Genomic DNA, 129083 nt, shown 5'->3' on the forward strand with positions numbered 1-129083 from the left:
CCTCTCCTATACCCATGGAACTGGGGTTCACACTCCTGCACCATCTGTGGCCGCAGAGGTCACACTGCTGGTCGGTGCCGGGTAGGTTCCTCTGAGAATCGAGGTAGCAGGCAGGGCGCTCTGGCGCCACCCCAGTTGAGTAGGCACCACTCTCATCCAGAGCCCTCTATTGCACATATATTTGTGTCTGTTACTTTTCCAGATTTCTTTTTCTTCCCCCCCCGCGTTCCCAGCATAAGGCGCTAGTGGATTCAGGCGCGGCTGGGAATTTCATTGATCAAGCTTTTGCTCATAGTTCAGGGATCCCCATTGTACCCAGCACAGCACAGAAACAAAATGTATGGAATGTATGAAATGAAATGAAATGTATGCATTCACTACTGTAAGTCGCTCTGGATAAGAGCGTCTGCTAAATGACTAAAATGTAATGTAAATACCCGTGGATGTGCCTTTCCCCGTTCACACCTTAGATAGTCGACCATTAGGGTCAGGGTTGATCAGGGAGGCCACAGCTCCTTTGAGTATGGTGACGCAGGGGGGTCACAAGGAAAAAATGTGTATTTTCCTTATTGACACTCCTGCGTATCCCGTGGTGCTGGGCCTACCTTGGTTAACTAGTCATAACCCCACTTTTTCTTGGCCACAGAGGGCTTTCACGGGGTGGTCGCGAGAGTGCTCAGGTAGGTGTGTAGGGGTTTCCGTTGGTGCTACTACGGTGGAAAGTCCAGACCAGGTCTCCACCTTGCGCATTCCCCCCGAATATGCCGATTTGGTTCTTGCCTTCTGTAAAAAGAAGGCGACTCAATTACCACCCCATCGACAGGGGGATTGTGCGATAAATCTCATGGTAGATGCTGCACTTCCCAGGAGTCATGTGTGTCACCTGTCGCAAGCGGAGACGGTGGCTATGGAGACATATGTCTCCAAATCCCTGCGTCAGGGGTACATTCGGCCCTCCATTTCACCCGTCTCCTCGAGTTTCTTTTTTGTGAAGAAGGATGGAGGTCTGCGCCCTTGCATTGATTATCGAGGTCTCAATAAAATCACGGTGGGGTACAGGTACCTGCTACCTCTGATCGCCACGGCAATTGAGTTAATGCACGGGCGCGCTTCTTCAATAAACTGGATCTCAGGAGTGCGTACAACCTGGTGCGTATCCGAGAGGGAGACGAGTGGAAGACAGCCTTTTGTACCACCTCAGGGCATTATGAGTACCTCGTCATGCCGTACGGGTTGAAGAATGCTCCATCAGTCTTCCAATCTTTTGTAGACAGGATTTTTAGGGACCTGCACGGGCAGGGTGTAGTGGTGTATATCGATGACATTCTGATATACTCCGCTACATGCACCGAGCATGTGTCCCTGGTGCGCAGAGTGCTTGGTCGCCTGTTGGAGCATGACCTGTATGTCAAGGCTGAGAAATGCCTGTTCTTTCAACAATCCGTTTCCTTTTTAGGGTATCGCCTATCCACGTCAGGAGTGGAGATGGAGAGTGACCGCATTGCAGCCGTGCGTAATTGGCCGACTCCCACTACGGTGAAGGAGGTGCAGCGATTTTTAGGGTTTGCCAATTACTACCAGAGGTTAATCCGGGGTTTTGGTCAGGTAGCTGCTCCCATTACCTCACTGCTGAAAGGGGGTCCGGTGCACTTGCAGTGGTCGGCTGGGGCGGACAGGGCTTTTAGGCAACTGAAGGCTCTGTTTACCTCGGTTCCTGTGTTGGCTCATCCGGATCCCTCTTTGCAAATCATAGTGGAGGTGGACGCGTCCGAGGCTGGGATAGGAGCTGTGCTCTCTCAGCGCTCGGGTACGCCACCTAAGCTCCGCCCCTGTGCCTTCTTCTCTAAGAAGCTCAGCCCGGCAGAGCAAAACTATGATGTGGTGGACCGGGAGCTGTTGGCTGTCGTCAAGGCTTTGAAGGCGTGGAGACATTGGCTTGAGGGTGCTAAACACCCTTTTCGCAACAGGACTGACCACCGATATCTGGAGTACATCCGGGAGGCGAGGAGACTGAATCCTCGCCAGGCAAGGTGGGCCATGTTTTTCACCCGTTTTGTGTTTACCCTCTCTTACAGACCAGGTTCCCAGAATGTTAAGGTAGACACACTGTCCCGGCTGTAAGACACAGAAGAGCGGTCCATGGAGCCCACTCCCATAATCCCAGCCTCTTGTTTGGTGGCACCGGTAATGTGGCAGTTGGATGCACACATTGAGCGCGCGTCACGTGCAGAGCCCGTTCCCCCTCAGTGTCCAGCTGGATGTCTGTACGTTCCGTCTGCTGTCCGCGACCGATTGATCTACTGGGCTCACACGTTACTCTCCTCTGGTCATCCTGGGATCGGTCGGACGATGCGCTGTCTTAGTGGGAGGTACTGGTGGCCCATTTTAGCTAAGGACGTGAGGATTTATGTTTCCTCCTGCTCAGTGTGCGCCCAGTGCAAGGCTCCTAGACACCTACCCAAAGGTAAGTTACAACCCTTACCCGTTCCACAATGGCCGTGGTCGCACTTGTCGGTGGATTTCATAACTGATCTTCCACCTTCACAAGGTAACACCACGATCCTGGTCGTTGTGGATCGTTTTTCTAAGTCCTGTCGTCTCCTCCCTTTGCCCGGTCTTCCTACGGCCCTACAAACTGCGGAGGCTCTGTTTACACACGTCTTTCGGCACTACGGGGTGCCTGAGGATATAGTGTCTGATCGGGGCCCCCAGTTCACGTCAAGGGTCTGGAAGGCATTCATGGAAGGTCTGGGTGTCTCGGTCAGCCTTACCTCGGGTTTTCACCCTGAGAGTAACGGGCAGGTGGAGAGAGTTAACCAGGATATGGGTAGGTTTCTGAGGTCTTATTGCCAGGACCGGCCGGGGGAGTGGGCGGCGTTCGTGCCTTGGGCAGAGATGGCCCAGAACTTGCTCTGCCACTCCTCCACTAACCTCTCTCCCTTTCAGTGTGTGTTGGGGTATCAGCCGGTTCTGGCCCCTTGGCATCAGAGTTAGACCGAGGCGCCTGCGGTGGACGACTGGTTCCGGCGCGCGGAGGAAACCTGGGACGCCGCTCACGTCCACCTTCAGTGCGCCGTGCGGCATCAGAAAGTTGGCGCAGACCGTCACCGCAGTGAGGGCTCTCGACCAGAAACCTGCCCCTCCGCCTGCCCTGCCGGAAGCTGGGTCCACGGTTTGTGGGGCCGTTTAAAGTCCTGAGGAGAGTGAACGAGGTATGTTATAGGTTAAAGCTTCCCCCCCATTACCGCATTAACCCCTCGCTCCATGTGTCTCTCCTCAGGCCGGTGGTGGCTGGCCCGCTCCAGGAGGCAGAGGTGCGGGAGGTTCCTCTGCCTCCGTTGGATCCATCCTGGATTCGAGACGTCGGGCGAGGGGCCTTCAGTACCTCGTGGACTGGGAGGGGTACAGTCCGGAGGAGAGATGCTGGGTTCCGGTGGAGAATGTGTTAGATCCTTCCCTGCTGCGAGAGTTCCATCGTCTCCATCCGGATCGCCCTGCACCTCGTCCTCCGGGTCGTCCCCGAGGGGGGGTACTGTCGCGACTTCTGCCGAAGTCGATGCCCCTCTTTGTTCGGGTGTTGCTCGGCATTCGACGTCACCGGTCTTCTTGCCATCATTGATCCATTTTTCATTTTCCGTTGGTTTTGTCTTGTCTTCCTACACACCTGGTTCCAATCCCATTCATTACATGTTGTGTATTTAACCCTCTGTTTACCCTCATGTCCTTGTCAGAGATTGTATGTTTGTTATGTGCTCGTGTATTTTGTATTGGTGTGCGACGGGTTTATTTTACCTATGTAATTTTATTTATGTATGTTGGTTTTGGAGTTTGTTTTTATTTCTTTATTAAACTACTCCAGTTATACCAAGTTGGTTTCTCCTGCACCTGACTTCCCTGCCACCTACACACACGATGACAAATGTACAATTTCAATCTATCTAATCGACTAGAATCCACAGATTGCGAGTTGAAGATAAATACTTTTACTAAGAGTATTAGTAATTGACTGACCCGGTCTCTCCAGATCTCCTAACAGTACTATTTCTAGGGTCAATTTTAGATCAATGCTATGCATTTTCAGCCATTCCTGAACCTGAGACCAGAAACAGGCTACCTGAGAGCAATACCAAAATAAATGGTCTATTGATTTTGTATCCTCGCAACAAAATCTGCAGAGCTTCGATGATTTTATGCCCCAAATATTCAACATTTTGTTGGTGGCAAGAATTCTATATAATAATTTTAGATGAAAAGCGCGAAGTCTTGAACCTTGCGTTGTTTTATATCAACTCATACACCTTGTACCATGGAATCGGTACATCAAAAATCTCTTCCCAACTATTTTGCAATCTGTATGGCACAGTTGTCAACATCCTGGCCCTCAAATAAAACTGATATACTTTCCTATTTATGCTATTTTTATTTCTCCACCAGTTTTGATCATTTATATGGGGCAGACAGACCAGTTCCCTACCTCCTCCCGCTGCCACCTGCCTCCTCCATTTTTGGGGCAATGCTGTAATCAATTGGTTGTACCCTTGGATTGAGCAGACCTTTCCATAATTTGTTAGATATTAATGCACTGTCGGAGCTATAAGTACAAGTATTTCGCTACACCCGCAATAACATCTGCTAATCACGTGTATGTGACCAATAACATTTTATTTGATATAATTCAAAATCAAATGAAATTTGATTTGTCACATGCGCCGAATACAACAGATGTAGACCTTACAGTGAAATGCTTACTTATAAGCCCTTAACCAACAATGTGGTTAAGAAAAATAAGTGTTAAGTTAAAAAATAATCAATGGTGGAAATGGTACACAATTGTCAAACTTGAGTAAAAGTAAAGATACCTTAAAAGAAAATTACTCAAGTAAAAGTGAAAGTCACCCAGTAAAATACTATTTGAGTAAAAGTCTAAAAGTATTTGGTTTTAAATGTACTTAAATATCAAAACTAAATGTCTTCGCTAAAATATACTTAAGTATCAAAAGTAAAATTATTAATCATTTCAAATTCCTTATATTAAGCAAACTAGACAGCACCATTTTCTTGTTTTTTATTTACTTACGGATAGCCAGGGGCACACTCCAGCACTGAGACATAATTTACAAACGAAGCATTTGTGTTTTGTGAGTCCGCCAGATCAGAGGCAGTAGGGATGACCAGGGATGTTATCTTGTGAAGTGCATGAATTGGACCATTTTCCTATCCTGCTGAGCATTCAAAATGTAACAAGTAATTTTGGGTGTCAGGGAAAATGTAAGGAGTAAAAAGTAAATTATTTTCTTTTGGAATGTAGTGAAGTAAAAGTAAAAGTTGTCAAATCTAAATAGTAAAGTACAGATACCCCCCAAAACTACTTAAGTACAACTTTAAAGTATTTTTACTTAAGTACTTTACACCATTGCAAATAATTAAAGAGCAGTAAAAAAACAGTAGCGAGGCTATATACAGGGGGTGTCGGTAATAAACAGAGTAGCAGCAGCGTAAAAGAGGGGTTGGGGGGATAATACAAATAGTCTGGGCGTAACGTGGAGTCGGGAAGCAAATACACGGAGTGCAAATGTAATAATAAATAAAACATGGAACAAACTACAAACACGAATAGCATACAGACATGAAACAGAGTCAATAACACCTCAGGAAAGAACCAAGGGGAGTGACAGATATAGGGGAGGTAATCAGGAAGGTGATGGAGTCCAGGTGAGTGTCATGAGGCGCAGGTGTGCGTAACAATGGTGGCAGGTGTGCGTAATGAGACAACTGGCTATGTCGAGCACCAGAGAGGGGGAGCGGAAGTAAACATGACAGTGCCCCCTCCATGATGCACGGCTCCAGCGACCAGCCGACACAGACCAGAGGGATGGTCCCGAGGACCCAGAGCGGGAGCCTGACGAGCCGGCTGAGGCATCCCGCTTGCTTCAGCAGCGGCACTTGGACCCGACATCACCAGTAAAAAATTAATAATAAAAAATATATAATCCCTGTTGCTTCCCTTTGGTGAGGCGTTATTCTGTAACGGGTATGCTGGGAGTCGGGAAGCAAGTACAGGGAGTGCAAATTAACTAATAAATAAAACATGGAACAAACAAGAAACATGAATAGCGTACAAACATGAAACAGAAACAATAGCGCCTCAGGAAAGAACAAAGGGGAGTGACAGATATACTGTCGCGGAGGTAATCAGGAAGGTGATGGAGTCCAGGTGAGTGTCATGAGGCGCAAGGTGCGCATAACGATGGTGGCAGGTGTGCGTAATGAGACAACTGGCGATGTTGAGCGCTGAAGAGGGGGAGTGAGAGTAAATGTGTCTCTAGGTAGCCATTTGATTAGCTGTTCAGGAGTCTTATGGCTCCGGGGTATAAGCTGTTAAGAAATCTTTTGGAACTAGAGTTGACGCTCCAGTACTGCTTTCTGTCTACATGCTGTGTGTGTGTCTGCCCTTGGACTTAATACATACTGTAATATTGGATCATGCCTTCATCTCAATTCCTGCACTCTCTCTTAAATAGCCCAGTAGTCCTTCCTTTCGTTCCATGTTATCGTCTTTATGCCATTATTATGTGTGTACCCACATGTTATTCCCAACAATGGAGTGATTATATTTAGCTACACTACCAGTCAAAAAATGTTGAACACCTACTCATTCAAGGGTTTTTCTTTATTTTTACTATTTTCTACATTGTAAAATAATAGTGAATACATCAAAACTATGAAATAACACATATGGAATCATGTAGTAACCAAAAAGTGTCAAACAAATCAAAATATATTTTAATTTTGAGATTCTTCAAATAGCCACCCTTTGCCTTGATGACAACTTTGCACACTCTTGGCATTCTCTCAACCAGCTTCACCTGGAATGCTTTTCCAAAGGTCTTGAAGGGTTTCCCACATTTGCTGAGCACTTGTTGGCTGCTTTTCTTTTGCTCTGTGGTCCAACTCATCCCAAACCATCACTCTCCTTCTTGGTAAAATAGCACTTACACAGCCTGGAGGTGTGTTGCGTCATTGTCCTGTTGAAAAACAAATTATAGTCCCACTAAGCCCAAACCAGATGGGATGGCGTATTGCTGCAGAATGCTGTGGTAGCCATACTGGTTAAGTATTTCTTGAATTCTAAATAAATCACTGACACTGTCACCAGCAAAGCACCATCACACCACCACCTCCATGCTTTACGGTGGGAAACACACATGCGGAGGTCATCCGTTCACCCACACTGCATCTCACAAAGACACAGTGGTTGGAACCAAAAATCTAATTTAGACTTCAGACCAAAGGACAAATGTCTACCGGTCTAATGTCCATTGCTCATGTTTCTTGGCCCAAGCAAGACTCTTCTTATTATTGGTGTCCTTTAGTAGTGGTATCGTTGCAGCAATTCGACCATAAATGTCTGATTCACACAGTCTCCTCTGAACAGTTGATGTTGAGATGTGTCTGTTACTTGAACTCTGTGAAGCATTTATTTGGGCTTTAATTTCTGAGGCTGGTAACTCTAATGAACTTATCCTCTGTAGCAGAGGTAACTCTGTGTCTTCCATTCCTGTGGCGGTCCTCATGAGAGCCAGTTTCATCATAGCTCACAGCCATATTATGCCCATATTCCACCTATTCTTTGATACATTGGGATTAACTCACTCATATCAAGCAAAAACATACCAGACACTTTGTGGAAAGGAGAAGAAAAACAATTAGCTAGTGGTAGACTGGTGTTACTTAGCTAGAACCTACAGTCTGCTTTTTGTCTTACAGATTAATGTTGCTGGTTAACAAGTAATTAGCTAGCTAGCTAACTTTAGCAAGTAGATTCCACTCAACTCAAGGTATAGTATAGCTATTTAATTTAATTCCCAATTGGATGGCAGGAAGCTTGGCCCCAGTGATGTACTGGGCTGTTCGCACTACCCTCTGTAGTGCCTTGCGGTCGGAGGCCGAGCAGTTGCCATACCAGGCAGTGATGCAACCAGTCAGGATGCTCTCGATGGTACAGCTGTAGAACGTTTTGAGGAGCTGAGGACACATGCCAAATCTTTTCAGTCTCCTGTGGGGGAATAGGTTTTGTCCGCTTCACGACGGTCATGGTGTGCCTGGACCATGTTAGTTTGTTGGTGATGTGGACACCAAGGAACTTGAGGCTCTCAACCTGCTACACTGCAGCCCCGTCGATGAGAATGGGGGCGTGCTTGGTCCTCTTTTTCCTGTAGTCCACAATCAGCTCCTTTGTCTTGATCATGTTGAGGGAGAGGTTGTTGTCCTGGCACGGTCTCGCTGTTGTCGGTGATCAGGCCTACCACTGTTGTGCCATCGGCAAATGTAATTATGATTTTGGAGTCGTACCTGGCTGTGCAGTCATGAGTGAACAGGGAGTACAGGTGGGGGCTGAGGACGTACCCCTGAGGGGCCCCTGTGTTGAGGATCAGCGTGGCGGATGTATTGTTACCTACAGTTGAAGTCAGAAGTTTACATATACCTTAGCCAAATACATTTAAACTCAGTTTTTCACAATTCCGGACATTTAATCCAGTAAAAATTCCCTGGCTTAGGTCAGTTAGGATCACCACTTTATTTTAATAATGTGAAATGTCAGAATAATAGTAGAGAGAATGACTTATTTCAGATGTAATTTCTTTCATCACATTCCCAGTGGATCAGAAGTGTACATACACTCAATTAGTATTTGGTAGCATTGCCTTTAAATTGTTAAACTTGGGTCAAGCATTTTTCGGGTAGCCTTCCACAAGCTTCCCAAAATAAGTTGGGTGAATTTTGGCTCATTCCTCCTGACAGAGCTGGTGTAACTGAGTCAGGTTTGTAGGCCTCCCTGCTTGCACACGCTTTTTCAGTTCTGCCCACACATTTTCTATAGGTTTGAGGTCAGGGCTTTGTGATGGCCACTCCAATACCTTGACTTTGTTGTCCTTAAGCCATTTTGCCACAACTTTGGAAGTATGCTTGGAAGACCCATTTGCGACCAAGCTTTAACTTCCTGACTGATGTCTTGAGATGTTGCATCAATATATCCACATAATTTTCCTACCTCATGTTGCCATCTATTTTGTGAATTGCACCAGTCAGTCCCTCCTGCAGCAAAGCACCCCCACAACATGATGCTGCCACCCCCGTGCTTCACGGTTGGGATGGTGTTCCTGTGAGGCTCAGTTGGTAGAGCATGGTGTTTGCAACGCCAGGGTTGTGGGTTCAATTCCCACGGGGGACCAGTACGGAGAAAAATGTATGAAATGTATGCATTCACTACTGTAAGTCGCTCTGGATAAGAGCGTCTGCAAAATGACTTAAATGTAAATGTGTTCTTCGGCTTACAAGCCTCCCCCCTTTTCCTCCAAACATAACGATGGTGATTATGGCCAAACAGTTCTATTTTTGTTTCATCAGACCAGAGGACGTTTCTCCAAAAAGTACGATCTTTGTCCCCATGTGCAGTTGCAAACCGTAGTCTGGCTTTTTAATGGCGGTTTTGGAGCAGTGGCTTCTTCCTTGCTGAGCGGCCTTTCAGGTAATGTCGATATAGGACTCGTTTTACTGTGGATATAGATACTTTTGTACCTGTTTCCTCCAGCATCTTCACAAGGTCCTTTACTGTGTTTCTGGGATTGATTTGCACTTTTCGCTCCAAATTATGTTCATCTCTAGGAGACAGAAAGCATCTCTTTCCTGAGCGGTATGGCGGCTGCGTGGTCCCATGGTGTTTATACTTGCGTACTATTTTTTGTACAGATGAACGTGTACCACGTACTGAAGGTACCTTCAGGCATTTGGAAATTGCTCCCAAGGATGAACCAGACTTGTGGAAGTCTACCATTTCTTTTCTGAGGTCTTGGCTGATTTCTTTTGATTTTCCCATGATGTCAAGCAAAGAGGCACTGAGTTTGAAGGTAGGCCTTGAAATACATCCACAGGTACACCTCCAATTGACTCAAATGATGTCACTTAGTCTATCAGAAGCTTCTAAAGGCATGACATAATTTTCTGGAATTTCCAAGCTGTTTAAAGGCACAGTCAACTTAGTGTATGTAAACTTCTGACCCACTGGAATTGTGATTCAGTGAATTATAAGTGAAATAATCTGTCTGTAAACAATTGTTGGAAAAATTACTTGTCATGCACAAAGTAGATGTCCTAACCGGCTTGCCAAAACTATGGTTTGTTAACAAGAAATTCGTGGAGTGGTTGAAAAACTAGTTTTAATGACTCCAACCTAAGTGTATGTAAACTTCCGACTTCAACTGTACCCTCACCACCTGGGGGCGGCCCGTCAGGAAGTCCAGGATCCAGTTGCAGAGGGAGGTGTTTAGTCCCAGGGTCCTTAGCTTATTGATGAGCTTTGAGGGCACTATGGTGTTGAACGCTGAGCTGTAGTCAATGAATAGCATTCTCACATAGGTGTTCATTTTGTCCAGGTGGCAAAGGGCAGTGTGAAGTGCAATAGAGATTGCATCATCTGTGGATCTGTTGGGGCGGTATGCAAATTGGAGTGGGTCTAGGGTTTCTGGGACGATGGCGTTGACTAGCATTTGTTAATTCGTCCATCACTCCAGTGAATGTGACCAATCTAAGGTTTCTAGACACGGATCTGCCTCTGCAGCGATGATGTTCTGCTCGCCCAACGTCACACTTGCAAGCTCTCAAGTTTGGCCTGTCTGCTTGCAGGACACATCCTCCGCTCTCTTGACCAAAGTTCAGCTCTCTCGACTGACCTGTGCACCCGCGGCACTCATCCTCTGCTCGCGGGACCCATCCGCTGCGCTCTCAACTCAGTGTTTGCTTGCTCAATTATGTTTCATCTTGCTGACCAGTCCGCTCGCGAGCATGCGTCCGCGTGCGCCATCATGCATATGTTGATTTTGTCCACCCACACCAGACGTGAACAGGACATGCAGTTTGAAATATCAAAACAAACTCTGAACCAACTATATTAATTTTGGGACAGGTCAAAAACTATTAAACGTTTATGGAAATTTAGCTAGCTAGCTTGCTGTTGCTAGCTAATTTGTCCTGGGATATAAACATTGTGTTGTTAATTTACCTGAAATGCAAAAGGTCCTCTACTCTGACAATTAATCCACAGATAAAAGGGTAAATCGAGTTCATTTTTAGTAATCTCTCCTCCTTCAGGCTTCTTCTTTGGCAACCAACTTTAAGGTGCATTATTACCACCAACTGGACTGGAGTACAGACCTCAGTTCATTTTTCAATCACCCACGTGGGTATATTCTCCTAAAAACCAATGAGGAGATGGGAAAGGCGGGACTTGCAGCGCGTCAAGCGTCACAAATAGAACGCGAGCGGTGTGGTCAGCATGTAATAGAAGCTGATTTGACGCCATACTTTTACCCTTCCCTCTCTGTTGAGGGATGACAGTGTAGTAAAAAAGGACATTTCATTCCAAATGATGCATTCCAAACCATGACATGTTACATTAAAAAACATTTCCATTTTATTTTTTGGGGACAAAAATTGCCTATGAAGTCCTACATGCAGAAGATCAACGACATGTCAAACACATTCTAGTCACATTTATAGTCACAGCTGAGATGGTAAAGAACAAGTAGAAACACTTCGCTCAAAGACCTACGACCAGATGAAGGCAGACTAAAGACATTTACATAAAGGCCCCAGTGATGAAAAAAGTAACTACTTAAACTGGCGGTTAAGCATTACACTTTGGACCTCGGAAGTGTTCTTTTTCATCCTATTCATTCGTCCGTTCAACATTTTCTCTGTATTTGGAATGTCTTGCTGAGGAGCAAATGTAAGTAAAGTTTTGTGGAGAAACAACAACAGCATTACATCCTCACATTCAAAGAAAACCCTTGATTACATCCATTTCGGCAACCAATACGTTTTTAATTAGATGAAAGTATCATAAAGGGATGATAGTAGTATCTCAATGTGTAGTCCTTCATTTTGTATCATTAAATTAAATACCACTGCTCCCCCAAAGTCAACAGCTCTTTCATTAAAATCCTGTGATTGTAAGACAGTTAAAAGACCCCCCCAAAAATGCTGCCCCAACACATTACAATCCACTTTCATGTCTCCACCATCAAAGTCAAACTCCAGTCATAGATACTTTGATGTAACCCAGTATGACTGGTTTGAGAAGACTGACAGGAGACTTATTTTAAACATTACATATTCCTTTTTTTTCCCCACTGACAAATCAATCAATCTACCATCCGAATTCTATTTTACATGGAGGCCTATCATAATGTGCTGGTAGAGCTGCTGAGATGAAAGCTTAGAGACTTGTCATATTTTCTTTAAGTTAAAACTACACCACAGAACACAGTTTCACAAGTCATGCAATATACAGTACAGTAACTAGAATTAGAAAAAGAATCCTCGTAATAATAATGTAAACGTAAAAAAATGTAACCATGAATAAAATTACAAAATAAATGATTAGCTAGTTAAACACAGTGTATTCTTTCAAATTGTAATTACATATCAAAGAATAAGTGTAAACATATTATCCACCTTGCTGGCTGACCCCTCACCCAATAAATAAAAACTTCATTTTGGTGATCAGCTGCACATCATTTGTAAAAAGAGATAGAAAGAGAGAGAGAGAGAGTCTTGGAAATAATTGTTTCCAATACGTAGCACATTCCATATAGGCAGACGCTGTATATGTTTCCTTGGGATTCATTTTCCAGTTCGCCGAAGGTACCGTATTTTCGAAAAAAGCAAAAAGTAAACAAACGGGATTAAAAATACAACTAAACAAAAATGCCGATATAAGGGTAAGCGACGAGCGGCTTGGACGACGGTTCCTCATACCAGCATGTGGCTGGAAAATGCAAAAATAGCGCTGCAATATACGCTACATATCCACCAGAGAAACAGAAAAGTAAGGTCCCTGAAATAAATATCCTTATTCTTCTATATTTTTTGGAAGAATAAAATAATAAAATGACACATCTTACATAAAAAAAATTGTGTTCCACGTTGTAAGAAAAAAATATTTAAAAACACGAGCTATACCATCCTGGAGTTAGTGTCTGATGAGAAGTTTCCCAGGTTTTGCTTTTGTCGACGGCCCCTGTTGTTTTTTGGGCATTTCCTGTAAGTACAAAAAAGGAAATTAGTTTTGAGCCTCAGATTCTAAGTCAGTGCTTAAAACTAAGCTATGAGAGATTTATGTGGTTTTGTTTGATGATGGATGATTTGTTTAACTGTCGGCTAGGGAAGATTAACTTTCCCCACACACATTAATATTCTATTCTCTTCTAAGCACTGAATAACTTAATAAAACTAGACAGCATGTTAATTGATTGCCTTTGATCCAGATGTTATTTCTTATCATCCATACACCTACTCCACGGAATTACTATCATGCGATGAGTAACCTTGCCTAAGATTTGAACAGCTAGGCTTTAGCTCAGCGGACTAACAGTCCAGTGCCACCCAGGAGACCTAGGTTTAAACCCTCGTCAGCCACACATACGGTCGGCTTCCTTGGCTTTAAGCCGTTCACACCTTACGCCTAGGGTTATTTTCAACCCTCTCCGTCGCTGAACTTGATGACAACGTGAAAGACCAAAACGTCACACCCTCCGTGAGAGTTGTGACACCAAGCTGCTTACCTCATGATGCACATCACCACGGCAACGATGACGGCGATCTGTACGGCGCCAATGATGGCGGCGATGAGGACATAGTGGAGCTTCTGGCCGCTGGGCACCACATACAGGATGTTGAAGTCTTGGGGCTCCTCGCACTGCGCCCCCTTGTAGCCCGAGTCACACCTGTTGGCGCCATCACAAGGAGACAGAGCCATGATGAAAAAATGACATTGAGACCAGGAATGCTGTACAATGTCACAATGCTCCATTTCTATTATACACAAAATGATCTGACCCTTCCATTTATGACAGACACATGGCATACAGATCATCTGACCGTTTCATATGTCTAAACAGCGGGGCGTCTAGCCTTGTCAGCGATCTGCCTACAGCGTGTCAACGTGAACGAGGGAAAGAAGAAAGGAAAGGAGGAGCCATGACAGATATGAGACGGACCTGCAGGTGGCCATGTTGTTCTTGATCTCGCATTTCCCATGTACACAGAAGCCAGCGTAGCTCTCCGCACAGGGGATGTGCATCCCAGCGTAGAAGCCATCCCCTGGGTCTGCGGTGTCTGAGAAATTGGATTTTAGAAGAAAAGACATAACCCAAGTAACTTTGCAAACTATTCCTAGCAATAGCCAGATCCCTAATTATTTGTAGACTTCTTTTGAGCACAACTGTTTATTTATTTCGGCCTAGGACATGCAAGCTACTGTGTGTACAGCAATTTAGCTGTCAGCTGCGAATGTGTACATCAAAATCAAATAAACTACTAAATCTTAAAATGAAAACAAACATTCCCAAAAAATAAGGAGAGAATGGCATTTGCGGTGATGATATGTGATGAAATCACATGCCCGTTTTTATTCGATTCCCTCTCTCGTTAGGAACAGTTTTATGTCATGTGTATGTTAGGCATTGTTATAGTAACCTTTGTCAGTAACATTTGATTGCACAGTATTATGAATTGTATCGGCACTGAAGCCATTGATTCAAAATGCTCAGAGCTTTATGGGAATGAAGAGAGATTGAGTTGATTATAATAGCAAAGCACAAAATGAAAAGATGCAAAATACAGTCCTGGGTGCTTTTTGAATTCTGTTGTATCTGTTCTTCTTTTGATCTGCTTCTATGCTACAGTAAGTAGGTGAAGTGGTGTAATTTGGTGTTTTGGTATACTGCATTACAGTATGTTCGCCGAGCGTTTTTTTTATCTACTGTTGCTTTATGGTGGTATTATGACTTCAATGCTACTACATAAATCAACAATTGCAACACAATGACAGGTAGATTAAATAGAGTCAATTAAAAATATGCTTGCCTAAAAGATTGTACGAACTGACGTCATCTTTCTTCCCCATTTTCTCTTTATCTGCTGGTAGAAATAAGACAAGATAAGTTGAAGCGCTCTCTCTCACACACATTCATATATGCATATAATACACACATATATAGCATATGTGTGAAATAGGAGAGACATAAGCACCCACCAAATTATAATTAATCATGTGATTACACATACACACACTCATTCGCTTATGTTGTTCATCATGAATACAGTCAGAATATGACCAAGGTTTTGGATACGCATTCCTCCTGAGGTCTTTTTAAGAGTTGGTAAATGTAGCCTATGCTACTGTTCGGTCTGTGTTGGTGCCTACTTCCTGATCTTATCAGGATTGGATATATAGCCATCCCCCATCTGGTATGCTGGATGGAGTTTCTGCCTCTGCCTGTCTGTCAAGTCCTCTCAGATCCACGAGGGGGGACTAATGGGTTTGGGATTGGGCCCTATGTCTGCCTGTGTGTCTGCCCGTCAGTCTATCTGTTTACCTGCCTGTCTGTATGTCTGTCCATCTGCCTGCCCGTCAGTCAGTCTGTCTGTCTGTGTCTGCCTGTCAGTCAGTCAGTCTGTGCCTGCCCGTCAGTCTGTCTGTCTGTGTCTGCCCGTCAGTCTGTCTGTGTGTGCCTGCCCGTCAGTCTGTCTGTCTGTGTCTGCCCGTCAATCTGTCTATCTGTTTACCTGCCTGTCTGTATATCTGTCCATCTGCCTGCCAGTCTCTGCCTGTCTGTGTCTGCCTGTCAGTCTGTCTGTCTGTGTCTGCCCATCTGTTTACCTGCCTGTCTGTATAGCTGTCCATCTGCCTGCCCGTCTCTGCCTGTCTGTGTCTGCCCGTCATTCAGTCTGTCTGTGCCTGCCTGTCAGTCTGTGTGTGCCTGCCCGTCATTCAGTCTGTCTGTGCCTGCCTGTCAGTCTGTGTGTGCCTGCCCGTCTGTCTGTGTCTGCCTGTCAGTCAGTCTGTGTGTGCCTGCCCGTCAGTCTGTGTGCCTGCCTGCCTGCCTGCCTGCCTGCCTGCCTGTCTGTCTGTCTGTCTGTCTGTCTGTCTGTCTGTCTGTCTGTCTGTCTGTCTGTCTGTCTGTCTGTCTGTCTGTCTGTCTGTCTGTCTGTCTGTCTGTCTGTCTGTCTGTGTGTGCCTGCCTGTCTGTCTGTCTGTGTGTGCCTGCCTGTCTGTCTGTCTGTCTGTGTGTGCCTGCCTGTCGGTCTGTGTGTGCCTGCCTGTCTGTCTGTGTGTGCCTGCCTGTCTGTCTGTCTGTGTGTGCCTGCCTGTCTGTCTGTGTGTGCCTGCCTGTCTCTGCCTACCTGCCTGTCTGTCTGTCTTTTTGCCTGTTTATCTTGTCTGCATGTCTGTCAGTCTGTCTACACGAGAGACGGCTGGACGCAGGTCCTGTCCATCTGTCTGGCGTAAAGAGGTCTATCTATGTGTTATGGGCCTTTTCGAGGTGAGGTGAGTCCGGTCTGTGACAGCGAGTGCAGGGAGTTGTGCCCGTGCCTGTTGCTGTGACAGTGTGTGTGTATGTGTCTGTGTGTCAATCTGTGTCTCTGTGTTTTGTAGTCTTCCTATCATACAAAACAGTCGACAGCTAACGCTGGCTTGACACAACGCCGCTCTCGTCTTGTTGCGATGGCCCGCGGACGAGAGCGGTTGGTGGGGTGCATGCTAAACAGGGAGATGAGAGGAAAAGGGGAATAGAGTGGGGCTGTGAATAAGTAAACACAGCAGCACATACTCATCCATTTTTTAGATTCTATCCTTCCTCTGGAAATATTGACAGTGCTTCTTTCTTTTGTGTTTGTTTTTGATGTTGCACTGTGTAGTGGCTCACAATGCAGCCACAGTGGGAAGTCAGTGATTGTCGAAAATTCTAGAGGGATAATCCCGGTTGTTTTAACCTAAAAAAGTGTGTGCCTGACTATGAGAGAATTGCTGCGAGATGTTTCTTTGATGTGTAAAAATCTAACATGCAACAGTGGTTAAATATGTAGTGCCACCTGCAAACAAATGCTTGTGATTTATTTTGAAGCTGTCGAGTTTACTAACCCTTGAGTTAGTGTACAACCTAAAGGAATTTAAATATGATCAAATATGTATCTACTCTAATCAATAACACTGTGGTTGAACGAATGAATCTGCTAAAATAAAATCACGGCGAAAGTATTAATTGATACTGCGATAACATTTGGCATATGGGCTTTCGAGCGTCACAAAATATCTTAATCCCTGTTTGTGTCAAGGAAACCGGCGCGATCCTGGCAAGTTGGTCTGTTGCTCTACATACTGAGGCAGGCGCTCCTCCTCGCAGATCCTGCAAGGCCCACTGTCGCTTAGACTTCTCTCCCACAGAGGCAATCAGTAGCTTTGTCAAAGCTGCTCCTGACATTCGCAAACCAGGTTCCAAATAATATTATGCTTTCATTCAAATAATTGACCTGGGATTGATTGAGCATGTCTGGCACAACAGAACCAATGGAATAGTCTGCAAAATGCAAACCCCTCCCACCTGGCAATACAGACAGGCTCAATCAGATGCTCAACGTATTTGAAAGAAAACAAATACTTCTTGATCCCAAGTCTGGACATTTGACTGCCTTAAACAACCAACAAGAAATCCATAAAAGGTCCTGCATTTTTTCTATTAGAACCTGTTGGAACACTCGTTTTAGGCTATCGGCCAAGTGTTGTGTAAAAAATAAGTAGGCATATAGAATTCTGGGGGGGGGGTTATTGAATAAATCAAGTCTAAGAAGATATACTCTGAGGATGGTTAGCTGAAATAGCTTGGGGTGTTGGCACTGTCAACCCCAGAGTCTGGAAACATCAGACAACAACACAGGACTACAAATGAGCCCCTCTCCCCTACTTCCCACCAAAAAGTCATCCAGCAGTGGCTAGATCAAAACTTCTCATACAGTGACCTGGCATAACAGAACTAATTTGAGCTTTTTCCCTCAAAAGATGCCTCTGAAACACACAAGACGAAGCGAGCTTCAATCACGGCTGAGTAAATTGAATTCTGGGAAGGTTTCGACGTGACAGGGGTTTGGAACGGCGGCGGGGGAGTATAAATAAATGTTATTCCTTTTGAGGCGCTGGTCAGGGCTTGTGTGTTTGTTTACAGACTTCTGAGGCTTTGATACGCTTGCCTGGTGCTCATTGATTTTAGCGACTGATCGATCGGCTCAGTGCTGACGACAGGTGTCTGCTTGGTGAGGCTTATCTGGCTGCGAGCAGCTTCAGTCAGGCGAGCATGAAGGACTCTACGAGTGGAAACGGGGCCTAGCATTACCACAGCTTTGTGTCAAGTGTGACTTGTGACTTTGTATAACTTGTGTGATGAGGCTACAATGGGACTACAGCTTTTGGGGTAAGCTAGCAGAGGGTTAGCTAGCATTTGTAGTAGCATAGGATTATACAAGCATAAACAGCGGGCCAATCTGTCAGTACAGAGCGAGCCAATTAGTGACAACAATTAAAAACAAGTTCAAATGGGACAGGACCTATGCTTGTTCAAAGTTTGGAATTTCAGTTGATTACTATGTCAAAATGGGAAAATCCCCAAATCTGGTCTTGCTGGGCTTTGAAAAGCTGCACCATAACCTTTGTGAATTATAAAAGTACACCAATTCAACCCAGTTGTGTACAGTAGGTTGTGAGTTTGTGTCCCCAAATGAAAAAAATGTAATAAAAACATTTTACAAGCAGTAAACCAGTTTTGCTAGTTGCAGAGCGTAATGCTCAGTCTCACCTGGGCATCTCCCAAGATGCTTGACGTCGATTTGCTCCTGCTTCATGCACGAGGCCTCTCGGACCAGACAGGGGTTGTTGTAGGAGTTTCCGTCCGTGGCGCACACAGGGTTCTCATTGTGTCCACTGCAGTCAATGTTACATATGCACCTGACAGAAAAAGAGGAAAATGTTGAACCTTTATTGTTTCACTCCAAACTACTGGTCTTCATCCATCAGCGTCGACTACAGTATATTAGGAAGATCTCTTGACGTGTATGTTTAGAGGGTGATTATGTATGATTATACTCCATATATTGATGCAGTATGATATAGTACTGAAATGTAAAATGTATTTTAGATTTTAATGACAATGTGTTTAATATTGTTGGTCCCTACAATGAGGCCAGAGACAACTCATCAACGCTTAAGTTCAATATTCTATGACCTATTGTATGATACGAAAAATATATTAGATGAGATAGTTACTATTTTACAGAAACTCACCAAATGTCCTCTGAGTCCTCGTCGCATTCTGCTCCATACTTGCACGTGCCGCACTTAGTGAACTTCTTCCCCACGTCTGTGCCTGAGCCTTCGTATTCTGGAAGAGCAGAGTGGACATCCAAAACAGTGTTACCAGCTATTTGGGTTTCATTCATAGTTTGTTTCACAGCATCCCGAACCATGGCTTACTTATTCCCATTCTACTCTCTCTTGCTCAGGCAATGGCTCAGTATAGAAGCAACCCCTAGCCCCTTGTCACTTTATGTAGAACCAAAATAAATAGGCATGGTAGTAGCTTCACCTGGCCCTCTGATAGGCAAGTAGGATGTTTTGCCATATTCTTAATCAAATCTTTTCAGCGTGTAAGGCCTAGGGGCTGGCTTGGGGTTTTTCATGACTGTATCATTCGCTAGGTTTCAATTCAATTGGCAACACACACCATATCATTATGTGACTCCAAGTTTACTTCGATATGATGGTGAATATATCATATATTTGCGCATTAAGGCGTTTCCACTGCCATTTCTCGCATAATACGTTTTACCGACGCAAAAAGATCCCACCATGTGGAACGAACAAATGATCTGCCGTCATTTATACAATTGTACCGAAACTTCCTGTTTCCATCCCTCTCATTACTGGAGGCGGATAAGGGGGGAAAAACACCAGTGACTCACACGTTCTAGTACGTCACCTCGAATGAGTAAAGGGGTTTATATAATGACAGTGAAAACAAACCATGATAATCAAGACAAAACATGGTATTTTGGAATTATAGTGATGCATTACTATTATCTGGCAGTTTAGTAATGATTTTCCAGTGGAGCAGAGCATTCACTACGGACAAGGCAATAACACCAAAATTCAGATATCAACGAGGTGAGGTATCACAATCATATGTGTGCAGATGATTGGGTCTGTATTAATCGAGGGCCGTTTAGAGAATCATCCGGTGTAATTTCCTAATGTAAAACACGCCCACCACAGTCAAAACGGATTACAATTAACCCATATTTGATCAAATGCAATAAACCAGGGCGGCCGTCGTGGGGGGAATATGGGTTATCGCTCTGTACTGACAGATTGGCCCGCTGTTCATGCTTGTATTGCCTGTGGTGCTCAGTTGTGTTTAGTCGGGAGGACACAGGATCAATAGATACAGATCTGCTAAGGCTTTGTTGTCGCTACTAGGCTAGGTTAACCTGGGTCACCAGATTCTGTCAGCATTACCCAAGAAACTATATGTACCACATTAAAAGCTCATGAGGCATTTATACGTTATATTTTCCAACAATAAATGGCTTTATATACAGTAGTCTATATCGTTACTTTAACACCCCAGATTTCCCCTTATATTTTAGCATGTTATTACAGATTCGATTCATATACATTACTTGTGTGATAAAACAGAGATGTGAACATTATTTGTATCCTTCTATCAAATGGGTTTAACGGATGTAAGACCACATCCAGCAGTCCGCCCAAACTAACAGCAATTCTCCATTCTCTAGATAGAATATATTAGCTTTATGACACTCAGTCAGCCAGTCCTTGTTTTGATTAGATTTGTTTTGCTTTGCCAAAGCAGGATATTATACACCTGAAGTGAACACAACTCTACCACCCCACAATAACCCTTTCACATTGCTAGCAACCTACCATTCCATGGAAACGGCTGTACAGTACCTCACTGTGCATCCCCACTAAATCAATGCCAGTGTACGTGTTACCTTCTATCCATCTTTTTACATTATCACAACACGCCTACGCCTGTGCGCAAACACACAACAGCCATGAGCCATCCACAGAGGCACACACAAAGGCTGAGTGTACCAAACATTCTGTTCTCAGTTCTCCCTCTCTCTCGCTCTCTCTCTCCATCTCGCTTACACACACACACACACGGAAACACACACACACCACAGGAATGCTGGTCAGGAGAGGACAGGCTCACAACAATGGCTGGAATGGAGTAAATGGAATGGTATCGAACACATGGTACCATTCCATAATTCCGTTACAGCCATTACCATGAGCCTGTCCTCCCGTCCAACCACCTCTGATACACAACATATTAGGTACACACACCAGAAAATCCTCAAACACACCAGACACAGCAATCACACACACACACACACACACACACACACACACACACACACACACACACACACACACACACACACACACACACACACACACACACACACACACACACACACACACACACACAACAGAGAACCACTGTGAACACCCAACCGTGTTCAAAGGGGACAGCAAAACACATCCAAAGCACACAGACAGATACACAAGCATCAGAGCTCAATTGCACTTTAATAATTGATATCATAAACAGCTCAGCCAATCGCCTGTAGGGGATTATGCACGTCTATCCAGTCCTTTGCAGATGGTAGAGATATTGGGTCCCCAGTCACTGCTTTCCAATTAAAACCACATTAAACAACAAACGCTGCGGTCGCCACACGCAGATGGTCACAAAATGTCTCAATGGGCTTGGCATTTGTGCAAGTGAGGGGATATACTGTTGAAATATTACTGACAGGCTACAGATATGCTGTTGAAAATGGTGCTAATAGTCTACAGATGGTTTGTTGAGCATCTATAGCTTGTTGAAAATGATGATATATATGGTTGAGATGCTAAAGATGGACTATCTGTAGATGGACTATCCAAATAGTGTTAGTGATAGTCTGTAGATGGACTATCCAAATAGTGTTAGTGATAGTCTGTAGATGGACTATCCAAATAGTGTTAGTGATAGTCTGTAGATGGACTATCCAAATAGTGTTAGTAAAATATCAATGCCTCCATCAGGAGAAGTTAATGGGACGAACGAACGGCCATTTTCTCTCAGACCATTATTAGGGACTTAATATTCCAGCTCGCTTACAGACTGTGTACAAAGCCAGGTGGTTCACTAGCTAGCGTAACCCCCATTCATAAATCATCCAAAAATCAGCTTGAGTATTCATTAAAGGAATTTGTTGTGTACTGTCTGAAATGTATTCCGAGACAAACTCAGAGTTGGAAGCTTTCAGAAGTAGTGAATAAGCAGGGGAATTTAAAGTTAAACTGCAATCTAAATAGTCATTTCCAGAAATGGCCGACAAACCAATTGTCACAGTCAAGGGACTGCATTAGCATTCAGCATGAACAGAATAGGAAATAAGTGCTTGGTGTATCAAGCCTGTGTACTTCCTAGGACTTGGTACACCCTTCTATGTTGTATGAGGAAACATCTTCAAAAAGGGCTAAAAGTTAAAGAGGCAGTATGGAAGTTTATTCATTTTATTTATTTAAATTGTTTTATTGAACCAGGTAGGCAAGTTGAGAACAAGTTCTCATTTACAATTTCGACCTGGCCAAGATAAAGCAAGCAGTTTGACACATACAACAACACAGAGTTACACATGGAGTAAAACAAACATACAGTCAATAATATAGTAGAAAAATAAGTCTATATATAAAGTGAGCAAATGAGGTGAGATAAGGGAGGTAAAGGCAAAAAAGGCCATAGATTTGCAGTGGAAGAAAGTGCAAAGTAGAAATAGAAATAATGGGGTGCAAAGGAGCTAAATAAATAAATACAGTAGGGGAAGAGGTAGTTGTTTGGGCTAAATTATAGATGGGCTATGTACAAGTGCAGTAATCTGTGAGCTGCTCTGACAGCTGGTGCTTAAAGCTAGTGAGGGAGATAAGTGTTTCCAGTTTCAGAGATTTTTGTAGTTCGTTCCAGTCATTGGCAGCAGAGAACTGCAAGGAGAGGCGGCCGAAGGAGGAATTGGCTTTGGGGGTGACCAGAGAGATATACCTGCTGGAGCGCGTGCTACAGGTGGGTGCTGCTATGGTGACCAGCAAGCTGAGATAAGGGAGAACTTTACCTAGCAGGGTATTGTAGATGACCTGGAGCCAGTGGGTTTGGCGACGAGTATGAAGCGAGGGCCAGCCAACGAGAGCGTACATGTCGCAGTGGTGGGTAGTATATGTGGCTTTGGTGACAAAACGGATGGCACTGTGATAGACTGCATCCAATTTATTGAGTAGGGTATTGAAGGCTATTTTGTAAATGACATCGCCGAAGTCGAGGATCGGTAGGATGGTCAGTTTTACGAGGGTATGTTTGGCAGCATGAATGAAGGATGCTTTGTTGCGAAATAGGAAGCCAATTCTACATTTAACTTTGAATTGGAGATGTTTGATGTGAGTCTGGAAGGAGAGTTTACAGTCTAACCAGACACCTAGGTATTTGTTGTCCACATATTCTAAGTCAGAACCGTCCAGAGTAGTGATGCTGGATGGGCGGGCAGGTGCAGGCAGCGATCAGTTGAAGAGCATGCATTTAGTTTTACTTGTATTTAAGAGCAGTTGGAGGCCATGGAAGGAGAGTTGTATGGCATTGAAGCTCGTCTGGAGGGTAGTTAACACAGTGTCCAAAGAAGGGCCAGAAGTATACAGAATGGTGTCATCTGCGTAGAGGTGGATCAGATACTCACCAGCAGCAAGAGCGACATCATTGATGTATTCAGAGAAAAGAGTCGGCCCAAGAATTGAACCCTGTGGCACCCCCATAGAGACTGGCAGAGGCCTGGACAACAGGCCCTCCGATTTGACACACTGAACTCTATCAGAGAAGTAGTTGGTGAACCAGGCGAGGCAATCATTTGAGAAACCAAGGCTATTGACTCTGCCGATGAGGATGTGGTGATTGACAGAGTCGAAAGCCTTGGCCAGGTCAATGAATACGGTTGCACAGTATTGTTTCTTATCGATGTCGGTTAAGATATCGTTTATTAACTTATTGTTTACCTCACATTTTACCTAAATGGTTCATATGCACATATGACCGTCATTCTTAACTTGTGAAATCGCACAATCCGTGGTTTTAGGTGTGCCCCTTTCTTGTCCAATGTGGTCATTTTAGGGCCTTTGAGGTATGTAAGTATGTTTCACTGATATATTTGCCTAAGTCACAGAACAAATGACTGTGTGTGCAGATTATTTCTTATCATATATTATATGTGTAGTTATAAAACCATATCTGATGTATATGCTTAACACAGGATTAACCATAGAGTATACCACGTACCTCCATCTCCAGAGCCGGAGCCAGTATCTGTGAAGACAGGAAAGACGTTGTCACAATTCTAGTCCACATATGGTGTATGCCCTTCAAAAACACTGCTTCCCTATATTTCTTGGCATAGTGTTGTTGCATTAAGAAATGGACCCTGGCAACACAAATCTTGGCAGTGTGCTTGAATTAAGAAATGGACACATGCTTCCAAGATTTTGGCATGGTATTGTTGCATTAGGAGAGGAATATTGGCTGCATCGTTTAATTAAAGTTCACCACAGCTTTCTTTTACAGCACCTCTATCCAAACTCAAAGTTCACGAAAACTTTTAACAGAGGGACCAGACGTAAATTCTCTAGAAGCTACCAAAGATCAGCTTCAAGGTTAACTCAACCCAAAACCACAGCCCAGTCTTGACTGCAAAAACATTGACTGTAGTTCAATCTAGCTCAATTGGGCCGACCAACCAGTGCTCCCGCACATTGGCTAACCGGGCTATCTGCATTGTGTCCCGCCACCCACCACCCGCCAACCCCTCTTTTACGCTACTGCTACTCTCTGTTCATTATATATGCATAGTTACTTTAACCATATCTACATGGACATACTACCTCAATCAGCCCGACTAACCGGTGCCTGTATGTAGCTTCTCTACTGTTATAGCTTCGCTACTGTATATAGCCTCGCTACTGTTATAGCCTCACTACTGTATATAGCCTGTCTACTGTTATAGCCTCACTACTGTATATAGCCTCGCTACTGTATATAGCCTTACTACTGTATATAGCCTGTCTACTGTTATAGCTTCGCTACTGTATATAGCCTGTCTACTGTATATAGCCTCGCTACTGTTATAGCTTCTCTACTGTTATAGCTTCGCTACTGTATATAGCCTCGCTAGTGTTATAGCCTCGCTACTGTATATAGCCTCGCTACTGTATATAGCCTGTCTACTGTTATAGCCTCACTACTGTAATAGCCTGTTACTGTATATAGCCTCGCTACTGTTATAGCTTCTCTATGTTATAGCTTCGCTACTGTATATAGCCTCGCTAGTGTTATAGCCTCGCTACTGTATATAGCCTCGCTACTGTATATAGCCTGTCTACTGTTATAGCCTCACTACTGTATATAGCCTGTCTACTGTATATAGCCTCGCTACTGTTATAGCTTCTCTACTGTTATAGCTTCGCTACTGTATATAGCCTCGCTAGTGTTATAGCCTCGCTACTGTATATAGCCTCGCTACTGTATATAGCCTGTCTACTGTTATAGCCTCACTACTGTATATAGCCTGTCTACTGTATATAGCCTCGCTACTGTATGTAGCCTCGCTACTGTTATTTTTCACTGTCTTTTTACTGTTGTTTTTATTTCTTTACTTGCCTATTGTTCACCTAATACCTTTTTTGCACTATTGGTTAGAGCCTGTAAGTAAGCATTTCACTGTAAGGTTGTAAACTTTGATTTGATCAAATCCATACTGCAGAAAAATGACTGTTTCACTGTAGGTAGCTAACATTTACTGAGTGAAAAACCTGATCCTAAGTAACATTGACACACTTCTTGGTGTGGGTTTGATACATGTTTTAACAACTCTTATACTGAATGCTAATTCTATTATGTAACCCAAACAATACGTTTTTTCCTATCCGAATTCTGACACACCCTTGACTCGGACCAATTTTGACTCCCTGATCCCAGCAAATGTTTATTGCTTATCATACACGATGTATGATGTCTCCTCTATCCATGCCCCTTTTAATGTGTTCTTGGACAGTGGAGGGCATCCTATTCATCCCGGCCTACACGGACACTACTGTAACTACTCCTACCACAACTGCAAAAAGTGCTTAGCCCTATTGCTGCATCCTAAATGGCACCCTTTTCCCTTTATAGAGCACTACTTCTGACCAGGGCCCATAGGGCTCTGGTCAAAAGTAGTGCACTAAATAGTGAATAGGGTGCCCTTATCAGGGTCCTTAGTATTCATGGTGTTGCCTCGGCAGTCGGCTCATAGCCGCCAAACGCTTCAATGACAGAAAGCATAAATATAGGCAAGAGGAAATGGGACTAAGCAAGGAGAGAGGGGAAGGAAGCAGAGGGCATATTGCGGCGCAAGAACACTCGGTAAGTCGTAAAAAGAGTGCACTGCTGCCGTGCGTCACCAGGGAAATTAGGCCACCGCCCCGAGAGATTGGGTTCACGACACGAGCTGGAAACTGTTGCTCAAAGTTTCTCACACGCTTTGCTATGTGTGATGACAATGTGACCCCTGTCTGTCTTAGGGGATGTCTGTGATACTCGATGAGAAAACCTGTCTGTCTTAGTGTAGGCACAGGTGAACCAGTGATGTGTGTGTGAGTGTGTGTTTGTGTGTCTGTGGGCAATCCGTGCAGGGCTTTTGTTTCTGCCTCAGAATTGGCTTCTGGGTTAGACCTGGTGAACCAGTCAGATATTTCCTATTCAAAGCCATACCCTGATGAATGACAAGCAAATAACTAACACTTCTAAACACACCTATTCTGAAATGGTGATTTAGACTACAGGTATCCCCAACAGAACCAGTTGCTTTCCATCTTTGTCTTTAATTGCTGATTGATGTAGACCTAAGAAACCAGGTGAGCGGAATCTCAAACCAATCAGTGCAATCAATAAAGTATTGAGGAGAGTAGAAACCCTGTAGACACGGCAGCCCTTGAGGACTGGGATTGAGAACACCTGGGTTGCGTTCTAATTCCCTACACTTCTCCCTGAAGTATGTACTTGCTCACTCCCCCACATGGACGTCAAAGCTAAATGGATTGGCATCAGCTAGAATTAGTGCTGGAAGAGTTTTTACCATATTTCTTCCACCAGTCTGTTCCTTTTAAATCCACGAGGGGAGTGAAGGAGTGCACACATCGGGGTGAAAGGTAGACAATCAGACTGCAGCCCTGAACAAGTCTACATCCATTGAACATTATTGTAATAATATAAATACAATTACTAGAACAGACATTTCCATTCAAGTGAATGTTCTGTTCTGGGCTGTGATGGGTTGACCAGTGGACATATGAGTCAAATTGCTGTGGTCTGAGGGAATTTAGATTTTTTTCCTAAAGTAGAAGTGGAAACACTCACCTGCAGAGCATGGCCCAACAGATGAGCGTGATATGAGCCTCTGCTGTTTGCAGGAGGCCTGTCTCCGGTAGCACTCATTCTGGTAGGTATCGCCGTTGGAGCCACACACAGGGATGTAGTTTTTGTGGCACTGAAATGAAAAGCAGAAGACAACAAAACAAAAAAGTGAGTGTGTCTACATCATGCAAAGAGGCAATATAAAAGTGCAGATACTTTCACAACAAGAAAATGTGAAATAGGTAGTTGTGAAATAGTAGTAAGCTAGCCAATGCACAAGCTGTCATCGAGTAGCCAAATAATATAAATATACAGTGCCTTCGGAAAGTATTCAGACCCCTTCCCTTTTCCATATTTTGTTACGTTAGAGCCTAATAAAATAAAAAACAGAAATACCTTATTTACATAAGTGTTCAGACCATTTGCTATGAGACTTGAAATTGAGCTCAGGCGCATCCTGTTTCCATTGATCATTCTTGAGATGTTCCTACAACTTGATTGGAGTTCACCTGTGGTAAATTCAAATGATTGGACATGATTTGGAAAAGCACACACCTGTCTATATAAAGTCCCACAGTTGACAGTCAGCGCAAAAACCAAGCCCTGAGGTCGAAGGAATTGTCCGCAGAGCTCCGAGACAGGATTGTGTCGAGGCACAGATCCAGAAAGGGTATCAAAGAATTTCTGCAGCAAGTTCCCCAAGAACTCAGTGGCCTCCATCATTCTTAAATGGAAGAAGTTTGGAACCACCAAGACTCTTCCTAGAGCTGGCCGCCCGGTCAAACTGAGCAATCGGGGGAGAAGGGCCTTGGTCAGGGAGGTGACCAAGAACCCAATGGTGACTCCAGAGTTCCTCTGTGGAGATAGGAGAACCTTCCAGAAGGACAACCATCTCTGCAGCACTCCACCAATAGGGCCTTTATGGTAGAGTGGCCAGACGGAAGCCACTCCTCAGTAAAAGGCACATGACAGCCCGCTTGGAGTTTGCCAAAAGGCAAAGATTCTCTGGCCTGATTAAACCAAGATTGAACTCTTTGGCCTGAATGCCAATCGTCCCATCTGGAGGAATCCTGGCCCCATCCCTACGGTGAAGCATGGTAGTGGCAGGGACTAGGAGAGTAGTCAGGATTGAGGGAAGCCCGGACTTGAACCCGATCGAACATCTCTGGAGAGACCTGAACATTTCTGTGCAGCAACGCTCTCCATCCAACCTGACAGAGCTTGAGAGGATCTGCAGAGAAGAAATGGGAGAAACTCCACAAATACTGGTGTGCCAAGCTTGTAGCGTCACACACAAGACTCGAGGCTGTAATCGTTGCCAAAGGTGCTTCAACAAAGTACTGAGTAAAGGGTCTGAAAACATATGTAAATGTGATATTTCTGTGTTTTTTTTTATACATTTCTAAAAAACTGTTTTTACTTTGTTATTATGGGGTATTGTGTGTAGATTGATGAGGGAAAGAAACGATTTAATCAATTTTAGAATAAGGCTGTAATGTAACAAAATGTGGATAAAGTCAAGGGGTCTGAATACTTTCCCGAATGCACTGTAAATTCTAGTCACCTATCATTCATTATGAGGGAATGTCATGAATGGTTATAACCTATGTCATGTCGCATCTAGGACGCTTCATAAAGGCTTTGCAGGCAAGGACCGATTGAAGACATACTGTAGGCTATTGCTCAGTCTCCCCATTAGACTATGTCTCTAAGGTATTCTGGTCTCTTCACACACACACACACCTGTCCTCCTTCTGTTGCAATTACAGTCACATTAGAGAGAAATATGGTGGCCTTCTCATTCAGCACCTCAGACTACAGAAAGCAACCTAGACTAGAGGGTGAAAACAACAGCACTCCTCTCCGAAGCTATATCATGCACCGGGGGTGGGTAGTAACGCACAACAGGTAATGCTTTACATGCACCTAAGTCAGTTTGTGGAAGAACTAGTACTTTTCTAGTTACTCTCTGTGGGCTGTACTCTTACTCAAGTATTTTCTAAAGAAAGTAACTTACCTTTTACTATGTTACATTTTACCAAATCACTTGAGTTACATAGATTTATATTACTCTATTGTCGCTGTCAGATGACAACCTAGTGACTGTTGTGATTATACATTTATTTTACTCTGTGATTATACATTTATTGGCTCTCAGTTGTCCATCAAACCCTGTATCTCCACCACAGCTCTTGAAGTGAAGCACATGTCTTCAATCCTAAGGAGATTTTTTTTGTGGGTTCTTAGCCAAACGGGATCGGAGTTAAGTTGCACATTAATTACCTTCTACCTTTGTAATATTATATACTACCATTCAAAAGTTTGGGGTCACTTAGAAATGTCCTTGTTTTTGAAAGAAAATTACATTTTTTGTCCATTAAAATAACATCAAATTGATCAGAAATACGGTGTAGACATTGTTGTAAATTACTATTGTAGCTGGACAGAATGGAATATCTACATAGGCGTACAGAGGCCCATTATCAGAAACCATCACTCGTGTTGCAATGGCGCGTTGTGTTAGCTAATCCAAGTTGATCATTTTAAAAGGCTAATTGATCATTAGAAAACACGTTTGCAATTATGTTAGCACAGCTGAAATATGTTGTCCTGATTAAAGAAGCAATAAAACTGGCCTTCTTTAGTCTAGTTGAGTATCTGGAGCATCAGCATTTGTGGGTTCGATTACAGGCTCAAAATGGCCAGAAACAAAGAATTTCTTCTGAAACTCGTTAGTCTATTCTTGTTCTGAGAAATGAAGGCTATTCCATGTGAGTAATTGCCAAGAAACTGAATATCTCGTACAACGCTGTGTACTACTCCCTTCACAGAACAGAGCAAACTGGCTCTAACCATAATAGAAATAGGAGTGGGAGGCCCCGGTGCACAACTGAACAAGAGGACAAGTACATTAGTGTCTAGCTTGAGAAACAGATGCCTCAAGTCCTCGACTGGCAGCTTCATTAAAAATAGTACCCGCAAAACACCAGTCTCAACGTCAACAGTGAAGAGATGCTGGCCTTCTAGGCAGAGTTCCTCTGTCCATTGTCTGTGTTCTTTTGCCCATCTTAATCTTTTCTTTATATTGGCCAGTCTGAGATATGGCTTTTTCTTTACAACTCTGCCTAGAAGGCCAGCCTCCTGGAGTCGCTTCTTCACTGTTGACGTTGAGACTAGTGTTTTGCGGGTACTATTTAATGAAGCTGCCAGTTGAGGACTTGTGAGGCGTCTGTTTCTCAAGCTAGACACTAATGTACTTGTCCTCTTGCTCAGTTGTGCACCGGGGCCTCCCACTCCTCTTTCTATTCTGCTTAGAGCCAGTTTGTGCTGTTCTGTGAAGGGAGTAACTGTGCTGGAGGACATCTGCAAGATGGTTCTGGCAGGCTTAAATAATGCATTTCAAATCAATTGCACTAAATTGTTGTTATCTTTGTTTACTGTCACATTTTACCATAAGGTGTAAAAAATTACCAAACTAAATGTGTGACTAGTATTTAAATAGTTTTCTGACAGGATCCTTTTTACTCTTACTTGAGTAGTTTCTTAAGAGGGCTACTTTTACATTTACTTGAGTAAATTACAATCTACGTAACAGTACCTTTACTTAAGTCCAGATTTTCAGTATTCTCTACCCACCTCTGCCAAGCATATCATTCATAATGTTTTCAACACAAAAACACACACTGCAGGCTCGTGTTTTTCTACCTTGTCAGGACATTCTGGTGACTTGTCAGGACATTCTGATCCTGATAACGTAGGTAAACATGTACACACACACACACACACACAAAATATTGTAGAAACTACACCACATACCTGAAACTGGCACACACACTTCAGCGTGGCCCCGTCATCCCTGCAGACACCTCCAAAACGGCAGCTGGAGTCGTCACACACTCGTAGGTCGCTCTTCTTCTCCGACAGATCTAGTAAGACAAAGGAAAAAAGAAAAAAAGAGGTCATTCATTCATTTTGAATGTAGGCTACACATCTTTGTACGTTCCAAATGGCACCCTATTCCCTATTTAGCGCACTACTTTTGACCAAGTCCCATCCACTCAAAAAATGCTGCATTAAAAACAACCCAATTTGGGTTATTTGGTAACCCAGCCCTGGGTAAATACTGGACAGAACACATGTTGGGTTATTTTGACCCAGTCAGCTGCGTAAATAACCCAACATGATGTGTTCACTACTACCCAACATGTAGTGAATCTTTGTTTTCATTTCAACAATTTACTATCTGTGATGTTCTAGATGCTTTGCTTAAGATTGATGTAAAAAAAAAATCCACTGGGGCTGATATGCTGGATCCACTTGTACTGCAGCTCTCTGCCACCCTGACAGCTGAATCATTTTACCTGATGATTAAATCTGGTTCTATCCCCAAGGTTTGGAAGGCAGCCCATGTACTCCCCCTTCACAAAGGTGGTGACCCTTGTGACCTAAATAATTATCAGCCTATTTCTAAAATCTCTTGCCTAGCTAAAATTCTCTGCTAAAGTCTTTTTTTTAAATCTTAGAAATGTATTATAAATGTAAATCAGTCGGGTTTTAGACCAGGTTGCACTATCTCTGTTGCATCCTTAGTTATAAATTATGTAGTTTCCTGTATGAATAAAAGGCAACATTGTGTTGCCATCTTCATTGACCTGTCAAAGGCTTTCGATACTGTTGATTACTCACTGCTAATTCAGAGGCTTTGTCACAGACCAGGCTGCATGTAATTAATTGACAGATACAAATCAATGTGTATCTGCTGATGCTGTTAAATAAGGTTTCCTGGATATTACGAAAGGTGTCCCACACGGGTCAATTCTGGGTCCTGTAGTTGTTATGGTTTAACAATATCAACTTGTCTGTCAAAAACTGTAACATGCAACTGTATGCCAATGATACTGTTGTGTATGCTATTGTCCCCACAGTTGACCAGGCTCTATCTGAACTACAGTCTGCCTTCATTGTATTATGACACTGTTGTGTATGTTATTAGACCCATGGTTGACCAGGCTCTATCTGAACTACAGTCTGTCTTCATTGTATATAATTGTGTATGTTATAGACCCATGGTTGACCAGGCTCTATCTGAACTACAGTCTGTCTTCATTGTATTATGATAGTGTTGTGTCTGCTATTAGACCCATGGTTGACCAGGCTCTATCTGAACTACAGTCTGTCTTCATTGTATTATGATAGTGTTGTGTATGTTATTAGACCCATGGTTGACCAGGCTCTATCTGAACTACAGTCTGTCTTCATTGTATTATGATAGTGTTGTGTCTGCTATTAGACCCATGGTTGACCAGGCTCTATCTGAACTACAGTCTGTCTTCATTGTATTATGATAGTGTTGTGTATGCTATTGCTCCCACAGTTGACCAGGCTCTATCTGAACTACAGTCTGTGTCACGATCGTCGTAATGATTGGACCAAGGTGCAGCGTGAGTAGCGTTCCACATCTTTATTATAACGTGAAACTTTAGCAAAATACAAAAAACAATAAGTGAAGCTACTGCAGTGCTCACAGGCACTTACACATAAACAAGATCCCACAAACACAGGTGGGAAAAATAACTACTTAAATATGATCCCCAATTAGAGACAACGATTACCAGCTGCCTCTAATTGGGAATCATACAAAACACCAACATAGAAAAATAAACTAGAACACAACATAGATATACTAGATCACCCCCTAGTCACGCCCTGACCTACTACACCATAGAGAAACAATGGCTCTCTATGGTCAAGGCGTGACAGTCTGCCTTCATTGTATTACAGAAAGACTTGATTAACCTGCATTCAATACTCATTTCAGGTCAAACTAAGTATGTTGTTCTCTAGAGTGCATAAGACTAACTTTGATGACTTAAGCATATGTACTTTGGATGGTGTCCATATTGATCGTGTCCCTGCGTAGAAATATCTGGGCATCTGGATAGATGAAAATCTATCTTTTAAAAAGCATATTGATGAGTTAGCTTAGAAGCTGAGAATAAAAACGGGCTACTCACTGAATAGTAAAAAGCTGATTATTCAGTCAAAGTTCCTATCAGTCCTAGACTATCCTCTATATGAACGCACCTGCCACTTCATTAAAGCCGCTAGATTTGGCCGGGGTAGGCCGTCATTGTAAATAACAATTTGTCTTAACTGACTTGCCTAGTTAAATAAAGGTTAAATAAATACAATTAAATAAAAGATGCAGTTTATTACGGGGCAACAATTTATGTACTCATCACTGCATTCTCTACCAGAAAGTTCTCACCGTACCTAACATCGTACCTAACAACTTTAAACATAAGAGTTACCACATGCGGTCTCAGGGTTTGCTAACTCTTGGAATTCCTTTGGTCTCTACTGAGTTAGGTAAATTAGATTTGAGTTTCTTGCACCTTATTTGTGGAATAATATTCCAAATGTTCTTAAATTTGATGTTCTGGTGCACAGGGCAATTTAGAAAACTGATTGAGGACCTTATTATGATGAATGTGTTTGTTTTTTATGACCATGTTTTTCTTTCTTTCTGCTTGCATTTTGTATTTATATTTTGATGTGCGTATTTTTTGTAATTTATGTAATTCAGGGCTTATCTGTAAAAGAGACCTTGGCGCACACAACGTGAGCAGTGTGGTCAGCATGTAAGCATCATTGAAGCTACCAATGTGATAACGTGACGTGATAACTATACAACAGACCAGATGAACGGGAATGAGATTTACTCTCACAGGTTGCTAAAAATCTGAAAGCCACGCCCCTACTAAACTATACCTCCAGTCTTCTGATCTGACCCGCTGGGTCATAACTCAATAGCCCAGCATCAAAAACCAACCTTGCTCATTTAAAAAAACAACTAAGTGACCCAACGCCTGCAACCCAGTAGTTGGGCCAACCAAACAACCCAGCATTTTTTTGTGTAGTGTAGGACTCTGATCAAAAGTAGTGCACTATATAGGAAATATGGTGCAATTTGGGATACAGCCATATAACCTGACAGCCGGACATGTCAAGAGAAGTACTAACACCAACGTTGATCAAAATGCTACATTTGGTGTCATTGTGTGGGATATAGGTAGCACACCAATTAAATTAACTTAGGATGGATGAAACACACAGGCTACGTTCCAGTGTCCATACTAGCATACTACTTTGTATGGTTTCTTCTAGTTGAGCTGGATAGTTGCTATACTCCGATGAGGTAAGCAAAAATAATGTTTACATACTGTTTTACCTGCTTTATATGTGTATATTATTTTACTGCTCTAGGGATATAATTATTGTTTGAATAGTCTTATTTACTATTTGGACTTTATATGGCGATTGGCAACCAACTTCAAGGTGCATTACCACCACCAACTCGCCTGGAGTGTAGACTTCAGTTACCACAGTGAGTTATTGTAATGTTTGTTTATGTGTCAAATAATCTCATAAGGGATGGGTTGCCAATAAAATGTAATTCATTCATTCATTCATTCATTCATTCATTCATTCATTCATGTATATACTGTATTCTAGCCATGGCTCATCCTATATAACTACTGCTATACACACCTTTTCCATTCACATACTGTCTATGACCAACATATACATATACAGTGAGGGAAAAAAGTATTTGATTCCCTGCTGATTTTGTACGTTTGCCCACTGACAAAGAAATTATCAGTCTATAATTTTAATGGTAGGTTTATTTGAACAGTGAGAGACAGAATAACAACAACTAAAAATCCAGAAAAACGCATGTCAAAAATGTTATAAATTGATTTGCATTTTAATGAGGGAAATAAGTATTTGACCCCCTCTTAATCAGAAAGATTTCTGGCTCCCAGGTGTCTTTTATACAGGTAACGAGCTGAGATTAGGCACACACTCTTAAAAGGAGTGCTCCTAATCTCAGTTTATTACCTGTATAAAAGACACCTGTCAACAGAAGCAATCAATCAATCAGATTCCAAACTCTCCACCATGGGCAAGACCAAAGAGCTCTCCAAGGATGTCAGGGACAAGATTGTAGACCTACACAAGGCTGGAATGGGCTACAAGACCATCGCCAAGCAGCTTGGTGAGAAGGTGACAACAGTTGGTGCGATTATTCGCAAATGGAAGAAACACAAAAGAAATGTCAATCTCCCTCGGCCTGGGGCTCCATGCAAAATCTCACCTCGTGGAGTTGCAATGATCATGAGAACGGTGAGGAATCAGCCCAGAGCTACACGGGAGGATCTTGTCAATGATCTCAAGGCAGCTGGGACCATAGTCACCAAGAAAACAATTGGTAACACACTACCCCGTGAAGGACTGAAATCCTGCAGCGCCCGCAAGGTCCCCCTGCTCAAGAAAGCACATATACATGCACGTCTGAAGTTTGCCAATGAACATCTGAATGATTCAGAGGACAACTGGGTGAAAGTGTTGTGGTCAGATGAGACCAAAATGGAGCTCTTTGGCATGAACTCAACTCGCCGTGTTTGGAGGAGGAGGAATGCTGCCTATGACCCCAAGAACACCATCCCCACCGTCAAACATGGAGGTGGAAACTTTTTCTGCTAAGGGGACAGGACAACTTCACCGCATCAAAGGGACGATGGACGGGGCCATGTACCATCAAATCTTGGGTGAGAACATCCTTCCCTCAGCCAGGGCATTAAAAATGTGTCGTGGATGAGTATTCCAGCATGACAATGACCCAAAACACACGGCCAAGGCAACAAAGGAGTGGCTCAAGAAGAAGCACATTAAGGTCCTTCAGTGGCCTAGCCAGTCTCCAGACCTTAATCCCATAGAAAATCTGTGGAGGGAGCTGAAGGTTCGAGTTGCCAAACGTCAGCCTCGAAACCTTAATGACTTGGAGAAGATCTGCAAAGAGGAGTGGGACAAAATCCCTCCTGAGATGTGTGCAAACCTGGTGGCCAACTACAAGAAACGTCTGACCTCTGTGATTGCCAACAAGGGTTTTGCCACCAAGTACTAAGTCATGTTTTGCAGAGGGGTCAAATACTTATGTCCCTCATAAAAATGCAAATCATTTTATAACATTTTTGACATGCGTTTTTCTGGATTTTTTTGTTGTTATTCTGTCTCTCACTGTTCAAATAAACCTACCATTAAAATTATAGACTGATCATTTCTTTGTCCGTGGGCAAACGTACAAAATCAGCAGGGGATCAAACACTTTTTTCCCTCACTGTATATTTATATTCCTTAATCAGATGCGGAAGATAATTTCTTGCAATTCTATCCATTTTGCCATGGGGTCTTGTACTGTGTATTTAAATAATTTATTCTTGACATAGTTCATCATAGTATTTCTACCACTGTACATTGCATTTTAGTTACACTGTTTATACACACCTATACCCATTTTTTTTATATAACTCACCACTATAACATGTGCTAAATTGTGTACGCAACCAATAAACTTTGATTTCATTTGATAATAGCTTGATTTCAACGCAAATGGAAATATTGGAAGAAGTGTCACATAATACTAGTGCATAGTATGAGTGCTATGTAATAAAGCAATACCTTACATGATTGATGCTCATTTGGGATTCATAGATGCCCTTTATGGAGGGAAAAGGGCAGAATTGAAATAATGAATTAATCCAATCTATTTGTCACAGTAGGACTGCATCAGATATGTTTGCACCTCAGAAAATAAATATATCACCACCATATAAGAAATGTCAGATAGAGTCTGCATCAAAAATTGCAAGACGACAAATTAGCATAAAAATGTACAGTATTTCAAATGCGAGTTCAGTAAACCAAAAATGGAAAACCTAAGATTTCTCCACAGCAATGCCCCACCACCACCACTACCGCCACCACAACCACTTCAAAGCAACACAGTAACACATGGTAAGCCAAGCACATTTCTTTTGTTGGTTCTGGTAAGGAGTCCGTTCATCCCTTGGACTCCCTTCCCAGGTCTATACAGGTGTAATGGAGGGTTATGCAGGCATACGCGGTATACCCACGTATTTTTCAGTGAGCATTGCGTATACTCACTTCTTAATCCGCAGGATGTGTAGCAAATTAGTGAAGTGGAAGTATACGCCGTTTCAATTAATAAGGCTGATTGAACAGATCAGTATGTTTACCTTAAAATGTTGATAAACTATTATTTCTTAATTTTCAGCAGAGCATTCTAGGCCTACCACAGTGGTAGGCCTAGAATGGTGTGAATGTTAAACATTTTGTGGGAAAACACTGTTCTAAAATTCACACCGCACGTGCGAGCAGTTTCATGGACAGAGTTGGAAGTTATTTGAAATTTAGAGAGGGAATGGAGATCTAAAGATGCAACAATTATCATTGCTAATATGACTGGGATAATGACTTTGTCTGCTAGACAATGAAAGAAAGCTGAAAAAAAAAACAATAGAACAGGAGAACACATATGAAGTCTTTATAAAATAATTGCCTCCACGTATCTATGGTGGGAATTTGGCTCTAGGATATTTTGAAACAAGGTAAGAAATGATTCAAAATATGAAGTAAATGTCCAGGTTTCAAAGGAACAGGAAAAATATAGTGACGTTAATTATGGCGATGCTAATGATAACTGTCTTCTGGTAGATGGAAAGGCTTTTCCAGAAACCTTCTCAATTAAATGTTAACTAGTTACAAAGTAGCCTTTGCCTACCTAGCAGAATGATATCATGATTATTTGCATCAATCCAGTGGCCATTTGTTTTGCAAACTCCATCTCATGTGTTACAGAAACACCACTAACCAAACAACCGTGCGAGGTACATGGGGCCTCATTTATAAACCGTATGTACATATAAAATATACCCCAAAATGTGCGTGCACCAGTTCACGCAAAAGTTGCTATTTAAAACAATTTTACTTGACGTGAGAATGGACTAACCTCCCCGCAAACTTTAGACCATTCGTACGCACATCCGCTAGTGGTTGAAATATTGTATTGCAAGCTGGCTAGTATTTTGTACAAATCGAGGATATGATGAAAATCTTATTCATAAAAAACAAAAAACATACTAACAAGGATGTAGCCATTTGCCATTACTGAGAAGAGTGAAAAGATGTTTTATTTATTAGAATAGTATTTTCCTTGAAATAGGCATCTTAAAATTAGACATAGGAATTTTTTTCCTATTTATTTTATTTTCATAGCCATTGCAGAATATATTCCTCACCTTTTGTGGCTGTGATGGGTTCATTTTCACGAAGGAGCCATACAAGCTTTACACCACTCCAGCCAACGCCTGGCATTTCGAATGGTGATCTTAGCTTGTGTGCGGCTGCTCGGCCTTGGAAACCCATTCCATGAAGTTCCCGACGAACAGTTATTGTGCTGACGTTGCTTCCAGAGGCTGTTTGGAACTCGGTAGTGAGTGTTGCAACCGAGGACAGACGAGTTTTACTCGCTATGCGCTTCAGCACTTGGCGGTCCCTTTCTGTAAGCTTGTGTGGCCTACCACTTTCGGCCGTTGTTGCTCCTAGATGTTTCCACTTCACAATAACAGCTCTTACATTTGACCGGGGCAGCTCTAGCAGGGCAAAATTTGACGAATTGACTTGTTGGAAAGGTGGCATCCTATGACAGTGTTTGTCTATGGCTAATGTGCTCAATTTTATACACCTGTCAGCAACGGGTGTGGCTGAAATAGTTGAATCCACTAATTCAAAGAGGTGTCCACATACTTTTGTATATATAGTGTATAAACCCAATAATCTATTGATAAACTAAATATTGAACAACAATTCATCTAGACCTCAAAAGTCTCCTTATGTGGTTTAAGCATTGTTGTGGACTTAGAAAAACAACAGAATTGGATGTTCTATTTAAAAGTGTGACTTAAAATGGGACAATTCAGAAACCTGTGAATTTCTGACTCATTTATCCGTTTCAATAGCAGGTCTACAGTTAGCCTACTTGCACAGTACAGCTTGGGTTAGCCTGACTGTGAAAGACCCAATATGGGATTATTCATTTTAGGTCATTCAAGAGTGTGTCGCAAGCTAGGTTTCCATGCAATCACGCGAATATTCAAAAATCAGCATGACGAAAATATGCTCAGTTTCCCACTAGCGGTGCGTCTCCACCTAATGGACTTCTTGCGGATAAAAATCAGTGCGTGATGACGTATGCACACAAAATGTACTTTTTCGCTTAAATTTTCATGTACTGAATAAAAATCTGAAGTTCAATGTGTTTGTGTCGCATTTTCAACTCTACCGATTGTTTTGTCTCAAACTGTCGCGTTAAATAGCAAATGTGCCGACTCTAGTCTTGGCACTTGCGCTCTAGCCAACAGCTCGCAGATACAGTGCAGGCAGGCTGTGCTGGTAAACTAGTCTACATAATGAGAATATTATGGATAAGTCCGAATATTTTTATTTGTCAAACAGCAGTTAATTATCAATCATCATGTCACCTGAATAAGACCCTCAATATTTATTGGAAAGGAGCATCAAGCTCATCACCTTGCACTTTCACCACCCTGTGAAGTGCATCATCACTTATTTCATCTGTAGTCTAATAAACAGCATGGTTTCCCGAGTCATTATGGGAGGACCACACACCGTATCATCGCGTGACTCCAAGTTTACTTCGATATGATGGTTATTATATCAATGTTTGCGCATAAAGACATTTCCACCACCATTTCTCACTGAATTAATTGTACAGACACAAAAAGACTCCACCATGTCGAACGAACAAATATCTGTCTGCATTTATAAAATTGTACCGAAACGACCGGTTTCCATCATAGCTTTTCGTGCTTAAAAAAAAAGATATGGTATGACCTTACATGCATAAAAACTGTGGATGTAAAAGTGGTTAGTGTTTCTCATAGAATTCTTCACACAGGGCGCCTTTCCTTTAGAAGGCGGGGCGTTTGGGAAATGTTTGTCAAAATTAGAGTATACCCACTTCTCCAGGCACCACTACACCACTGGTTCTATAGTAATGATAGGGCTGGTGACTACAAACATGTGCAGAGTGCCTAAATTAGCAACGTTTAGCAACAAACTCAGCAGAGATCAAAGGGAGGAAATCTACACCAAATGATGTAGCGGTAGCAGCGTATTCCTCAGTCATGCCTCTGTACGTGTCACACACCATGCCTGAGTGGGCTTTGAAGAGCCGTGTTATGGTCTGTAATTACCACTTTTGGACCAGCCTAGACTAAGCTAACGACTTTCTGCGCTAACCAGACCAGGCTTTCAATGTTGCATCCCACAACGAGACACAAAAACACAGTGCTACTGTGTTAGTGAGTAAGACTACACTACTTCTACATTTCAAGTCGACCCCGACCCCATGTCTAGCCACTCATGTAGATCTGAAATGATTTGTTAAATTTAAGCGATATTTGCATCCCCTTGCCCATAATCTCTTGGACAGACGCACGTAATATAAATGGTATCGTAGCCTCTGTCAACAGACCGTGGGATGCGGCGGCTAACAATGAACTTTGTTCCTGTGCCCTGATTTCTTGTCACTAATCATTTGGGGGGAAAAAATTGCGATTTCACAGGTGCTTGCATCTTTCAAATTTAGCCCAAAGACTTGCCCGAAACCTGGAAAGAGAAGGGGTGGAGCTACCACCCAGCGTCCGTAGTATCTTTTCTAACACATCTCCCCCAGAACTTAATTGAGCATCTGACACAATTACACCAGATTTTACTTATGGGTTTCCAAGATTACCTTGCCCTAGACTGGGTGGAATTTTGTCCATTATTGCTTATACCTATCCAATTGTTTGAGATCTACAGGAGGGCCTAGGTACACTCTTAGAAGAAAAGGTTCTATCTAGAACCTAAAAGGGTTATTCTGCTGTGCACATAAGGGAACCCTTTGAATAACCATTTTTGGAACCAGGTAGAACCCTTTTGGTTTTAGGTAGAACCTTTTTGGGTTCCATGTAGAACCCTTTCCACAGAGGGTTCTACCTGCAACCAAAAAGGGTTCTCCTATGGGTACAGCCAAATAATTATTTTGGAACCCTTTTTTATAAGAGTGTAGTAGTAGGGGTTTGGGGTTGGTTTAGAAATCAGAATGACGACTGCCTAAGATGTGCAAAGTAAACTCAGCTTTCCAGGAACGACAAGCTGGTGTGTAAGTAAACTGGTATATAAGTAATGCACACGTAATGTAAAACCTGTCCCCATTTTATTTGTTAATCTCGCAGAGTCTAACTCTTCATCTCAAATAGCAACCCTTTTCCCTACATACTGCAGTACTTTTGACCAGAAACTTATTTGCCCCGGTCAAACGTATTGCACTTTATAGGGAATAGGGTGCCATTTGGGATGAGTCCTAAGTTAGAGAAGCTGCTCTCTGGGCTTACCGACCACTTAGACAGAGAACCATGTAAGATATTCCAATGGAAAACCCATTGGAGTGGATAACGCCTTGCATATATTGTACAAAATGTCTTGTTCCAGAACTTTGTAGATGTTTGCAAACCTAAATAGTTTATCTTCGTCTCAGCGTTGCAGTTCTTGAACAAACCGTTGCACCTTCGACCTGGTACCCTGTTCCAATATTTTATCTTTCCCATTCACCCTCTGAATGGCACATATACAATCCATGTCTCAAGGCATAAAAATCCTTATTTAACCTGTCTCCTCCACTTCATCTACACTGATTGAAGTGGATTTAACAAGTGACATCAATAAGGGATCATAGCTTTCACCCTGGATTCACCTGGATTCACCTGGTCAGTCTATATCAATGTTTTGTACACAGTGTATAGGCCTTGTCTCCTGTACCATAAATATTGTTACTTAGCCACACTTATCATTCCAGACTGAGCCAAATTAGACAATTTCATGGAGCATCAAAGAGATACGTGTTGCTTAAGCGAATCTCTCCCGACCAGCACAAAATTGGCTGATTTGTATCTTTTCTCGTTTGACTACGCGATGTTACTTCTGACCGTCTGTCGACGTCATAGTAGAGCGGAGAGGAGCAGAGAGAGGAGTGTGTTGAGGTGGCCAGGACCCTGAACCGTCTGTGTAGTTTAATTTGTTCCGGGGAGGGGCTGTCAACGACAGCTGTTTACGGCAGCTGTCCACTGCTGGCCGGCTTCAATCTCTCATTGTTTCCTTCCTTCCGCTGGCTAGTGTGCCTTTCATGGCTAATTAAGCCAAGCCATCGCCCCATCCATCAGGGTAGATTGTGCCTGGTACGGTTGAGGAGGAAGCATGTGTGTCTGAGTTTGAGTGTATTTGGGAGTAAACATTTCAGTTGCAGGCATTTGTGTGCTTAACTTAATATACATAGACGCCAAATGTATCTATTAACAGAGATGTCTGCGTATATCTGTGTGAGTGCTTGTTTTCAACAGAGCACTGTCTATCTATTTGATATTTTCCCTGGAATATAGGCTATACATTCCAAGAAACTCACTAGAAATTTGTGATTTTTGTATTTATTTTTTATATACAGTTATATATCACAATATTATTTTTGGACGATATCATATCAATATTTGACTCCAAGTACCTGTGCCAAACCTCTGTATTTTTCATACTATAGCTTGTTCTCCATCTTAAAAAAAAGAAGAAGTTAAATAGTGTTTACAGCACTTTTATTTCCCTGACTGATCAAAACTCATTTTCTCACGTTCTATCGTATTTCTGCAGAAGAAATATAGTGATCAATATGTTTGGAGTATCAAATCGCAATACAATTGCAGAATCAAATCACAATACATTTAGAATCGTTCGATTTTTTAAATTGTGAGAATCGCAATACATATCGTATTGGCACCTAAGTATAATGATAATATCGTACAGTGAGGTCCCTGGCAATTCCCAGCCCTACTAGAAATGCAACATAATTCCTTATTCAGCCAGAACTGGGGGGAACTCAATGGTCCGTGGCTGTCTGGGCTGAGCGCAGATCAACCTCTGTCTCAAATCCCCCCCGCTTGCCTGAGTAGTCATGCCCACCTAGCGGTCTGTCTCCTGGGTCGTTATCTATGCCGGGCCCCCGTGACTCCAGGCTAGTAGACGTCAATACTTCAACTCCTGTCTGGTAGACTGGGGCTACACTTCGCTGGTTTTCCTCGGCTCAGACAGAAAGGGTCTTTTAGCTTTTACCCCTTTCAGCTTGAAACTGTTTTTCGGCTTGAAACGCCAGGATTAAAGGTTCGATTCCAGCTGTGGCCACCCATATGAAAATGTATGCACAGATAACTAAGTTGCTTTGGATAAAAGCGTCTTCTTAATGGCACATATGATATATTATATTATGATACTGAATTCAGACCATTCTTATTCATCGCCATTCATAGTTGGACATAAATCTGTTTTGAATGTACATTTAGACTTTGCTCAAGGATGGCTCAACGTGTCTATGGATTCCTCCCTGTTGTGTTGAACATTGTCAGATCAAATGGAATATTGTGTCGCGAGCCTCGCCTCTTCTCTTGACAGTTTAATCATGGACAAACCTCCATTCCCCTTCACTCCTTGCAAGCCAACACATTTCAAAGGAGAACCTTGGATGTTTGACATTGTACACAACTCGACAGTTGAGTAGCATTCGTACTTGTGAAAAAGAGATATGTGCTGCCCTCAACTACAAACAATCACGTGAGCATGTACACATAGAAACACACACACATGCACACAATACACAACTCATGGCAGAAGTCAAACGTTTTCATTTCATAGCAAAACAACCTTTTCAAGGACGATTGTATCATATTGATATTGTCTAAACGCAACGAGAGACTGTAGGGAGCGTCTGCGATGCCATTCTCTGAAAAGAAACATGAGAGGGGGGCGCTGAGAAATTCATGTAAAATGTCACCATCAGAAATACATTATAGGGACTTAATACCCAAACAGCTATTGATTTCATAAATAATAAATATACACTACAGGTCAAGTTTTAGAACATCTACTCATTCAAGGGTTTTTCTTTATTTTTACATTGTAGAATAATAGTGAAGACATCAAAACTATGAAATATATCATATTGAATCATATAGTAACCAAAAAATGAATCTAAATATATTTTAGATATGGGATTCTTCAAATAGCCACCCTTTGCCTTGATGACAGCTTTGCACACTCTTGGCATTAGGACCACAACAGGAAAGGAAGACTCAGAGTTACCTCTGCTGCAGAGGATCAGTTCATTAGAATTACCAGCCTCGGAAATTAAAGCCCAAATAAATGCTTCACAGAGTTCAAGTAACAGACACATCTCAACATCAACTGTTCAGAGGAGACTGTGTGAATCAGACATTCACGGTCGAATTGCTGCAACGAAACCCCTACTAAAGGACACCAATAATAAGAAGAGTCTTGCTTGGGCCAATAAACACGAAAAATTGACATTAAACCGGTAGATATTTGTCCTTTGGTCTAGAGTCATAATTGGAGATTTTTGGTTCCAACCACAGTGTCTTTGTGAGACGCGGTGTGGGTGAACAGATTATCTCTGCATGTGTATTTCCCACTGTAAAGCATGGAGGAGGTGGTGTTATGGTGTGGGGGTGCTTTGCTGGTGACACTGTCTGTGATTTATTTAGAATTCAAGGCACACAGCATTCTGCAGTGATACACCATCCCATCTGGTTTGGGCTTAGCGGGATTAACATTTGTTTTTCAACAGGACAATGACCCAACCCACCTCCAGGCTGTGTAAGGGCTATTTGACCAAGAAGGAGAGTGATGGAGTGCTGCATCAGATGACCTGGCCTCCACAATCCCCCGACCTCAACCAAATTGAGATGGTTTGGGATGAGTCGGACCGCACAGTGAAGGAAAAGCAGCCAACAAGTGCTCAGCATATGTGGGAACTCCTTCAAGACTGTTGGAAAAGCATTCCAGGTGAATCTGGTTGAGAGAATGCCAAGAGTGTGCAAAGCTGTCATCAAGGCAAAGGTGGCTATTTGAATAATCTCAAATACAAAATATATTTTGATTTGTTTAACACTTTTTTGGTTACTACATGATTCAATGTGTTAGTTCATCATGTTGATGTCTTCAATATTATTATACAATATAGAAAATAGTAAAAATAAAGAAAAATCCTTGAATGAGTAGGTGTTCTAAAAGTTTTGCCCAGTAGTATGTGTATGATATATATACACTGCTCAAAAAAATAAAGGGAACACTTAAACAACACAATGTAACTCCAAGTCAATCACACTTCTGTGAAATCAAACTGTCCACTTAGGAAGCAACACTGATTGACAATAAATTTCACATGCTGTTGTGCAAATGGAATAGACAACAGGTGGAAATTATAGGCAATTAGCAAGACACCCCCAATAAAGGAGTGGTTCTGCAGATGGTGACCACAGACCACTTCTCAGTTCCTATGCTTCCTGGCTGATGTTTTGGTCACTTTTGAATGCTGGCGGTGCTTTCACTCTAGTGGTAGCATGAGACGGAGTCTACAACCCACACAAGTGGCTCAGGTTGTGCAGCTCATCCAGGATGGCACATCAATGCGAGCTGTGGCAAGAAGGTTTGCTGTGTCTGTCAGCGTAGTGTCCAGAGCATGGAGGCGCTACCAGGAGACAGGCCAGTACATCAGGAGACGTGGAGGAGGCCGTAGGAGGTCAACAACCCAGCAGCAGGACCGCTACCTCCGCCTTTGTGCAAGGAGGAGCAGGAGGAGCACTGCCAGAGCCCTGCAAAATGACCTCCAGCAGGCCACAAATGTGCATGTGTCTGCTCAAACGGTCAGAAACAGACTCCATGAGGGTGGTATGAGGGCCCGACGTCCACAGGTGGGGGTTGTGCTTACAGCCCAACACCGTGCAGGTTGTTTGGCATTTGTCAGAGAACACCAAGATTGGCAAATTCGCCACTGGCGCCCTGTGCTCTTCACAGATGAAAGCAGGTTCACACTGAGCACGTGACAGACGTGACAGAGTCCGGAGACGCCGTGGAGAACGTTCTGCTGCCTGCCACATCCTCCAGCATGACCGGTTTGGCGATGGGTCAGTCATGGTGTAGGGTGGCATTTCTTTGGGGGGCCGCACAGCCCTCCATGTGCTCGCCAGAGGTAGCCTGACTGCCATTAGGTATCGAGATGAGATCTTCAGACCCCTTGTGAGACCATATGCTGGTGCGGTTGGCCCTGGGTTCCTCCTAATGCAAGACAATGCTAGACCTCATGTGGCTGGAGTGTGTCAGCAGTTCCTGCAAGAGGAAGGCATTGATGCTACGGACTGGCCTGCCCGTTCCCCAGACCTGAATCCAATTGAGCACATCTGGGACATCATGTCTCGCTCCATCCACCAACGCCACATTGCACCACAGACTGTCCAGGAGTTGGCGGATGCTTTAGTCCAGGTCTGGGAGGAGATCCCTCAGGAGACCATCCGCCACCTCATCAGGAGCATACCCAGGCGTTGTAGGGAGGTCATACAGGCACGTGGAGGCCACACACACTACTGAGCCTCATTTTGACTTGTTTTAAGGACATTACATCAAAGTTGGATCAGCCTGTAGTGTGGTTTTCCACTTTAATTTTGAGTGTGACTCCAAATCCAGACCTCCATGGGTTGATAAATTGGATTTCCATTGATTATTTTTGTGTGATTTTGTTGTCAGCACATTCAACTATGTAAAGAAAAAAGTATTTAATAAGATTATTTCATTCATTCCGATCTAGGATGTGTTATTTTAGTGTTCCCTTTATTTTTTTGAGCAGTGTATATTTAATGGTTTTGTTATAAAAGTCTTTCACTTTTTAAATGTAAGTGCAGCCGGACGACTGATGGGTTTGTCTAATTACTTCATTTGAATAACAGGCTCTGGCTCGGAAGCACAGCCTCCACCTGCCACACGGGTAGCTGAGTGATAGCCGGTCTCTTTTCAGACCCTTAACCCGAGATTTATAGAGGGACACATCTAATCTCCCATCCCCCACTAACACACACACACGAACATGTAAAACAGACACGCACTCGCTCACATGCAGTGTGTAGATGCACACACACCATGCAAAGTGCAGACAGACAAACACACAATCTTTCATTGCTATTCACTGCTGGGTTGATTAGTTGACTTCCTGGATGACTTCCTTGAGGGCTTAAACCCACTTCATCCCCTCCACCCACACGCACGCCCTTTGCAAACGCTTTGGTCTGCTTAGGTCTTGAGCAAGGAAGTCCACATAGAGTAGTTGTTTAAGGTGTAAACACTCTTGTAGAACACAGGTAGACTATGTTGTAATTAAGCCTCAATAACTAAGATTGTTATACTGGAAGTGTAGAACAACCAAACCTTTATTTCTACTTCCATTGTCAACTACACACATTGTTCAGCCTCTGACTCACTTTCAGGGGTGTGAATATTTACAATGACTTCATATCTTCCTCTGCAAAACATGCCCAAAAACAAATGTTGATATGAGGAAACCGTTGTTTTTAAACAAATCAAGACAATGACACCTTAGAGAAGCTGCTTTGCAAATTGATGAACAATGAGGAGTGAAATGTGATTGTCTATTGTTGTTTCCAAGACCAAAAAAAGCTTGACCACAAAAGAAAGATTAGTTGGCACTTTTTTTTTACCATCCTCTAAAAAGCCTTTCACTGTTCCCTTCATACCACGAGCAAAAATGCCTGCTTCTGGTTTTTGAATAAAACATGATATTTTCCATTTTTCACCCTGAGTCTTTTTTGTGCCCATTTGCTACAGGAAACAGAAAAATGCACCAACCATGAAAAAAATTGAAAATCGATTTGGGCAATTTTTTGTATGGTAAAATTAGACTCGTATTGTCCGTAGCCTTTTTTTCTCTAGTCTCTGTGTGACAAAGTATAATCTTGGAGACTTTAAGGTAAATGGGTAGAAACATTGTGTTATAATGCTTCCAAGAGCTTTACATGGTACTTTGGCTTGATAAGAGTTCTTGAACATTTACGGCATCAGTGTATTACAATGTGCTGTAGTCATGCACTCTGAAATGTCTACAATCACCCTCGGACAATTAGTGTAATATGAATTTACCTATTCAGAAATGTTTAATGTCATACAGTGTTGGTATATGGTAAATCAACATTTTATGCCATGTAATTTCAAGGAATAGGAATAGAGCAATGCAATAGATTCATCCACCTTGGAATTCATTAGGCTAGAATAATAAATATTGAACAAATCCAAGATGGCTCCCTCAGGAAGAACCCCCTCTCCTGTAGACAGAAGGCTTTGCTTATTACAGTGCGGGCCTGTTTGCCAAGTCATCCCAGTGATCCGCGACTCCTGTGGAGGTGTCTAAATGAGTGTGTCTCTTTCTATACTAAGTGTGCAGACAGCACAGGTGAAGGAGAACGTGTCTGGCTTTCTACGAGGTGAGCACAAACATGGGATGCTAGAAGATTGGCTTGTGTGGCGCAGAACTCTCGTACTGCTTTTGACCTCGGTCGAATCAACGTCATATACCAAGTAAACAATTCTCTTTCAGTCAAAACTGCTTTGAAATGTCAAATGCTCAAAGTGTCAAATTTCCAATTGAAAGCAACACACTTTAAGATGTAGCCTACATGCCATCAAAGTGTGGACCACCAATACTTTTTTTTTTTTTTTACAAACAACCATGCATATCCATTCCAAAAAGTGTTAACGTTCAAATAGCACTTGATTTCTAAGATATATCTGGAGTGCTCAAGGAATGACGCTCCATGAGCAATATTACTTGATTTGAAGCAATACATACTTTGTTTACAGTCTCATAACATGACAGTTGCTTAAATAACACAACATGAAACCACAGGCATCAGAAACCTAAGCTTCAGTCAAAGACAATGCAATGGGACTTTAGTTTGGGGCACAGTCAAATAAGTTCAGCTTCAGCTTCAAACACCAAAGCCAGGGTGGTGCCTCTGTCAAAACAAATTCAAATTCCAAACCCACCGCCTGGTTTACAACTAAAAAGCACAACCAAATGACTTTTGCTATGTCAAGTGAAGGCTGAGAGGATACAGCGCAGATATAGTAAATGTTACAATTTCCTGCTTACCAAAGGTGGATCTATTTTCTATTTTGAAATAAATATGATTTAAATATAATGCCATTGAGTAACTAGAGGACACAAAGGTAAGAGAATCTGTATATGTTTGCAATATAAATTGGCAACTGTAAACTTTTGTAATGACAAAGAAGTCATTATTTAATTGTATAAGTGCACGTTCATAGTTTGTGTCAAAATAGCAGAGCCTTTTTAACCTTCCTACCTTAACCCTCATCCAAAGATGACATTTCTAAACTTTAAAGGAGAAAAACTCACCAGACCGATTGTCGTTCTGTACACTAGGGGGCGGTTCGTCCGCTTGCTGTCAGCGCGGTGTGTTACAGGGACCACTGTGCGACTGATGGATGTTATTGTCGCCCGTTTCTACATGTAGAATAGGTTTGCACTCGGTTTAGAGGTGCTAAGTACTCTCAGCCTGCAATCCTACTGGTCTGTCCGTGCCTTAAATAAACGTATTGCACTCCAGCCCTAAGAATTCAACATTCAGAAAACATTCCAAATAGAAAACTGACATTGCAATCTGTGTTTCATACTAAACTACACCTTTGGTGGACAGCAAACTCCACACTCCTGAAGAAAAAACAATATTGTGGTTGTGTCCTCTTGCTTCAAAGAGGCATGAATATCTATCCCAGCACATGGTTACAAAGGAGGAGGGGACAGAGATCTTACAGGGGGAGGGATGAAATCACTAACTAAAACCACAGAGAAAGAGCAGGAGCTTCTCAGCAGGCTGCGAAGGAACAGGGGGATGAAGAGGCTGACGCGATGAAAGATTTAAGTGCTGGGGGAATTCAAAGGCTGAGTGACCCCAGGCCATTCAGCCTGTAAGCTGCACGCAGGCGCTTTTGGTGTGAGTGTGAGAGAAAAGAGAAGAGAGAGAGAGAGAAAGAGGGAGGGGGGGGTGAGACAGGGGGGTAAAGGGAGATCGAGAGAGATGGAAAGAGATGGAAAGAGATGTAGATGTAGAGAGAGTGAGAGAGAGAAACACGACTTTTGACGCCAATTGACTCAACAACAAAAAATCCAATCACTTCAGGACTAAAATGTTTTCTTTTCCAGTCCTCAAATAGACAAACATTTGAAACAGCCAGCATCCCCCACAAACCCTTAGAGGAGAAGAAGACAGAGCGAAAGAGAGCGAGGCATGCAGTGCCCTCAATGGGTCTTCTTTCCAGAGGTTTCCATCTGTCTGTGTAAACAAGACAAAAGACCCAGTGGCCTTTTCAGAAGCACAACAAGACCTCTAGAGGAGGACCATCTGCCAGCTCAGGGTTGGGGAGAGCCTGGATGGACGAGGCCCTCAATCAGGACGAGCCAACCAAAGATCCACTCCATACCCCGATTCCCCTCCATTCAGCTAATGTTTTATCTCCTCCCACAATCAACACAAGTAATACACTGTGTTCAGTCTTTGCTTCACTTTACAGTCCACCGACCCCCTGCCATGTTCCGGGTTAAGGCAAACCTCTGACCCAAGCCAGTGCAGATAACCTCAGATAAACCGTGGTGATGGTAGGCTAGGTCTACATAGAAAATTAAAGGCAATAGCAAAAACAATGGTGTCCCCCCCAAGGGTTGGTCCTAGGCCCCCTGGTTTTCCTGAGTGACTAACGGCTAATGTACTGTATACGTCAGATCCTAAAAGGCAACAAGTATTGTTGAGAGCATTTGTATCTTCAAATGGTCCAGCTCTCTGACTTTGTTCAGACTGTCCAAGGTTTGGCCATTGTTCAGGTATTTGAGATGCTTTCAGATCTTTGAGGCGTTCATATATGCAGTTTAGATTGATTTTCTTTGAGTTACTTCCCACTGGCCAAAAACTGGTTGAATCAACATTGTTTCAACATAATTTGTCAACACATTGTGATGTGGAATATATGTGTAAAATACATCGGATTTGCAAAAGTCATCAATTTAAAATCTCATTGATCAACATCTCAAACAAATATTACCCAATTGTCCATGCTGAAATGATATGGTATGCCCAGTGGGTTGAAATCACACTGAAATGGCTCCATACATTCATGACTATTTTTTGTTTTCCAGATTCAGTGACGTTTGCTGCCTCGTGTTAGATTCTCCATTTCAGCTGCAACACATCGAACAAGAGAGTTAATTTAATGATTACTGAAACTACCTAGTATTCACACTCTCTCAGCCTATCCCTGGATCCATCTGCCAGAAACGGCAGACCTAAGTGTAGGGAATAGCCAAGCAAAACCACTATCCATTAATCTGATGGATTTCACCACCTCCCTACCTGGATGTCTGCTGGTTCCGCTCCTGATGAAATGAGACCTACTGGCAGAGACTCCCAAACCTTTCCCTATGGACCGGCCAACATCCTCTAATGCAGCCTGCCCTGCCTCCCTCTCTCCGCCTCCTCTGTCTCCCTGCCAGACATGCAAACACTCAAAACGTAGACTTGGACAGTTATACATGGGCAAACGTAGAGATGGAAAAACATATGACAAACACATTTTTGTCGCGCTCTCTCTCACAGACACACACCCTTGCTCTCTCGCCCCCTCTCTCTCTCACACACACACACCCTAAAGACAGGGTAAGAAAGCCTACGCCTCCAGAGGCATCAGCCTTGGCAGTGTAGCCTTTGGTGCAGCTGGGAGGCCAATACAACTGGCAAATGGCGTGGTCACAGATTGGACACCAACCAGCCTACTATCAATCTCTGGCCCCATGTCAACAACCCCATGTCAACATCCATAATCCCTTCCCCCTACCATTGGTGTAACTATATGCAATATTACTGTACTACAATTCAATACAGTTTGTTTGGTCTCCCAATGTGAGTGAACACTGCAATCTATATGTTGCACTGCCTTTCTCGTTGCCATTGGACATGACAGATCTCCACAAAACTGTCCTTCCTTATAGTGGTTCATTCTGGAAGTTGCTTTTGTCTTAAAGTGGGGCATGGAGCTCAGAGGCTTCATAAATGTCTGTTTTGAAAGTCAATGGAAAAGTCTTTTGTCTTCTCTCAGGCAGTTCTCACAGTCCCTCATGAAGAGTGTTAATATCCTCTCTGCATGTTCTTATTGTTTATGGGAGCCTTATGGGAGAGACTGGAAGGGAGCACAGCAACCACCACTAACACGCAGAATGCCAGAGATTAAATGACAAGCAATGCAGATTTTGCCACACATCCTCTAACCCTAGTGAATAGTCAATAACTGTAGTAGATTGTCTTCATATTAATTTCATTTCATTGGCCTGTGTCTGTCCTCAAATGTAACTAGTTGTCACAGTCTGCACATCCCTCCACCTTCATCTTACTGCAGTCTTGAGCGCGTCTTCTCCCGATCCATGCAATCGCATGAATCTCAAAGTGAGCGTGTTACGGAGGAGGGAAATTCTCGCCCAGTATTGATTTAAAGCAGAGACCCAACCGATTCAAGCGCTGTTCGATTTGATTTTACTACTTCTTGTGACAAGCGACATCACTCTCTTCTGTAACACTAAACAGATTTAGCGGTGCGTATTGCCCCTCCACAGATCCACAAGACTGCACAATTTGCTGCTGCAGTCGGGGCCGGAAAAGCAGAACAAGAAAGGCAGCATCTGCGAGTGAGTTACAGTGATAAACAACAATAAAGTAGGTGATGTAAAACTAAATTCTAAAAGGTACATCAATTTCTGCGATGCAGTGATGTAGGCCTACCACTGAATCACAAATACATCCATAAAACAAATCAGGATTTATTGTAAGGCCTGTACGATCAAAGTAGCCTGTAGTCCCGTGTGGCTCAGTTGGTAGAGCATGGTGTTTGCAACGCCAGGGTTGTGGGTTTGATTCCCACGGGGGACCAGTATGGGGAAAAAAAATGTATAAAATGTATGCATTCACTACTGTAAGTCGCTCTGGAAAAGAGTGTCTGCTAAAATGACTACAAATGACTAAATCAAAGTACCCATTTAGCAGATACTCTTATCCAGAGCAACTTACAGGGGTAATTAGGGTTTGGTGCCTTGCTCAAGAGCAAATCAACAGATTTTTCACCAAGTCGGCTCAGGCATTCAAACCAGCAACCTTTCGGTTACTGGCCTAACACTCTTAACCGCTAGGCTACACCACAAGATTATCACAATCAGATATATTGCCAGAATGTTTGCGCAATATGTGATATTTTCTACCTGTCTATAGCATGTGGCGGATGAATCAGAATTAGTTGGGTAACATAGATAATTAAGATGTCTTATCTGCATAATATGCTTATGTGAGATACTTGTCATTAGAATGTATCCCTTTGGACTCTGGTGTTGGCAGTTGCACTTCTTCCCTCAGCTGGGGCTCAGTCACCTGGGGCCCAGAGAGGGGAGAGGTTAGACTTGTCTTTTACATGTCTCTGGTGCTATGCAGAATATCAGAAAGGGAAGAGGACAGGATGGAACATTGTCTTCATTTGTGAATGTGTCTTTACCTATTCTTAAACCATGTGAAGGGATGGCGTGATTAATGGGGAACCAATTTCTGTGCGCAAGTCACTCCCTCCTTTGGCATTGGGGGGAGGTGTATGGCAGTGTATGGAACCATTGTATGTCCTCTCTGATGTTGCACTTATCCTGGGATAGTGTATGACCTAGAGGCTCACTCCCCTCAGTGAGCTTGTCCAGGAGTGGGGTCAAGAGGGGGTTTACTTGAGATGGGAGTATCTAGAGTTGACAATTGAGTTATGCCATTGGATGAGCTAATGTTTCTGTTCTATACCGTACCAGGAAGAGACGGTTCCAGTTTGGAGTAGGAGGGCCAGACACTGGTCTGTACAATGAAAACTGTTGACATAGCAGATGCTGTCTGCAATGTATTATAGATATCTTTCATACAAATCTTAACCTTGTGACCATTCTATGTATCTGTTGTTCATCATGTAGGTTGAGAGGGGTGTATCTTGGCTATAAAAGATCTTTGTACTTTTGTGTTGTCACTTTCAATGGTTCTTTAGAAATGGTGCATCATTGAAAGTCAGTGCTATTGCAAAGCTCTTGTTATTAAAGATGTAGTTTAAGTATAACTCTGACTGGTGTGTGAAGTTTGTTTCTCCTTATTTGGTAATACAGAAATTAACCACCACAAGCATGAGACACTTTTTGAGGCAAAACCCTTTCTGCTCTGCTGGTGCATGGAATGCTGTTGAATGAATTTGGCCAAGGACGCAGTAATACGAGAATAATCAGGCCCTCATTACAATTCTGGGCACACACACAAGAGGACGCCCAACTTGATGCATTCTACTTAACATAGGCCCATTCTATCTAGCATATTCTATCTAGCATATTCTGCTTCCTTTAGCTGTGTAAGAGGAGATGGCAGATCCTACTGCTGCTGTTCAAGGCACAGACAGGGCCATCCTTCTTATGCTTCTTTTGTCTATCCACAATCAATGGGAAGGAAAGCTAACCCCAACCCAATGCCTCTAATGACTGCATAACAGACCCTACAGCCAATATGAGCTGCTTTGGACAGTTCAATATTAGAGAGGAAAGAAACAAAAGCCTGCCCTAGATCAGGGGTTCCAAAACTTTTTGGGTACGGGGACCCCTTTTGTGATAGCAAATTCATCAGGGGCCCTTCAAAATCAGAACACAACTCGACTTTAGAATGCGCTAAAAATAGCACACAAGGAGTTTTACTATGACTGCTGCAGCACCTGGCTGGACTAACCAGGGGCTCTATTCAATCTGTATTGCTGAAGCATTACAGATTGCGCGACAGAAATGTAAAGGTAATTTCCGATTGAGCCGACTTATGCAGTGTTTACCGTGAATGCAGTGTCCATTCCCTTTAAATTTCAGTAACGCTGGACTTCCGCAATACGGATTGAATAGAGCCCCAAGTCTCAGGCCCTGGGAAAGAACATCTTAAAGGCCCCCCATCTTCAAATCGGAGAGACAATTTTGCAGTTTTAAGGTAATCTCCTGTAATTCTACACATTTTCCCATGTGGCAGGGAAACAATTAGCTGTTTTAAAGTTTAAAATTACAGTGCAGTTATGTAAACATTTTAGGGTATACAATAAGTATTGAGTTGAAAACTATCATTGATTGAGTACTGTGGATCCCAGTGAGCCTCCCAGGCCCTGTGTGCATATTAGAGTAGCCTATATTGTAGATTAATATTACATTGCATTGTATTGTATTGCAACCTCTAAACTTATTCCACAGACCCCTTGGTCAAACCAAGCATATAAATGCATACCAATAAGTTTGCTATCAATAAAAAATAGGTGAATATATGGAATCAAAATACGAAACACATCTCATTGAAAATATCACCTTGTCAGGTATAAATTAATGTACAATAGAGCCCACAATAAGTTATTTTGCTATCAAAAAGCACATCAATATATGCAGTAGCTAGAGCTAGACCGTACCCTTGGTTTAACAAACTGGCTGCATAGATAAAAAGACAGGATGCCATCTTCCACAAATTTAGCCATTCTTTTGACATATGTACATTTTGTGCACTGGCCTCAATGCAGCCTTGTCGTCTTGTAGACACTGGAAGTGCTCTCGTCACAAAACATGGTTTTGGGAAAGCCTCCACAAAAACGGAATGGCTCAGTTGCAGGCAAGCTGACATGCATGCTTAATATCAAAATTAGCATAGCTAAACAAGCGTTCACCATTTTTGTGTCTACAAGAGAAGAAAAACAAAGGAGGAGAGCGCTTCAAATTCAATGCAGACACAACATTCGGCAAATGGGGGCCGGCCTGGCACGGAAAGTCTTTTGTTGCCATGGCTTTGGCACAAAGCAGTGCTTCGCATGAAGAATGTGTACATTAAAGTAATGGACTTGGTTATGAAAAGCCAACTGACATTTACTCCTGAGGTGCTGACCTGTTGCACCCTCCATAACCACTGTGATTTATGAACATTTTAACATCTTGAAGAATGATCTGGCCTTAATGGCCATGTACTCTTATAATCTCCACTCTAGGTTTCTGCCTTTCTAGGGAGTTTTTCCTAGCCACTGTACTTCTACATCAGCATTGCTTGCTCTTTCGGGTTTTAGGCTGGGTATCTGTATAAGCACTTTGTGACAACTGCTGATGTAAAATGGGCTTTATAAAATAAATGTCATTGAATTTGATTGACTTGGTCTTACTAAATAAATCCTGAGACCATAACTTCCTTGTTGTGCATCTGTGTCTTGAAGCCGAGGAACAAAGACAAGATGCAGTGTGAACAAATTAGAAGGGAAAAGGGATACCTAGTCAGTTGCACAACTGAACGCATTCAACCGAAATGTGTCTTCCACATTTAACCCAACCCCTCTGAATCCACGTCACTGGCACCTGGGGAACAGTTGTTGTTGGGGTTAACTGCCTTGCTCAATGGGTCACTATTTCAAATTAACTTCATTGAGTCCCATGAACTTCAATGTCCAAATGCAGTGGGGGAGACTTGTTGACAGTCTTTCAACAATTAAGGAAAAGCCGTTAAAAGAGGGCAGCAAGGTGTCATGCACCCACTCACACTAGCCTCTTAGATGTAAAATTCCCTGTTTAGGGAATCTGCGTGGTTCTGGGTTCGAACCAACATTTTCACTTATAAATCCATCTGTGGACACTGTAGATCGAAATGGCTTGCATTGAGCGATAGCCCTGGTTCCCACAGACACATTCAACGCCAGTGTGACGTAGAATGTGAAACCTGAAAGCACTTGAAGCTGGAATGTTCCTCCTACCATTTAATTCGCTCTTCCGACTGTCCATCTCCTGGCTGAGCCCTACATCACAGCCACTGACAAAGCACATGCCTGCAATGCTTACATCGTAGCACAGCAAGAGAGAGAGGTTTAAATAACTATAGCACATTCAGAGATCGATTTATAGCCATTCATCAAAAATAATTCATAGATTTTAAACAAATAAAACTATTATGTGTCATAGATGGACAAGATGAATTTAAGATGAAAGGCGAATTCCTATTGAGTTCAGGAAGCCAAGCCAGAGCTCTGTGTGACATGCACAGCAGTGGGGAAGTAGGTTTGATCAAGAGAGACCATCAAAAAATATGAACATTTTCTTAAACACTAAATGTAGAAATATGTATTTTACAGGTATAATGAAGGTGAAATCTTATAGTTAATGGTTCTATAATTGTATTCAACTATATTTAAAAAGCACATGTCATTTCAAGCCTTATTCATACAGTTTTGTTGAATAGGAAATACATCATAAAATGTCATATTTTCATATTTGTACTGTGTACTTGAGCTAGTGTCCTTAAAAGTGACCACATCTCTGCAATTTATAACTATTTTTACCAAAAAGGTGAGATTTAACCATTCAATGAAACTAACAAAGGCAATAATGGTCTTGAATGACTACATCATCTCTGTACCCCACACATACAGATAATTGTAAGGTCCCTCAGTCGAGCAGTGAATTTCAAGCACAAATTCAACAACAAAGCCCAGGGAGGTTTTCCAATGGCTCGCAAAGAAGGGCACCTACTGTATTGGTAGTTATTATTACAATTATGAATTATACTTTGGATGGTGTATCAATACCAGGGGTTGGAACCAAAATTATTTTTCAATCGTTTCATTGAGAACAGAACCACAATTTATGTTTCGTTCCACTGTTCCGATCAGCAAAATAACATTTTGAACCGTTTCAAAAAGCAAGTAACAGTGTATATAGTTCCTTATTGTTCTTTTTTAACCTGTGAACTCAACATAAATTACTTCACCAATCAGTCTGGATAGAGAAATCAAGCTAGTTGTTTACATGTTTGATGGACAGACAGGTGTTGGGGAGGCAGGATAAGAGCATTGGGCCAGATACCAAAAGGTCGGTGAAAATGTGCCCTTTAGCAAGGCACTTAACCCTAATTGCGCCTGTATGTCGCTGTGGATAAGAGTGTCTACTAAAATGAAAATGTAGCCTACGGCGCAAGATACGACTGAAATATTGCGGGTGGGGAGAGAGGGTCCCTGCTCATCTACGTGAACGTGCCTTAGGCATGCTGCAAGGAGGCATGAGTACTGCAGATGTGGCCAGGGCAATAAATTGCAATGGTCGTACTGTGAGATGCCTAAGACAGCAGTACAGGCAGACAGGACGAACAGCTGATCGTCCTCGCAGTAGCAGACCAAGAGTAACAACACCTGCACAGAATCGGTACAGCCGAACAACATACCTGCGGGACAGGTACAGGATGGCAACAACAACTGCCCGAGTTACACAAGGAACGCACAATCCCTCCATCAGTGCTCAGACTGTCCGCAATAGGCTGAGAGAGGCTGGACTGAGGGCTTGTAGGCCTGTTGTAAGGCAGGTCCTCACCAGACATCACCGGCAACAACGTCGTCTATGGGCACAACCCCACCGTCGCTGGACCAGACAGGACTGGCAAAAAGTGCTCTTCACTGACGAGTTGCAGTTTTGTCTCACCAGCGGTGATGGTGGGATTCACATTTATCGTCGAAGGAATGAGCGTTACACCGAGGCCTGTACTCTGGAGCGGGATTGATTTGGAGGTGGAGGGTCCGTCATGGTCTAGGGCGGTGAGTCACATCATCGGACTGAGCTTGATGTCATTGCAGGCAATCTCAACGCTGTGCGTTACAGGGAAGACATCCTCCTCCCTCATGTGGTACTCTTCCTGCAGATTGATCCTGACATGACCCTCCAGCATGACAATGCCACCAGCCATACTGCTCGTTCTGTGTGTGATTTCCTGCAAGACAGGAATGTCAATGTCCTGCCATGGCCAGCGAAGAGCCCGGATCTCAATCCCATTGAGCACGTCTGGGATCTGTTTGATCGGCGGGTGAGGACTAGGGCCATTCCCCCCAGAAATTGCAGGTGCCTTGGTGGAAGAGTGGGGTAACATCTCACAGCAAGAACTGTCAAATCTGGTGCAGTCCATGAGGAGGAGATGCACTGCAGTACTTAACCTGTTAGGGCTAGGGGGCAGTATTTACACGGCCGGATAAAAAACGTACCCGATTTAATCTGGTTATTACTACTGCCCAGAAACTAGAATATGCATATAATTATTGGCTTTGGATAGAAAACACCCTAAAGTTTCTAAAACTGTTTGAATGGTGTCTGTGAGTATAACAGAACTCATATGGCAGGCAGAAACCTGAGAAGATTCTGTACAGGAAGTGCCCTCTCTGACCATTCCTTGGGCTTCTTGACTCTCTTTATTGAAAACTTAGGATCTTTGCTGTAACGTGACACTTCCTACGGCTCCCATAGGCTCTCAGAACCCGGGAAAAAGCTTGAATGACGTCTTTGCAGCCCCTGGCTGAAAAACATTAGCGCCTTTGGTAAGTGGTATATCAGAGGACAATGAGACTGAGGCGCATGCACGAGGCGACCCCATGTTTTTATTTTCTCTCTCTTTGAACTAAAACACGGTTTCCCGGTCGGAATATTATCGCATTTTTATGAGAAAAATGGCATAAAAATTGATTTTTAACAGCGGTTGACATGCTTCGAAGTACGGTAATGGAATATTTAGAATTTTTTTGTCACGAAACGCGTCGGGCGCGTCACCCTTCTTTACCCTTTCGGATAGTGTCTTGAACGCACAAACAAAACAGAGGATATTTGAACATAACTATGGATTATTTTGAACCAAACCAACATTTGTTATTGAAGTAGAAGTCCTGGGAGTGCATTCTGATGAAGAACATCAAAGGTAATAACATTTTTCTTATAGTGAATCTGACTTTGGTGAGGGCTAAACTTGGTGGGTGTCTAAATAGCTAGCCCTGTGATGCCGGGCTATTTACTCAGAATATTGCAAAATGTGCTTTCACCGAAAAGCTATTTTAAAATCGGACATAGCCAGTGCATAAAGGAGTTCTGTATCTATAATTCTTAAAATAATTGTTATGTTTTTTGTGAACGTTTATCGTGAGTAATTTAGTAAATACACCGGAAGTTTGCGGGGGGTATGCTAGTTCTGAACGTCACATGCTAATGTAAAAAGCTGGTTTTTGATATAAATATGAACTTGATTGAACAAAACATGCATGTATTGTATAACATAATGTCCTAGGATTGTCATCTGATGAAGATCATCAAAGGTTAGTGCTGCATTTAGCTGTGGTTTGGGTTTATGTGACATTATATGCTAGCTTGAAAAATGGGTGTCTGATTATTTCTGGCTGGGTACTCTGCTGACATAATCTAATGTTTGTTTTCGTTGTAAAGCCTTTTTGAAATCGGACAGTGTGGTTAGATTAACGAGAGTCTTGTCTTTAAAATGGTGTAAAATAGTCATATGTTTGAGAAATTGAAGTAATAGCATTTCTAAGGTATTTGAATATCGCGCCACGGGATTACACTGGCTGTTGCGTAGGTGGGACGATTTCGTCCCACCTAGCCCAGAGAGGTTAATGCAGCTGGTGGCCACACCAGATACTGACTTACTTTTGATTTTGACCCCCCCCCCTTTGTTCAGGGACAAATCATTCCATTTCTGTTAGTCACATGTCTGTGGAACTTGTTCAATTTATGTCTCAGTTGTTGAATCTTGTTATGTTCATACGAATATTTACACATGTTAAGTTTGCTGAAAATAAACGCAGTTAACCTCTTACATCTAGACGTTCCGCTAGCGGAACACCTGCTCCAATATCCAATGATAGGCGTGGCGCAAATTACAAATTCCTCAAAAATACAAAAACTTCAATTTTTCAAACATATGACTATTTTACACCATTTTAAAGACAATACTCTCCTTTATCTAACCACACTGTCCGATTTCAAAAAGGCTTTACAGCGAAAGCAAAACATTAGATTATGTCAGCAGAGTACCCAGCCAGAAATAATCAGACACCCATTTTTCAAGCTAGCATATAATGTCACAAAAAACAAAACCACAGCTAAATGCAGCACTAACCTTTGATGATCTTCATCAGATGACAACCCTAGGACATTATGTTATACAATACATGCATGTTTTGTTCAATCAAGTTCATATTTATATCAAAAACCAGCTTTTTACATTAGCATGTGACGTTCAGAACTAGCATTCCCACCGAACACTTCTGTTGAATTTACTAAATTACTCACGATAAACGTTCACAAAAAACATAACAATTATTTTAAGAATTATAGATACAGAACTCCTTTATGCACTCGCTATGTCCGATTTTAAAATAGCTTTTCGGTGAAAGCACATTTTGCAATATTCTGAGTAGATAGCACGCCATCACAGGCTAGCTATTTTGACACCCAGCAAGTTTGACCCTCACCAAACTCCGATTTACTATTAGGAAAGTTTGATTACCTTTCCTGTTCTTCGTCAGAATGCACTCCCAGGACTTCTACATCAATAACAAATGTTGGTTTGGTTCCAAATAATCCATAGTTATATCCAAATAGCGGCGTTTTGTTAGTGCGTTCAAGACACTATCCAAGGGTGACGAAGGGTTACGCGCCCGACGCGTTTCGTGACAAAAAAATTCTAAATATTCCATTACCGTACTTCGAAGCATGTCAACCGCTGTTTAAAATCAATTTTTATGCAATTTTTCTTGTAAAAAAGCGATAATATTCCGACCGGGAGTGGTTGTTTTCGTTCAAAGAGAGAGAAAGTAAACATGGAGTCGACTCGTGCACGCGCCTCAGTCTCATAGTACTGTGACCGACCACTATCCAAACACGCTAATGTTTTTCAGCCAGGGGCTGGAATTACATCATTCAGCTTTTTCCCGGGTTCTGATAGCCCATGGGAGCCGTAGGAAGTGTCACGTAACAGCAGAGATCCCCTGTTTTGGATAGAGATGATCAAGAAGGCCAAGAAATGGTCAGACAGGGTACTTCCTGTACAGAATCTTCTCAGGTTTTGGCCTGCCAAATGAGTTCTGTTATACTCACAGACACCATTCAAACAGTTTTAGAAACGTTGGAGTGTTTTCTATCCAAAGCTAATAATTATATGCATATTCTAGTTTCTGGGCAGGAGTAATAATCAGATTAATTCGGGTACGTTTTTTATCCGGCCGTGAAAATACTGCCCCCTATCCATAACAGGTTAACAGTGAGAGGATGTTTCTTTTTTTGCTGAGTTTAGCTAGCTAGCAAGCTTGACTGTGCAGAGTTGCACCAGAATTAACCTGTTAGGGCTAGGGGGCAGCATTGACACGGCTGGATAAAAAACATACCCGATTTAATCTGGTTACCACTCCTACTCAGTAACTAGAATATGCATATACTTATTACATATGGATAGAAAACACCCTAAATTTTCTAAAACTGTTTGAATGGTGTCTGTGAGTATAACAGAACTCAAATGGCAGGTCAAAACCTGAGAGATTCCTTTACAGGAAGTGGCCTGTCTGACCATTTGTTGAACTTCTTTTCCATCTCTATCATTTACTAAGGATCTCTGCTCTAACGTGACACTTCCCACGTCGTCCATAGGCGCTCAGAGCCCGGGAAAAAACAGAATGTCGTCATTCCAGCCCCAGGCTGAAACACATTATCTCCTTTCTCAAGTGGCCGATCAAGAGACACTAGCTTATGCGCGTGACCCCGACCGCCCCGCCTTTGGGATTTTTTCCTCTGTTTGCCGAAAAGGAGATTCCCTGTCGGAATATTATCGCTTTTCTACGAGAAAAATGTCGTAAAAATTGATTTTAAACAGCGGTTGACATGCTTCGAAGTACGGTAATGGAATACTTAGAATTTTATTGTCACGAATTGCGCCAAGCGCGTGACACTTCTTTACTATTTCGGATAGTGTCTGGAACGCATACGAACAAAACGCCGCTATTCGGATATAACGATGGATTATTTTGGACCAAACCAACATTTGTTATTGAAGTAGCTGTCCTGGGTGTGTATTCTGACGAAGACAACAAAAGGTAATGAAATTTTTATAATAGTAAATATGATTATGGTGAGTGCTAAACTTGCCGGGTGTCTAAATAAGCGAGCCCGTGATGCCTGGGCTATGTACTTAGAATATTGCAAAATGTGCTTTCACCAAAAAGCTATTTTAAAATCGGACATATCGAGTGCATAGAGGAGGTCTGTATCTATAATTCTTAAAATAATTGTTATGCTTTTTGTGAACGTTTATCGTGAGTAATTTAGTAAAATGTTAGCGAATTCCCCGGAAGTTTGCGGGGGTATGCTAGTTCTGAACGTCACATGCTAATGTAAAAAGCTGGTTTTTGATATAAATATGAACTTGATTGAACAAAACATGCATGTATTGTATAACATAATGTCCTAGGGTTGTCATCTGATGAAGATCATCAAAGGTGAGTGCTGCATTTAGCTGTCTTCTGGGTTTTGGTGACATTATATGCTGGCTTGAAAAATGGGTGTCTGATTATTTCTGGCTTGGTACTCTGCTGACATAATCTAATGTTTTGCTTTCGTTGTAAAGCCTTTTTGAAATCGGACAGTGTGGTTAGATTAACGAGAGTCTTATCTTTAAATGGCTGTAAAATAGTCATATGTTTGAGAAATTGAAGTAATAGGATTTTTAAGGTTTTGAAAATCGCGCCACAGGATAGCAGTGGCTGTTACGTAGGTGGGACGAATTCGTCCCGCCTAGCCTAGAGAGGTTAAAAACCCATCTTACCTTTTTGTAGCTAATAAATCCAACGTGAAACCTAGACCTATAGTATCCTTTACTAGCATTGAAAAAGTTTATCCATTATTCTCTTGCTAATAAAAAAATCCCTTTCCCCATCTTCTGATCAAGCTTGCAACGTACAGTAGCCTACGCTTCGGAGGGGGGAGGGGCAGGTAGCCTAAACACACACAAGCACAGGCAAAGATTTTCAGCTTGCATGCAGAAACTCGAATAAAGTTTCTGAGTGACAGAGTGAGGGTTTTGGATAGGCGCTTTGTTGTTTTTTGATGTGGGACTAGAAAAAAAAATGCCTGGAACGTAAAATAACGTTATTAACCGGTTGGTTCCCATGCTTTTAAAATAACGGTTCTGTTCCAGAACAGTATGGATCAATTTCGTTCCAAGTTCCGTTTCTGTTCCTTGAAAATGTTTGTTATTTTCCTGTTTTCGGTTCTGTTCCCTGAACCGGTTCCAACCTCTCACCAATACACCAAGTCACTACAAAGATACAGGCGTCCTTCCTAACTCAGTTGACAGAGACGAAGGAAACCTCTCAGGGATTTCACCATGAGGCCAATGGTGATTTTATACCAGTTACAGAGTTAAATGGCTGTGACAGGAGAAACATGAGGATGGATCAACAACATTGCAGTTACTCCACAATACTAACCTAAATGACGGAGTGAAAAGAAGGAAGTCTGTACAGAATAAAAATATTACAAAACATGCATCCTGTTTGCAATTGTCACGTCCTGACCCTTGTAAGAGGTCATTTGCCATAGTAGAGCGGTAAGGGCATGACAGGTGGTTGTGTTGGGTGGTTTGGGGTTTTCTGTTTATAGGTGGGTTTTTTCTAGTATTCTATTTCTATGTTTTGTTTTCCAGGTTTTGGCCGGGAATGGTTTCCAATCAGAGGCAGGTGTCTTTCGTTGTCTCTGATTGGAAGCCATACTTAGGCAGCCTGTTTTCCTTTGGGATTTGTGGGTAGTTGTTTTCCATTTTGTATACGTACCTGATGGAACTGTTGGCTGTCGTTTGTTATTTTGTTGAAGTGTTATCATAAATAAAAGAAATATGAGCACTTTACATGCTGCGCCTTGGTCCCCTTTCAACGACCCCTGTGACAGCAATATGGCAAACAGGATGCAATAAGGCAAACAACTGCAAGAAATGTGGCAAAGAAATTAACTTTTTGTCCTGAATACAAAAAGTAATATGTTTGGGGCAAATCCAACACAACACATCACTGAGTACCACACTTCATATTTTCAAGCATGGTGATGGCTGCATCATGTTATGGGTATGTTTGACATTGGAAAGGACTGGGGAGTTTTTTAGGAGAAAAAAAGGAATAGACCTAAGCATAGGCAAATTCCTATAGGAAAATCTGGTTCAATCTGCTTTCCAACAGACACTGGGAGACAAATCCACCTTTTAGCAGGACAATCACATAAAACGCAAGGCCAAATATATACTGGAGGTACTTACCAAGACGACATTGAATGTTCCCTAGTGGCCTAGTTAAAGTTTTGATATAAATCGGCTCGAAAAACTGCGGAAATACTTTAAAGAATGGGCAAATACTGTACAATCCAGGTTTGCAAAGCTCTTAGACTTATCCAGAAAGACTCACAGCTGTAATCGCTGCCAAAGGTGATTCTACAAAGTATTGACTCAGGGGGTTGAATACTTATCTAATCAAAATATATCTGTGTTTTATTTTTCATGAATATATATATTTTTAAAACACTGTACAACAATGCATGAACTCTAATGCCTCAAACGGTTTTGAGCTTGTCTAGTTCATATTTAAATGTACATTTTCTTAGTGCTGGAGCAATGGCCCTCTTTAAAGCATCCGTTTAATTTCTTATTCAGAATCTCAGTGCAAGGCATTTTTCACAAACAGCATTCATTGCATTCCCTAAAGGGAGGGCCTGTTTTGGTTGAAACCCTTTACTCTCAGTGTGTGCACTGGACCACAGTTTATAGCGTGTATCCTTTGGCTATTATGAGAAAATATCAACACTGTGTTCTGTTGGGCTTCAAGGACATCTGTAACAGAATCATACCAGGAACATTAGTCATCTCCATTTCCTCCAGCTGTTATTGTCCGAACGCACCCTCTTGCTACAAGGCTCCTTCATAGACACCAGTACAACACACACTACTATTGCACAACCGACCAGAAGAAAGTACAGAATATCCACAACCACATGCCAAGTCAAAGGAAAAGCAACAATCATCCCTAATAAAAGTCTGCATTGTTGGAGGCTAAAGGGGAGGAATGTACAGTGAGGGAAAAAAGTATTTGATCCCCTGCTGATTTTGTACGTTTGCCCACTGACAAAGAAATGATCCGTCTATAATTTTAATGGTAGGTTTATTTGAACAGTGAGAGACAGAATAACAACAAAAAAATCCAGAAAAACACATTACTGGTTACGCACTACTGGTTTCTCATTGCCTCTGTTGCAGTTATTTCAACACCACGGCAGTGGAGTGTGCCGTGGTAGACAGGCCGCGTCCCTCACACTTGTTGATCTTTTTTAATTGAACCTTTATTTAACTTGGCAAGTCAGTTAAGAACAAATTCTTATTTACAATGACGCCTACCAAAAGGCAAAACGCGTCCTGCAGGGACGGGGGCTGGGATTAAACATAAATAAATCAAATATAAATATAGGACAAAACACACATCACGACAAGAGAGACAACACTACATAAAGAGAGACCTAAGACAACAACATAGCAAGGCAGATGCACATGACAACACAGCATGGTAGCAACACAACATGACAACATGGTAGCAGCACAAAACATGGTACAAATATTATTGGGCACAGACAACAGCACAAAGGGCTAGAAGGTAGAGACAACAATACATCACGCAAAGCAGCCACAACTGTCAGTAAGAGTGTCCATGATTGAGTCTTTGAATGAAAAGATGGAGATAAGACTGTTCAGTTTGAGTGTTTGTTGCAGCTTGTTCCAGTCGCTAGCTGCAGCGAACTGAAAAGAGGCGACCCAGGGATGTGTGTGCTTTGGGGACCTTTAACAGAATGTGACTGGCAGAACGAGAGTTGTATGTGGAGGATGAGGGCTGCAGTAGATATCTCAGATGGGGGGAGTGAGGCCTAAGAGGGTTTTATAAATAAGCATCAACCAGTGGGTCTTGACCTCAACAACCCTGCTAACCTTATACCTAACCCTAAATTAAGACCAAAAAGCTCATTTTTGTTTTCATACATTTTTACGATATAGCCAATTTTGATTTTGTGGCTGTGGTAAATAGTGGAAACCCTATCTATCGACATTCAAAACCTGCATCTCGCAATGGAATGTTTCAAGACGGATCACTCAGTTAGGCTTCAAGACAGGTCACTCCACCGAGACTGCTCTTCTCTGTATCATGGAGGCTCTCCGTACTGCCAAAGCTGACTCTCTCTCCTCATCCTCCTAGATCTATCCGCTGCCTTCGACACCGTGAACCATCAGCTCCTCCTCTCCCCCCTTTCAGGGCTGAGCGTCTCAGGCTCTGAATACACTTGGATTGCATTCTACCTGGCAGGCTGCTCCTACCAGGTAACGTGGAAAGGATCTGTGTCTGCACCATGTACTCTTACTATTGGTGTCCCCCAAGGCTCAATTATAGACCATCTCCTCTTCTCTCTATAAATCAAATCACTCGGCTTCGTCATATCCTCACATGGTCTCTCCTATCATTGCTATGCAGATAACACTCAAGTACTTTTCACCTTCCCCACCTGCCTGGCAGATATCTCAGCTTGGATGTCGGGCCACCACCTCAAGCTCAACCTCGACAAGACGAAGCTGCTCTTTGGGAAGGCCTGCCAGCTCAAAGACCTTTCCAGTCCCGTCTGGACTACTGCAACTCACAGTTGGCTAAGCTCCCCGCTTGTGCCATCAAACCTCTGCAACTTATCCACTGCAATTTATCCAGAATGCTGCAGCCCACCTGGTTTTCAACCTTCCCAAGTTCTGCCATGTCACCCTGCTCCTCCGCACACTCTAATGGCTTCCAGTCGATTCTTGAATACGCTACAAGACCATGGTGCTTTCCTATGGAGCAGCAAGAGGAACTGCCAGTCCCTACCTTCAGGCTATGCTCAAACCCTACACAACAACCCAAGCATTCCGTTCTTCCACCTCTGGTCTCTTGACCAGGGCAGCTCCCACTCAGCCCAGTCCAAGCTCTTCTCTGTCCTGGCACCCCAATGGTGGAACCAGCTTCCCCCTGAAGCTAGGACAGCAAAGTGACTGCCCATCTTCCGAAAGCACCTGAAACCCTACCTCTTCAAAGAGTATCTTAAATAATCCCCTCCTCACCTCAAATATCCTGAACCAACACTTTCAATTGAGCCCCCCCCCTTTCCAGCTCTGACTTCTCTGATAACTACTTTGAGGAAAAGTGTACTTACTATGCCTGTGATACGTGGTTGTTCCACCTAGCTATCTTAAGATGAATGCACTAACTGTTAGTCGCTCTGGATAAATTACTGAAATGTAAAAGTAAAATGTAATGATGTGTCTTGCAATTTCTTGGCATGCAATGTCTCACAACTTCTGTAAAGCAGGGCCTATCATCAATAGGTTAGTAAATTCTACACTCAACAGTCCGAAGACTGAACACACACTTGAATCCTTAACGAAGACAGAGAGGAAGAGGTGAAGCGAGATGTTTCATTCTCACCAAAATCTGTCCATAAGCCCAATGTGTTTTATGGGCTTAATTTGGACCTAAGCTTGTAGCTTGCCTTCCCGCCTTTGGGACGAGTACGCACATTATTAGGGCGGAGACATGAGGATCTCATATCTCTGGCGAAGAGCAAGAGCAGGCGAGCCAGCACGAGGGAGAGAGACAGGGGGCAGGCATAAATAATGTCTTGGTAATAAGTGGGTCTGATACAGATCACAATGTCTTGTCTTGCATGCCTCGCAAATTTGCCAGAGTAACCTAAAGTTCACCTCCTTCTCTCTGTTTTTATTTAAAATTACACAGCTTCCCCCAGGCATTTATTGCCTACCGTCTAGTTAGCACAAAACATTATTTTCCTTGTTATAGCCTAACTGCACATTGTTTTTCTGTTAGGGAATGTTTTTTTTATTTCACCTTTATTTAACCAGGTAGGCCAGTTGAGAACAAGTTCTCATTTACAACTGCGACCTGGCCAAGATAAAGCAAAGCAGTGCGACAAAAACAACACAGAGTTACACATAAACAAACGTACAGTCAATAACACAATAGAAAAATCTATGTACAGTGTGTGCAAATGTAGAAGAGTAGGGAGATAAGGCAATAAATAGGCCATAGAGGTGAAATAATTACAATTTAGCATTAACACTGGAGTGATAGATGTGCAGATGATGATGTGCAAGTAGAGATACTGGGGTGCAAAAGAGCAAGAGGATAAATGACAATATGGGGATGAGATAGTTGGGTGTGCTATTTACAGATTGGCTGTGTACAGGTACAGCTGCTCAGACCGCTTATGCTTAAAGTTAGATAGGGAGATATAAGACTCCAGCTTCAGTAATTTTTGCAATTTGTTCCAGTCATTGGGAGCAGAGAACTGGAAGGAAAGGCGGCCAAAGGAAGTGTTGGCTTTGGGGATGACCAGTGAAATATACCTGCTGGAGTGCGTGCTACGGGTGGGTGTTGCTATGGTGACCGGTGAGCTGAGATAAGGCAGGGCTTTACCTAGCAAAGACTTATAGATGACCTGGAGCTAGTAGGTTTGGACTATGAATATGTAGTGAGGGCCAGCCAACGAGAGCATGCAGGTCGCAGTGGTGGGTGGTATATGGGGCTTTGGTGACAAAACGGATGGCACTGTGATAGACCACATCCAGTTTCCTGAGTAGAGTGTTGGAGGCTATTTTGTAAATGACATCGCCGAAGTCAAGGATCGGTAGGATAGTCAGTTTTACGAGGGTATGTTTGGCAGCATGAGTGAAGGATGCTTTGTTGTGAAATAGGAAGCCGAATGTTCTTAATATGAAGGACCCCAACTTCGTTTAAAAGTTTTAACATTTAAACAGTCACACCCCTGGGGTAGAGATATAGCTATTGGAGACACCCCAAGTGTGGAGGTCAAATATGAAAGTGTCAAGTGATCAGACGAGAAGAAACCTTGAGGAGAGAAGACTGCAAGTGGCAGACATCCCAAACAGAGGTATGGCTACAGAAGAGTTGTCTATTCTAATAGGTGATCATTATTGAAAAACTGAACGAAGGCCTAGTGAATCTGGAGAGCACATTCAGATAGCTAGAGCTAGACACAGAAAGTTCAGTGTTATCAGTCACAACTGAACCTCAAGACATCGGAGTAATGCACGAGTGGTGGAGAAGAGCAAGCTCTTTCTGAGTAATTAGGCATGTTTTGGGAAACTGAATCTATCGGTTATTCACATGGAATAAGAGCAAAGCACAAGACAGTTGAATCAAGACACACTGCAGAGAATGTGAAGTACATTGACGGGATATATGAAGTAAGGCTTCAGTGGAGAGAGGAGCAGGTGAATCTATCATCCAGTTATGTAAATGGTAGAAAATGTATTTCACAGTCTGATAAGAAAGTTCAGTAACAGCATCCCGAGTGGCGCAGCGGTCTAAGGCACTGAATCACAGTGCTAGAGGCGTCACTACAGACCCGGGTTTGATACCGGGCTGTGTCGCAGTCGGCCACGACCGGGAGACGCATGAGTCGTCGCACAATTGGCCCAGCGTCATCCGGGTTAAGGGAGGGTTTGGCTGTACGGGATGTCCTTGTCCCATCGCGCTCTAGCGACTTCAGTGGTGGGCCGGGTGCATGTACGCTGACACGGTCGCCAGTTGTACGGTGTTTCGTCCGACACATTAGTGTAGCTGGCTTCCAGGTGAAGAGTGTGTCAAGAAGCAGTGCAGCTTGGCAGTGTCGTGTTTCGGAGGACACATGGCTCTCGACCTTCACCTCTCCCGAGTCCATACGGGAGTCGCAGCGATTGGACAAGACTGTAACTAACAATTGGATATCACCAAATTGGGGAGAAAAAAGGGCAAAAAAGTAAAAAATAAGAATAATAACAATAATAATAAGTTCAGAAACAATGTGTCTCTGTATGACAAATACAACGACGTCATTCAAGATTATCTAAGCTAAGGTATGTTAGAGCAGGTGCTTGGTGAGCATTCAGATGACCCTGTATACTACTTACCGGAGAGAACAACTATCAAGCTCAGAGAAGTGTTTGATGAATCCTTTCATGAGAGATAGTTGTTCATTAAACGACTGCTTACTAATCTAAACCCGGACCTGTTGAGTATTCTGATTAAGTGCAGGCAGCACAGAGTAGCGTTAAAGGCAGACATCACAAAAGCATTTCCGCAAACCTCAGTAAACGAAATGGACAGAGATGTATTGAGATTCTTATGAACAAGTGACATCCCTATGCAAAATGAAGATATCAAGATGTGCCTTCGGTAAGTATTCAGATCCCTTGACTTTTTCCCCCAAATTACATTACAGCCTTATTCTAAAATGGATTAAATAAAAATAAATCCTCAGCAATCTACAAACAATACCCATAATGACTAAGCAAAAACAGGTTATACATTTTAGCAAATGTATTAAATATAAAAAACTGAAATACCTTATTTACATAAGTATTCAGACCCTTTGCTATGGGACTCGAAATTCAGCTCAGGTGCATCCTGTTTCCATTGATCATCCTTGAGATGTTTCTACAACTTGATAGGAGTCCACCTGTGGTAAATTCAATTGATTGGCAATGATTTGGAAAGGCACACACCTGTCTATATCAAGGTCCCACAGTTGACAGTGCATGTCAGAGCAAAAACCAGGCCATGAGGTTGAAGGAATTATCTGTAGAGCTCTGAGACAGGATTGTGTCGAGGCACATATCTTGGGAAGGGTGCCAAAACATTTCTGCAGCACTGACCAATCGGAGTCCACGCTTCAAGATTGTTTTGATCACGCGGACTGGGATATGTTCAGAGTAGCTTCAGAAAATAATCTCGACACATATACCGATATGGTGAATGAGTTTATCAGGACGTGTACCCACTGTGACTATTCAAATCTACCCCAACCAGAAACAGTGGATAGATGGGAGCATTTCAGAAAAACAGAAAGTGCGAACCTGTCACACCTGCTCCAGCTCTTCCCCCCTGGCGTCAAGGGCGCCAGCATTGCGCACTCCTGCCACCATCATTACGCAGACCTGCCTTCCCCTTGTCACACACATCAGCGATTATTGGACTCACCTGGACTCAATCACCTCTGTCTTTACCTTCCCTATATAGGTCTGGTTACCGGCTCTGTTCCCTGCTTCAGCATTAATTGTCGTTTGTCTTTGTTTACCCGTGTGCTGACGCTGTTCCTGTTCTGTTACCTGTCTGTTCCTGATTAAATGTTGACTCCCCGTACATGCTTCTCATCTCCGGCGTCGGTCCTCACAGAACCACCGCATTTAACCAGGGCAAGAAAACTGGGAATATGGAAGAATACAAACAGTGCAGTTATTCCCTCCGCAAAGCAATCTAGCAGGCTAAACGTCAGTATAGGGGCAAAGTTGAGTCCCAGTTCAACGGCTCAGATACGAGACGTATGAGGCAGGGTCTACAGACAATCACAGATTATAAAAGGAAAACCAGCCACGTCAAAGACACCGACATCTTGCTTCCAGACAGGCTGAACACCTTCTTCCCTCGCTTTGAGGATAATACAGTGCCACTGACGCGGCCCACTATCAAGGACTGTGGGCTCTCCTTCTCTGTGGCCAACGTGAGAGCAAGACATTTAAACGTGTTAACCCTCGCAAGACTGCCGGCCCAGATGGTATCCCTAGCCGCGGACTCAAAGCATGCGCAGACCAGCTGGCTGGTGTGTTCAGATATATTAAATCGCTCTCTATCCCAGTCTGTTGTCCCAACATGCTTCAAGATGGTCACCATTGTCCCTGTACCTGAGAAAGCAAAGGTAATTGAACTAAATTACTATCGCCCCATAGCACTGACCTCTGTCATCATGAAGTGCTTTAAGAGACTAGTCAAGGATCATATCACCTCCACCTTACCTGCCACCCTAGACCCACTTAAATTTGTTTATTGCTCCAATAGATCCACAGACGATGCAATCGCCACCACACTGCCCTGTCCCATCTGGACAAGAGGCATACCTATATAATACTGTTCATTGACTATAGCTCAGCATTCAACACCATAGTACCCTCCAAGCTCTTCATCAAGCTCGAGGCCCTGGGTCTGAACCTCGCCCTGGGCAACTGGGCCCTGCACTTCCTGACGGGTCGCCCACAGGTTGTGAAGGTAGGAAACAACACCTCTTCGCTGATCCTCAACACTGGGGCTCCACAAGGCTGCGTGCTCAGCCCCCTCCTGTACTCCCTGTTCACCCATGACTGCTTGGCCAAGCACGCATCAAGTTGCCAGCTTCATTAAATAGTACCCGCAAAACACAGTTGAGGACTTGTGAGGCGTCTGTTTCTCAAACTAGACACTCTAATGTACTTGTCCTCTTGCTCAGTTGTGCACCGGGGCCTCCCACTCCTCTTTCTATTCTGGCTAGAGCCAGTTTGTGCTGTTCTGTGAAGATCTCTAAAGAGATCATAGACAGCACCAGCATGAAACTATGTAAATGTGAAAACAAATAAAGTGATAAAGCTGTAAAGTGAATGGACTGTCTTATTCCTTGCCACCCATTCTGAAACGAACTGCATCTTTTGTGTAGTAGCTGACGTGTATAGTGTTGAGTCATCCGCATGTCGTTAGTAAAGATTGAAAAAAGTAAGGGGCTTAGACAGCTGCCCATGGGGAATTCCTGATTCAACCTGGATTATGTTGGAGGCTTCCATTAAAGATCACCCTTTGTGTTCTGTTAGACAGGTATCTCTTTATCCACAATAGAGCAGGGGGTATAAAGCCATAACACATGCGTTTTTTCCAACAGCAGACTATGATCGATAATGTCAAAAGCCGCACTGAAGTCGAACAAAACAACTCCCACAATTTATCATCACTTTCTCTCAGCCAATCAGTCATTTGTGTAAGTGCTGTGCTTGTTGAATGTCCTTTTGGAACTTTGGTTTTCCTAGATATGGCTACTATATTATGATCTTCACATCCGATGGATTTGGATACTGCTTTAAGGCACATTTCTGCAGCATTAGTAAAGATGTGATCAATACATGGTGATGATTTCATTCCTGTGATGTTTGTAACTAGTAGGTTGATTGATAACCAGGTCGCAGGCACTGGTTACAGTTTGAAACTTTTTCTTGAGTGGGCAGCTTGATGAAAGCCAGACAATATTTAAAATCACCCAGAAAATATACTTCTCTGTTGATATCACACATGATATCAAGATACTGACTGGTAGCACTTGGTGGTCTATAGGAGCTTCCCACAATAATGGTCTTTAGGTGAGGCAGATGAACCTGTAGCCATATTACTTCAACAGTATTTACCATGAGATCCTCTATAAGCTTTACAGGAATGTCGTTCTGAATATAGACCACCACACATTGGCATTTGTCTTTTCTGTAGATGTTATAACCATGTATTGCCACCACTGTATTATCAAAGGCATTATATAAGAGAGTTTCAGAGATATTAGGAATATGAATGTCATCTGTTAGTAGCATGTTAATGATTTCATGAACGTTGTTTCTTAGGCTACATATGTTAATGTGGACTATTTCTAGCACTTTTCTGGGATGTTAGATTGTTTTTATTGCTTTACAGGAAAGCTTATCAGAAGTTATTTTTATGTTATTTATGTTTGAGCTGATTCAGCAACACAATGGTAGGAATTAACGGAGCAGGGCTTGGGTCATTGATAAGTCATTGTCTCAATGCAGCCTTGAAATGCGTGGACTGAGTCCAGGGGCCAAGATGATTTGGATGGACTCCGTCATTCCTGTAGAGCATTTTTTGTTTCCAGAAGTTGTCAAAGTTCTCTATAAAAGTGATTCCAACAGAGCTACAGTAGTCTTTTAGCCAGATGTGTAATGCCAGTAGCCTGCTGAATCTTTCACACCGCGGCCCAACGATGGTACCGGATCTGAAATAATTGGCCGCATTTTGGAATCTTTCAGTGCTAGAATCTGTTCTTTAAAATACATTCTCAGAAGTGCCGAGCTAGCCCTCCTAATTTCGTTTGACCCCACATGGACTACAACAGCGTCAGCTCCCGGCAGCTGTCGTAGAATGGTCAGAAGCAGCCTTGTAATGTCATGTACTCATGCTCCAGAATAGCACAGGGTTTTTGCCCCGTGTTTCTTATCATAGAACTGCCGATTACAACAGCTGGTGCAATGGCTGAGGAGGTCCAGCTGTTCTTTCGCCTGTGGAGGAAATTTAATTACCTACTATGTTGTTTAATTAGACAGACATACTATGCTGTTTTTACTTAGACAATTGTCCATTGTTATGTTAGTATTTTGCTGATACAGGCTTGTCTTGTGTGACTTAGTCATAAGTCTGGGCGTACAGATAAGAGCTGTTTGGGTGCGACTGCAGTATGTGACATCCTGTTTTTACAATCTGCAGGAACTTAGATGTGTGGAAACACGCAGGAAGGAACAGACAACGGTGGCAACGTCAGCTATCTTAATCTGCATAGACAAGCTAAATCAGCTTTTACACACCATGTTCCATCCCTGTTTCCACCCATCTGATAAACTGCCACAGACAAAATAGGTTGTACTTTTTCTACAAGACGAGAGAGACAACTCTGTTCGTTGGGCTTTCCTAACAATGCACTGTTGAGTGGTTGTTATTGATTGCTTCATTTTTGCCAATCTTATAATAAAGTTGTTTTGAAGAATACAGTCTCCCACCTTCTGTTATCAACTGTGGATGATGAATGGGCCAGAGTTTCAGACAGCCTCACGGTCTGATGAGGGTGGGAGGTCTGAGGATCTGAACCCGAGGTAGAAACCACCAGAGAGGGAGACAGAACTGAGGACGAAGGCGCAGGTACCTCCGGATCTGATCTCGAATAGTAAACCCCCAGAGAAGAAGGCTCCAGAACTTCTGGATCCGGGGCTAGTCTGTGTCCGGTCCAGGCTTAACATCTCCAAGGAGGCTCACGTTGCCAGAGGACACTGTTTTCGAGTGTTACAGCGAGTGACATATCTCCATGGCTGGTTGGTTGGATTAAGAACATCCACCAAGTCATCCAGGAGCATCCTACTAACACCATTCTCCCTTAGGGGAGGGATCCCTGCAGAGTACCGGCCAGTCGGCTGTGGAGAGCCAACACAGCGGCGACACTTCCACCGGGCCAGAGTGGCGTCCGGCTACTGGGGTAGAAGAGAAAGAAAATGTAGGCAGGCATGGATTACCCAGTAGCTTGTGTAGGTTGGCTACTTGCTTGCTAAGAGTAGCCACTGTAGTCCTCTGCAAGAAAACAGTTGCTACGTTGAAAGTCCGGGCGGTCCACATTGTCCCGGAATTAAGCTAAGGTGGAGTCGCAATTCAACGGCACACGAGACATATGTGGCAGGGTCTACAGGAAATCATTGACTACAAAAAGAAAGCCAGCCACGTCACGGACAGCGATGTCACGCTTCCAGACAAACTAAACACCTTTTTTGCCCGCTTTGAGGATAACAAAGTGCCCCCCCTTCCTTCTCCGTGGCCGATGTGAGAAAAACATTTAATGCAATGCAATCAATAAAACAAGCGAAATGCCAGTACAGGGACAAGGTGGAGTCGCAATTCAACGGCTCAGACATGAGACATATGTAGCAGGGTCTACAGGAAATCATTGACTACAAAAAGAAAGCCAGCCACGTCACGGACAGCGACGTCACGCTTCCAGACAAACTAAACACCTTTTTTGCCCGCTTTGAGGATAACAAAGTGCCCCCAACTTCCTTCTCCGTGGCTGATGTGAGAAAAACATTTAAACGTGTTAACCCTCGCAAGGCTGCTGGCCCAGACGGCATCCCTAGCCGCGTCCTCAGAGCATGCGCAGACCAGCTAGCTGGTGTGTTTACAGACATATTCAATCACTCCCTATCCCAGTCTGTTGTCCCCACATGCTTCAACCATTGTTCCTGTACCAAAGAAGGCAAAGATAACTGAACTAAATGACTACCACCCGTATCACTCACTTCTGTCATCATGAAGTGCTTTTAAGAGACTAGTCAAGGATCTTATCACCTCCACCTTACCGACCACCCTAGACCCACTTCAGTTTGCATACCGTCCCAACATGTCCACAGACAAAGAAATCGCCCATCACACTGCACACTGCCCTATCCCATCTGGACAAAAGGAACACCTATGTAAGATTGCTGTTCATTGACTACAGCTCAGCATTCAACACCATAGTACCCTCAAAGATCATTATCAAGCTGGAGGCCCTGGGTCTCAGCCTGCCCTGTGCAATTAGGTCCTGGACTTTGCCGGGCCGCCCCCAGGTGGTGAAGGTAGGAAACAACATCTCCACTTCGCTGACCCTCAACACTGGGGCCCCACAAGGGTGGGTGCTCAGCCCCCTCCTGTACTCCCTGTTCACCCACGACTGTGTGGCCATACACGCCTCCAACTCAATCATCAAGTTTGCAGTCAACACAACAGTACATTTACATTTACGTCATTAAGCAGACGCTCTTATCCAGAGCGACTTACAAATTGGTGCATTCACCTTATGATATCCAGTGGAACAACCACTTTACAATAGTACATCTATATATTTTTTGGGGGGAGGGTAGGGGGGGGGGTTAGAAGGATTACTTAATCCTATCCCAGGTATTCCTTAAAGAGGTGGGGTTTCAGGTGTCTCCGGAAGGTGGTGATTGGCTCCGCTGTCCTGGCATCGTGAGGGAGCTTGTTCCACCATTGGGGTGCCAGAGCAGCGAACAGTTTTGATTGGGCTGAGCGGGAACTGTGCTTCCGCAGAGGTAGGGAGTCGAGCAGGCCAGAGGTGGATGAACGCAGTGCCCTTCTTTGGGTGTAGGGACTGATCAGAGCCTGAAGGTACGGAGGTGCCGTTCCCCTCACAGCTCCGTAGGCAAGCACCATGGTCTTGTAGCAGATGCGAGCTTCAACTGGAAGCCAGTGGAGTGTGCGGAGGAGCGGGGTGACGTGAGAGAACGTGGGAAGGTTGAACACCAGACGGGCTGCGGCGTTCTGGATGAGTTGTAGGGGTTTGATGGCACAGGCAGGGAGCCCCGCCAACAGCGAGTTGCAGTAATCCAGACAGGAGATGACAAGTGCCTGGATTAGGACCTGCGCCGCTTCCTGTGTGAGGCAGGGTCGTACTCTGCGAATGTTGTAGAGCATGAACCTACAGGATCGGGTCACCACCTTGATGTTAGCGGAGAACGACAGGGTGTTGTCCAGGGTCACGCCAAGGCTCTTAGCACTCTGGGAGGAGGACACAATGGAGTTGTCAACCGTGATGGCGAGATCATGGAACGTGCAGTCCTTCCCCGGGAGGAAGAGCAGCTCCGTCTTGCCGAGGTTCAGCTTGAGGTGGTGATCCGTCATCCACACTGATATGTCTGCCAGACATGCAGAGGTGCGATTCGCCACCTGGTTATCGGAAGGGGGAAAGGAGAAGATTAATTGTGTGTCGTCTGCGTAGCAATGATAGGAGAGACCATGTGAGGATATGACAGAGCCAAGTGACTTGGTGTATAGCGAGAATAGGAGAGGGCCTAGAACGGAGCCCTGGGGGACACCAGTGGTGAGAGCACGTGGTGTGGAGACGGATTCTCGCCACGCCACCTGGTAGGAGCAACCTGTCAGGTAGGACGCAATCCAAGAGTGAGCCGCGCCGGAGATGCCCAACTCGGAGAGCGTGGAGAGGAGGATCTGATGGTTCACAGTATCAAAGGCAGCAGATAGGTCTAGAAGGATGAGAGCAGAGGAGAGAGAGTTAGCTTTAGCAGTGCAGAGAGCGTCTGTGACACAGAGAAGAGCAGTCTCAGTTGAATGACCAGTCTTGAAACCTGACTGATTTGGATCAAGAAGGTCATTCTGAGAGAGATAGCAAGAGAGCTGGCCAAGGACGGCACGCTCAAGAGTTTTGGAGAGGAAAGAAAGAAGGGATACTGGTCTGTAGTTGTTGACATCGGAGGGATCGAGTGTAGGTTTTTTGAGAAGGGGTGCAACTCTCGCTCTCTTGAAGATGGAAGGGACGTAGCCAGCGGTCAAGGATGAGTTGATGAGCGAGGTGCGGTAAGGGAGAAGGTCTCCGGAAATAGTCTGGAGAAGAGAGGAGGGGATAGGGTCAAGCGGGCAGGTTGTTGGGCGGCCGGCCGTCACAAGTCGCAAGATTTCATCTGGAGAGAGAGGGGAGAAAGAGGTCAAAGCATAGAGAAGGGCAATGTGAGCAGGACCAGCGGTGTCGTTTGACTTAACAAACGAGGATCGGATGTCGTCAACCTTCTTTTCAAAATGGTTGACAAAGTCGTCCGCAGAGAGGGAGGAGGGGGGAGGGGAGGAGGATTCAGGAGGGAGGAGAAGGTGGCAAAGAGCTTCCTAGGTGTAGAGGCAGATGCTTGGAATTTAGAGTGGTAGAAAGTGGCTTTTGTAGCAGAAACAGAGGAAGAAAATGTGGAGAGAGGAGGGACTGAAAAGATGCCAGGTCCGCGGGGAGGCTAGTATCCTCCATTTCCGCTCGGCTGCCCGGAGCCCTGTTCTGTGAGCTCGCAATGAGTCGTCAAGCCACGGAGCAGGAGGGGAGGCCCGAGCCGGCCGGGAGGATAGGGGACCTAGAGAGTCAAATGATGCAGAAAGGGAGGAAAGGAGGGTTGAGGAGGCAGAATCAGGAGATTGGTTGGAGAAGGATTGAGCAGAGGGAAGAGATGATAGGATGGAAGAGGAGAGAGTAGCAGGAGAGAGAGAGCAAAGGTTGCGACGGCGCAATACCATCCGAGTAGGGGCAGAGTGAGTAGTGTTGGAGGAGAGCGAGAGGGAAAAGGATACAAGGTAGTGGTCGGAGACTTGGAGGGGAGTTGCAGTGAGATTAGTAGAAGAACAGCATCTAGTAAAGATGAGGTCAAGCGTATTGCCTGCCTTGTGAGTAGGGGGGGTCGGTGAGAGGGTGAGGCCAAAAGAGGAGAGGAGTGGAAAGAAGGAGGCAGAGAGAAATGAGTCAAAGGTAGACGTAGGGAGGTTAAAGTCACCCAGAATTGTCAGGGGTGAGCCATCCTCAGGAAAGGAACTTATCAAGGCATCAAGCTCATTGATGAACTCTCCAAGGGAACCTGGAGGGCGATAAATGATAAGGATGTTAAGCTTGAATGGGCTAGAGACTGTGACAGCATGGAATTCAAAGGAGGAGATAGACAGATGGGTCAGGGGAGAAAGAGAGAATGTCCACTTGGGAGAGATGAGGATTCCAGTCCCACCACCCCGCTGACCAGATGCTCTCAGGGTATGCGAGAACACGTGGTCAGACGAGGAGAGAGCAGTAGGAGTAGCAGTGTTTTCTGTGGTAATCCATGTTTCCGTCAGCGCCAAGAAGTCGAGGGACTGGAGGGTAGCATAGGCTGAGATGAACTCTGCCTTGTTGGCCGCAGACCGGCAGTTCCAGAGGCTGCCAGAGACCTGGAACTCCAAGTGGGTCGTGCCCGCTGGGACCACCAGGTTAGAGTGGCAGCGGCCATGCGGTGTGAAGCGTTTGTGTGGCCTGTGCAGAGAGGAGAGAACAGGGATAGACAGACACATAGTTGACAGGCTACAGGAGAGGCTACGCTAATGCAAAGGAGATTGGAATGAAAATTAACTAAACAACTGGGAAAGCGAGAGAGCAGGGCCTCCCTCACTAACCATTCGCTGAAACACTCAAATATAACTATTCCAACTTCCACTTAGAAATTATAATTGATGTAAACTACAGTGGTTCAATGTTTCCAGGAATAGGCTCAAACTTAGTTTATTCAGCTAGATAACTTGGTACAGTATTCTTCCGTGAAACCCACCCAGTGCACCGTGTCTTATGACGCCGTAGCCAACTAGCATGCTAGCATCCAATAACACACGGTTAGCACCAATACTTGGTTACAACAAACTACCAATGGATCATTCGTGTCCGTGTCTAGTTCCTTTCATAACGCAGAAGTAATTAAACGTTGGCTAGCTAACACAAAGTCAGTCCTGCTAGCTACACAAGTGGACTACACAACTCGAAAGCTTACGTTGCAAAAGTCTTATTGACTAAAAATGATACAGTACTGCTAGCTGGTAGCTGGTAGAGTTGGCTAGCTAGCTGTGGCGGCGTTTACCTTTATCTTTGATACAAAGACAACTATGTAGCTAGCTAACGTTACACTAATCAAATCGTTCCATTGTAATGAAGTGGGCTTGATAGCCAACAATGACGAGACAGCCAACAGGGAGGAGATGAGGGCACTCGGCGTGTGGTGTCAGGAAAACAACATCTCACTCAACGTCAACAAAACTAAGGAGAGGATTGTGGTCTTCAGGAAACAGCAGACGGAGCACCCCCCTATCCACATTGAAGGGACAGCAGTGGAGAAGGTGGAAAGTTTGAAGTTCCTCGGCGTGCACATCAAAGACAAACTGAAATTGTCCACCCACACAGACAGTGTGGTGAAGAAGGCGCAACAGCGCCTCTTCAACCTCAGAAAGCTGAAGAAATTTGGCTTGTCACCCAAAACCCTGACACACTTTTACAGATGCACAATCAAGAGCATCCTGTCGGGCTATTTTACAGCCTAGTACGGCAACTGCACCGCCCTCAACTGCAAGGCTCTTCAGAGGGTGGTGCGGTCTGCACAACGCATCACCGGGGGCAAACTACCTGTCCTCCATGACAACCTACAGCACCCGATGTCACAGGAAGGCCAAAAAGATCATCAAGGACATCCGAACCACTGCCTGTTCACACCGCTACCATCCAGAAGGCGAGGTCAGTACAGGTGCATTAAACCTGGGACCGAGAGACTGCTAAACAGCAATCACTAACTCAGAGAGGCTGCTGCCTACATTGAGACCCAATCACTGGCCACTTTATACAATGCCACTCTAAATAATGCCACTTTAATAATGTTTGCATATCTTACATTACTCATATCACATGTATATACTGTATTTTATACCATCTATTGCACCTTGCCTATGCTGCTCGGCCATCGTTCATCCATCTACTTATATGTACATATTCTCATTCACCCCTTTAGATTTGTGTGTATTAGGTTGTTGTTGGGGAATTGTTAGATTACTTGTTAGATATTACTGCACTGTCGGAACTAGAAGCACAAGCATTTCGCTACACTCGCATTAACATCTGCTAATCATGTGTATGTGACAAATACATTTTGTTTGATTTGACCGCAGAGTTAAGGAAAAGCAGCCAACAAGTGCTCAGCATATGTGGGAACTCCTTCAAGACTGTTGGAAAACATTCCTCACAAAGCTGGTTGAGAGAATGCCAAGAGTATGCAAAGCTGTCATCAAGGCAAAGGGTGGCTACTTTGAACAATATAAAATATATTTTGATTTGTTTGACACTTTTTTGGTTACTACATGATTCCATATGCATTGTCATAGTTTTGATGTTTTCACTAATATTCTACAATGTAGAAAATAGTAAAAATAAAGAACAACTTTTGACTTGTACTGTAACTTGATATTTCTGTATTTCATTTTAAATAAATGTACAAACATTTCTAAAAACATGTTTTCACTTTGTCATTATGTGTGTCGATGGTTGATTTTTTGTTGTTGATTTAATCCATTTTGAATTCAGGCTGTAACACAAAATGCGGATTAAGTCAAGGGGTATGAATACTTTCTGAAGGCACTGTAACTGCAAGCACTGAATCAAGACCTCATGATTATACACCACACTCTTATTTATTTTGTATGAGATTACAGGGTACTGACTACAAGTCTACTACAGATTATGGTATATTTTTCCGTCCTTTTTTTAAAAGAAGATTAGAGATTTAAACATCCTTTCATACTTAGTTTTTTTTAGAAAGGATAGTTAGGATGTAAGGGGACAGACAATGACAGGTAGGAAAGGCGAAGACAGTGGTCGAATCAAGGCTCAAACCCTGTCGCTGAGGGGCATATGGAGGCGAGAGTTGTTACCGCTCGACCAGACTTCGGCACAAGACTATGGCCTTTAGGCTCTCTAACAACTCTCTCCATAGATTTCAGAGATTCAAGCACTGAGGTGAATTCAGCTGTCACCCTTTAAATAAGCCCTGGTTCTTTATAGGCTTAAACTAGCTTTAAATTCATGTTCCAGAAAAGTGGCTTATGAGATGTAGTTTTGGGCGGGGGGATCGATACAGTTACATATTGGGATATTATTTTAGATTATATATTGTATCATATCATTTAGAGGTCGACCGATGAATCGGAATAGCCGATTAACTAGGGCCGATTTCAAGTTTTCATAACAATCGGTAATCGCCATTTTTGGACACCGATTATGGACGATTACATTGCACTCCACGAGGAGACTGCGTGGCAGGCTGACTACCTGTTATGCGAGTGCAGCAAGGAGCCAAGGTAAGGTGCTAGCTAGCATTAAACTTATCTTATAAAAAACAATCAATCTTAACATAATCACTAGTTAACTACACATAGTTGATGATATTACTAGTTTATCTAGCTTGTCCTGCGTTGCATATAATTGATGCGGTGCCTGTTAATTTACCATTGAATCACAGCCTACTTCGTCAAACGGGTGATTTAACAAGCGCATTCACGAAAAAAGCACTGTCGTTGCACCTAACCATAAACATCAACGCCTTTCTTAAAATCAATACACAAGTATATATTTTTAAACCTGCATATTTAGTTAATATTGCCTGCTAAAATGAATTTCTTTTAACTAGGGAAATTGTGTCACTTCTCTTGCGTTCTGTGCAACAGAGTCAGGGTATATGCAGCAGTTTGGGCCGCCTGGCTCGTTGCTGTCACGTCCTGACCATAGAAAGCTTTTATTTTCTATGGTAGAGTAGGTATGGGCGTGACAGGGGGTTTTGTCTAGTTTATATTTTCTATGTTGTGTGGTTCTAGCTTCTGTTTTCCTATGTTGTTTTTTGGGGGGGATGATCTCCAATTAGAGGCAGCTGGTCATAGTTGTCTCTAATTGGGGATCATATTTAAGTTGTTGTTTTTCCCACTAGGTTTTGTGGGAGATTATTTTGAGTTAGTGTATGTTGCACCTCTTCGTCACGGTTTGTTGTTTTGTTTATTCGTTTATTTGTATGTCTTGCATAGTTTCACCGTTATAATAAAATGTGGAACGATACACACGCTGCGCCTTGGTCTCCTTCATCATACGACAAACATGACAGAATCTCCCACCACCAACGGACCAAGCAGCGTGGTCAGGAGGACTGGACCTGGGAGGAAATCCTGGATGAAGCAGGACCCTGGACAAGGCCTGGGGAGTATCGCCGTCCGAAGGAGGAGATTGAAGCAGCGAGAACGGCAATTTTACGAGGTGTTATACCATCAAGGCAAGCACGGACGCTTATAAGAAATCCCACTATGACCTCAGACAAGGCATCAAACAGGCAAGGCTTCAATAAAGGACTAAGATCTAATCCTACTACGCCGGCTCTGACGCTCATCGGATGTGATAGGGGTTGCAAACTATCACAGATCACAAAGGGAAACCCAGCCACAAACTGCCCAGTGAGGGGAGCCTACCAGATGCCATCTATGCTCGCTTTGAGGCAAGCAACACTGAATCATGCATGAGAACACCAGCTGTTCCGGACAACTGTGTGATCTCCCTCTCCGTAGCCGATGTGAGAAAGACCTTTAAACAGGTTAACATTCACAAGGCCACAGAGCCAGATGGATTACCAGGACGCATACTCAGAGCATGCGCTGACCAGCCAGCAAGTGTCTTCACTGACATTTTCAACATCTCTGTGACCCAGTCTGTAATACCTACATGTTTCAAGCAGACCACCATAATCCCTGTGCCTAAGAACGCCAAGGTAACCTGTCTAAATGACTATCTTAGCCATGAAATGCTTTGAAAGACAGTTCATGAATCACATCAACACCATCATGCCAGACACCCTGGACCAACTCCAATTCACATACCGCCCCAACAGATCCACAGATGACGCAATCTCTATTGCACTCCACACTGCCCTCTCCCAACTGGACAAGAGGAACACCTATGTGAGAATGCTGTTCATCGACTAAAGCTCAGCGTTCAACACCATAGTGCCCTCCAAGCTCATCCTTAAGCTCAGAATCCTGGGACTAAACCTCTCTCTGCAACTGGATCCTGGACCTCCTGATGGGCCCCTCCCAGGTGAGTTTCAAGTTCCTTGGTGTCCACATCACTAAAGAATTAATATGGTCCACAAACCACACACACCAACACAATCGTAAAGGCACGACAACGCCTCTTCCCCCTCAGGACGCTGAAAAGATTTGGCATGGGCCATCAGATCCTCAAACAGTTGCACTATTGAGAGCATCTTGACTGGCTGCATCACCGCTTGAAATGCCAACAACTTGGCATCCGACCACAAGGCGCTACATAGAGTAGTGTGTACGGCCCAGTACATCACTGGGGCCGAGCTCCCTACCATCTAGGACCTCTATACCAGGCGGTGTCAGAGGAAGGCCCTAAAGATTGTCAAAGACCCTAGCCACCCAAGTCATGGACTGTTTTCTCTGCTCCCGCAAAGCAAGCAGCACTGATGCACCAAGTCTGGAACCAACTGGACCATGAACATCTTCTACCCCAAAGCCATAAGACTCCATAATAGTTAAACAAATAGCTATCTGCATTCACCCTTTTTGCATTAACTCTTTTGACTCATTACATACACTGCTGCTACAGTTTATGATCTATCCTGTTGCCTAGTCACTTTACCCCTACCTATATGTACATACAGTATGCTTAGCCTTACTTTAATAAGAAAGGTTAAGCATTAAGTAACCGTTAAGGTTTCCCTTTATTGGGAGTAAAGGGCCTAACCATGAAAAACATCCCCAGACCATTATTCCTACTCCACCAAACTTTACAGTTGGTACTGGCATCCGCCAAACCCAGATTTGTCTGTCGGACTGCCAGATGGAGAAGCATGATTCATCACTGCAGAGGACGCATTTCCTCTGCTCCAGAGACCACTGGGGGTGAGCTTTACACCACTCCAGCCAACGCTTGGCATTACGCATGGTGATCTTAGCTTTGTGTGCATGGCCATGGAAACCCATTTCATGAAGCTCCCAATGAACAGTTACTTCCAGAGGCAGTTTGGAACTCGGTAATGAGTGTTGCAACCAAGGACAGACGATTTTTATGTGCTATGCACTTCAGCACTTGGCGGTCCCGTTCTGTGAGCTTGTGTGGCCTACCATTTTGCGGCTGAGCGGTTGTTGCTCATAGACGTTTCCACTTCACAATAACAGCACTTACAGTTGACGGGGGCAGCTCTAGCAGGGCAGAAATTTGATGAACTGACTTCTTGGAAAGGTGCATCCTATGACGGTGCCATGTTGAAAGTCAATGAGCTCTTCAGTAAGGCCATTCTACTGCCAATGTTTGTCGATTTTATACACCGGTCAGCAATGGGTGTGGCTGAAATAGCCAAATCCGATCATTTGAAGGTGTATCCACATACTTTTGTATATATAGTGTATCAATGCGGGCTCAGCTTTGCTTTTCCCTTTAGCTGTGACAATAAATGCAATAACACAAGTTCTTGAGTCTTCCATCTTCATTAAAGCGTGAGATGTGATCACTCTGAAAAAGCCTTTCCATAAATACTTTCAATTGCCTGAAAAAAAAAAAAATGTGACAATGAGGGGCTGTTGTTGTTGCTCATCATCCAAAAATACAATTAATCTGCTGCCATTGATTGGAATAAAAATCGCCCTTCTCCTTCATAGAGGAGAAAATGAAAAAATATTTTATCATTCCACTGTTTATGCTCGATTACCAAGAATATCATTCTTGTTAAAAGGTCCAATTAAGTACTGTGATTGTTTTCAATACAAATTGTCAAAAAAAAGGAAAAAAAAGCTTCTTAGCAATTTCTCAAGCAAGAATTTTGCTAGGACTGTCTGGGAGTGGTCTATGTGGAGAAGGAAAAACTGAAAACGAGTTGTTATTGGCAGAGAAGTTTGGAACTCTTTGTTATTGGTCTATTAACTAATTTACCGCCTGTGACCAGTGTGGAAATGCATATAAATGCTAAATGATTGAGCAGTTGTTGACTGCACTGGGCCTTTAACCATATAAACCAGACAGTGTTTTAAAATTCTAATCTCCTTCACTTTCTATTGTGGAGATGTTCGTGTTCATCCAAACATTGAATAGGTGAGTTCTCCATTAGAATTGTGTATGTGTCTGGGGGTTTTAAAATTGTCATTCATGTCGTAGCTGAATTTCACACTGAGGCAATTCAAGCTAAGTGTGCTGTTGCCCAAGGGCACAACAAGAGCATGCCCCATTTAAGATTAGGACCTGCTATGCATACTAGCCTATTTTGTGAAATACTGCCATTACAGGACTTGACACTGATTTCAGATCAGCCTGGAAGGCAATCTTGAACCCACGATGAGTAAGAACTATTAACTTGTAAACTACACAGGTATATCAGATTTCATGCATGTCTAATAACATTACAGCAAAATTAGCCAGTTTGTAGAAATACTGCCATTACAGGACTTGACAATGATTTTAGATCAGCCTTGAATGCGAGCTTGAACCCACATGGAATTTGAACTTGTAAACTATACAAGTATAAGCTATCAGTGGATTCCAAGCAAGTCTAATAACGATTTCAGCAACAAAAAAATGTAAATGTAACGAGACACAAATGACAATAAATATTCATATTCATCCATCAAAGCTAATGCTGGAGCTCCTGTTCAAATCTATCAGATTCACCAGTGTGATAGGACCATTTCTAAGAATATCATAAAGGCATGTGAAAATCGCTCAATCAGGTAGCACGTTGGGAGGTAATGAAGACGTGATGCTCCATCAATGACAGTCGAATTAAGATTCAAACTTGAGACTTTGAAACAACTCCCGATTTATGTTCTCAGTCGGTGTGTAACACAGTGCATGTGTTCCGCATGTGTGCTCTAAGATACCTTTTGTGTATATATATATATATAAATGTATAGCTCGCCCTATGGCGGCGAGCTATACACCAGTAAGGCCATTCTATGGAGATTGCATGGTTGTGCTAAAAATGGCCCACGTTAACATATGAAGCTTAAGAAACAAGGTTAATGAAATTAATAATTTGCTAGTAACAGATGACATTCATATTCTGACAATCTCTGAAACTCATTTAGGTAATACCTTTGATGATACAGTGGTAGCAATACATGATTATAAGATCTATAGAAATGCCAACAGGGCAGTGTGGCTGTTTGTATTCATAACCACATTCCTGTAAAGTTACAGTTTAGCAGACGCTCTTATCCAGAGCAACTTACGCACCTTAGAGTGCATACATTTTTACATACTGGGCCCCCCATGGGAATCGAATCCACAACCCTGGCGTTGCAAGCACCATGCTCTACCAACTGAGCTACAGTGGGACTAAAGCTTAGAGAGGATCTCATGTTAAATACTGTTGAAGTAATATGGATACAGGTTTCTCTGCCTCACCTAAAGCCCATTCTGGTGGGAAGCTACTATAGACCACCAAGTGCTAACAGTCAGTATCTGGATATCATGTGTGAAATGCTTGGTAATGTATGTGATATCAACAGAGAGGTATATTTTCTGGGTGATTGTCACGCCCTGACCATAGAGAGCCCTTGGTTCTCTATGGTGTTTAGGTCAGAGCGTGACTAGGGGGGTGTTCTAGTCATTGTATTTCTATGTTGGTGAGTTGTACGTTCCCAATTGGAGGCAGCTGGTAATCGTTGCCTCTAATTGGGGATCATATTTAGGTAGCCTTTTTCCCCACCTGTGTTTTGTGGGATATTGTTTTGAGTGAGTGCATGTAGCACTACGGTACTTCACGGTCGTTGTTTGTTTCCTGGTTTGTTTAAGTTTCACTAAAATAAAGATGTGGAACTCCAATCATGCTGTGCCTTGGTCTGTCTCTCCTCATGAATGTGACAGTGATTTAAATATTGACTGGCTTTCATACACTCAAGAAAAAGTTTCAAACTGTAACTAGTGCCTGCAACCTGGTTCAGGTTATCAATCAACCTAACAAGGTAGTTACAAACAGTACAGGAATGAAATCATCAACATGTATTGATCACATCTTTACTAATGCTGCATACATTTTTTGAAAGCAGTATCCAAGTCCATCGGATGTAGTGATCACAACATAGCAGCCATATCTACGAAAACCAAAGTTCCAAAAGCTGGGCCTAATCTAGTGTATAAGAGGCCATACATAAGTTTTGTAGCGATTCCTATATTGTTGATGTAAAGAATATTTGTTGGTCCGTGGTGTGTAATGAGGAGCAACCACACGCTGCACTTGACACATTTATGAAATTGTTTATCCCAGTTACTAATAAGCATGCACCCATTAAGGATATTACTGTAAAAACTGTTAAATCCCCTCGGATTGATAAGGAATTAAAAAATTGTATGGTTGAGGGATGAGACAAAATAAATGGCAAATAGGTTTGGCTGTACAACGGTTTGACAAACGCACTGCAAATTGAGACATCATGTGACTAAACTGAATAAAAAGAAGATGAAACTACACTATGAAACATAGATAAATGACAGAAAGAATGATAGTAAAAAGCTTTGGCGCACTTTAAAATTCAATTTTGGGCAAGAAGGCAAACTCAGCTCCATCATTCATAGAATCAGATGGCTCATTTATCACAAAACCCACTGATATTGCCAACTACTTTATTGATTTTTTTAAATGGCAAGTTTAGAAAACATAGGAATGCCATGCCAGCAACAAACGCTGACACTACACATCCAAGTATATCTGACCAAATAACGAAAAGACAAGCATTGTCATTTTTTATTCTGAAAAGTGAGTGTGGAAGAGGTGAACAAGTTATTGTCTATCAACAATGACAAGCCACCAGGGTCTGACAACTTGGATGGAAAATTACTGAGGATAATAGTGGACGATATTGCCACTCCTACTTGCCATATCTTCAATTTAAGCCTACTAGAAAGTGTGTGCCCTCAGGCCTGGAAAGAAGCTAAAGTTATTCCCCTACCTAAGGATAGGGCTTTACTATCCTTAGGAAGGGGAATAACTTAGGTAGGGGAATAACTGGTTCAAATAGCCAACCAATCAGCATAGGCAAGGTGCAATAGATGGTATAAAATACAATATATACATGTGATATGAGTAATGTAAGATTTGTAAACATTGTTAAAGTGGCATTGCATAAAGTGACCAGTGATCCATTTATTAAAGTGGCCAGTGATTGGGTCTCAATGTAGGCAGCAGCCTCTCTGAGTTAGTGATTTCTGTTTAGCGGTCTGATGGCCTTGAGATAGAAGCTATTTTTCATCCAGACAGACTGACAGGAACCTCTGACTGGATGTAATACATCACCATCCAGACAGACTGACAACAACCTCTGACTGGATGTAATACAGTCACCATCCAGACAGACTGGAACCTCTGACTGGATGTAATACATCACCATCCAGACAGACTGACAACAACCTCTGACTGGATGTAATACAGTCACCATCCAGACAGACTGACAACAACCTCTGACTGGATGTAATACAGCCACCATCCAGACAGACTGGAACCTCTGACTGGATGTAATACATCACCATCCAGACAGACTGGAACCTCTGACCTGGATGTAATACAGTCACCATCCAGACAGACTGACAGGAACCTCTGACCTGGATGTAATACAGTCACCATCCAGACAGACTGACAGGAACCTCTGACTGGATGTAATACATCACCATCCAGACAGACTGATAGGAACCTCTGACTGGATGTAATACATCACCATCCAGACAGACGGACAGGAACCTCTGACTGGATGTAATACATCACCATCCAGACAGACTGACAGGAACCTCTGACTGGATGTAATACATCACCATCCAGACAGACTGACAGGAACCTCTGACCTGGATGTAATACATCACCATTCAGACAGACTGACAGGAACCTCTGACTGGATGTAATACATCACCATCCAGACAGACTGACAGGAACCTCTGACCTGGATGTAATACATCACCATCCCAGACAGACTGACAGGAACCTCTGACTGGATGTAATACATCACCATCCAGACAGACTGACAGGAACCTCTGATTGGATGTAATACAGTCACCATCCACTGGGATTTTGTGCTGTATCACCACCATCTCTCTACAACACACACTCATACTCTCTAGCCATTACCTGGCAGCATCTCCACTCACACCAGTTTGTGTCACCACTACGCCGACCCTCTAGCTGATGTGTTTCAGGCGGCATCAGGGGCGGAAATCCCGGGGGGGACACGACCCCCCCATCCTGGGAAAAATATGATTTGTCCCCCCTAATATATCACTGAAACATAACTATGTAATTTAAATAATATTAATAATACGCAATGAAAGCAATTGTGCTGATTATAGACACTTAATAGCGCGTTTTTAAGTTTTAAATATTGCGACCCCCCCGCCCTTTGCCTCACAATGGTTTGATCCACTGACAGTTCCTTAGCTTGCTACGTAACTGCCGTGAGGTTCATCCAGTCAATCGTGCACCCACACACTAGCTGAATATGCAGAGCTAGCGCGCAAATATTAACTATTAAGCTAGCTAGTACCTATTCCATTTATGTGGCGTCGTCAAAGATGGAATCAGCATGCAGATGATGTAAGTTAGTGCTTCAAAGTCCCAGTGATAAGGTTAGCGATAAACTGAAGTCCAAACTGAACAGAACTACACTCTCATCTACCATTGTCTTAAATATATTTAATGGTCTCGTTGCAAAAGCTAAATTGTCGCAAGGGAACTTTTATTTATTTATTTTATTTCACCTTTATTTAACCCGGGTAGCAAAGATTATAGCAAACACCACTGAAACTGAATTGGTGCTCGCTAGCTTTGCAAATTCAGCTATTGTTGGAAGCCAGCCAATATGAAACAAACTATTAAAATTACAAAAGGTTGCAGCATATGTTGTGTAAATGGTGAACTCGTACAGCTGTCAACTCTTGTCATTTTAATCCGTTTCACATTTGCTAGCTACCTTTTGGATCGAAGCCCATATAGAATGATTGAAGATGATAGAAGCCCATCTCCTACTGTAAATAACCTACACACTGTGTGTGTAGCCAGCCAGGTATTAAAATGGCAGAAAAATAAAAGACGGACATCAGAGTATTTTTCAATACACCAAAACGCATAGTAAGAACCCTAGTAGCCTAATATCTCAAAGACTAGTTGATTAAATGTTCATAAGAAAGAAATGAAATTCTAATGGAAATGTTTCACAATGATGTCATTAGGCAGAGCAGGCAACAGATGGCACACAGACAGCAGAGTTGGGGACAGATATGCAGGGACAGACTGGCAGAGACAGGGAGTCTCAGGTAAGTTTGTTGAGTCTTTGTTTGGCAACATTATGAAAGGTTCTCAATTTTTTGGACTTGTAAAATAGGAACATAATTGGAAAATGCCACGGATACCCCCACTCTCAACTTAAACTGGTGACTGAACTAAGATTTGTTAAAGGCAATGGTATTGCTGTTGTGATTAGTTGTGTAGTTTTGGGTACCGGTAGTTAGGAGTACGGCAAACACCTTATTTCTTTGGTTCCTCAATATACATTTACCATATTACAATGTAGGCTATGTGTTACAGCACTACTTTTGGTGTCCCCCTCAGGAATTGCTCTTGAGAAAATTTCATGTAATTGTCCCCTCCAAAGTGGATATCAGATTTTCGCCCCTGGGCGGCATATCTGTGTTGTTACTGCAACAAGAACAAACTCTGATCTGGGGCAACGTTTGGCTCAAACAGGAACGGCTTCAGTAGGTTGATTGGCTCCCTATCTAATGTTATTTCATTCTCTGTTATAAACTCATCTTCAGACTCGGAGCGACTCAGTAAATTTAGCCATTTTTGGGAGTTCCAAACTTTCCCTCCTGCCAGTGACGTAACAATGCCAATATGGCGATTTACAGTTAGCTGGAGTCCTAAATCCTAGTGTTTCCATTCCCCTTTAACAGCATTATCAACAAGGCAGGTCCTACAGGCCCTAATTTTGTCACACCTGGACTACTGTTCAGTCGTGGTGTCAGGTGCCACAAAGAGGGACTCAGAACAATCGGCTCAGAACAGGGCAGCACGGCTGGCCCTTGGATGTGCACAGAGAGCTAATATTTATAATATGCATGTCAATCTCTCCTAGCTCAAAGTGGAGGAGAGATTGACTTCATCACTACTTGTATTTGCGAGAGGTATTGACATGTTGAATGCACCGAGCTGTCTGTCTAAACTACTGGCACACAGCTCCGACACCCATGCATGCCCCACCAAAGGTCTCTTCACAGTCCAAGTCCAGAACAGATTACAGGAGAAGCACAGTACAACATAGAGCCATGACTACATGGAACTCTATTCCACATCAAGTAACTGATGCAAGCAGTAGAATTAGATAAAAAACATAAAAATACACCTTAAGGAACAGCGGGGACTGTGAAACAACAAACATAGGCACAGACACATGCATACAAACACACAATAACATACACAGTATACACACACATGGATTTTGTGTTGTAGATATGTCGTAGTAGAGTTGGGGCCTGAGGGCAAACACAATGTTTTGAAATCTGTTTTGAATGTATTGTAATGTTTTAAAAATGTATAACTGCCTTAATTCTGCTGGACCCCAGCAGCTAATGGGGATCCATAATAAATACAGAGGCCTGACCTCAACCCCATCGAACCCCTTTGGGATGAATTGGAACGCCGACTGCGAGCCAGGCCTAATCGCCCAGCATCAGTGTCCGACCTCACTAATGCTCTTGTGGCTGAATGGAAGCAAGTCCCCACAGCAATGTTCCAACATCTAGTGGAAAGCCTTCCCAGAAGAGTGGAGGCTGTTATAGCAGCAAAAGGGGGACCAATTCCATATTAATGCCCATGATTTTGGCATGTGCTGTTCGAGTTCACATACTTTTGGTTATGTAGTGTAAATGCTTTCATGACGCAGCCACTGATTCCATAGCCTGACAACTCACACTAAATTATTCCGCTGCTCTGTCATTCGCTAGATAATTTAGCCCCATTGAAGTCGTTTGCGGTAAAGGTGGGCACGATGGCCGTTGTACAAAACAAAGTCATTAGTGATTGGATCGCCTGTAACCAATCAGAGTATCAAAGCAATGAAAAATGTCTAACCACCGCTTTAACCACGTGTGTTCTGCCTCTGGCCCAACCCATCGGTTTCTGGACCAGTCAGACAACCCCGAAAGGGTTCGCATTCGGTGAAGGATCAGGGACGTACTCAGATGCAGAGAAGAAACTTACGTCCGTTGGCGTGGCTTAGCGGTTTGCCGGAGCAAGGAGTCTGGATAGCCAGGCAACGGATTCCATCCACCACAACCTCAAACTGTTAGTGGTGGAGACTTGGGTTACGTCCCAACTGACACCCTATTCCCTATGTAGTGCACTACTTTTGCCCCGAACCCTATGGACCCTGTTCAAAAGAAGTGCACTACATAGGGAATACAGTGCCATTTTAGATGCAGCCTCTGAGAGGCAAGGGTTTCATTATGGAGGGAATGAAGCGGACGCTCCCACAGCAAAATCTTCTTTTGTTTCAGTGAACATATGTCACTAATAAGAAGCCCTGTAAACCATACAATTACACAGTCCAGCTCTGAACTGGTTTACAAGATCAGCACCCTTAAAAAAATTAGCTGGGCAGAAGAACTTGATGAACACACACACACGCACACGCACAACTACACTTAGATGCTCGCATATACAGTGCATTCAGAAAGAATCCACACCCCTTGACTTTTTTAAAATGTTGTTGTGTTACAGCCTACATTTTTTTTATAATTAAAAAGAGGTTTTGTGTCACTGGCCTACACACAATATGCCATAATGTCATAGTGGAAATATGTTAGACATTTCTACAAATTATAATTACAAATGAAAAGCTGAAATGTCTTGAGTGAATAAGGATTCAAACCCTTTGTTATGGCAAGCCTAAATAAGTTCAGGAGTAAATATTTGCTTAAAAAGGCAAATAATAAGTTGCATGGACTCACTCTGTGTGTAATAATTGTCTTTAACATGATTTTTGAATGACTAACTCATCCCTGTACCCCACACATACACTGTATTCAGACCCCTTGACTGTATCCACATTTGTTACGTTAAAGCCTTATTCTGAAATGGATTAAATAAAATAAATTCCTCATCAATCTACACACAATACCCCGTAATGATCATGTGAAAACAGGTTGAGAAATTTTTGCAAATCTATATAATAAAAAAAAACACACAGAAATACCTTATTTACATAAGTATTCAGACCCTTTGCTGTGAGACTCGAAATTGAGCTCAGGTGCATCCTGTTTCCATTGATCATCCTTAAGATGTTTCTACAACTTGATTGGAGTCCACCTGTGGTCAATTCAATTGATTGGACATGATTTAGAAAGGCACACACCTGTTTATATAAGGTCCCACAGTTGACAGTGCATGTAAGAGCAGAAACCAAGCCATGAGGTCGAAGGAATTGTCCGTAGAGCTCCGAGACAGGATTGTGTCGGGGCACAGATCTGGGGAATGGTCCAAAAAAAACACCAAACTCAGGGAGGTGACCAAGAACCCGATGGTCACTCTGACAGAGTTCCTCTGTGGAGATGGGAGAGCCTTCCAGAAGGACAACCATCTCTGCAGCACTCCACCAATCAGGCCTTTATGGTAGAGTGGCCAGACGGAAGCCACTCCTTAGTAAAAGACAACACGACAACATGCTTGGAGTTTGCCAAAAGGAAAATAATCAAGATTCTCTGGTCTGAAGAAAAAAAGACTGAACTCTGAAACATGACCCGCCTAACCGCGCTCCTTAACACGTAAGCCAGCCGCACCAATGCTTCGGAGGAAACACCGTTCAACTGGCAACCAGGGTCAGCCTGCAGGCACCCAGCCTGCCACAAGGAGTCACTAGAGTGCGATGAGCCAAGTAAAGCCCCCCCGGCCAAACCCTCCCCTAACCCGGATGACGCTGGGCCAATTGTGCGCCGTCCTATGGGGCCACGGCCGGTTGTGGCACAGCCCAGGAATGAACCCGGGTCTGTAGTAACACCTTAGACCGCTGCGCCACTCGGGAGGCCCCTGGATTCATTGTTTCATTGTGTGAATTGTTTGCCCTTAGATTTTTTTAATTTGGTCAATCCCCCATTAGATATGTCACCAGAAGTAAATGTACCGTTAATCCCCGTCATTTGGTTACATAAATTTCTGTTAATTCATGTATAAATGAATAATTTACCATTCTCGGAGTAGAAATGTTGTTTGCAGAGTTCCCAACCTGCTACACTTGTGAGAAACAAGTTTGCCTAAGAAGGGAAATAGATGCAATACCTCCATCAAGAAAGCAAAATCTAGCTACTTTATATCTTAGACTCTGCTGGAGATCCTTCAATTTTGGAAAACAGTTAATGCACTGACGTGTGAAAATTCCTGTCCTTCCCTGCGTAAGCAAGTTGTCAGAATCTGGTATCATTAATGAGAAAAATGAAGCTTTTTATTTGAAAGAAATGGTGGTTGAACTGACCCTGGTCAGCTAGTCAACTGCCTGCCCCTCCCCAGCCTCTTGTTGGCTTAATACCTGGGTTAAACTCATGGGTGTATTTGAGTCTGCGTATATTTTTAAAACAAATATATACTTTCCAATTGTATTTCCAAATGTATTAAAATGTTCAACAACTTGTCTTTTCAAATAAAATATAATCGGAATACTTACTTTGAATATATGTGAAAACAATTGAGATATTTGAAATACTATTTGAACCCAGGTCTGTTATGCATACGTACATTGGATGGTGCCCTTATTGATTGTGGATTGACGAAAAACTCTTTCAAAAAGCATTTTGATGAGTTAATAAATATATAATTAAAATGGGCTACTTCTGTAGGAACAGGTCTGTATCGATCCCTGTGGGACACCCTTTGTTATGTCCATAAAACCTGATTTAACACCAGCAGTAAACAACACTTGTAACACTGTGTTCTGTCCTTTCAATCATTTTGAAACCAGCTACATGCAGCCTGGTCCAGGCCAGTTGATGAAAGCCTCTGAATAAGTAATGAGTGATCCACAGTGTCAATAAAAAGGGCCGCACAGAGTTTCTTCTTATCCAAACAATTAAGAACATCATTTAAAACCAAACAAGTAGCAGAGATGGTGTTATGACCTGGTCTGAAACCTGACTGGTGTACATTTAGAATACATTTCCTAGTTAAAAAGGATCTAAACTGAGAATTTACCAATGATTCTAGAATATTTGCTCGGTAAGAGAGCTTGGGAATGAGGCATACATTATTTAGGTAACACGGGTTACAAATATTCACTAGAAGTTGACTGAATTTCCATCGAGCCAAATGGAGGCTGGGAGAGGGAAGAGCAGTCAACTCAATGACCAGGGTCAGTTAAACCACAATTTCTTTCAAATAAAAAGCCTACAGAGCTAAATGCTAATTAAAAGCATTACTTATCAATTTTTTCTCAGTAATGATGCCAGAGACTGAGACAACTTGCTTAGGCAGGGAAGTATAGGAATTTCCACGCTTCAGTGCATTAACTTTCCAAAGTAGAGCAGAGTCTGAGATAGAACTAGAAAGTAGCTTGGTTTAGCTTTCTTCATTGAGGAAGTACATCTATTTCTCAATTGCCTGAAATGCTGCCAATCAGCATCAGCAGTCCATTTTTCTAGCCTTGGCCCAGGCCTGATTTTTCCTCATAATTCCCTTTACTTGTGTACTTACTGACAACCATAAACATCCTGATATACATTCTGTGGCACAAACTACAAAATATTAAACTCTTCCATTAATAGTGCTAGTTCCTCCAGAGCTATCTTCCTACTTGTTCTGGCCAATTCCCATTATAATGTTGGTCTATAAGCCACTGCTTTGCTCTCAGAAGATTGCTTAGGCTAAAACCTCTGTTAATACTCTGTTGTAATGAAATTCTACGATTAATACAAATATAGTTTAGAAACAAATGTAATTGATTTGGACACAAGGCCTAGGGTGTTAGCTGGGAGTGTATTACTATGCATAGGCTAACTGCAACTGCATTATGTGTAGCAATTAAGTTATTTAGTTTGGGTAGTTAAATAGAACATCTCATTTGCCTTTACTGATATGGCATTTTGTTCCATTTATGTGTGGTCGCTTGGAAAGAGTGAAGAATTAGGTTCACAGTGCATCGGTGGTCTATGATTGAAATGCTTAATGTTTAATGTGATGGGAAAAGGCAATTCTGAGGTTCATTAATAAAACATGTATACCAGGTTATTCCAACACCCTCCAGTGAGTTGGCTACAGTAGAGTCCTCTTTAAATCTCCATGCACGAGAAGAAAAATACAATCTTCCTCTTAAATTGTTAATATATAACAGGACGGATGTTCCAGCATAGGCTAACGGCAAGAGCTGCGGTGCATTTTCTTCCCTACATGAAAAGGGTTGATGACAGAGTTGAGATAGAGGGACACAAACTGGCATGGGCGGGGTTCCATTCTTAGATTATTTCCAACATGCTACACCTGAGTGACAGGCATTAGGCTACATCTCTGACCGTTGAAATATGAAATATCTCCGCGTTTTTAGATTAGCTATTCAATGGCCCATTCCTAGGTATACACAGAGCAACATTTACTAGCCTACTAGGGGAGCGCATTGAGTGGCAAACTCAAGGTATTTCTAATCCGACACATGTTTGAATAGGATATTTAAACATTGTGTCACCGTTCACAGCCCGTGCGTAAACATAAGCAAAATAGACGGCAGCATCATATTTTGAGCACCCTTACCTGTGCAGTCTTTTCCTTTCCCTTTGCATTCGCCACTTTGTAGGTAGGATGCCAATGATCCAGGCAATGAAGCGATAGCCACGAAGCAGAGGAACGCCAATGAATAGCCAGCCAAAGGTCCGGGCAACCTACCAGGTCGCAAGCTTCCAACCATGATGAAAAGGATGGAGACGATAACCAAACAAGGCTACTGTCACAGAATGTATCCAAAATTAAGTCAGTTCGACAACTTGACGAAAATATTTAAGGGTAAATTGTGTTGAATGAAAGAACACAGCATAGAAGCAGGGATGCATGCACGAAGGAACACGCACTATGACAACGGGACGCGATGCAAAAATAATATAGCGGTATTCTTAGATGCAGAGGACACAATTCTGAAGGCTCTTTACTCCAAATAAACGAGGTGGTCATCTATGAAACCTCGGTGGCTTACGAAATTCCTCAAGACGACAACAGAAGCAGCAACAGCATCCTCGCAGTCCGTCCTTCCAACACGCTCTGGGTCGTTTTATGACTTATCTGACGCCCCGGATTTAACACCGAGGCAAATCCCTCCTTTCAAAACAACACCTCACTTGAATCTTCCTTTGAATCAATGTAAGTAGTCCTACACTCCCGGTACGTTTCCGTTCATAAAACCAAATCTGGTTTCAATAACCGGGAATTAAAGAGAAAAGGCGCCGGATGCGAAACAGCCACAGCAGCTCCAGTGGCTACAACAAAGAGATTTGGAGAGAATAGTCACGTGAGAGGATGCCCCCCTTCCTAGACCTTTTGGGTGAACTATCCCTTTAATAGCTCTCCTGGAGTGACTGTCCCTACTCATTGGCAGTGAACAACTAAAACAGATATGAAATCTCTACTCTGGGAAGGGATATTTCACTGTTTCGTATTGGGTGCCTGCAGTGAGCAACTTGAAGAAAATTATGGGCTGCAGGTCTTTATTTTCTTCTGTTTGTTCATGTTGTTCCCACACCACATCAGCAGTGAAGGTTGATTTTCACAGTGTGTTGCTGACAGTCTTGGGTAAGAGTACACTCTTACAGGCTAACTACACCGCTCGCGCAAATACATGTAGACATCTATGTTATTCAATTATTGCACCCACACTGCTCGCGCGCACCAACGAGCGTCTGCGTTGCCAAGGGCTAAAATAGAAGTCAGTTCTATTTGTGACACAGATCGCACTGCAAGTCCTGCCTCTCCCATCTCCTCATTGGTTTATAGAAGCAGGTACCCACGTGCCACCTCCTCATTGGTTATACCCACGTGGGTGACTGAAAGACGAATGAAGTCGGTGGCGGTAATGCACCTAATTTATGAAAGTTGCCAATCGCAATATAAAGTCAATAGAAGAAAAAGCCTGGAAGGAAGAGAGATGACTAGAAACGATTTTATGTGTGGATTAATTGGCGGAGTTCAGGTAAAATAACAACTCAATGTTTATATCCCAGGACAAATTAGCTAGCATACGCAAGCTAGCTAAATAGAACAAATTAGCTAGCAAGTGTAAGCTAACTAGCTAAATTGCCATAAATGTTTAATGCTTTTTGACCTGTCCCCAAATTAATATAATTGGTTTAGAGTTTGTTTTGATATTTTAACCTGCGTGTCGTGATCGCGTTTGGTGTGAGAGGACAAAATACATTTATGGACGATGGCGCACTATGTCACGCCCTGATCTGTTTCACCTGTGCTTGTCTCCACCCCATCCAGGTGTCGCTTATTATCCTGGTGTATTTATGCCTGTGTTTGCTGTCTCTCTGTGCCAGTCCGTCTTGTTTGTCAAGTCAACCAGTGTTTTTGTGTCTCAGCGCCTGCTTTTCCCAGTCACTCTTTTCTCGCCCCCCGGGTTTTGACCCTTGCCTGTCCTGACTCTGAGCCCGCCTGCCTGACCACTCTGCCTGCCCGTGACCTCGAGCCTGCCTATCGTCCTGTACCGTTTTGACTCTGACCTTGTTTATGAACTTTCGCCTGTACTCGACCTGCCTTTTGCCTACCCCTTTTGTTATAATAAATATCGGCGCTCAACCATCTGCATTTGGGTCTCGCCTTGTGCCCTTATAATCTGGAACTTAAAAGGGTTCTTCGGCTGTCCACATAGGAGAACCCTTTGAAGAATCCTTGTTGGTTCCAGGTAAAACCCTTTTGGTTCCCTGTAGAATGCTTTCCACAGATGGTTCTACATTGAACCCAAAATGTTTCTACCCGAGACCAAAAATGGTTTACCTACAACCAGAAAGGGTTCTCCTATGGGGACAGCCGAAGAACGCTTTACGAATCATTTTTTCTAAGAGTATAATTTCACTATCTCGCCACCCCTACAGCAGTAAGTGAACTAGTCATGGCTGGTAGGGTTTTTCCCTGAGTTATCACAATTTTTGTTCATCCATTTTTCTCTACAGCAGTCACTTCCTGTGGGATTTTTCCACGGTACTTCACTGTTTTCCCCAATTCCTCTCTCCAAATTCAAAAGTGAACACCAATTTATACTATTTTCACAGTTACGTGTCTATATTCCAGTGTAATAGCTTCAAAGTAATACTTTTCTCCATATTTCACCATCCCACAACATTGAGTGGCATTGCTTGCAATCCTTGGGTAGCATTTTACATTTTCAAAGCCTACAGTACAACCCAGTAATAAGCTCCTCAGTACTGCTGCCGTTTTCCCCCCATCGATTCTCTCTGCCTCAATCCAACAATGCTGAACAGCAGAATCATACAGTAGGCTATGCGAACCTCTCAAAGGTATACAGTGTATCCTTGGCGACGGCCATTTATTGTGCTGAGTGTAAAAGGCCATGAATGGAGCGTGGAATCTGCCGATTCTCTTGGTCCCAGTCTGCCCAGGATAACGGTTTTAATGTAGCGTAAGGGGATACTGTGTGGATTGCAGGGGCTAAATGGATAAAGCCATCAGCAAATCAGCAATGCTAATTCCATTAACATCCAACTAATTGGCTTACTACATTTATGCAGGATTGGCAGGGATGTTGTCTGTCCACAATGTTATTCAGAAGTTTTAGGGAAAATCCTATTGAGGTGAGGTTTGTTGGGCTATACAACATGAATGGCAACATGAATGACATGACAAACACCCAACACAATACTGACGACTCCTAATTATCATATCACAGTTCTCAAGCAACATAATTGGTAAATCACAGCATCAGTGAATTCTTCCCCATTAAAGTAGAAATGCCAGCAACATTAAGTGCTAAAAGACCTATGACAGAGGATACCAGACTACTGTACACAATGCAGCAATTTTGCTAGGATTCTAGCGACAGCGCATTATGGCAGCATACTGTGTAAGACTAGAGGCCCTACTCCAGGGCATAGGGCATCTGCAGTGGGCAGTGGGCCTTATCCATCCTAGCGTGCAAGGTCTAATTCACTCCCACCATCTGCCAGGCCTTCCTCTTCCAATCCCAGCAGACCATCAGTGAGCGGGGATAATCCCGAGCCATCATGGAGGACCGGGGGTAGGAGTTTAACCCTCAAGTTAATCAGCCCAAGCCCTTGGAAGGTGTCCCGCTGGTGGACCCCCTAATGCTTACAGTACTGTAACATAGGAATCACCCCCTTCAGGCTTCAACGTTAGCCATTATGTTAAGACTACTTCAGCTATGCTTATACAGATAACAATGGGAAGATGGCACTAATGCATACTCTATTGCAGTAATTCTGGGGCTATACTTTGCAGTAGGGGAGTTAACCCTAAATCCTTTAGACAATTTTAGAGATGCTAAATCTTAAGTATTTTGGTATTTGGTATTTTGTCCCCAGATTAAGTTTCAAGTTTTATTAGTCGTATGTATGGGATACGCTGTGGCTCAGTTGGTAGAGCATGGTGTTTGCAATGCCAGCATGGTGTGTGTAATGCCAGGGTTGTGGGTTCGATTCCCACGGGGGGACTGTACAAAAAAAAAATGCATGAAATGAAATGTATGCATTCACTACTGTAAGTTGCTCTGGATAAAGAGTGTCTGCTAAATGACTAAAACGTAAATGTAATACGCATGGTAACATCATCCAATGAAATGCTTACTTTCAGGTTACTGCAACAATAAGAAATAATAAAAGATATGAACATAAATTAACATTTTAGCATAAGGCTAATACAGGAAGACACAATTTATAGTCCAATATTTACACATGCATTAGGGAAGGGGGGGGGGGCAAGTGTATAAACTGAGCAATACAATAAGAGTCTGGTAGCAGCAGGTGTGTGTGTGCATGAGTGTGTGCATGTGTGCTAAGGTGCAAACAATCAGAGCAGGTGGTCAGGCCAGTTCCAGTGTTCTGCAGTCTTATGGCTTGTAGATAGAAACTTTATCTGAGCCTGTTGGAATCAGATCTCATGCTTCGATACCGTCTGCACGAGGATAGGTCGTTGATGCTGCTGTGTTCCTTCCTCAGGCACCGTTTCGAGTAGATGTCCTGGATGGGTGGGAGCACGGTCCTAGTGATGTACTGGGCTCTCTTCACCACCCACTGAAGGGCCTTGCGGTCGTGGACGGAGCAATTCCCATACCAGGCAGTGATGGTCAGGATGCTCTCTATGGTGTTGTTACATCTGCGCCTGCCAAGCCCTCTACTGCTCATCCTGTGTTACCCTAACCTGCCGCCACTCCCCCAGTGCTCTTTCCCTCTGTGTGTGTGTGTGTGTGTGTGTGTGTGTGTGTGTGTGTGTGTGTGTGTGTGTGTGTGTGTGTGTGTGTGTGTGTGTGTGTGTGTGTGTGTGTGTGTGTGTCTGTGTGATTGTGTGGATGGAGACAGCTGTGCTGGAGGCAGAGCAGATCCCCATCAGCTGCAACCTGTTCCATAATCAAGACCTCTCCAAATACTCAGCCCTGTCACTTCCACGCTGCCAGATCGTAACCTCTGCTCAGTCAGTCTGCGTTTTTAGCCGTTTGTTCCTGCATAGATCCTGTTTTCGTGTTGTGACTGTTTTCCCTTCCCTGACGCTGTTTTCCTCTCCGCTACAGTTCTGTCCTCTCTGACTCTGGCATCTTCCATGGATCTGTTGGAGCGGAAGGCATGGGAATAGAGAACTAATGTGTAAATCCACAGGTCTGCAACCTTTTTCATGTGGAGTGCCAATTTACAATTTATTCTACCATTTCTACCAGTCCACGTGCCAGTTATGATTTATTGCAGTAATGCTAGGACTACACTTTGCTGTCGAGGAGTTAACCCTTAGTGCTTGGGAGTTGTAGAGATTGTGGTTATTTGGTAGTTAGACCCTTCATTGTATTACTTTTTAAATTATATGGTTGTATTGTGCTATAGTAATGCTTATACTAGATGTATAAGCAATAACGTTAACTTCCTTAATTTGCCTTCTTTCAACATCCTAGTGTTCTTCTCAGATAGTCAACTGATATTGCGAGATTTGTTGGGTAGAAATCAGGGGCGTTTCTAGGATTTGAAGACATTGGGGGCTTAACCCAAAGCCAGTACGGGGGTCCGAGTGCATTCTCCCCCTGCCAAAATAAAGGAATTTCAACAGCTAAATGCATGAATTTGGTGCACTTTGAGAGGAACATTGAAAGATTAGAACATTAAGAGATTAGATCTTTTTCAGGTAACTAGCACCTTCCCACCTGCCACTGCAGACACTGCCAGTACTCAATTACAGTTGCTACTGTGAGTCTCTCTACTCTGGAACACATCTATCGTGTATTGTCACAAAACAACCAAAAACTTCAAACAGACTCTGACCTGTCCAGTGAGCCAAACTGTCCAATAAGCCTCCTCTGCCTCTCTCCATAGCTTTATCTGTGTTGTCTGTTGTTGTCTCGCTTGTCTGCCCTCTTCTGTTGCTGTCTTTGTGTACCCTCTTCTCTCGTCCTGTCCTGGTTGTAAAAAGTGTAAAAGTAAACAATTGTTTTAATAGTAATTTCACAGGCTTTTTCACCTCACCTGCAAATTCCTTGTAAACCATGTCTTACTATTTCACTATCGGTATTTCACCTCTGATAATTTGTGCAAATAAATAAAACGAATTAGAATCTATAGAGCAGCTGGAAAATCTACCTCTGTTCTCTCTCCATCTGCCCTCTTCTGTATCTTGTCTGTTGCTGTCTCAGGTTATTGTTTGTTACTGTCTCCTTTGTCTGTCCTCTTCTGTTATGGCCTGTTCTGTTCTTCTGGTCTCTCTCCATCACATCCTATTCTTCTGTTGCTGTCTCTTTTTCTTGTCTGGTGTCTCTCTCTCCATCACATCCTTCTCTTCTGTTGCTGTCTCTGTGTCTTGTCTGGTGTCTCTCTGCATCATCTACTCTTCTGTTGCTTTCTGTGTCTTGTCTCGTGTGTGTCTTTAGTTTTACAATCCAAAACGGTCAAGGGGATACTGGGGTAGTTAAACTTGTTTTAGGACTGTGTCTGGGTCACTTAAATCATCTTCTTCCCTACCATTTGCCCTAGCTGCTGCTGTTCTAAGTGCTCCACTGGCCTTCTGTTATCATCGGTCCTCCTCCTTGGCTAATCTGAAAGGTAGCAAGGTAGAGGTGCAACATGTCATTAGTTTGTTTTAAAGGGCGACTGTACTTCCTGCTTTGGCCTTGTTTTAGATCTGGTTAATTAAGAAAGGTGGCACACCCTGATCGGTTTCACCTGTCGTTGTGCTTTTCTCCACCCATCTTCCCCATTATCCCCTGTGTATTTATACCTTTGTTCTTTGTTGTCTGTTACCAGTTCGTCTTGTCAGGTCTTACCAGCGTGCTTTCCCGTCTTCCTGCTTTCTCAAGTTTCTGTTTCCTAGTTTCCCCGGTTCTGAACATTCTGCCTGCCTGCCATTCTATACTTGCCTGACTCTGCCATGGATTACGAACCTCTGCCTGCCCTGACCCCGAGCCTGCCTGCTGTTCTGTACCTTATTGACTCTGCCCTGGATTACGAACCTCTGCCTGCCCTGACCCCGAGCCTGCCTGCTGTTTTGTACCTTATTGACTCTGCCCTGGATTACGAACCTCTGCCTGCCCTGACCCCGAGCCTGCCTGCTGTTCTGTACCTGCCTGAATCTGCCATGGATTACGAACCTCTGCCTGCCCTGACCCCGAGCCTGCCTGCTGTTTTGTACCTTATTGACTCTGCCCTGGATTACGAACCTCTGCCTGCCCTGACCCCGAGCCTCCCTGCTGTTTTGTACCTTATTGACTCTGCCCTGGATTACCTACCTCTGCCTGCCCTTCACCTGTCTTTTGCCTGCCCCATTTGGGTCAATAAACATCTGATTCTAGCTGTCGGCATCTGGGTCTTTTCCTGAGTTCTGATAAAATGCTAGCGGCCATGACTGAATTCGGGTGTGGCTTGATGTGGGTATCTTGTGTGTGTGTGTGTTCCCATGTGGGACACACACACACACAATTTAGTTAGTTTGAGGTTTTTAAGTCAGTGAAATTTGGAGCTATTGGGATGTTAACATATTGCCCCATGTACATTGTGTAGTTTACTACTGATCGTCCCTAACTAGCCCCGTTGGGAAATCCAAAGTCAACCCAAATTTACCACAGGCATTACGATCGGGTCGCTTGCAGCTGCACTCCAAATTGCTGATTGCTTGTGTGCTGCCAGCTGTGGGCATGATTTAAACAAACCCAAACTTAATTTACGTTGTGATGCAGTCACAACCACAAATCTAAAAAAAGTCACAACCAGTCACAACCACAAATCTAAAGTTACTGTATACTGACCCGACCAGGGCAACTCAACTGTAAAGAAAAATTCAAGTGCCTGCATAACAGCGCAACACAACTCCAAACATGACAGATAAGAAACTACATAGCTCCTAGGCTTTGTGAATATAAAGAGACAAGAGCCCAATAAATGGAATAAGTTGTAAGACCTCTATAACCACGTTTCCATCCAACCATTTCATGCCGATGAATTACCTGACGCATGAAAAAAGTCACAACCGGGCTGATGGTAACATGAAATGACAATTTGTTCTTTAGACATTGTGGGATCTTTTTGTGTCTGTAAAATTAATTATGCTAGAAATGGCGGTGGAAACACTTTTATGTGCAAATATTGATATAATTACCATCATATTGAAGTAAACCTGGAGTCACACAATATGTTGTGTGGCCATCCCAGTATGACTCGGGAAAGCATGCAGTTTATTAGGCTACAAATGAAATAAATGATGAACATCACAGGGTGGTGAAAGTGCAAGGTGATGAGCATGATGCTCCTTTCCAATAAATATTGAGGGTCTTATTCTGCTGACATGATGATCCATGCTTGGCTGCTGTTTGACAAATACAAATAATATTTGTAATAATCTCAATGTAGACAGCCTACACCCAATGTATCTGTGAGCTCTGTTAGCTAGAGCGCATGTGCCAAAACCAGAGTGGGAACATTTGCTATATGACGCAACAGTTTTTGTGACAATACCATCAGCAGAGTTGGAAATGCGATGGAAAGCCATTTAACTTGTATTTTTCATTCGGCACATAGGAATTTAACGGCAAAAGTTATTTTTATGGGCATTAGGTCACCACGCACAGCCTTTTATCAACAAAAAGTTAATTTGATGGAAACACATCTCTGGTGGGAAAATGAGCATGTTGTTTTATGCAGATTTTTTGAATATTCACATGAAAATCTGAAGTAAATTGGATGGAAAATCAAATTTTATTGGTCACATACACATATTTAGCAGATGGTATTGGGGGTGTAGCTAAATGCTTGTGTTCCTAGCTCCAACAGTGCAGTAGTATCTAACTATTCACAACAATACACACAAATCTAAAAGTAAAGAAAGGAATTAAGAAATATCAATATTAGGATGAGCAATGTCAGAGTGGCATTGACTAAAATACAGAAGAATAGAATACAGTATATACATAAGAGATGAGTAAAGCAGTATGTAAACATTAAAGTGATTCATTTAATTTAGTCAGTTCTTCCAATTCATGTGAGATTTTTAGATTACATAACATTTGAGGACACAATTTAAGGGCCAATGTATTTTCAATGTTTTGTTCACCTACAATCTAACCACAAAGCTGGCCAACTTTTCCCCTCTCTTTCTGGCTGCCCTCCCCTTCTAAGTTCAAGTTAGTTTATTTGTCATATACACATGATTTACATGGAGTACACAGTGCAATGAAATGCTTACTTGAAGGTTAACCTCTCGACAATTAAACAAAAATAGAAAAAGTAAGTAGCCAAGTGAATAAAAACCTAAGTTCAATGGGTTGTCATTTTGTTTACAAATAGTTACATGGCCTATATGGAAATAACATACATGAGCCAACCATATTTACCTGCAGAATGGAATAGGCTATAAGACCTTAAAGCAGCAATCAGCAGTAGAAACAATAACAAAGCAGGCACCCCACTCCTGGTTCTGTAAAAAGCTGAGGGATGGCTCTGGAGAAATGTATTCACTCTCAAATTCATAGACAGAGCTATGGATACAAGGATTGACCATCCATGATTTCAACACTATAGTTTTAACCATGTGTTGAGGCTATAGTGTTTGTTTACATTTTCTTTGTTTACAAAAATTGGAGGAAAACATGCTTATATTTTGGGGCCTGATAGGGTACCGCTGTTGAAATAAGCTCATGAGGCATTTCTAAGTAATATTCTATAAGAATCAATGGTTACATATCATTACTTTATACTGTAAGTCTAAAAATGGATGTAGCAACTGCTGATAGCCCCTTTAATTTTAAACAGGGTTCAATATAATGTTGGCGTAAAATGCAGCTTCAGTCCACTGGGTGTCACTGGGTTACTGTGAGAAGATAATGCTTCAGTCAGAATAACGTTTTCTCCTTTCTTTGGGTCTCAGCTAGCTAGCCAGCCAGTAGCTACCGAAGAGGCTAGCCAGCCAAGCTAGCTACAGAATTGAAACCCATCAAATACACTCGCTGGAAATAAACACTTCCTAATATCATGGCTTATTTTAACATCCTTAGCTTGCCCATTCCCTAAATATACAGTTAAATTACTCTGACTGACACCCAATAGTTTAAGGATGCTGAACACTAACGCTAGTTTATTAGCATTAGCCAACCCTTATACTGATGGGAGACTAGCTTGTTTGCCAACACCAACCCTGCACAAACCTGTGGCTAACTCTGCTGCACTTTGACTTTCTGGCTGTTCTGTCATCTCCACCGCATTCACTGCTTCCTCAACCTGCTCAACCTGGTCACTTTGTTTTGCCACTCTTGGAAGAAGTTCCCAATATCCAGACAATGACTGAGTGACAGGCGTTTTGCTGAGGGATGACATTGTGGGGGCGGGGGAGGGTTTAAGAGACGTGAGCAGTCCACTGCATTGTGAAATCTAGACTAATCACAGCAGGCACTCTGTCGCTCCAGGGGCTTCTTGCAGTGCCTGCTAGTGCCTAGCACAGTATACTGTATTGTTTATTTTTGTCATAACAATGTGTCAGTAAAACATTTTTTTTTAAATACTGCATAGTGCAAGTGATGGGTGTTTGTGGAAAATCCTATCAGACTGAAATGTAAAAAAAAAAAAGGTTCAGGGCTGGATAAAAAACGTGGCCTAATGATGCCACTTGTAGATATTATTTCCTACAATTTTAAGATTCAAGGCAGTTTTGCTAGATTCATAACAGTTTTATGGGTCATTATGTGTGGGCCATGAGAGGAAAAGGAAGATAAATATTTACAAACTCTCAAGTTCTGATTACATGTATGTTTGATTACTGAAATTAATTAAATTGAGACTAAGCGTTAATGATGTTTAGCCTCACACTCTTAGTAGTTGTGGAAGTTTTTGCATCACTGACTAACTGTAATGACCCAACCATGTTTTAATAAGTCAATAACAGCCCCAAACATAAAATGAAAATGAACTATAAAATAAAGTTCAAGTTCATAAACTATAACAAAACATAAAATATTGAAGACCTACATAAATTATTCATGAATCAATTTAATCTGCCCATCAAAATCTTTGGCTCATAAATGTTTCATTATAGGCTAAATTACCTAGATACGACATTGGCACTGAAATATATTGTACAAGGTAAGAACATTATGACATTATGGCTACTAGGGTAAAAATAGGACAAGTTACCAATGTCTGTACAAAGTGTTAATTTTGTTACATTAAATATTTCACATTCTAAAATATGCAGAGTGGTCACCAGCTTGCACAGCCACAAAGTCATAAATCTGATTTTAAACCTAACTCTAACCTTAACCCTAACCTTAACCACACTGCTAACCCTAACCTTAAATTAACAGCAAAAAGCTCATTTTAGATTTCATGAATTTTTACAATACAGCCAATTTTGACTTTGCAACAGCCCATCTAGCGGATATCACTCAGTTCTGCCTTCAGGGAATGATTTACGACAATAAACGTCAACCTGCCTCCAGGGAATGATTTACGACAATAAACGTCAACCTGCCTCCAGGGAATGACTTACTACAATAAACGTCAACCTGCCTCCAGGGAATGATTTACGACAATAAACGTCAACCTGCCTCCAGGGAATGATTTACGACAAACGTCAACCTGCCTCCAGGGAATGACTTACGACAATAAACGTCAACCTGCCTCCAGGGAATGATTTACGACAATAAACGTTGACTCCAGGGAATGATTTACGACAATAAACGTCAACCTGCCTCCAGGGAATGATTTATGACAATAAACGTCAACCTGCCTCCAATCACCCCAACAAAGAAAATAACTTAGGTAATTGAGCACAAGAAAAAAAAAAACGCATTTTAATGTAACCCCAGACAGCTGGTTGCCAGTTTTGATTGAACATATCCCCTGTCTTTCTCTATTGTGACAGGCAAAGGTGACCGTTGCTCATCCTAACAGAGTTTAGGTAAAACCCAGTGTGGCTAAGCCCCTGTCTGCATGTTTGCCTTGTATTAGCCTTAATCCCCCCCACAGATGGATTCATCCAGCATGACCAGTCATTCAATATCGCATAGCATCGCAAAAAAAGATAAAATCGATGACCCACTTTGGGGTATCAGGTAAACAAGAAGGAAATTGAAAGTGTACGAGACACACAAGTGGAGCTAACAGACATTTGGCATGGGATGTCATATTGATGTCATTTCTGGTTGAAATCTGAGAAATCTTTTATATCGTGTTATCAGTGAGTGATGTTAATTAATTGATGTAGCATTTGTCTACCAACTCAAAGCACTTTAAATAGTAAGGTGGAAACTCACCTCATTCACCAATGTGTGGCACCTGGGTAATGCACGGCAACCGTCTTTGTGCCAGAACACTCACCACACATCAGCTATCAAGTGGAATATGCCAATTAGGAATGAGGGGGATGATTAGGTGGCCATGATGGAATGGGGCCAGGGTGAGAATTTAGCTATGACACCGGGGTTAACACCCCTACTCTTTTTTTTGTGTGTGTGTGGTGGTTGGAGAGATTGTGGGTTCCATCAATGTAATTGTCTGCATCATTTCCAATCCCACAAATATATATCCTCATTCAAAGAAACTATGAAATAACACATATGGAATCATGTAGTAACCAAAAAAGTGTTAAACAAATCTAAATATTTTATATTTTAGATTATTCAAAGTAGCCACCCTTTGCCTTGATGACAGTTTTGCACACTATTGGCATTCTCTCAACCAGCTTCACCTGGAATGCTTTTCCAACAGTCATGAAGAAGTTTCCACATAAGCTGAGCACTTGTTGGCTGCTTTTCCTTCGCTCTGCGATCCAACTCATCCCAAACCATCTCAATTGGGTTGAGGTCGGGTGATTGTGGAGGCCAGGTCATCTGAATGCAGCACTCATCACTCTCCTTCTTCAACAAATAGCCCTTACATAGGCTGGAAGTGTGTTGGGTCAACGTCCTGTTGAAAAACAAATGATAGTCCCACCAAGCACAAACCAGATGGGATGGTGTATCGCTGCAGAATGCTGTGGTAGCCATGCTGGTTAAGTGTGCCTTGAATTCTAAATTAATCACAGACAGTGTCACCAGCAAAGCACCCCCACACCATCACACCTCCTCCTCCATGCTTCACATGGGAACCACACATGCGGAGATCATCCCTTCACCTACTCTGCAGTCCCACAAATCTCAAATTTGGACTCATCAGACCAAAGGACACATTTCCACCGGTCTAATGTCCATTGCTCTTGTTTCTTGGCCCAAACAAGTCTCTTATTATTATTGGTGTCCTTTAGTAGGGGTTTCTTTGCCTGATTCACACAGTCTCCTCTGAACAGTTAATGTTGAGCTTACTACTGTACATGATTCCATATGTATTATGTCATAGTTTTGATGTCCTCACTATTATTTTACAATGTATTTGTCATAACTCTCCTGTGAAGATCTTAAGGATCAGGTTACAGTGTATCCGCACTACAGCTCCCTCTCTCTCAAGCAGAGGTGGAGGGGGCTGCTTTATGGTGGTCGTAAAATACTCTGCTTCTGGGCTCTGTAATATTTGAGATTGGAATGTGACTGTGGAACACAGAGAGACACTTGGACATCAAAGGTTGAATAATTGAACAGTATTTCTGTATTCCAAGCAGTTGGAGTGGTCTGTGGACACATAAGGAACAGTCATGTCGAGTTTGTTTCATTTGGTGACCTCATGAAGGACAGGAGACACACATTACTGTTTCTTCGTTTGTATACACTTCTCAATTATGGGGTTTGCATCTGAATGTTGTATAAAATAAATGATTAAGCATAAGAATACTTTTGGAAAGATAACAATGTGATCTTAGTCTTCTAAATGAGAATTGCTTTTCATAGTAACTTAAGATAAGTCAGTGGCCACGTCCCCTTAAGCACAGGCGTTACACAGCGTCATGGAAATAATCTGCTTCTACTAAAAGTATAAAACCCACTTCCAACAAAATTTACATTAGACCAGAAAACATGGAAGCGGTCGCTACATGTTGAAATGGTTGGCAACTCTACCAAAGGACAAGACCAGAGAACGTGGAGATCATTCCTATGTTGAAATGGCTAAGAAATCTACAAACTAAAGAACACTTATTCAGGCTGCAGCTGTTTAAGTACTTTAGTCTGGTAAACGCAACTGGTCGAACGACTGACTGGTACTCTGACATATCCATTATAACAAGATACAACTACGAAAGACTTTGATCTCTGGTGGACAACCAAAGACTTTCTGTCGGCAATCTATGCAGCAGACGGACTGGCGATTGTAGAGAGGGACAACAAAGGCATACACTCGTAAATATGTAAATTGCATTTTCTTTTTGAATGAGTGGTTGTTCATGTTCAAAGTATTAGCATTTCCATGAGTGTAGCTATTGACTGTATGTACGGGGGTCCACTGAGTTTCCCGCTCTTGAGCTGGCCCCACCCCTTTCCTTTGTCTACAAAGCCATCATATCGGCTTAGCCCACTAGGGACTTTCCGTGTATCATGTCAGTAACCAATGTATAACTATTGTGTGTGTGTTTATGTAATTCTGTGATTGCTTAGTTAGTTAGTAAATAAATAATTAAGCCAATTTGTATATCGCTGATTCATGATTTATGATGCTAGAGATCGTGCAGATATCCAAGAGTTTGCGACATTCAGGAACAGGACTGATAATGTAATAATACATTAATAGAAGACTGTAATCGATAAGATAATAAAATATCTGAAGAGTTATATTCTGGAAACTGCAACTCTATAAACAGCATTTTCCCGTGGTGCCCCGACTTCCTAGTTAATTACTCTAACGTGAATAATTTAATCACGAATGCATGCCAGCAAAGCCACTACACAACACAACACATTAATTGCACTATAACGGTGGCAAACGGTGCCCACAAATGGCCTATATAAAGCTGTCCCAACAGCAGTCCCAACATCTTACCACTGCTACACCTGGCTATCAGAGGAGCCTTGTCTGGCAGCGAAACAGTTAATTCAGCCTCATTTACTGCCTTTAAAAAAACATAGCTGATATGGTTGACTTGCTTAAACAAATGTGGTTTCTAATGGCAATTGAGATGTACAAACTATGGCATAAGGGGACGACAAGCAGATAAGATGCAATGAGCGAGCTAAGAAGGGCGTAGTCAATATAACTATTTGTTTAGCACTTTTGATATGTACAGCGACAGAATTCAGAACATGGGCCATTCTTACAGTGTTCTCCCTGTACACCAAGTCAGAAACGTAGGATAAATAAAGGGGGTATGTATAAAAGCAGACAATGAAAGCCCTTACATTCAATGATTACATTTCTCTAAAACAGGTTCTAGGCTACATGTGCACCACCAAGTCAGAACGGTAGGCAAAATTAAGAAGGGTAAATAGACCAAATTATTAGGGTGAGGCACATGGGCTACTAACATCTTACTACACAACATACACTTAGTATTACTTTCTTAGCTACATTATACATATCTCCCTGTCATATTACATAATTTATGCAGCAGCATACAATACATTTTTGGACTCATCTTGTTGTGCTGTGCTCACTTGAACAGGAAGGTGGGGCAGCGGTCCTTCGTGGTCAAATTTTATCATCAAAGTCTAGCATTCTCTGGATTTATGGTGCCTTCCCCAGGTCTGTGCCTTGACACAATCCTGTCTATGAGCTCTACAGACAATTCCTTCAACCTCATGGCTTGGTTTTTGTTCTGACATGCACTGTCAACTGTGGGACCTTATATAGACTGTGGGACCTTATATGCCTTTCCAAATCATGTCCAATCAATAGAATTTACCACAGGTGAACTCCAATCAAGTTGTAGAAACATCTCAAGGATGATCAATGGAAACAGGATGGAACTGCGCTCAATTTCGAGTCTCATAGCAAAGGGTCTGAATACTTATGTAAATACATTTTTTTTGTTTTTATTTTTTATAAATTTGCTATAATATCTAAAAACCTGTTTTCGCTTTGTCATTATGGGTTATTGTGTGTAGATTGATGAGGATATTTTTTTATTTAATCCATTTTAGAATAAGGCTGTAACGTAACAAATGTTGGAATAAGGGAAGGGGTCTGAATACTTTCCAAATGGACTGCATTCTGTCCCCTATCAACACTTTTTAAACCTTTGGTGCCAGCGAAATTACATAAGAAAGTAGTCAAGACGACTAGCTTGATTGAGCCTCCACAATGTATATCTCACTAGGTTTCAATATTTAAGCCTCCATATATCCACTAGTTCCAATATATTCATTATATTTGTGATTTCCTTAAGTACATAAGGGTGATAGTTTGTAGTGTGATTTTCTTTACAGTCCATTGAGGTATTTAAAACCGTATTATAATCTCCCACTGTCACTACTTCCACCGAAGTCGGTCCCTTTCCTTGTTCGGGCGGTCGACGTCACCGGCCTTCTAGCCATCGCCGATCCACTTTTGATTTTCCATTTATTTTGTCCTTGTCTTACACACCTTGTTTCATTCCCCCAATTACTTGTTCATTATTTAACCCTCTGTTCCCCCATGTTTGTTTGTGAGTGATTGTTTGTTTGTTGTATTTACGGTCCGTATTGTGGGCAAGGTATTATCGACTTGTATTTGTAAGTCTTGAGTAAAATTACATGTATTACTCATCTCTGCTGTCCTGCGCCTGACTCCTCTAAACCAGCAACACACAGGCATTGTCAAATAATTACTCACCACCGAACGGAGTCAGCAAGAGCAGACGCCCTCCCTGTGGCAGTAGAGGAGCGCGTCCAGCAGCATGCGACCATGTTGCAACGTCTGGGCACCGCCATGGATCGCATGCTGCAGACGATGGATCGTTGGGAGAGGAGGTCTTCCAGCGCCTTCACCAGCCCCACTACAGCAGACTCCACTGTCCACCCCTCCTTCACCCGGTCCCAGCGGGATTCGGCTCATGCTCCCGAGGGAGTATGATGGGACGGCTGCCGGATGCCAGGGGTTCCTACTCCAGCTGGAGCTCTACCTGGCGACCGTCCACCCGTTCACCCGTGAGAGCGTGTCACCCCTCGTCTCCTGCCTCTCAGGTAAAGCCCTGGAGTGGGCCAACGCCGTATGGAGTGAAGGAGACGCGGCGTTGGACCATAACGCAGAGTTCACACGCCGCTTTCGGGCAGTTTTTGACCACCCGCCTGAGGGTCGATCAGCGGGTGAACGTCTGTTCCACCTGAGGCAGGGGACGAGGAGTGCGCAGGATTTCGCTTTGGACTTCCGGACCCTGGCCGCCAGCGCGGGATGGAACGACAGGGCCCTGATCGATCACTACCGGTGCAGTCTGCGCGAGGACGTCTGTCCGGAGTTGGCCTGCCGAGACACCACCCTCACGTTGGACCAGCTGGTGGACCTGTCCATCCGGCTGGACAACCTGCTGGCTACCCGCGGACGTCCGGATCGGGGCCTGTCAGTTCCATCCCCCAACACCTACTCTCCAACGCCAATGGAGCTGGGAGGTGCTGCGCTTTGGGCAACTGGAGGAGGGGCCATTCCCTACACCATCTGTGGCCGCAGAGGGCACACTGCTGGTCGGTGCCGGGGGGGTTCCTCAGGGAGTCGAGGCAGCAGGCAGGGCACTATTGTGTCACCCCAGGTGAGTCGGCACCAGGCTCACCCAGAGCCCCCTGTTGCTCACATATATGTGTTTACTACATTTCCTGAGTTTTCCCTGCATTCCCAGCATAAGGCGCTCGTAGATTCAGGCGCAGCTGGGAATTTTATTGACTGTTCATTTGCACATAGTTTAGGGATCCCCCTTGTTCCTGTGGATATGCCCTTCCCTGTGCACGCCCTAGATAGTCGACCATTAGGGTCAGGGCTGATTAGGGAGGCCACCGCTCCACTGAGCATGGTTACGCAGGAGGGTCACAAGGAGAGAATCAGTCTCTTCCTTATTGATTCTCCTGCGTTTCCCGTGGTGCTGGGCCTACCCTGGTTGGCCTGTCATGACCCCACTATTTAGTGGCAACAGAGGGCTCTCAAGGGGTGGTCACGAGAATGTTCAGGAAGGTGTGTAGGGGTTTCCATCGATGCGACTACAGTGGAAAGTCCAGACCAGGTCTCCACCGTGCGCATCCCCTCAGAATTTTCCATTTGTTTTGTCCTTGTCTTACACACCTGGTTTCATTCCCCCAATTACTTGTTCATTATTTAACCCTCTGTTCCCCCATGTTTGTTTGTGAGTGATTGTTTGTTGTATTTACGGTCCGTATTGTGGGCTAGGTTTTATCGACTTGTATTTGTAAGTCTTGAGTAAAATTACATGTATTACTCATCTCTGCTGTCCTGCGCCTGACTCCTCTGCACCAGCTACACCCAGACCTATTACACCCACCATAATAATAGTCTTGTATAGCTTGTAGGCTTGATAAATTATTATATATATTTTCAAAGAAGCGTGGATCATCATTATTTGGACCGTATAGATTATTTTGCCAAATTTCTTTCTGGTCCAATAACATATTTAAAATAATCCATCTACCTTGCAGATATGTTTGAACAATTGGCACATTCACATCAAAATTGTTAATTAATATCATCACCCCTTTTTAGTTTCTTTGCCAATGGGAGAATTATATTTCCTCCCCAGTCCTTTTCCCACTCAACTTCATTTAAAATTGTTGAATGAGTTTTCTGTTGACAATATATACTGCTCAAAAAAATAAAGGGAACACTTAAACAACACAAGGTAACTCCAAGTCAATCACACTTCTGTGAAATCAAACTGTCCACTTAGGAAGCAACACTGATTGACAATAAATTTCACATGCTGTTGTGCAAATGGAATAGACAACAGGTGGAAATTATAGGCAATTAGCAAGATACCCCCAATAAAGGAGTGGTTCTGCAGGTGGTAACCACAGACCACTTCTCAGATCCTATGCTTCCTGGCTGATGTTTTGGTCACTTTTGAATGCTGGCGGTGCTTTCACTCTAGTGGTAACATGAGACGGAGTCTACAACCCACACAAGTGGCTCAGGTAGTGCAGCTCATCCAGGATGGCACATCAATGCGAGCTGTGGCAAGAAGGTTTGCTGTGTCTGTCAGCGTAGTGTCCAGAGCATGGAGGCGCTACCAGGAGACAGGCCAGTACATCAGGAGACGTGGAGGAGGCCGTAGGAGGGCAACAACCCAGCAGCAGGACCGCTACCTCCACCTTTGTGCAAGGAGGAGCAGGAGGAGCACTGCCAGAGCCCTGCAAAATGACCTCCAGCAGGCCACAAATGTGCATGTGTCTGCTCAAACGGTCAGAAACAGACTCCATGAGGGTGGTATGAGGGCTCGATGTCCACAGGTGGGGGTTGTGCTTACAGCCCAACACCGTGCAGGACGTTTGGCATTTGCCAGAGAACACCAAGATTGGCAAATTCGCCACTGGCGCCCTGTGCTCTTCACAGATGAAAGCAGGTTCACACTGAGCACATGTGACAGACGTGACAGTCTGGAGACGCCGTGGAGAACGTTCTGCTGCCTGCAACATCCTCCAGCATGACCGGTTTGGCGGTGGGTCAGTCATGGTGTGGGGTGGCATTTCTTTGGGGGGCTGCACAGCCCTCCATGTGCTCGCCAGAGGTAGCCTGACTGCCATTAGGTACCGAGATGAGATCCTCAGACCCCTTGTGAGACCATATGCTGGTGCGGTTGTCCCTGGGTTCCTCCTAATGCAAGACAATGCTAGACCTCATGTGGCTGGAGTGTGTCAGCAGTTCCTGCAAGAGGAAGGCATTGATGCTATGGACTGGCCCGCCCGTTCCCCAGACCTGAATCCAATTGAGCACATCTGGGACATCATGTCTCGCTCCATCCACCAACGCCACGTTGCACCACAGACTGTCCAGGAGTTGGCGGATGCTTTAGTCCAGGTCTGGGAGGAGATCCCTCAGGAGACCATCCGCCACCTCATCAGGAGCATGCCCAGGCGTTGTAGGGAGGTCATACAGGCACGTGGAGGCCACACACACTACTGAGCCTCATTTTGACTTGTTTTAAGGACATTACATCAAAGTTGGATCAGCCTGTAGTGAGGTTTTCCACTTTAATTTTGAGTGTGACTCCAAATCCAGACCTCCATGGGTTGATAAATTGGATTTCCATTGATTATTTTTGTGTGATTTTGTTGTCAGCACATTCAACTATGTAAAGAAGAAAGTATTTAATAAGATGATTTCATTCATTCAGATCTAGGATGTGTTATTTTAGTGTTCCCTTTATTTTTTTGAGCAGTGTATATTATATTCCTTCTCTTTTAGCTAGGTAAATACTAATCGTCTATTCTTTTTATCTGCTAAGCCTTTTACAATTATAACCCCTACAATAAGTGCCATGGGTATTTAATAACCACAGAGAGTCAGGACACACATTTAACATCCTATCTGAAAGATAACACCCTGCAATGTCCTCTTCACTATCCTGGGGTATTGGGCTTTCCTTAGACCAGAGGGAAGAGTGCATTCTACTGGTAATACAACACCACTTCTAGCATTATCTGGCTTCCCATCCAGGACCAACCCTGCTTAGCTTCAGAAACAAGCCAGCGGAGGTATGCAGGGTGGTATGCGTCTGGGAAGAGGTTACTAGGATCATATTACAGAGAGAGGTAGACCACTGCCCAATTTTTTTTAAATATCTTTTAATCACATACTTCAAACAGACTATTCTACTTCCACCTCAAGGCAATGCAATGAGTTAATTTCACGTTCATCAATTCTGAACGCAACAAAGGGTAGCATCCATTCTGATCAAATTACAGAAAGAGGTAGACCTCTGCCCCAAAAAATTGTTTTATGTCTTTTAATCAAATATTTCAAACGGACTATTCTAGAGATCTGCATCTGCACCCAGGGGGTTAGGAGACTGTAGTGCTCAAGAAATGTGGGAGAAATTCATCCCCCACCTCAAACACTGAATAAATGTTTTGATTTTGACATTCCCCATCCCCCCTAAATCCCCTCTCACAATGACAATTTATTTTTATTGATCTGACTTATACATTTGATGAAGTCAATCTAGAGTTAACCTATAAGAAACAAGTAGTGCAAAAATAGTAATCGTGGATCAAGGCAAAATATTAGTCTCCTAACATGGGTGGATGTCAGTATCATATAGCATCAGAGCCCAACCTGTCATGGTGAGAATTGTATGCCAATCCATTCCTGGTGAACCCCCAGGGGGTGCACATTTCTCTTCTATCTCAGCACTAACATGGCTGATTCAACTGAAAATGGCCTTGGTGATTAGTTGAGTTGAATCATGATGTTAGTGCTGGATGCTAGTGCTGGTCCCCACACTCTTAAAAATAAAGGTGCAAGTTGGAACCAAATAAGGTTCTTGAGAGGGGAACAATTTGAGTGTCTCTGAAGAACCACAAATGGGATGGTTCTTTGAAGAACCACAAAAAAATAACGCACGTGACTGCATTTTCTAGTGATAGAGCCATGGTTGTGGCAGTCATACATTTCCAGTCCTGTGGCCTTCACCAAGTGAGATGGTAGATATGTTGTCATTAAAATTACATTCATTAGACAATACAATATATATTTCATAAGGCTTTATTTTGAGGGCCTAGTTGTACAGGCCACATTATTATGCTGGCTTGTGTGATGTGTAATTCCCATTGGAATCCAGACAGAATGGACATTTCCAACATTTCAAATTTTTATTCACCCGCAACCTGCATTCAGAATGACTGCCAGGGTTGGGAAGACTAAGATATGAGACTACCTTAAATATATGAACTGGAACAACCATTTCAGTAACGGCTACAATAAGTCCAAGCTACAGTCTTACAGAATCCCCCTGCCAAGGGAGCTGTGTGACAAATTTCCAGCTTGTGTTTTGTGAGAGTTATAGATCACCTCCAGCTTGTAGCTTCAGCCAATCAGACTGTCCCCATGCACCCCACACATTGCCCATGCACTGATACCGCATCAAGTGATTGGTCAGATGATCATAGCTAGCCCAGCACTGGCCAGTTGGGCCGTTTGCATGCTCTGTCAAGTGTATAAATATACTCCTGAGCTTGAGTGTTATTGTGGGTGGAGTTATGTGTGTGGGATACGTGAACACAAAGTAAGTTGTTGCTGTTCAAATCAAATAAATGTTTATTTGTCACATGCGCCGAATACAACAGTGGTGTAGACCTTTCCGTGAAATGCTTACTTACAAGCCCTTAACCAACAATGCAGTTCAATAAATAGAGTCATGACAATATTTACTAAATAAACCAAAGTAAATAATGTAATAAAAAGTAACACAATAAAAGAACAGTACCGAGGCTATATACAGGGGGTATCGGTATCGAGTCAATGTGTAAGGGTACAGGTTAGTTGAGGTAATTTGTACATGTAGGTAGGGGTAAAGTGACTATGCATAGATAATAAACAGTGAGTAGCATCAGTGTAAAAACAAAGGTGGGAGGGGGGGTCAATGTAAATAGTCCGGGTGGCCATTTTATTAATTGTTCAGCAGTCTGTTAAGAAGCTGTTAAGGAGCCTTTTAGACCTACAGTAGACTTGGCGCTCTGGTACCACTTGCCGTGCGGTAGCAGAGAGAACAGTCTATGACTAGGGTGACTGGAGTCTGACCATTTTTTATGCCTTCCTCTGTCACAGCCTGGTATAGAGGTTCTGGATGGCAGGAAGCTTGGCCCCAGTGATGTAATGACCGTACACACTACCCTCTCTAGTGCCTTGCGGTCGGAGGCCCAGCAGTTGCCATACTAGGCAGTGATGCAACCCGTCAGGATGCTCCCGATGGTGCAGCTGCAGAACGTTTTGAGGATCTGAGGACCCATGCCAAATCTTTTCAGACTCCTGAGGAGGAAAAGGTGTTGTCGTGCCCTCTTCACAACTGTCTTGGTGTGTTTGGACCATGATAGTTTGTTGGTGATGTTGTTGTGTAACAAATGTACAAAATAAGTACAAACAATGTGAAAAAACACACAAAATATCACAGTTGGTCAGGAGCCCGTAAAACAGCTGCCATCCCCTCCGGCGCCATTATCCTCATGTTGTTTAGCTTGGCTTTGGATATCACTACGTAGCTATTACAATGTTATATTCTGAAGTTGTTATTAGTATTATTACCTTTAGTGTCATTTCTATGTGTAATACTTGCTATTTATGTTGCCCATTTGTATAGCCTCATTGTATGGTATTAGGTAAGATGTTATTATTGTACTTTTATGTAATACCTGGTTATTAGATACAGTCCTTAACTACTGTGCTATTCCAGTTCTGTTCCATTTTTATTCACTGCTGTAGCCTATTTGATATGCATCCATCCATCCCGCTCTATTCATTGCATTCCATGTGTATATTCATTATCTCTCTGTTTTTGTGCCTGTCCAGAACCATACCCATGTTCATCTTCTTCTGTCTGTGAATAAAGTTCCTGTGTGTGTTAACTCTTGGGCTGCTTTATTCCCCTCTAACCGGGGGCAGTGTCAGTGAGTCACAAACCAGCAAAATACGTAGAGCCGCGACGCTCTCTTTCAAACAGATTGGAATAGTTTAGAAAAATGTATGTTGCTTAAATTTGAGTAGCATACAATTAATCAATCAATGTACATGCAAAAACATAGATATTAAAACAAACAATTCAAAAATATCGACCTGCAATAGAGCATGCTGGGAAATATGATAATGATGGGTGTGGTTCTGGTTCAACTCTGGTTATTAAAGAGCGACTGCCTGCCCGTAAAAAAGCTACTTTTCGTTTTGAAAATGGCCTATGGGGCATCGATATGAGTCAGAAAAATGTATTCTAGTGTCAAAATGTATTAAATAGTATAATTCTGGTAATAAAGACGGTCTCGTCCAAAACTGAGATTTGTAAAGATAGGAGAAAATGGTATGTCACGGAATGAAGGGTACCGTAACAGCATTCCTTGGGTTGGGTTTATTTTATTCCTTCCCAGTCTCAAAGTCAACAGTAAAAAGGCAACTCCAGGATGCTGTCCTAGGCAGAGTTGCAAAGAAAAGCCATATCTCAGACTGGCCAATAAAAAGAAAAGATTAAGATGGGCAAAAGAACAGACACTGGACAGAGGAACTCTGCCTAGAAGGCCAGCATCCCGGAGTCGTCTCTTCACTGTTGACGTTGAGACTGATGTTTTGCGGGTACTATTTAATGAAGCTGCCAGTTGAGGACTTGTGAGGCGTCTGTTTCTCAAACTAGACACTCTAATGTACTTGTCCTCTTGCTCAGTTGTGCCCTGGGGCCTCCAACTCCTCTTTCCATTCTGGTTAGAGCCCGTTTGCGCTGTTCTGTGAAGGGAGTATTACACAGCGTTGTACGAGATCTTCAGTTTCTTGGCAATTTGTTGCATTTTCTTGCCTTCATTACTCAGAACAAGAATAGACTGACGAGTTTCAGAAGAAAGATTTTTTATTTCTGGCCATTTTGAGCCTGTAATCGAACCCACAAATGCTGATGCTCCAGATACTCAACTAGTCTAAAGAAGGCCAGTTTTCTTGCTTCTTTAATCAGAACAACAGTTTTCAGAAGTACTAACATAATTGCAAAAGGGTTATCTAATGATCAATTAGCCTTTTAAAATTATAAACTTGGATTAGCTAACACAACGTGCCATTGGAACACAGGAGTGATGGTTGCTGATAACGGGCCTCAATAGTCATTTACAACATTAACAATGTCTACACTGTATTTCTGATCAATTTGATGTTATTTTAATGGACAAAAAATGTGCTTTTCTTTCAAAAACAAGGACATTTCTAAGTGACAAACTTTTGAACGGTAGTGTACATGTAGGTAGGGGTAAAAGTGACTAGTCAATCAGGATAGATAATAAACAGAATAGCAGCAGCGTATGTGAAGAGTGTGAAAGTGTGTCTGTGTGTTTTGTCTGTGTGAGCGTATGTAGTCTATGTGTGTTGGAGTGTCAGTGTAGTATGTGTGAGTGTATGGGTAGACTCCAGTGAGTATGCATTGAGCCGGTGCAAGAGAGAGTGCAAATAAAAAGGGGGGCAATGCAAATAGTCAGGGTAGCCATTTGATTAATTGTTCAGCAGCCTTATGCCTTGGGGATAGAAGCTGTTCAAGAGCCTTTTGGTCCCAGACTTGGACCTCCGGTACCGCTTGCCATGCGGTAGGATAGAGAACAGTCTATGGATTGGGTGGCTGGAGTCTTTGACAATTCTTAGGGCCTTCCTCTGACATGTTTGTATTTGTATTTATTATGGATCCCCATTAGCTGCTGCCAAAGCAGCAGCTACTCTTCCTGGGGCCCAGCAAAATTAAGGCAGTTTATACAATTTTAAAAACATTACAATACATTCACAACAAATTTCACAACACACTAAGTGTGTACCCTCAGGCCCCTACTCCACTACCACATATCTACAACACAAAATCCATCTGTACGTATTTGTATAGTGCATATTTTATCGTGTGTGTCTATGCATGTGTATGTGCCTATGTTTGTGTTACTTCACAGTCTCCGCTGTTCCATAAGCTGTATTTTTATCTGTCTTTTTAAATAAAATTGTACTGCTTGCATGTTTTACTTGATGTGGAATAGAGTACCATGTATTCATGCCTCTATGTAGTACTGTGCACCTCCCATAGTCTGTTCTGGACTTGGGGACTGTGAAGAGACCTCTTTTGACATGTCTTGTGGGGTATGCAGGGGTGTTCGAGTGTTGTCAATTTGTTTACTGTAAAATAGCCACCGGTGTAGAAAAAGGTGAACATTCCACTTTTTGCGTTTTCCACAGTTTCTTACTTAGGCTGGCGACCTGCGTGATCAAGGAAGCCACCTCAATCCTATAATCCTCGGCAAGCAAACAATTGCCTCATTGGAACTCTGAGTGATCCGGTTTGTCCCGAAACAAAGTGTAGTAGATACAGCTCCTACAGCACTGGAACCGTTAATTTACTTCTCCAGACAAAGAGGGCTCCATTGCAAAACTCATCTGGGACTAACTTTGCTAGCTTGATGGCTAGCAGCTTAGCTAGGTTAGCGGCTCTGTTAAGCAGGCTTCAACATGTCTGTTAAGCGTGATTCCGGGACAAGAAACAGCGGTCCTAGCTGTTAAAAGCTAACCACGTTGCGGAATCCATGCAAAAACAAGTTCGGTATTTATATTTAATGAAGATTGGTTATGTTTAAGTCAAAAATAACTAACTGAGTGTTTCCAGCATATAGTTTTCAGCTGCACACTCTGATGACATGACCTGGTATAGAGGTACTGGATGGTAGGGAGCTTGGCCCCAGTGATGTATTGGGCCGTACACACTACCCTCTGTAGTGCCTTACGGTCGAATGCAAAGCAGTTGCTATACCAGGCGGTAATTTGATTTGATGTAATCTTTTTGATGATCTGAGACCCCATGCCAAATCGTTTCAGCCTCCTGAGGGGGAAGAGGCATTGTCATGACCTCTTCACATGTTTGGACCATAAATAGGTCCTTAGTGGTGTGGATTCCGAGGAACTTGAAGCTCTCGACCCGCTCTACAACAGCCTAGTCGATGTGAATGGGAGCGTGCTCGGCCCTCCGTTTCCTGTTGTCCACGATCAGGTCCTCTGTCTTGCTGACGTTGAGGGAGAGGTTGTTGCTAGCCTCGAAGTGAGCACAGAAGGCATTTAACTCATCTGGTAGGCTTGCGTCACTGGGTAGCTCATTTGTAGCTCATCACTGGGTCCCCATTTGTAATCAGTGATAGTTTGCAAGCCCTGCCACATTGGACGAGTGTCAGAGCTGGTGTAGTAGGATTCGATCTTATATCCTGTATTGATGCATTGCCTGTTTGACGGTTCGTCGGAGGGCATAGCGTGATTTCTTATAAGCGTCAAGAATAGTATCCCGCTCCTTGAAAGCGGCAGCTCTCATGGCGTCTGGTTGGGATATGTACTGGTTACTGTGGGGATGATGTCGTCGATGCACTTATTGATGAAGCTGGTGTTTGATGTGGTAAACTCCTCAATGCCATCGGATGACTCCTGGAACATATTCCAGTCTGTGCTAGTGAAACAGTCCTGTAGCTAAGCAGCCGCTTCATCCAACCACTTCCGTATTGAGAGCGTCACTTGTACTTTCAGTTTGAGTGTTTGCTTGTTAGCAGGAATCAGGAGGATAGAGTTATGGTCAGATGTGCCAAATGGAGGGCGAGGGAGAATTTTGTATGCATCTCTGTGTGTATAGTAAAAGTGATCTAGAGTTTTGTTTTACTCTAGATGCACAGGTGACATGCTGGTAGAAATTAGGTAAGAAGGCTTTCAGTTTTCCTGCATTAAACTCATCGGCCACTAGGAGTGCCACCTCTGGGTGAGCATTTTTTTGTTTGCTTATGGCCCTATACAGCTCGTTGAGTGCGGTGTTAGTGCTAGCATTGGTTTGTGGTAGTAAGTAGACAGCTACGGAAAAATATAGATAAACTCTCTTGGTAAATACTATGGTCTACAGCTTATCATGAGGTATTCTAACTCAGGCTAGCAGAACTGTGAGACCTCCTTAATATTAGATTGCACACCAGTTGTTGTTAACAAAGAGAAACACCTCACCCCCCGAGTTTAGCCGACGCTGCCATTCTGTCCTGCCGATGTATAGAAAACCAGTTCAAGTTATATTTTCCATGTCCTTGTTCAGCCACGACTCTGAGAAATATTGGATATTACTGTCACGGATCCCTCCGGTACTGTCATTACGCACACCTGGTCCCTATTCCCATTTGATTAGTAATTGTATAAGTGTGCCTTTTGTTCACAATTGTCCTGTCGATTATTGTTCCAATGTGTGAGTACCTATGCTGTGTTTTAGCTTTCATGCCGCGTATATTGCACAGATGATTACGGGTCTCGTCCCGTGTGGTGTCATTGTGCGATTGTGTTATTTATTCGAGGTACTCCTCTCTCTTTTTTGGGGGTTTCAAGCCTGTGTTTTGTATACGTGTTTGTTTGGTCTTTGTCCCCGTGCCTTTATACGGCACACTGTAATTTGGGAAATAAAAAACCCTATTACAAATTCCTGCACCTGTGTCCCGACCATTTACGCCAACGTGACAATTACACCATGCCCAAACCGAGCGCCCGCGTGCGCCATCGTGCGCAAATTGATTTTGTCCCCCCACACTAAATGCGATCACGACATGCAGGTTGAAATATCAAAACAAACTGAACCAATTATATTAATTTGGGGACAGGTCAAAAAGCATTAAACATGTATGCCAATTTAGCTACCTTGCAGTTGCTAGCTAATTTGTCCTGGTATATAAACATTGAGTTGTTATTTTACCTGAAATGCACAAGGTCCTCTACGCTGACAATTAATCCACACATAAAAGGGTAAACCGAATCATTTCTAGTCATCTCTCCTCCTTCCAGGCTTCTTTTTCTTTTTTGGACTTTATATGGCGATTGGCAACTTACTTTCTTAATAAGGTGCATTACCACAACCGACCTCAGTTCATCTTTCAATCACCCACGTGGGTATATGCTTCTAAAAACCAATGAGAAGATGGCACGTGGGTATATGCTTCTAAAAACCAATGAGAAGATGGCACGTGGGTATATGCTTCTAAAAACCAATGAGAAGATGGCACGTGGGTATATGCTTCTAAAAACCAATGAGAAGATGGCACGTGGGTATATTCTTCTTAAAACCAATGAGAAGATGGCACGTGGGTATATGCTTCTTAAAACCAATGAGGAGATGGCACGTGGGTATATGCTTCTAAAAACCAATGAGAAGATGGCACGTGGGTATATGCTTCTAAAAACCAATGAGAAGATGGCACGTGGGTATATGCTTCTAAAAACCAATGAGAAGATGGCACGTGGGTATATGCTTCTAAAAACCAATGAGAAGATGGCACGTGGGTATATGTTCCTAAAAACCAATGAGAAGATGGCACGTGGGTATATGCTTCTAAAAACCAATGAGGAGATGGCACGTGGGTATATGTTCCTAAAAACCAATGAGAAGATGGCACGTGGGTATATGCTTCTAAAAACCAATGAGGAGATGGCACGTGGGTATATGCTTCTAAAAACCAATTTTTATTTTATTTTTATTTATTTCACCTTTATTTAACCAGGTAGGCAAGTTGAGAACAAGTTCTCATTTACAATTGCGACCTGGCCAAGATAAAGCAAAGCAGTTCGACAACATACAAAAACACAGAGTTACACATGGAGTAAAACAACATACAATCAATGATGCAGTAGAAAAAATATAAAAAAATAAGACTAAATACAATGTGAGCAAATGATGTGAGATAAGGGAGGTAAAGGCAAAAAAATGCCATGGTGGCAAAGTAAATAAAGTATAGCAAGAAAAACACTGGAATGGTAGATTTGTAGTTTGAAGAAAGTTCAAAGATAAAATATAAATAATATGGTGCAAAGGAGCAAAATAAATAAAATAAATAAATACAGTAGGGGAAGAGGTAGTAGTTTGGGCTAAATTATAGATGGGCTATGTACAGGTGCAGTGATCTGTGAGCTGCTCTGACAGCTGGTGCTCAAAGCTAGTGAGGGAGATAAGTGTTTCCAGTTTCAGAGATTTTTGTAGTTCGTTCCAGTCATTGGCAGCAGAGAACTGGAAGGAGAGACGACCAAAGGAGGAGTTGGCTTTAGGGGTGACCAGAGAGATATACCTGCTGGAGCGCGTGCTACAGGTGGGTGCTGCTATGGTGACCAGTGAGCGGAGATAAGGGGGGACTTTACCTAGCAGGGTCTTGTAGATGACCTGGAGCCAATGTGTTTGGCGACGATTATGAAGCGAAGGCCAGCCAACGAGAGCGTACAGGTCGCAGTGGTGGGTAGTATATGGGGCTTTGGTGACAAAACGGATGGCACTGTGATAGACTGCATCCAGCTTGTTGAGTAGGGTATTGGAAGCTATTTTGTAAATGACATCGCCGAAGTCGAGGATTGGTAGGATGGTCAGTTTTACGAGGGTATGTTTGGCAGCATGAGTGAAGGATGCTTTGTTGCGAATGAGAAGATGGCACGTGGGTATATGCTTCTAAAAACCAATGAGAAGATGGCACGTGGGTATATGCTTCTAAAAACCAATGAGAAGATGGCACGTGGGTATATGCTTCTAAAAACCAATGAAAAGATGGCACGTGGGTATATGCTTCTAAAAACCAATGAGAAGATGGCACGTGGGTATATGTTCCTAAAAACCAATGAGAAGATGGCACGTGGGTATATGC

The 129083-nt window shown here is 43.0% G+C and overlaps 1 protein-coding gene across 3 annotated transcripts; it reads right to left on the minus strand.

Moving 5' to 3' along the window:
* Nucleotides 1-11447: 11447 nt before the first annotated feature.
* On the minus strand, nucleotides 11448-99707 carry tmeff1a (transmembrane protein with EGF-like and two follistatin-like domains 1a). 3 transcript variants are annotated; one of them, XM_014139140.2, is made up of 10 exons: nucleotides 98969-99707; nucleotides 31206-31315; nucleotides 27393-27522; nucleotides 24282-24308; nucleotides 19175-19271; nucleotides 18690-18838; nucleotides 14926-14976; nucleotides 14058-14175; nucleotides 13623-13784; nucleotides 11448-13099 (listed from the first exon to the last, which is right to left on the minus strand). In XM_014139140.2, the coding sequence occupies exons 1-10, from the start codon at nucleotides 99120-99122 to the stop codon at nucleotides 13015-13017; spliced, it is 1083 nt and encodes a 360-aa protein (XP_013994615.1). In that variant the 5' UTR covers nucleotides 99123-99707; the 3' UTR covers nucleotides 11448-13014. The 3 variants fall into 3 exon arrangements, with proteins under 3 accessions (XP_013994615.1, XP_013994614.1, XP_013994616.1); XM_014139139.2 differs by having other exon boundaries at nucleotides 14926-14979; XM_014139141.2 differs by lacking the exon at nucleotides 14926-14976.
* Nucleotides 99708-129083: the final 29376 nt, after the last annotated feature.

Source organism: Salmo salar, chromosome ssa14 (genome assembly GCF_905237065.1).
Source record: "Salmo salar chromosome ssa14, Ssal_v3.1, whole genome shotgun sequence".
Lineage (NCBI taxonomy): Eukaryota > Metazoa > Chordata > Actinopteri > Salmoniformes > Salmonidae > Salmo > Salmo salar.

Excerpts from the sequence above, each read along its gene's own strand:
- tmeff1a (XM_014139139.2), bottom strand. The coding sequence starts at position 99,122 with ATGGTTGGAAGCTTGCGACCTGGTAGGTTGCCCGGACCTTTGGCTGGC. Across the intron at positions 24,309-27,392 it reads TGTTGGGCCATGCTCTGCAG|ATACTGGCTCCGGCTCTGGA; the intron begins GTGAGTGTTTCC and ends CTGTCTTCACAG. Across the intron at positions 13,100-13,622 it reads GTGGTGATGTGCATCATGAG|GAAATGCCCAAAAAACAACA; the intron begins GTAAGCAGCTTG and ends TTGTACTTACAG.